This window comes from Dermacentor variabilis, chromosome 9 (genome assembly GCF_050947875.1).
Source record: "Dermacentor variabilis isolate Ectoservices chromosome 9, ASM5094787v1, whole genome shotgun sequence".
Lineage (NCBI taxonomy): Eukaryota > Metazoa > Arthropoda > Arachnida > Ixodida > Ixodidae > Dermacentor > Dermacentor variabilis.
Genome location: NC_134576.1, coordinates 64,089,076 through 64,233,254, shown reverse-complemented (window position 1 = coordinate 64,233,254; position 144,179 = coordinate 64,089,076). Strand labels below are relative to the sequence as shown.

General features: G+C 47.6%; 1 protein-coding gene across 1 annotated transcript; it reads right to left on the bottom strand.

The window, feature by feature from the left end:
- Nucleotides 1-71,385: 71,385 nt before the first annotated feature.
- Nucleotides 71,386-143,660, bottom strand: LOC142558383 (uncharacterized). Its single transcript, XM_075670526.1, has 8 exons — nt 143,575-143,660; nt 141,866-142,131; nt 137,007-137,110; nt 134,813-134,904; nt 132,995-133,084; nt 126,124-126,223; nt 80,789-81,031; nt 71,386-71,527 (listed from the first exon to the last, which is right to left on the bottom strand). The coding sequence occupies exons 5-8, from the start codon at nt 133,074-133,076 to the stop codon at nt 71,386-71,388; spliced, it is 567 nt and encodes a 188-aa protein (XP_075526641.1). The 5' UTR covers nt 133,077-133,084; nt 134,813-134,904; nt 137,007-137,110; nt 141,866-142,131; nt 143,575-143,660.
- Between the last annotated feature and the right edge of the window lie 519 nt (nt 143,661-144,179).

Here is a 144,179-nt window from a genome sequence, read left to right as displayed (position 1 = left end):
AGCGTGCAAGGGTCAGCCGGCGATTGTGGCTCAAACTCGAGCGTGCAAGCGAGGAAAGCGGAGGGGAAGCGCGCTGCCTTTCGTCACGCGCAAGGATCCAGGGGGGGGGCAGGAAAGGGGGGGCGTTGTATTGTGGGTGGCCCGGGCCGCTGTATTGTGAAAGTCATCTGCGACGGGGAATGAGTCCGCCCACCCTGTGTCTTCGCGGCTTACTTCGCATTGATGCGAGACGCAGCGCGAAGGTGCATTCGCTCACTGCAGCTGCCGCGATTCCTCACTCCAACGGTATGACAGCGGGTTTCTGCGTTCATCGAGTGAGATGTGTTCATGTTTGCTTGTGCGCGCGCGACCCCACGCTTTTTATTTAGTGTGTCTGCCTATTTTTACAAGTTTATACAGCCGATAAAACTACTACCTTTACTTCGCCGAGCTAGCTGTCCACTAACTTGCTCTCGCAATCGCTGCTTCACCTTGCGGGTGAAACTGCAACTTTTCTTTAGTTCCAGACTTCACTACTCGCACTTAATTTAGAATCCTACTACGCAACAAAATTTGCGCGGTATACGCATGTTACAAAAGTGGTTTTTCAGAGCGGTTCGAAACATGTCATTTTAGCCCAAACACAAAAGTTGTTTTTCAAGTATAACATAACAGTCTCTAGCGAGAAATGGGTAATTGTCACTCCTGCAAAGAATATGAACAACAAGTAAAAATTTATAACTGACACTACAAAATCTATACAACTAAAGCGGCTATATACCTGAATATAATACGCAAAATTTTAAACCTAGAAAACTGGGGAAATATTGCACAAATTATGGCTCACAGGTAAATGAAAAACATGCTACAAGTATTGCTGGTCAATATACACAGGACAGAAGTGAATGCTCAAAAATGCGACTGCTACGAAGGTAGGTAAGCTGCTCCTAATGTGCCATATGGCAGCTCTGACATGCGAGCAATATGATAGCTGTAAATTTTTTAGAAGTGCAGCTTTTATTCCTGATTATTCGTTGTCTTAATTGCGTAGCATTTTGGAGATACTCACACTGAGTTCGAAGATGTTGTTTCAGGCAGCATCAAGGAGACCCTATTAGTTTGGAACAGTCGCTATAAAGAGTCCCCATTACCCATCATGTGGAAGGGGTCACGTTTGAAAGTGCTCTCGGTAATTTTCTATACCGCAATAAAACTGTCAATACATTGCAAAACAGACTTTGCGTAACAAGCACTCAGTCTAGAAGCCACAAATGGGCGCAAAGGCACGCTATGTGCTTTCGTAGTGTTTGGAACTACATTTAGCAGCAAATTAGAATCACCAATGCGCCCCTCTGCCTTATTAGAGTTGTCTCTAAGGCAGCAGGTGGTGGAGCTAGGAATGGGCAAATGGTATCACGTTACAGCCCGTACAAAAAATTATTGAGAAGGCATTGAAATATTGTTGGTCAATGTTGAGTTTTTCATTGAGGAATTATTGAGAGTTTGTTGGAGAATTGTTGGGTTGTGTTGAGCACTCTTGAATATTGGCCACTGAAATTTAATTGAAACACCATTCGGTTCCTCAACGTTCAATAATTGTTAAGTTAGTTACTATTGAGAGTCCATTGTGCTTAGACGGCCCGTTGTGTTCGTTTTGTTGAATGGTTGTTGAGTTACCATTGATTCTGCGTCGAACTGACGTTGTGGCAGTTCTGTTGACCTGTTGAGTTATTATTGCCACAGCATTGAAAAGCACATTGTGGCGCAGTTGAGGTGCCATTGAGATTTCAGAAGTCGCTATTGAAATATGATTGACGTTTCGTTGGGCTAGTGTATTTTTATTCATATATTGAAATTGCTTTGCTGTTCACATTTGCATGCCCCGGTGCCTGCTCATAACTTTCCCAAACACAAACAAAATCAAAGGAGAGACTGATCAACTTGAAGTACCTTTATTTACACTAAAGATGCGTGCACGTGAAACATTATTACAGTACATAAGGCACCACTGCATCGAACCTGGAGACATAGGCTAGTACCTACAGCACTCTAGCAGTGTAAATACATCTGAAAAAACCTATACATATGAATCTGATAAAAACGATCATTGTGCTCTTCACTTTCGACTTAAGTTTATGACTAGAAGGCAAAGCGACTCAAAAGGCAAGGCTTAAGCATGCCCTTGTACCAACCAACTTTGAACACATGAACACTTGAAGCTGCTTGCATGTGAATACACAAAAGACATCTGAATATGTTACATTAAAATGTTTCGCACAGTAACACATCACAGGAAGAGCCACGGCTGACTGTGAGAAAGCAAAACAAACTTGAAACAATTGACCACGTAAATATATACAAGCTTTAGCACACGTCTTTCACCGCGATTAAAATTTAATGAAGTACCAAAGTAGACTTGCCTGAGCTTTGTCTTCGATATATATATAATTTCATGTTGCTCAATTATTTTATAAAATAACATCACTCAACTTGGCTATTATTTGACGAGACATCATTTAGAAAGTTGTCGGGCATGGTGAACACCTGAATCATGTTTCTGACAAGCCAGGATTGCTTTCTTCAGAAATAAACTTGTAAAGCTTTTGTGTAATAAAAGCAGCTTATCTCACTGGCACAAGTCAAGAACAAACAGTACACCATTTGATTATGCTAATTTGGGGTACAGAAGAGTTTGTTGGTGGGATTTCCTCTATTTAGTGAGCTCATTTTCAGGTAATTTTTCTGGACTTGCACAAAGCTAATTAAAGCACTTTTTGGGGCCTTTTTCCCTATACCCAGCAACTAAGTGGTACCTCAGTCAATAAAGAGATAAGGAAAGGCTAATATCTTGAACGATAAGAGAAAAAATAATTATTTAGCACAGAAAATTGGTAGTACCACAAGGCTAACACAATTCCAAACAGCCAAATAAATGGTCACCTGCACTTTCAGTATCAAGCACCCCAGAAATAGTCATAAAGGATGAGAAAAGGTTCCAATGACTCGACAGCCAGATTGGTGAGACAGTGAAAAACGCAAATAAATGCATATAAGAAACACCAATTACCTCAATTTCGCAGATAAAATGTTATTAATATAGCACCAGAATTTTGCTGCATAAGATACATAAAGGTTGCATAAAAATTGAGACAAAGCAGTAACTGAAAGACGGAGGGAGCTACAGCACCCATGTTGAAAAAAATTACAAGGAAAATGATACATATGCATATTTAAGCTCACAATTTTCGCTCCAACATATAGAAAAATAACGCATGCACTGAGAGCATTAAAAGGTTAATGTGCCTGGAGAATGCAGCGCAGTACAAAGAAGCGTCATGAGAAGCGAAAAGTAGATCTTACTACGAATGCTTGCAACCTACAATCAGGCATGTGCCATGTCATGCCTTGAATTGATGAAATTCACAAATCTTACACACAAAGGAAATTACCATCACTCTTATTGGCTTCCTCAGGGGACTCCTTGAAGTTGAACTAGAAAAATGTACATCGGTTAAAAACAGAGAAGATAAGACCCTATAGCGTTCTTCCTGAAATAAACAGCGCAAATATTTCATGTGTCAATTCTATGGACCCTTCACCAATTCGGTGTACATTTATATTTGACAACCACCCAAACAGAGACGAGAAGGATGAATTAAGGTAGGAACACACATGAACGCTGACTCAACTAGAAGTTTATTCGTGAAGAAGATTTTAAACACACAGCCAACTTCACAAAGAAAAATCCGTGGATTCGCTGCAGAAACAGCCCGGCACAACAAAAAAGGACCGAAATACGTCCTGTAGAATAAACATGTGCGTCAAAAACTAACAAAAACATGAAAACTGAAAGGTTTGACCTGTAAGTGATATTAACGAGAAGTACTGCAGCAACTCTTTCCCACCAAGGGTCACAGAAATCTTGCTTATGAATATTTCTTCGTGATCAATAAATAATGCTTCCATAAGTCCTCTTGTGTTCTGGTCTTTGTGATGAAACAATCGTTCTTTCTCCTCTATACCGCAGCACCAGAGGAGTTCCAGAAACTATATTTATTGATCACATGCGAAACAAATGCATAACCAAGTTATCTGTTGCCCTTATTGGGAAAAAGTTGCAGTTCTCAAAAGAGTATTTCTCGTTGGGTAGATCACTTATCGTACAAATCTTTCGCTTCTTCGAAAGATTTGTCCGATAGTTCTCGTTTTTCACGCACGTTTATTCTAGACGATATCGCTTTTTCATATCTTTTTCTTGTCGCACGTGGCTGTTTCTGCCACGCATGCACGGATTTTTACCTTTGCTAAGTTGACCAGTGTGTTTAATACCTTTGTCATCAAAAGCAAACTTTTAGCAGAGCTTGCGCTCGTGTGTACTCCTACCTATTTCGTCGTCCGTCGTCCGCCTCTGTTCGTGTTGCTGTTTACAGTACGCACGTATCACTTGGTTAGGCTGGTAAACATTCTCACAAACAAAAGTAAATGCCTCCCCTCAAAAGGTAGCCCATCCTTCACTACTAAAAGCCAGAGCAAATCGAAAGTAAGCCTTCACAGCGTCCATGCGGCAGCTAGTACACCACAGAGCAGCACAAAAAGTAGTTGAAAATCCCACTTGATGGAGAGTGACAACAGAGATGCGAGCTTGCTAGTGAATCAGCCACATATCAACGGGTTTCTCTTGCACGACGCCAAGGTGCTTTTGGCGTAGAACACTTTAGCACCTGGAAATTTGCTGCGTACGTAACCTGTGAGAAGGGAATGTGGACAGAAAATGAGATTACGCGGATTAAGAATCTGCCACACACTGCACATAACAACGCACGAAATATAAGTACACACTATACTGGCAAGTAAAAATTTTCGACTCTTTACGAGTGCCGTCGAGAAAAGGAAGAAATGGATTGCTACGGGAAATGTTAACTAAAACACGCACAGCGATGTTTCACAGCGGGGAAAAATATTCCCGGCTCTCTCGCAGAACCAAAGACCACGCGACAGTGCAAAGCCGATACCAAACAGATATCGAATCTTTGGGTAGAAGTCCAGTTGAAGGAATGACCTAAACATACGCCGAGAGCGATTCGAGCGTGAGCGTGCCTGTACGAGTAAGAACATGTACCGCTTCTTTGAAGTTAGCCGCTCCGGCGTGGCTCCGATCATCCCGCTCGATTCGTGTGCAGAACGTCGCGTACACGCCCTTGCGCGTATTGCGCGGTAGCGTCCGCGCAGTGAGCTAGCTTCATGCACGCGTCATTCACTGCGCAAACGGTGCTCGAGTGCGACGCTTTGCTCGAGGCTACAACGCGCCGATTGGCGCTCCTTTCGCTTCTGGAAACAACGCACATTCGGATCGGTCGAACTCAAAGAGGCAGCAGAGAACGGTGGCATGTTTCGGTTATCGCTTATTAAAATTGTACGGTACGTCTTCAACGGCAAGCCGCCGCGCTAGATAAAGATACTTACTGCTGTAGTTTTGGCGGTGATAGGCGATAAGGTGAGCCCGTCGGCGGCTGTGTTCTTTGCCCACGTCGTCACCACACCTCTGTTCATTTGCGCTCCGTATCCGTGTACAGTCACCGCGCGGAAGCTGTGACTAATCGGTTGGCCGTTCTCCGAAAATCCCAGAGAGGCGAAATATATTTCGCGGTGCGCCGCATCATTAACCGCAACCTAAATCGAGACGCGCTTAACCGCTACGGCACAAAAGGTGATCACACTAACCGTATGGCATACGATGAGCCACTACGAAAAAAAAAAGAATTCTTATGTTCCACATGCCAAACCAACGATCTGATTATGAGGCACGTCGTAGTTGGGGACTCCGTATTAATTTTGACTTCCTGGAAATTTTTACGTGCATACAATGCACAATGCACGAGCGTTTTTGCATTCCGCTCCTTCGGAATGCGGCCGCTGCAGGGATCGTGTCCACAACCTCGAGCCCCAAATTGCCACGGAGGCCGCCATAGTTACGAAATGCGTAAGCGTGAAGTGCAACACTGCCTTCCGGTACGAGTGTGGTACAAGCGTAGCACAGCTGCACACCTGCAGCACGATTATGTGTCGCGGTTCTCCTAAGCTCGTAGTGCCTGCCTAAATACCTTGAAAGGCAGCGCGCCTCTCACGTACCGGAACGCGATAACAAGCGCTTAGACGGCATACGTGAGCCCCCATGAAAGATGACGTCGCCACTGTACAAAATTATTACTGCGCAGAGAAGCCGATCCTTATGTTCCAATTGTGTTCTCTCATACAAATGAAGGAAACGTTATTAGACAGGAACAAATGACGGAATGCACTTTTACGCACATGGGGCGCCCCTGCCTCTTCGCCTACCATTGTTTCAAACGAAGTGACGGCGGCAGCGAGAGTTAGTATCGCGCGCATTTGCTCCAGGGCACGTGGTTTGCTTGAAGAAAGTGAACGGTGTGCTTAACATGTCACGTTCGTCAATGTCAAAATAGAAAAGAAGGCTACGTGCCCAAGAAAACGAGATTACTTACCTATCTTTAGAAGTGCGGCTGCGACTGTTTCGCGGTGCCTTCTCTCCAACAGGCACCATGGCCTCTGCCGCGCAACTCATCAAAACCGTCAGGCTCGCACATCAGTAGAAGACTAGTAGCTGGGTGAGCCAACCACTTCAACGGATAAACGTCCCACTTATCGTCGTTAAAGCATTTCACTAAAATGTGCGTCATGATGTCTGAAAAGAAAATACTTTCATCAAAAAGCACGAGGCGTGAACCACCGCACAACTGCAACCGAATAACTGAGTCCGAAAGCCGTTCACAGCTTCACTATCGTATTCTGTTATAAAAACCTTTCAAACACGAAATAAGGGCACTAAAGAACCGCTAATTAATTAGCAATAATCTTTCATCAACTAACCTTCATAAATTTTTAAGAACTACCTAATTTGTAGCGTAAACAATAAATACTACGACCAAAAAATGCGACTACGAAACTAGCGGTAACCGTGCGTACTGTTGCAAAAGTGTGCACAAAACGAAGCTCGGTTGCACCCGCTTGCGCGCACACATGCACACCCGAACGCTACTTTAACGTTTGTCGCGCTACCTAGAAATCACCTACCTATTTTTACAAAAATAAAGCTTCTAAAATAGTTTGTGGCGCCTATGCAGATGACGAGGTGACAAGTAAGGCACGATAAGAGTCCGTTACCTGTATTTCTTTCATTTCCCTTTGGTGTTTTTAACTGAACATACGAGACCTGCAGGCTTGAGACATGAGAGGACGACAGTTCGGCGAGGCTCAAATAAATTGCGTGCTTCTTGCAAGGCGAGAAACGGGAGCAGCCGCAGATACAGCGATTAGCTGTGATACTGTTGCGGCTGTTGCTGAATCCGAAGCTCTTTGAAGTCAATGGTTATAGCGGCTGCGCGCTGCGATCTCAAAGCGCGTTCATTCTTTAATCTCTAGTACCACGGACATTGGATAAAAAACTATATTTGCTTTATGGACAGAGGTCACGTCGCAGGAAATTCGAAGACCTCACCCGTGTATGTTTGTAGCGTGTGCGCGCTTGCATCCTACGGTTCCCACAGTGCGTCCGATGCTCGAAGGTAGCGTCGTCGCCTATCGGCACCTGTCTTATCGCCGGCCGCGCTGCCGCCATGTCTACTTTTGGGGAACTTCACATGCGCGTAGTCACCGTGTTTGCAAGTGAATTTCGCATTCTTCTGCTCCCCGAAACGTGCTCATGTCGGGTCGTACCAATGGTTATGTCATCTAGTGTATGTTAAAACGACGATGGCAATTGTACACCGGCGAAGAAATAAATCGTTACGAAATTGGGCGCTCAGGAATCTAGTCTAACGTTGCAGTTTTTACGTAGCGAAAATGGCTACGAAAGTGGGGCGGTCCCGGAGATAGGCGCTTCAAAGCGCCAGCTGTAGCGACAGCACCACGAAGTGGCACGCGGCGCACACGCTAAGCATTTCAGAGCTTACTGGCTTTCGAATGAGAGGAGTGTGCGCGCGCTCGTGGCCTATTGGTTAGAGTACCGGGCTCGACGGCCGACGTTCGATTCCACCCCATCGGTCACACATAATTTTCTTTTAATGAAAGCGAGGCGAAAGAAGAACCTACTTGCCGCAAAGTGACAGGAATGAGGTTGGTACGCATCGCAAGACATGTTTGGAATGTCTTCATATGCGAGTCCTAATTATTGTATACTGGACTCAACTGCTACACAACAAAAAAACAACTAGAAAAATCAACTCAAATTACCCAATAAATTGTTTATTGAGAACGCTCAACGGTAATATTGTTGTGCTAGGGTTGAGTGAACTCAATTGCTCCTGAAAATTTGTTGAAGTCCGTTGTTTCAACAATTGCCCAACAATATATCAATTGTTAATCAACAGTCATTTTTGTACGGGAGGTGCGGCGCCGTGCATTCTGTAGAAGTAGTTTATACGGAGAGAAAAGTGGCGCGGCGAAGGAGTGTGAACGTTGCGCTCAAGTCACACGGTAAAGTGGCGGGCAACAAACTTCAATACAGTGGCCATACCGGCGACCACAAAATTCGCGCACTTGCGATAGTCCTCGTTAAGCAGTTTCAACCTGTGAAATCGAAATTTTCTTTGCCTCTTACATCTACTGTTCCACAGCTCCCCTCGCTTTCTTGCACACCCCTTCTCGAGGAGGCTCAGAACGTGTACATACGGGGCACGAGCGTTGCAGAGAGGGAAATAGGGGCTAGAAACCCTTTTGTAGCTTTCCATCCCGTCAAATGTGGACAATCCCCTGTGGAGCTCCCTGGGCGTCGCCACAATACCGTATTGACATTTGTGATCACCTGTGACCCACCGCAATAACATAGAACGAACTCGAGCACTTACTTCTCTACTGACGTCCAAGTCCAGAAGAGAGGTATATACACGGTGTCCCAACTCTCATGCACCGAAATTTAAAAATATGCAAATGTCACGTATCTGGAATAAACCAAGCTAATATTGTTTGCCATCGCTTGGAAAAAGGATAATTTTTTGCTCATGGTTATATTGCGCTCAGTTTTACAAACACGATACTAAGGAAGGGCAGGACGTGGACGGACTTCGTCCGTCCACGTCCTGCCCTTCCTTAGTATCGTGTTTGTAAAACTGAGCGCAATATAACCATGAACGTTCACCAACTAGCCCCCTTCATTGCTTTACTAAATAATTTTTTGCATTCTACCTAATTATTTCACTAGTCTAATATTTAATCAAATTCTCAAATACTATAATTAGATTTAAAGTACCAATGGGAAAATTGCAGAGCAACACGAAAAACTGCCGAGACAGCTTTCTGTTGCTGAATACGTACTACATGCATTGGTGTGCGACTGGCCGCTCGAGGAACTTTGCTTGTATTCCCGGGGTTCTTTTAAAAACGCTTTTATGAACACGCGTTGAGCAACAGAAAACTTTATCGGCAGTCTTTCACGTTCTCTAAAATTTTCTCAATGACCGCTTTAATCTAACTATAATATTTTCGGAGTTGAACATTTATTAGGACTAGTGATGTAATTAGGCGGAGTGCAAAGAGCACCATTAGTATCTCCGAGCGACGCCAAACAGCTGCGTGGTATTTGCAAAGTTTTAAATCTCGGTGCAAGATAGTTGGGCCGCCCTATAGAAAGGGTAATGGAGGTAAGGAGAAGAGAAAGAAAGGGAACAGAACCAACGCAGTTACGAAACAGGTTACATAGCGCCTTGTCACTCTTTGCTCGCAGTTCCCATACATGGGGGAGAACGGGAGAAGGAAAAGCTGAAGTGCAAGGCTAGGAAGCGCAGCTACTAGAACCGACAGTGGTGGCGGACAAACTGAAGGTACAGTAAGGTGTCGTCTAGTGCAATTTGAAGCTCGCGGGAGCGTCGACCCAGAACAAGAACAGCGCCACGGCCCAGAATCCTCTTTCGAGGAGAAGGAGGTATCAGTCCAGCTTCCCTCATTTTTTTTGCGGTTCGTTATGCTGTGGTCACTCCCATCTGAGAAAGGCACTTTTTTTTGCCTTCAAGGAGCAGGCAGTGATGGTATTGCGCTCAGCGCATTCTTCAGTACTATAAATAAAGAGAAAGGGTGGCGAGTTCGTTGTGGGAGTGATTGTTGTAGCATGGAACAGCCAACGAGTGAGAGAAGAGTCACCGTTCCCAAACTGGACGCTTGGCCCCAGGAACGCTAGGGCCGTCGACGCTCGCGCGCTAACCTACAAGTCGCGCTAGACTGTACACTACTGTTATGTCTGAAAAATAAACACATTGCAAATTTTTCATCCGGATAAATGACGCAGGGCGTTCGCATGCAAAGCCGACTATAGCACTGTAGTGTCTCGGCGACGCTACAGAAGTGGTTCCGTGTGAAATGAACACTTCTGCGACCGCTGCTGTAGCTTTGCGGCTATGACATTGAGGGAAGTCGCGGATACGGTTCTGACCCCAGTAGCCACGTTTCTTCAATACGAAAACGCTCTTGCACATTAATTACGGTGCCCACTAAAGAACCCCAGGGTGTCAAAATTAATTTGGAGTCCACCAATATAGCATGGCTCACGAAGCGGTTGTTGTTCAGGCATGTCCACCCCCAAAATGTTCATGCAAAGTTTAACATTTCTGCGATGATACAATGAGCCACGTGAGGCAATGGCTATGCTAACCTTCTGGGGTGTTATGAACAATGGCGCACAACAATGTCTCAAGCAAACACGTCGCGCTGCCTGTTCCGTGTGATATGCAAACAAACACCAGTGGTGCACACAAAGTAACGTTCAACATCAACTCACCACTCACGTGTTAGACTAAATGGCAAATAAATTAAACGTCCGCCGTCAACATCACCAGTAATTGTCATCAGTACAAGCAAACCCCTCAGAAAGCTTCACCTACATCGATTCCCAGACTGCGTGGGATCCGAATATTTTTTATGCCTTCTTTTATGCGAACTGTCTCACTCGCACCTCTATTTTTGTACTTGGGGACATTTGTTCAATTTACATTTTCCAACATGACTTTTCTATTTGTATTACATTGATTTATTCATTATGACGCCCGAAAGGCAGCAGGTTGCCATTCGGTGCTTGGGCGTGTTTATTTTAAAGTTTTAGTCAAGTGACATTGTTTCAACTTCGGCAACGATGTCAGCACAGACTAACGATCACATGTCCTTTTGGTTCTACGTGTTCTATTAGGCTTCGGCAAAATATCTGTCTTTTGCTACCACAACTCCTGACGCAGAATTTAGTGGAACGTTGTCTGATGACTGTGGAGGACAACGGATAGAACGTGTACTGCAATGATGCGATTTTGCTGCAGGATTTCACTGATACGAGCGATGCTTTAGAAGTTTCCTTCGTTGGTTCAGCTTGAACTACGTGTCTGTCTGTTGTATTTCACCAACGTTCTTCCCGAAACGAACCCCCGTGCCACTGGAGTACTCAGGCCCCCTAAAACATATCGTTGGCGTAGGCATCGCGCGTAAACAGATACGTCTGTGTGGCAGTCTTCCCGGGCTTCACAGACAATTTTTTGTTTGCACGCTGTTTAACATGCTCGTAACTCCCTACACAGTCACTCAAAGTGGAATACCCTAGTAACTAGCAGCAACGGGTATTCTTCCCGCGCTGTACCATCTCGCGGCGGTTCAATGATTCAAATAAAATAATACAGGTTAGTCTTAAAAGATGGCACTACGCTCCTGTGCGAACCTGTGCATCGGTGAACCACTACTACAGAAGAAAATGAAATTAGTCTCAGGGCTTTACGGACAAAGCAACTATTATATAAAGATATAGATGGAATGGTTTTCGTAACTCAACGAGTCCCAGCCCCACCACCCCTATCAGAAGAAACTCTCCGCTTGTAAATCATCCAGCGGTGAAATAGGGCAAAACTATTTAGCGCAGAAAGCGTTTCTTTGGTGTTTCGAAGAATAATGCTGCAGAACGCGCACACCATCTGGCGGTATTATGTTCCAATATAGCCACCTCTTGGTTCAAACAATGGGTGCACAAACATCCTCGCTGCGACAAACATACCCGCCTCAAGCGCATCAGTTTTATAGGAAATTTTTTTCTTTGCCTTCTATCACGTTTTCCGAACGTTCTTTGCCTTCTATCACGTTTTCCGCAACGTATGCTCAGCCAGTTCATCACTCGGTAAATTGAGCCTATCGCAGAGACATTGCATAGTAGCAAACTGCAATCACATGCCAAAAAAAAATGTTTCGTCGCGCGAGGAAGAAACAACGCGCGGCGAGCCTTTCCTCCTCTGCGGCTTCTCCGAGCCGGTGGGGCGATTCTTGTTTGTGTTACTCTCACATGCTGCGGAATAACATTGAGGTGTTTTAACTTGTTCGCCATGAAATTTAAGTCATGCCAATTGAACTATGTCGTTGGGGAACCCAGTTTGTAGCCTGTCGATGCAGCAGCAACTACAATATGCGGAATTTGCCCTAGATGCGCAAGCAAGCGACGTGCATTGCCAGCTGTTTTGTGTACACATGATGCAAACTATAGTGCCTGTATAGGTTTTTGCGATGGAGGAAGGAAAGAGTAGAAGACGCCCTCGCTAGACCGAATCAGTTGAAGTGTGTGTGGCGGAACTCACGTGGTGTTTTTCGCAAAGGAGCACGGAGACTAATCTGCCAAACGTCGGCGCATTGTGTTAGCAACCGCGCTCCTGATGCTCTCGCTGCTGCTCTAAGCCTCTGAAAAGGGAGATATTTTTCCGCCTGTGCCTTTCCCGCAGCACATTCAGTTTGAGAGAGAAGCCGACTTTGGAATGCGATGTGAAGCTGGAAATTAATCTTTTGGGTCTGTGAGTTCGATTGTAAGCCAGCAACAGACACCCTGTTCTAATCACCGCGCGGGTCTTCGTCGTCTTCTTCAACGTGACACGGAAAAGTACAGGAGATCGTCTGCTTCGCTAAAACTGTTACAGAAGTTTCGTAGGCTTTGTTTTGATGCGCGTCAGCAGCACACACTTCAGGCGCTTATAGCAATGCAAATTCAGTGCACGCCCCTATCTCCTCCAGCCAGCTTACTAGAGGTGCAAAGCGAGATGGCACACCAACATGATTGCGCTTCTTGCTTCAAAAACGTGACGTCAGGGCCTCTCCTATTTTGTTTCTTTCCTCTATTATTTTTACTTTAGAAAGTAAACTACTGTTTGTAAGTTGCCAATGTGAATTAGAAAATCTTCTCAATATCTTATCGGTTGTCATTGGAGATAAAACATGAAAGGGCATTTCGTGTGTGGAACAAAACGCAACCATCCAACAACAAAGCCCCAATTTTTATAACATATTTCGCTAAGCCACAGGCGTTCATTTCACTAGGCTATGCCTACGATAGCATCCCGTGGGTGGGGGGGGGGCGATTGTTCACTGCGGTTGGTAGGCCAGCATGGTATATATAAGCTTCGGGCTTCAGCATTGCCTTTTTGATTATGGGGTTTTACGTGCCAAAACCACTTCCTGATTATGAAGGAAGCCGTAGTGGAGGATTCCGGAAATTTCGACCACCTGGGATTCTTTAACGTGCACCTAAATCTAAGCACACGGTTGTTTTAGCATTTCGCCCCCATCGAAATGCGGCTGCCGTGACCGGGTTTCGATACCGCAACCTCGTGCTGAGCAGCCTAACACCATAGCCACTGAGCAACCATGGCAGGTCGCATTGCCTTTTTGAGCTGTACAGCATTACTATCCATAGTGGATGGCAAAAAAAAATCAGGTAGTCATTTGTGAGGACACACATTCCATAGGATGGCTTAATTGATGCGTCGTAGAGCACCGGACGAACAAGACCAAAAATATGGTTCTCATTCTCTTTCTTTGCATGAACAAGAAAATTAGCTAACGCCGCAATAAGGTCTCCTATGGTTATTCCACAGGGTACTACAGCGCGCTTCGAAAACAAACACATCTGTAACACAGCATCTACCACTGCTTCGGACACTCGTGTAGTCTGCAGGCGATCCCTCGACTACTCGACAAGTGTAATTCACATAGCACGGGATGCCCGTATTTCTGACAGAAACTTCTTTTATTCGTGGGCTGAAACCTTGTGATACAAATGAAGTAGCCTATCCGTGTATCTACACATAACTAATTGAACACCTGTCAAAGTAAACAGCACTATCTATTCAGTAGCAGAACTGTACCCACGCTGTTAAGATCCTCATACATTCCGGAACTACTCCTTCCTTCTAATCCACAGCCTACAACTAAAGGGAGAATGCCGCAATAAGGCCATTTTTCTGAAACACATTTTCAGGAAAAAGATTGATCTCCGTGCCTGATTGCAGACCGAAACATGCGCGCACGTCGGGCATCGGTGCTCCCTTCCCCTGAACACCGGAGAAAGTCCTGTCATGCAGACTTAACAGTTTCAGTACGCAACACAGAACCCTAACCCACAGCAGACGACACGTTCTACTAACTAGACCGCGCATATACTAAAGAGTCCTACATAAATATTTATGAAACCACCACCGGCTCGCAATACAACAACAACAAGAATTAGTTTGTAAATGAGATTCTAACTCTATGCAGCTGTGCTGCCGCCATATCAGTAGGATAGTTGAATAAGCCTAGCAGCAGTACTCACGTACCGGGCAGAAACCTGGAGGCTTACGAAAAGGGTTCAACTTAAATTGAGAACGACGCAACGAGCTATGGAAAGAAGAATGATGGGTGTAGCGTTAAGGGATAAGATAAGAGCAGACTGGGTGAGGGAACAAACGCGAGTTAATGACATCTTAGTTGAAGTCAAGAAAAAGAAACGGGCATGGGCAGGACATGTAATGAGGAGGGAAGATAACCGATGGTCATTAAGGGCTACGGACTGGATTCCAAGGGAAGGGAAGCGTAGCAGGGGTCGGCAGAAAGTTAGGTGGGCAGATGACCTTACTAAGTTTGCAGGGACGACATGGCCACAATTTGTACATGGCCGGGGTAGTTGGAGAAGTATGGGAGAGGCCTTTACCCTGCAGTGGGCTTAACCAGGCTACTGCTGCTGCTGCTGCTGCTGCTGGTGCTGATGATGATGATGAGGATCATGATCATGATGATGATGATGAACAGCAGCTTGGTTCGGTATAACTTCAATGGTGCTTATAATATATAGTTCATGAATATTCCAGAAGCCTGCCGATTATTTTAGCTTGGAACTGAAAAGGGCTTTCTTAACTAGTGACATCATGCCACAGTGGCTTAGAATGATGGGCAATGAAGATGCCGATGCAGCAGCACGATCTTCACGTGAGAAGGGCTTGCAAGACTCCATTCTATTCTCAAGAACAGACAAAGCAATGAAAATTCGAGTACTTGCAGATGAATCCATAAGATCTACATGGAACACACCAAGCTCGAAGCACACACGTCGGCACCAGCTGGACCCGTCCCTTCGATTTCCACCCTCATCCTGACCCTCTCGACCCGAGACAATAGTACATTGCCGACAGTGGCGTGGTGTCGCTTTCACAAGATATTCTGCCTTCCCAGTCGGTATGGACGAGATAACGGCTTGCATCTACTGCAGCGGCGAGGAGACTATAGAACACGTACAGTCGTGTTCCGTCTGGCGGCTCGGTGCCTCCTGTCGAGAGTATCGAAGTGCGCATGCGCGTCCATCCTATCTCGCTGGCCTGGTCGCTCCCTCGCTGCACAGCCGCGAGTGCGCCGTTCACAGGAATTTGCAGCTGCCGCCGCCAGTAGTTTCGTTCGCGAAGCAGCGTCGCGGCATGTTCGATCCCCTTGGTCCGATCTCTGCGATGTTTTCCAACTACGGAAGCGCCTGCTTTTCCCGCTTCTGTCACGGCTGTCTGGCCGATACCACGATGTAAGATATCTACACTTTAGGTGCAACCGCGCGCATCGATGGCAGCGGATACCTATCAGCGGTAGGACGCAACTTCAAGACAGAAGATATTTCATTGGGTTTATGTCCCGTTGGAATGGCAATGGCGCGCTTCGCGCAAAATCCGAAATGATTGAGTGACGCGCGAAACTATAATTATATATATTTATAGGTAACCATGGTGAGGGGATATGGTGGGGCAGAGGGCATCGCCGGGCTAATGAGCAGAGACGGCGATGCGTCGCCACCTGCAGACGCCGTTCCTCGTTGGTTGCATTATGCAATGTTCCTTGCCCGCGCAAGCCACTGCCTGCGTTCTAACTTAAGTTGCGTCGTCCCACCATTAGCTAGGTATCCGCTGCCGTCACCGGGCCGATGGAAGCGCGCCGTTGCAACTTTAGCTGGTCGATCGTGTCTCAGCAAGCCGAGAAAATTCCCCACCTAAGGAGTACATATCTTGCACCGTGGCTGATACATACCGCTCGCGCTTTCTGCGGAGCGGGGCGTTCCCGGCACAGAGTGCTATCGTCGGCAGAATGCCACGTTTGAAGAAATGGTACTCATTGTCAGGCTTTCCCGCTGCTATGCTCAGATATTTCCGATGGGTTATCGCGCTTCCCTATAGGCGGACACAGACGTTGTTTAAGAAGTCTTACACTGTGAAAGTATATAAGCGCATTTTGCGTATTGCCGCTTAGTCTTCTGCAAGCATGCCGCCAGCTGCACAGAGCGCGAAACGAACAAAGATCTCCGATCGCGCCCCTGGGGACAACGAACGCAAATTACGATAATCGGCCCGCGCGCCGGTGCGTAGCGAGCGAACGCGCAGGCCAGCGAGATAGGATGGACGCGCATGCGCACTGCGATACTCTCGACAGCAGGCACCGAGCCGCCAGACGGCGCGCGCATGTACACGGCCACGGGCTCGCATGGTCTCCAAATTTATGAACGCGACCGTACTTAGCCACTGTTCTCGATACAGCGCGCACCGGCTGTCGCTAGTGGCCGTGTTGGCACGCCATGACCCCACGCCACTTTCAGAGCAGACAGTCTTGAATGCCCACATGAACTGTCGCCGCACCCAAATTCGGGGAAGGCTTTGTTAACATTTTTACGTGGCAGTGACATGGTAGAAAAACTATAATTATCCCGCCCCTTTTTTTTTCAAGCCTTTCTTTTTATCCCTGCTCTTCTTTCCGTCTTTACTTCCCCTTCCCTTCCATTAGTGCAGGGTAGGAATCTGGAGGCTTTAACTCGGTTTAACCTCCCTGCCTTTCTCTCATTTACATCTCTCTCTCTCTCTCTCTCTCAACTAGCGACAAGGGAAAGAAGAATGATGGGTGTAACGTTAAGGGATAAGAAAAGAGCAGATTGGGTGAGGGAACAAACGCGAGTTAATGACATCTTAGTTGAAATCAAGAAAAAGAAATGGGCATGGGCAGGACACGTAATGAGGAGAGAAGATAACCGATGGTCATTAAGGGTTACAGACTGCCTTCCAAGGGAAGGGAAGCGTAACAGGGGGCGGCAGAAAGTTAGGTGGGCGGATGAGATTAAGAAGTTTGCAGGGACGACATGGCCACAATAAGTACATAACCGCGGTTGTTGGAGAAGTATGGGTATGGGAGAGGCCTTTGCCCTGCAGTGGGCGAACCAGGATGATGATGATGATGATCATGATGATGATGATGATGACGACGATGATGATGAAGGGATTAGGGGCATTATGCAATTGACGGTAATAACATTAACGTCCTATACGCCCATGAGAGTGGGGTAGTTTTAGGCGAGCACGAGTCAACATCAAAATACGTCGTCGCAGCAAGGCATTTGAAAGAGTCAGCGGCTCCTATAGGCATGTGAGCAGCTCTGATGGGAAAAAAATGACGAATACACGTCAGTTGAAGTACTTCTCTCCACGGTGACAAAGGCTTTCTCTGTCGTCACCTCACGCGGCAGAGCAACACGACAGAACGATATATTGTCGTCCACGGCATCTAATATTTCAGACGACATAAGCGAGATTTTACTTCCAGTAAAGCAGACCGGAGAATCTGAGCTGGTGCGCTCTATTCTGTTGCTGTCCAATGGGATAGAGGTAAGTGGAGTTAAACTGATGGGATGGACCATAACTAGAAACGAAAGAGTTAGCTTAATAGCTACACTAGATGAGAGAAAGCCTTCCCAAGGCGTCAGAAGTGTCGGATAGCGAATGAGAATAAGAAATATATATTTTCTTTCCGTATACGCAAATCGCACGTTCGATTAAAGAGGTGCTAAAGGAAGCTGTAGTGAGCCAGAAGAAACGGCTAATCTTGACACGAGACACGTACTGGACTTCGGCGGCGAATGCAGCCCTCGATAGTCATCCAAGGAGGCGGAGAAAGTCGACCCAGCCGCATCACCACGGCAGCATATTCTAATATCTTCGGACGCTACAAACCTAACGCGTGGGAGTGCTTGTGTCTCCACGTTTTACTGCGAATGCATTACATGCACCACTACGCCGAAATTCGTCGCAGTCGATGGCGTGACCAAGTGACAATACCAAAAATGGCCAAAGGCGCCAGTGGTAAAAACACGTCAAACATTGCTCGGGTTGATGTCATATTTTTCCGAGGTTGACCAGTAAACAAAGTAAATTAATCGCTTTGAAAATAAATAGTTGTTACGTTTCGGTGTGGTTAGAAATGGAACCCGGGCCTCCGGGATGCGAGACGAGCACGCTTCCCCGACGCCACGGTGGCTCCGCGATGTGTGCGTACACTCTCAGGCAAAGTTACACCCTTTGGGGTGGATCTCTGCCACCTAACGATAATCGTCATCTGCCTTGCTTGCGTTTCCTTTCTTGAAAACGCCGCCCCCGCTGCTTTCATGTCGGAAATGCTATGTCATGCTGATCGCGCATACCGTTCGTTACTGGAAAGTACCGGGCTCGCCGCGTTCTATAAAGGAAATGCGGACAACACAGCTGACAATTATTTTTCTGTGGCAAAAGGGTGTAATTTTGGTTAAGAGTGTAGCGTGTATCGTCATCGTCGACGCCATCACGTGCTCTCTCCACTTCAACTAAATCGTGAGGGTATTAATGTACATTCTGTATCAACATGACCCGTTTCACCATTTGCGCTCTACCACGTTGTCGAACATTTCAATTGTATAGAGTATCACGCATGCCGAAAACAGCAAACGAAATCATTTAACCTAAGCGACTATAATGCTTTCGCATTGCCGCACGTAAACAGGAGTGTGTCGACCTTAATTTTTGTGACCCCTGGTGCCCGCACTCCGATAGCAATGCCACTCACTAGCTCGCCAACTATAAGGAAATCGTATATGCGATCACAGACTTATACAAAGCCTGCTGTAAGTGCAGATGTAAAAGCGATACAGCCACTACAGAATACACTTGCGAAAATAGAACGACAGCGAAAAAGAAAAGTTCGCTTATGTTGTGTACTGCGCGGATGGTGACACGCGCAGGCGCGCAGCGTGACGAGCGAGTACACCAACGAACTCCGGAACAGAGAATGCTTTATTCGGAACAGCGCGTGCTTCTCTTACGCGCTGGCGGTTGCTTATCCGCTTCTGATAACAAACAATGAACGACGCCTGTCAGCGCTATCACATTCCTTCCCCCACAAGTTCCTTTGCAAAAGTCCTCCCACTCAGAACGAACAGGTTGGTGCCGTTCTCGTGAACTTCTACATGGTACGGCAGGGGGCTCAGGTGACGTGGGCTGGACGAGTGCCTGGCATGCGGGCCATGCTGGTGTGGGGGTCGTGGGCTGAACGGTTGCCTCATCCTCAAGATTTGTTTGAAGATGCTCTCGTTGATCCATTGGCTGACAGACTCCCTCCATGGGCTGGTCCCACTCGGGCACACCCGTCGTGCTCTCGGCCATAGCCGCCGGGACTGTCTGGGGGCCCGCGTACGGCAGGGGCTCTGGAATGGCTGGCTGGGATGACTGGCATGCGGTAGACGGATCTTCGTGCTGAGAATAATTGGCCAGACGTAGATGATGAACATGAATGAAATGCACTTTGCTCATCGTGTCCAGCAAGTACGTTACAGGGCTAATGACTTTCATTATTCGGCCTTCAGATCACACTATTTTCTGCCCTCTGACAGTTTTAACGCAGACACGGTCGCCTTCCGTGAAGAAGCGCCATAGAGAGCGACCTCGGTCGCGTTGAGCCTTGGACTTTTATTGCCCTTTTCGCATGTCTTCTTGAAATGACGGCTTTAGGAGCGACAGCTTTGTACGCGGCGCTCTTTTAAGAAACAGTTCGTCTGGTGATCGGCCCGTTACTGGGCATGGAGTTGTCCGGTAGGCAAGCAAAAGATGTCTACACGCTTAAGCAAAATTGCCACCCTTTTGCCACGACGATAATCGTCATCTGTCTTGTCCGCAGTTCCTTTGTTTAACGTGGCGAGCCCGGTACTTCCCAGTAACGAACGGCATGCACGCTATCAGCATGACATAGCATTCCCGACAGAAAAGTAGCGGATGTGGCGTTTTCAAGAAAGGAAACGCAAGCAAGGCAGATGACGATTATTGTTGTGTGGAAGAGATACACCCCAAAGGGTGTAACTTTGCCTGAGAGTGTAGGCGTTCTCGTAGCGTTCTGTGGCTGCCGGAAGCGCTATCATGAGTAGTTGAAAGCATATTTAGCGCCAGCAAACAAGGACGGAAGAGAGACGACACCACAATGCGCTAACTTCAACAACTTGATCTGGCATCACCGTCACTGAGGCACCCGTGTCTATTTGTATGGTCACGTTGTGGCTCTCTACATCCACGCTAACATATTACGGCGACTTGTTGCTGGCGATACTACAAATTTCGAAATCGTTCTCCGATTCTTCCGTGGAGTCATCCACCCAATTTAATTCTTTGCGTGGTTCGGTTCCCCGCCTGCACATCGTCCTGAGATGACCTTGCGTGCCGCAGTTATGGCACCTGTACCTGCGGTGTCGACACATTCTTGTCGAGTGGTTTTTTTTTCCACATCGTAACCATTCTATCGGTTCTGTCCTGACTCCTCGCCTGCGGTTCACTGTGACGGGGTGTTGGTGGCCTAAGAGCTTGCCTATTTGCCTGCTTTCAGCTATCAGGTCCGCTTGACGACCTGCTTCGTCAGACGTAATTTGTTGCGACTGCTTCGATGCTCTTTCACAGTTGAGAGCAATTCTGCAAGCCCCTTGAAAGGTCAGAACCCCGGCGTCTGCCGCAAACAGCTCCCGCTGGGTGTCGGCGCATTGCAGCCCCGCTACGGGCCTGTCCCTCAAGGCTTGGTCAAGAAAGTCACCGAATGCGCAACTTCTGGATAAATTCTTCAGCTGGCATATTGTTCAAACTGTACGCGGCGGTTGAATCTGCATCTTTCCGCGATGACGGCTTTCCGGGGACGGTGATGGTTCTTCAGAACCGCTTTTGCCTCATCGTACGTTTTACTGGACGGCGCATGGGGTACGAGCAGGTTTCTCAGTATTTCGGACGATTTCGGTCCTACGACCTTCAAGAATTCGGCTAATTTCTTCCTGTTGGCTACTTCGTTTGCCTCCACATACAACTCGAACCCTTCCACTGTACGAGTCAAAACTTTCGGCCTTCTCGTCGAAACAATCGATTCTTCCCACCTTTGACATGTTGGCCGTTTCCTCGAGCTTCCGCAGCACTGGCCTGGTAGCCTGCCCCGCTTATTGTCAGCAGCAGCCACGGCCCCGGGAAGCTACTTGCGTCGATCACACCCTCGTCGCCATGTGTTGTGTACTGCGCAGATAGTGACGCGCGCAGGCGCGCACCGTGACGAGCAAGTAGACCAACGAGCTCCGGAACCAGCAATGCTTTATTCCAAAGAGCGCGTGCCTCTTATACGCACCCGCCGTGGTTGGTCAGTGGCTATGGTGTTGGGCTGCTGAGCACGAGGTCGCGAGATGGAATCCCGGCCACGGCGGCCGCATTTCGATGGGCGCGAAATGCGCAAACACCCGTGTGCTTAGATTTAGGTGCACGTTAAAGATCCCCAGGTGGTCGAATTTTCCGGAGCCCTCCACTACGGCGTGCCTCATAATCAGAAAGTTGTTTTGTCACGTTAAACCCCATATCTTTTTTTCTTATACGCGCTGGCGGTTGCTTATCTGCTTCTGATAACAAGCAATGAACGCCGCCTGTCGGAGCTATCACAGCTTTGAAATTCAAGTAAAGCAAGAAAACGCTGTGTACGCAGGGCTTGAGAAGCATGTTACAAATGCGACAAGGATATGCTGTAACGACTTCGAATATGTATAACAGAAAAAGTAAGGGCCTGCAAATACTAATGTGGCTTCAAGAAGGTAATTATGTTGAACAAGCAAAAGAACACCCTGATTTGTGCTATCTCATTGGCGTGTTCTTTCGCCAAACATACTAGTACATCCGACTGTTTAGTACCATCTCATCGAGGCAACCGTAGGTGGGCTCTCGATGTTTTAGAGGCTGCGTTATAGTTTTGTCAAAGCTCTCTTGTTCTCAATCACACTTTTTCGTATGAAGTGTATTGCGTTACATTTGACGTTATTTGCTAAAGTAAGATATTGTTACGGGGATGTTGGGAGTATAGACAGACTGTATTTACAATACATGCACAAGCAGAGTCAATGTATACTTAAGATGGCTGACCAGTAACAACACGCAGCAGCCAACGCCTCGCAATCATCTTCTCCTTTTCTTTTCTCTTATCCTTCCGTAACAGGACGCCCTGGTGCTGAGGCGCCGTCTCGGCGCATGGTAGGCCAAGAATTGCGAGTGAAGTATGGCTTCAGCCACGAAATGTGCGCAATGTCAACAAGTGTCAGCCTTGAGAATAGATGAAACTGTAACAGCGAGATCTCGTAATTGACGTCGTCAACTTGACGTATGACTTCATAAGGCCCTGTGTAGCGAGAGAGAAGCTTCTGCGAGAGGCCGACTCGACGACATGGTGACCAAAGGAGCACCCAAGCACCTGCGGAAAACTTAGAATCTCGATGACACCTGTCATAACGCTTATTTTGTATATGTTGCGAGGCTAATAAACAAGATCAGCCGACTTGACGTGCCATGTGAGCGCGATCTATGACTTCACGAGCGTACTCAGTTCCAACAAGTGGCATAGAAGGGACCTTGGTGTGAAACAGCAATGTGGGGCTGCAACCATACACAATATGAAAGGGTGGGCTCGCCTTGTCCTGTCGTGTTTCTTGTGTCGTTGTGCGCTAAACAAAGTATTCATGGATTCGCACCAACTAGCCCGCCAACGCATTGTGATGAAAGGGTGCATATCCTGCGGTGTCTTGCCCGGACGAGTTGTACGCGAATGTCACGTAGGCCGGCGTGGCGTCCACGTCACGGTGATGGTTGGAGATGCACAACGGGAGCATCTCTGTGAGTGTTTTGTTGAGACGTTCCGTAAGATCGTTAACTTGTGAGTGATAGGGGGTGGACAGTTTGTGCTCAGTGGCAAAATAGCGGAGGAGGCGGCGCAGAACTCGAAACAACAACGAGCGGCCCTGGTCTATAGGTAGCTGTCGAGATGCACCGTGGTGTAGAATGGCGTCGTGGAGGAGAAAATCGGCGACGTCAGTTGCACAACTAGTCGGCAACGCCTTCGTTATCGCGTAGTGTGTCAGGTAATCAGTAACGATGGCAATACACTTATTCCCTATAGTCGTCGGGAAAGGGCCAAGCAGGTGAAGACCTACGTGAAAGAAAAGTTCAGGGGGAACTTTAATTGCATGGAGTCATCCGACAGGTGGCAGGCGAGGTTTCTTCCGGCGCTGACACAATCCGCAAGTTAAGACATAACGACGCACAGAGCGGTAGAGACCCGTTCAGAAGAACCGGCGTCGCGCGCCGTCATATGTACGCAAGACTCTAAGGTGTCCCACCGTCGGTGCATCGTGAAGTTGTTCGAGAACGACGGATCACAGACAACGAGGAAAGACAAGGAGCAACTCAGGGCCGTCAGGGTTGATATTGCGGTGCTATAGGATGCCGTCGTGCAGCACGAACATGCAGCACGTGCCGTCGGTGTCGCTAGATTGCAATCTGATGGTGATGGACTGTAAGGATTCGTCGCGTTGTAGTTCAGCGCGCATGTCGGTCATATTAGTAAAAGCCAGCACGCAGGTTACCGGATCACTCGCAGCAAGATCATGAGGATCCACGGGGTGACGAGAGAGGTAGTCATCGTCCTTGTGCAGACGTCCAGACGTATAGTTGACAATAAATGAAAGCTCTTGGAGCCGCAAAGCCCAACGACCAAACCATGCTGTCGGGTCCTGGAGGGAAGACAGCCAGCAAAGAGCGTGTTGGTTTGCAACGACCAGAAACGTGCGGCCGTACAAATACGGCCGAAACATGGCGACAGCACAAACTAAAGCCAAGCACTCCAGTTCAGTGGTGGAGTAATTCCTCTCAGGAGTTGGCAGCACGCGGCTGGAGTAAGCTATCACGCACTCGGTACCATTCTGCTGTTGGGCTAGAACAGCACCGATGCCGTAGCCGCTGGTGTCAGTGTGGACTTTCGTCGGTGCAGATGAATTATAGCGGAAGGATGAGGGGTGGTCAGAAGCCCGATGAAAGTGGCGAACGCGTGAGCCTGCTCCGCGCCCCATATGAATGGCGTGTTCTTCTTTGGAAGATCTATCAAAGGCCGAGCAACATCGGCAAATTTTTGTCGAAAGGGCGAAAGTAGGAACACAATGCGACGAAGCAGCACACTTCAGAAGCAGAGCGTCGCACAAGAACAATGTGAACAGCGTGAAAATTTTCCGGATTTTTCCGAGCTGTCCCAGCACGGCAATCTCACCGCGCCCAAGTTGACATTTCGTGGAGTTCAGTTGAAGGCCGGCTTTTCCGAAGGCCGCGAGAATGGCAGCGAGTCGGGTAAGGTGGCTGCCGAACGTGGGAGAAAAAACAATAATGTCGTCATGGGAACAAGGACAGCTGATTCATTTTCAGTATCGCAGAAGAGAGTCCATCACACGTTCAAATGTCGCAGGAGCATTGCATAGGCCGAACGGCGTGAGTTTGAACTGATATAAACCATCAGGCCTGATGAAGACCGTCTTTTCGCGGTCCGTTTCATCAACTGAAATCTGCCAGTAGCCGGATAGAAAATCAATTCACCATAAGTAGTTAGCTCCGTGCAAGCAGTCCGAGGCGTCTTCGATGCGTCGTAGTGGGTAGACGTGTTTTGGCGTGATATTGCTTAAACGGCCATAATTGGCGAAAAAACCCAGGTACCATCTTTATTTTTTCACAAGGACGACTGGCGAAGCCCAAGGACTGGCTTATGGTTCGATGACGCCTTTGCGGAGAATTCTGTCCTCTTCTGATTGGTTGACTCTAGGTTCAGCATGCGATACACGATAGGGATGCCGACGAATAGGATTCGTGTTTCCAGTGTTTATACGGTGGTGAACAACAGATGTTTGGCCTAAAGGCCTATCGCCGAAATAAAAGATGTCACTGTACGATTCGAGCAGGAGACTTATGCCCCGTGGCCTGTGCAGGGGTGAGGTCAGGAGCAATTATTTTTGCAAAGCCATCCGTTAAGAAACCAGAGCTGTGAGCTCTAATTGGCGCTAATAAATAACTCTGGGTGTTCACACTCTAAATGCCTAATTCTGAAGTACTAGAAACGCTGGTCAAGAACATACCAGCCGGAAGCACTTGAGGGCACATGCTGAAATTCAGACGCGGTTGAGCGACGTCGTAAATAGTTACCGTGACCAGCGTATGCGGAAAACCAACGTTCCGGTTCAAAATCACGTCGGGGGCGAAGCACATATTCACCGTCAGGAACATCTGGCTATGCAGTCAAAGTGACGTGAGTGACTGCCTCTGGTAACAGGCGCACATCGTGAAGCGCGCACTAGTTCGGTGGGGCGGAGCTCGGAGCATCGGCCAATTGAGGCAGTTCCGACTGAAGAACGCCGGTTGTGCATGAGGGTAGGGTGCCATCTGTTGGTTCTACTCACACGTCCATACAGAGCCAGCCACTCTTCAACGTCCGCATCGTCGGTACCGCGGAAAGTTCCAGGGTCCTCGGGTTGCACAACCACAACCGAAGGGGTCAGCCACGTAGCTGGCGACGGTGAGGTTGGAGTGGGCAACGATGTTGATCCCGCTTGCTCGCCATCATTCATGTTGGGGATGGTGATGTGACGTCCACTGCGGAGCTCCGTTTCCAGCCGTGGTACTTAACAGATCTACCAATATGTTACGGGGATGTTGGGAGTACAGAGAGACTGTATTAACGCGATAGCGTTAAGGAGCTCGTGTCGCAGAAAAGCCGGTGTCGTCGGCGTCGGTGTCGGGTGTCGGCGTCGGCGTCCGCGGTGTTGGCCGTGAGCGATAAATCATGGCAGGCACTTCATAAATAAAAAGCAACTTCCAAGATGGGCTGGGTGGGAATCGAACCAGGGTCTCCGGAGTGTGAGACGGAGACGCTACCACTCAGCCACGAGTTCGGTGCTTGAAATCGGTACAAACGCGCTTTTAGTGAACGCGGTGTTGCCTTAAAAACGTGCCGTAGAATGTTATACTGCGGTGTATATGGGTAATTATGAGCACGTAACTTACAGAAGTCGCATTTACACGAATAGCGAAGTACGTTTCCGCTACATTTCTTCTGCGCTTACCGCACACGCAGAGCCATCTTGCGGCAAACACAGAAGACCCCTCCTCTCAATGTACGGCGCTGCCCCGACAGGTGGCGCGCCATGCGCGCATTGGGGCTGTGCTGTGCGCGGACCGGTGCCAGGCGCGTTGCGGCCCCGACTCCCTCTCCCCTGGCGACGCTTCGCCGTGCTCCCACGCGGGTTGCAGAATCAAGCGCCGTTCCTTTCTTTAGATTACTATCTGTCTATCTCTCTGCCCGTGCCGATCACGACGTTTGGCTGGCGTAGATCGTTTCCCCCTCCGAGACACCGAGTTCTTTGGTTCGTTCCGTTTGCTCAGGCGCACGTTTCGCTGCTGCGCAGAACGCTGCGTTGCTCGGCGCTCTCCGTGTGATAGGTGGGCGCAAAGTCCGATGCGGGGCGCCTCGTAAGTGATCCCTGCGCCGTAGCGCTTTGTCTTACACCCCTTGGCGGGTCGATGGGAACGCTGTCGCGTTCCACTCTTGAAGGCGAAGCTTAAGCGTCCTCCAATTTTTTACAATATATATACAAGCAGAGTCACTGTAGTTAAAATAGCTGACCAGCAACAACGCGCAGCAGCCAGCGTCTCGCAATATTCTTGTTTCTCTTCTTTTATCCTTCCGTAACAATATATTCGGCGCTATTTAGTGCACACAGCATTAGTCTTTGCCGATAACTTAGCAGGGTAGCCGATTAGGCTATTTGGTGGCCACAGTCAGTTACAGCGTGAAGGGTAAACCAATAGGGGATTGCTTTAAGTAAAGCGACGAAAGGGTTTAGGTTCGTGCACGTTCCTGATTAGGCTTTGGCCGTCAGCGTTCTTCTTCTTTTCTCCACCATCTTTTTGCCAGTCTAAAACTCAACGCAACGTAATCATGAACGTAATTACTTGTCTTTGTCCTATCTGCATCATTGTTTGATCATTGTGCTGCACATTCATGCTCATGCACAAGCTACGTTGCTGAATTTTAAATGTTGATGTTAATGAAACAGTCCGAGAGCAAAGAAGTAATGCTGAAGCAAGAATTGTTCACCAGGCCAATCGCAATGCATGAGATTACCGGCTGCAAACGTTTTCGAAGCTAAAGAGTATTCAAGTGCAATGGCCCCAATCACCCCACACACCACAGGCGCCGACTATTAGGGGTCTCCTGGGCCGGAGCCCTCTCCTAAAGTGTCATTACCAGAGTTCTGGCACCTATATCATTTCATGTTTATTCTGATTTGACTAACGTTTCACTTTAAAAATTATTGTGGCTAAAAGCTTACTGCAACATTGTTGGCGCGGACGTGCACGGCTTTGAATTCATACTTTCGCTTTATTTCTGCGGATCCTGAGAATGGGAGGACAAGCGCATTAGAAGCACCACCGGCGGTTATCTCATCCGTATTTTTTCCCTTTTACGTTTTATTAAATTTTCACTGTGAACGCCATGCACACAGACAATGTTTTCATATATATACACAGGACAAAAATTATTAGGCTTCAAAAGAGAAGGAGGTCGCTAACAAATACTTCAATAGTGTGAATATCCTATGCCAAGCTAATGAATAGGTTGCTGTACGTTTAAGGCGCATCAAGTGGCTTTGCAGGCTTTTGTGACCCTGAAAAAACCTGCACACTTCACTGAAGTCTTCGGCAGAGTCTTTTATAAAGGGCGTGTGAAATGCATATGAATGATAGGGTCTCAGTGTTCCTTTTCTTTCTAGTAGGCAATGCTAAGGACTGTTGAAGAAAAGAAACTCGCCTAATAATTTACAACATTCATTAGGGATGGTAAGATCATCACTTGCATGAAGAGGTCACCAATACATATAATTCACTCCGTAACCGAAATGAGGCCAAGCCGGATTCGCTTGAAGTCAGATCAATAGCAGTCATGCGCAGCAGCGCTTATATAGTTATATAGTCGGACTCAATGTAAAAAAGGGAAATCTCCACCAATCCACTCCTGTGAAAGTGGATGGTAAGCGAAGCTGTAGATACGTTGCGCCTAATGTATTCATCGACAAGGTCCTTGGGCACTTGAAGTCGTCGATGGTGTTGGTGTGTGTGTATGACATCATCGTTTACGTTCCCCGTTTTCCGAACAACAACGCCATTTGGAGCTCGTCTACCGAACTCTAGATGACGGTGGGCTCCGCATGAAGCCTTCAAAATGTTTCTTTGATTATTCGGAAGTTTTTTACTCAGGTGAGGCACCTGAATAATTAAATTGGGGTATGTGTGCTCACTCGGACGTAGCATCAAGCGTTGAGCAATATCAGAGGCTTGTAGCGTTGCATCAGCAACCTCAAGCGCTGGTAAACAGAACGATTCATGAGGGAGCTGTTTCCTGTGATGTTCCCATAACGATAGGCCATTCTTATCGGAATATTATTTGCAAGGCAGAAAAGGTCATTTCTTAATACTCTTGTGCCATAGACATGCGGAAAGGTAATTTACAAGTGTCTGCATTTCAGCAGGCAATATATTTATGTTGACCCGATGTCATAGTTTTGTTGCAAAGCGGATTATGTGTTACGATATACACTATGCTTTATTTTTAGCTGCACGAAGTTTATAATAATTGCTGGTGGCATGCAGCACATTCTAAATCTTTCCAGATGATTGGAGATAAATCTTATAGTGTCCAACGAAATACATTGCTGTTTAAAGTAGTTTGTGCTTCCGTGCATGATACAGCGTTTTTTTAAAGATTAAGCTTGACAGCGTCTACCTTGAAACCAGTGCCATCCTCAGCATTCGTTCCAAGTCGATATGTTTTGCATACTCACTACCTACAAGATTGTAATATGTCCAGTAAAGTAATTGATAAAAAGTTAATTAGCATAATTATGTCAATGATTCAATTAAGCATTTTCATTCTTCGTAAGAATATCACACCGCATATTACCAAGGGTTAGGATTTTGCTGCCTGTGCCAAGGACAATTTAAAAATTTGGTTCAGTTAAGAAAGCGCCACGTAGAATGACAACACACACGCAGTGGTGGTTTTTCTGCTACAATTGCTCAAATCTGCTTCATTCCGTTAAAGCTTCTCGAGGATGAGCCGCGCCGCGCAATCTCTGAGGTTACGGCGAAGATTAGTTGCGGTCGGCGCCAAGCGGCGGTCGCTACCACCTAATTCGAACAGTGTCGTGACGTGTGCCATTCATAATACTAAATGAGCTGAAGAGTCACTGAGCTAATCTAAACCAGTACCACGTGCCAGTACGTGCATGCGCATTATGAAGGAAGGAGCCTCAATGCCACGCATACCTGTATGATCGCTGCGCCATTAAGGTATGTGTGCCATAATAACGCGTTGTGCGTAGTTTAAGATGAAATTCTGTCAGGCCTAGTAGTACGTGCTCGTTCCATTATGCGTTGGTGGTGCGTCATGCATTCGTACTTATTACTGGTGACGTGGCCTTGGTGGAGAGGTCATCGTCAACCGACGACGCGCCCTTCGCGCGTTCGATCGGCACGGCAGCTGTGTCATGCTGCACTCAGCAAACTGAAACTTACTCCCTCGCTTTTTATCAGCTGCTTTACTCTGTTGCATTTACCCGTGTGTGCTCTTACCGCAGCGGAATTCTGGCTGCACCATATTACTAGTTGCAGGACTTTAGTACGAAAGTCAAATTGCACTATTGGCGATTAGCATTCCACGTGACTATATTGCCGTGAGTCTCTTTGTGCTTTTATGCGGCTCGCTTTACCGCTGCAGAGAAGCAGTATTTTTTCAAGTGCGTTGGTTTACTCAGTATGGCCGCGGATGGTAGTAATTTGTTCGTGAGTGGTCGCGTGCGTCGGTTATCTTCTTCGAGAAGAATAGCAATGGTGCGCGCCGGTACTCTGGAACCATTTCTGATGCGTAGACATATTGTGTCAATTGGCTAACCATTGAACATTATTGTTGACTGTTTCAACATCAGTTACAAAGCTCTCGACCATTACCACCAGTCCACATAGAAAGGAGCTTAATGACGTGACGGTATGAAGCAGTGATCTGACTGGCCCATTGCGCATGTCCACGTTTTGTCTGGATTGTGTGTAGTGTTACCGGCAAGCTAAATCTACCGCTAAGTAGGTTGAGCCTACCATTGAGGTAAGCTCAACCGTACCACTGCGGCCTCTATAATGAAGTACAAGAAACATAATGACAAAAATACATATGCCGCACATACAGAACACACCTATCAATTTCGTTATTTAAAGGAGCAAGCAACATAAGTACATACAACAGGACGTTCCATCCATGTGTCGTCTGAAGTCCAACTTCATTGTCGAGGCCGCAATGACGTATCCAAATTCCCCTGGCATCGTCGCATGAATGGTAAACTGAAGCTACTTAGCGGTAGATTTAGCTTGCCAGTAACAAGCATTACACTCAGTTAAATCGAAACTAAACGGGGACATGCACAAGGGGTCATATCACTGCCTAAAACCTTTACATTATTATGCTGCTTTCTATGCACTGGTGGGAATGGCCAAGAGCTTTGTAGCCGATTTTGTACCAGTCAACAATAATTTTGACTAGCTATCGGCTGGACACTATTTCTACTCATCAAAAATGGTTCCAGAGTACCGGCGCGCACCATTGCTATTCTTCTCGATGAAGATAACCGATGCACACGACCACTCACAAATTAATTACTACCATCCGCGGCCACACTGAGTAAACCAGCACACTCCAAAAAATACTGCGCGTCCGGATCGGTAAAGCGAGCCATATAAAGGCACAAAGAGATGCATGGCAATGGAGTCACGTGGAATGCTAATAGCCTATTGAGTATTTTCACTTTCCTACTAAAGTCGTTCAGCTATTAAAATAGCCAAGCTACAAGTCCGCTGCGTTATGAGTACACAATAAATGTAACGCAGCGAAGCAGCTGATAACAAGGCAGGAAGTTTCAGTTTGTTGAGTGCACCATGATACAGCTGCCGTGCTGAACGTGCGATGTGCGCATCCTCGGTTAACCAACACCTCTTCCAACAAGACACGCCGCCGGTACAAAGTACGAATGCGTAAGGCCCCATCAATGAATAAAGGACCCAGCACGCACAGCCGGTTACTACGGCGCACATAGCTTAATGGCAGAGCACTCATATGCGAGATATGGAGGTTTCTGAAAGCGTGTGAAGGACATGCTGTAAGATGGTTTTTCGGCGTAGTATAAGTATGCCATGCGCGAACTGTCACCACGTTTACCTGAACAAAAATTACATTTTAGAAAAGTGCTTGAAGCAGCACGTGTATGATGCGAAAAGAAAAAAGATGTCGCTGGCAACGTACTTGCGGAGGATGTGCAGCCCCTAACCATGATATTGGCATTGGATAAAACTTTCCTTATCGCCAAGAATCCTAATTTCACGTCAGTATCCTGTGTGCTTCCTATCACACTACACAGATGGCTGTATCGCAGCAATGGCATTATTCCGTATGCGTACGCAAGATGCCTAGGTGGAATTTCTAGTACTTAGTGTGTACAAACAAAGCTTCCGTACAAATCAGTGGCAGCTCTTATCAGTCACATGATACCAAATCTCTTTATAATCACGTTGAAGCGGAGCCGAAATTCACTATATTCGTTACTGCCGTTCACTGCATTGCATGCATAATGAAATGTACAAATTTGTACTTGCATAGAAGACGGTCTTGCGGCCAGTAGAACCGCTACATGGCCACGTGCGCTGAACAGAAAGCAGCAAAAAAATTTCGCCGTCCTCAACACACAACTTAGCATCTGACACGATTGGGTTTACGATAGCTGCCTTCTCTTTCGATGTGATGGTGTTTAGCATGGTCTCTAGCATCGCGAAATGGCGGCGTGTTGCACGCTGCGATGCCACCGTTCTCGCGTTCGAGCAGCACGGGCCACACAAGGAGGCGTGGTTTCTGAGATTGCATCGGTACACTCTCTGAGGCCACGCCTAGCTGCACTAGCCTGCGCGGTGCCGCAGTTGGAGAAATTGCGATGGAGATACTTAGCCTCTGCTTATGCACAGCTACGCTCAGGTGTTCGACGGAACAGTGTTCGACGGCACATTCAATGCAATTACCTAAACATTTTGGCACCAAATGTGTACCGAACCCCCTGGAATGCGATTGGGTCTGCAAAGGTCGGGCATTTCTTGTTTCGAAGACAAATCAAGTTTGTATTTCGGATACAAATCAAGTTCGGCAAATCTATTGGCAGGATAATTTTACTTCGTTGAAAGGCTTTAAAATCTGGATAACTACGGAGATTTCAACGGGGATTTGACTTTGTAAGTTCATATAATTTTATGTTCCGTGTCGTTATATCGAAGTTTCGCTGCAGCGTAAGATGTGTTTGTTAATATCTTGCCTTACCTTCTAATTACAGATGACAAATCTGAGCTCAAGCAACATAAGGAACAGGCTACATTGTCGGCAGGTGCATCAGCCTGTGGAACAGCAGCCAGTGACCAATGTGTGATAACATAATGACAAAGCAAATCTCTAGTAGTGGCATTAGAAACACTTTGCTTATGTAGTGGCGTTATTGATTTTATTTAAACATTCTTTGAAACCTTTGGCCATTCAGCGCTTCATTTGTGTGATTAATCACTCTTTATGTTAAGCGTGGCTTTAAAATGTGTTGTCGATTTTGTGGCGTTGCCAATATTTCATTGGTGCTACGGTGGGTTGTAAGAAAAGGACCATAGGCAATGGTTCTGTCGGTGCAACCAATGTTGTCAAGATTGCGAGGATTAGGAACATTCCCATTGATTTCTCCATTTAGCCTGGCAGGAGCCACTCAATTTCTTTATAACTAACACTATAGTGGAAGGGTGTATTGTGTTCCTAAATTCATGTGTGTTCCAAACATCCATGGAAGAAAAAATTATGTGATAGTGTTGCTTGAGTCCTTGATATTATTCCATCCGCAAAGCAAGACAGCTGAATCTCAGCATCATTTCGTTGGACAGTTGATCTGGAAGGATATCGACACTGGGCTGCAATGTTATGACTGAATTTTAGCGTTAACAGACTATTTAAAATTTCACCTTTGTGCTAGTGATTCCCCTGGCCATGGTGTTCCCGCTGTAAATTGACAGGTTTGTAAGTCTTGCTGTCATTTTCCCAACTACTCTCCAGCTCAATGAACAAGTGGTATTTTGCGATAAATTTTAAGGTGCTGATGCTTGCAACGAATGTTAAATATTTCTGACTAGAATTACTGCCACTTTTTGACGATTTTGAATGGTTTGTACGTACGTTAGCTTGGGGCCTTTAAATGACCTGTCACTGAACAAATTTCTTTACTAAATTATAGGGCTATGTTACACAAATATTTACTCAAAGGTATCGTACCTTGCTCGTCAATTATCTTTAGTCTGTGGGAAAAACACTTTTAGGACAGCTACACAGCGTCTCGCAAAATTTCTTACGGTCGTTTTAAAATAGCGCTAAGACGTTTTGAAAGACATCTCATAGCCGTTTTCAAAACGGCTACAAAACCTCTCGCACAACGTATTATAGCGATTTTAAAACGGCTACAAGATGTCTTGCAAAAGGTCTTATATCCCTTATTTGGCGGTGCATTAGACAGTCTTCACGACGGCTACAGGACGTTTTAAGACATCCGACAAAGTTTTGGTAAGGCGTCTTTAAGTAGTATAGACCTCAGACTCTGCCCAGGCAGCGCTGCGGAAAAACCCGTCACCAGCGCCCCCATCGCAGCCTTGGTACTATCTGAGTAGTGCAAAAAGAGCTGTCCGCAAGCGATGGTGTATAGGCCACAATGGACCCTCCTCTTTCCGTTGTGTTGAGACACGGTTTCCTAAAAATCGAGGGCCTGCAAAGCTTCTTCCGCCCATCCACGCTTCGGAAAGGGAGGAAGCTTAGCAGGGCGAAGTACGTGTACAATATAAAAGAAGTCTCATGAGGTTTTTGGGCGTGCTGCAACTCGCAAGTACAGAGAGTGTCAGGTTTGTTTATAGACATATCAGCATAAAAATCTTAGCATTTCAGATTGGTTCATATTGAAAATGTCCTGAACACAAGACTTATGTATCTCGTATATTTTTATGCATTTTATCGTAATGTTCTTTTTCGCATTTACAGGGAGTAAGTCCTTCCATAGCCTTTTTCAGGGCAGCGAACAGAAAACGTTTTCCAAGGAAGCAAACAGCGTGCGAACATAACGAAAGCAAGCTTCCTACAGTGCCTGCGCGTCGCCTCTTTCTGTCTCCTAGGAGCTGCATCATCACGCGCGCGCAGTACCTTTGAACTTTTCGCAGACGCTTCAAGCAACACACGCGCACATATAAATGTAAATAAACGCGACAATTTTTTTTACACACGTGCGCTACTTCGCAGTTACTCATCCAGTGCTCCTACAGCAACTTTATTGCTCACATGTGAAAGACAAAGTCGAACAGGCTCAGCACATTGCGAAACGTGCTTGTTGTATCGGCGCAGGACATACAAAATACCGAAACTAGAAATAAGCTCGCGATACAATAATGCTCTAGAACAGGATCTTGAATTCATAAACGAAACAAAATGCTTGGTTAAACTACCCAGCCAAATCTCTCCGTTCCACTTGTTGATTCAAGCGGAGGCGGACGTCTGTTAACAGGTGGAAATATCGATGGCACATACACAGGATGGTTCGCAACGTTTTTTTTTCCTGCTGCCAACGAAGTGGCCGTGGCTGCATATTCTTGAGTTTTCGCTTGGTTGCCGCGGTCCTCCATCAGGGCTACGCAGTACAATTACAGCAGAACAGCGTTATCGCACTTTCTCACGCGAGCCGCTGTGTTGTGGGAAACGGAAATAATTCGATTACCCAACACATTGAACAGCCCGTATCCAGCGCTCTCGCCTTTCCCCTTCATACGATCGCGTTGGAAATCGGTAAGACTGAACGTTGTTATTCAGTCCTTCACGTTCATGGCATTTTACAACAACAGTAGCGTCGATTGCGGCGTTTCTTCGTAGCGCGCGGAGCTATCGAGGTTGCTGCCGTTGCCTCCATCAGCCAGCAAGCGCTTGGAAGTTCGGCCGTTCGGCCACAGAACACATATTCCACGGCGCGCCCGAGTAACGGAGAAATCCATAGTTCTCTGTCTGGGTGGTAAATGCGCAAAATACTCGCAATGTGCACCAAAATCTAATTAAATCGTCGTTTCGCACTCGCTAGCTGCATAGGCAACTAAGCAAGGGAGTCGGGTTTCGCACTACTCAATTACTTCCTCTTCGCACCGTCAGGTGGCGCTACGCATCTTGAAAAACTCCAGAGTCGGACGTCTATTAAATATCTTTCCAAGACTTCTTGTTTAAATCGTATATAATGATTTTCAAGACGTCCTAATGATCTTGCAAAGACGTCTTGCAGACGGCTCATAGACCAATCTGTGTTCAGTGGGCTATAATAATGCCACATATTCAAGCAAAGTAGGTTAGCCATAAACTTGTTACTTAAAAATATGCAAATTTAATTCAAAATACTCTCCTAAACAGATATAGGAAGAAACAAGAAAAACTGAAGAGCCGTCAAAGAAGTTACAATATCAAAAATTCATTACAAAAACATTTCATGCAGCGTTTTTCCAACCGCAAGGTAAGATTTCAAGACCACTTTCTGTAAACATTTACCACTATAAGCAAATAAACTTCACAATTTACTGGCAATACATTGTACTGCAAGTGCAAGTGATAGCCTTCCCGAGTTCAAACTGACTTGCATTATACATTAAGATGTGCAGCGATAATGAATGCAATCTCATGATTTCCATAATTATTAATTTAGCTACTCTGTACAAATGACGGAGCTAAAGTTGAACAAAAGTGACATCTCCCAACCATGAAGTTGTAAATTTACAATAGGGTTTTTTTTTACTTAGATATTGGAGAATTATATAAGAATAGGTACACTGCGCACAATTTTTAATTCATACAATTAAAATGGTCAGGGGCCAAACACGAAGCTCTCTGTACAGCATTTCAAATGCGTAGCAAATGCTATAAATGAGATTTTACATCTGATTGTTGAATGGGAGCAGGTGCCAATTTTTGTGGAAACTAATTGAGTGCAATTCAAAGCACGATGCTATCCATGGCACCTAATACAGCAGCAGCGGTAGTACCAGAATGCCATGAAAAACATTTACAGGAATTTTTCAATCTCTCGAGGTATGACTTTTAAACAAAACTGTACTGTGGACATGCTTGTATTAATATAAACCACATTCTTTTAGTTGCACCATAAGCTCCCAGCACATTTCAGTTACCAACTATTAAAGGCCTGCTTGAATTTCTAAAAGTTTTGTGCTTATTGTGAGCTGGCTCCTGAGAAGCTCCCTATAGTATTAAAATTAACAAAAAAATTTTCTAGGAAGACGTTTGCGTTTAAATTGATACATGCACTACTCTCTAGTCAGCTCACCAGCAGTGTTTTCTGCGCTAGCCTTATAAAAGATATTTTCCCGCCATACTCCATGTAAGTGCAAGGACTAACACCTTATCATCATCATCATCATCAGCCTGGTTACGCCCACTGCAGGGCAAAGGCCTCTCCCATACTTCGCCAACCACCCCGGTCATGTACTAATTGTGGCCATGTTGTCCCTGCAAACTTCTTAATCTCATCCGCCCACATAATTTTCTGCCGCCCTCTGCTACACTTCCCTTCCCTTGGAATCCCTTCCGTAACTCTTAATGACCATCGGTTATCTTCCCACCTCATTACATGTCCTGCTCATGCCCATTCTTTTTCTTCAGTTCAACTAAGATATCATTAACTCGCGTTTGTTCCCTCACCCAATCAGCCCTTTTCTTATCCCTTAACGTTACACCTATCATTCTTCTTTCCATAGCTCGTTACGTCGTCCTCAATTTAAGTAGAACCCTTTTTGTAAGCCTCCAGGTTTCTGCCCTGTACGTGAGTACTGGTAAGACACAGCTGTTATAAACTTTTCTCTTGAGGGATAATGGCAACCTGCTGTTCATGATCTGAGAATGCCTGCCAAACGCACCCCAGTCCATTCTTATTCTTCTGATTATTTCAGTCTCATGATCCGGATCCGCAGTCACTACCTGCCCTAAGTAGATGTATTCCCTTACCTCTTGCAGTGCCTCACTACCTATCGTAAACTGCTGTTCTCTTCCGAGACTGTTAAACATTACTTTAGTCTTCTGCAGATTAATTTTTAGACCCACTTTTCGGCTTTGCCTCTCCAGGTCAGTGAGCATGCATTGCAGTTGGTCCCCTGAGTTACTAAGCAAGGCAATATCATCAGCGAACCGCAAGTTACTAAGGTATTCTCCATTAACTCTTATCCCCAATTCTTCCCACTCCAGGTCTCTGAATACCTCCTGTAAGCATGCTGTGAATAGCATTGGAGAGATCGTATCTCCCTGTCTGACGCCTTTCTTTATTGGGATTTTGTTGCTTTCTTTGTGGAGGACTACGATGGCTGTGGAGCCGCTATAGATATCTTCCAGTAGTTTTACATACGGCTCATCTACACCCTGATTCCGTAATGCCTTCATGACTGCTGAGGTTTCAAGTGAATCAAACGCTTTTTCGTAATCAATGAAGGCTATATATAAGGGTTGGTTATATTCCGCACATTTTTCTATCACCTAAATGATAGTGTGAATATGGTCTATTGTTGAGTAGCCTTTACGGAATCCTGCCTGGTCCTTTGGTTGACGGAAGTCTAAGGTGTTCCTGATTCTATTTGCAATTACCTTAGTAAATACTTTGTAGGCAACGGACAGTAAGCTGATCGGTCCATAATTTTTCAAGTCTTTGGCGTCCCCTTTCTTATGTTAGCGTTTTTCCAAGATTCCGGTACGCTCGAAGTCATGAGGCATTGCGTATACAGGGTGGCCAGTTTCTCTAGAACAATCTGCCCACCATCCCTCAACAAATCTGCTGTTACCTGATCCTCCCCAGCTGCCTTCCCCCTTTGCATAACTCCAAAGGCTTTCTTTACTTCTTCTGGCGTTACCTGTGGGATTTCGAATTCCTCTAGGCTATTCTCTCTTCCATTATCGTCGTGGGTGCCAATGGTACTGTATAAATCTCTATAGAACTCCTCAGCCACTTGAACTATCTCATCCATATTAGTAATGATATTGCCGGCTTTGTCTCTTAACGCATACATCTGATTCTTGCCAATTCCTAGTTTCTTCTTCACTGCTTTTAGGCTTCCTGCGTTCCTGAGAGCATGTTCAATTCTATCCATATTATACTTCCTTATGTCAGCAGTCTTACGCTTGTTGATTAACTTTGAAAGTTCTGCCAGTTCTATTCTAGCTGTAGGGTTAGAGGCTTTCATACATTGGCGTTTCTTGATCAGATCTTTCGTCTCCTGCGATAGCTTACTGGTATCCTCTCTAACGGAGTTACCACCGACTTCTATTGCACACTCCTTAATGATGCCTACAAGATTGTCGTTCATTGTTTCAACACTAGGGTCTTCTTCCGGAATTAAAGCCGAGTACCTATTCTGTAGGTTGATCTGGAATTCTTCTATTTTCCCCCTTACCGCTAACTCATTTATCGGCTTCTTATGTACCAGTTTCTTCCGTTCCCTCCTCAGGTCTAGGCTAATTCGAGTTCTTACCATCCTATGGTCACTCCAGCGCACCTTACTGAGCACGTCCACATCTTGTATGATGCCAGGGTTAGCGCAGAGTATGAAGTCTATTTCATTTCTAGTCTCGCCGTTCGGGCTCCTCCACGCCCACTTTCTGCTATCCCGCTTGCGGAAGAAAGTATTCATTATCCGCATATTTTTCTGTTCCGCAAACTCTACTAATAACTCTCCCCTGCTATTCCTAGTGCCTATGCCATACTCCCCCACTGCCTTGTCTCCAGCCTGCTTCTTGCCTACCTTGGCATCGAAGTCGCCCATCAGTATGGTTTATTTTGTTTTCACTCTACCCATCGCCGATTCCACGTCTTCATAGAAACTTTCGACTTCCTGGTCATCATGACTGGATGTAGGGGCGTAGACCTGTACAACCTTCACTTTGTACCGCTTGAGTTTCACAACAAGACCTGCCACCCTCTCGTTAACGCTATAGAACTCATGTATGTCACCAGCTATATTCTTATTAATCAGGAATCCGACTCCTAGTTCTCGTCTCTCCGCTAAGCCCCGGTAGCACAGGACCTGCCCGCTTTTTAGCACTGTATATGCTTCTTTCGGCCTCCTAACTTCACTAAGCCCTATTATATCCCATTTACTGCCCTCTAATTCCTCCAATAGCACTGCTATACTCGCCTCACTAGATAACGTTCTAGCGTTACACGTTGCCAGGTTCATATTCCAATGGCGGCCTGTTCGAATCCTATACCTCCTATCTGGACTAACACCTGCTGATAATTAAAATAAAATTTCCAGCTCTGCTCTCCGAGATTCTAGTACATGATTTATATTATAGGCACACTCAGAAAACAACCTACGTGACACAATAAATATTTTTACGCAGCCACTCCCACCTTTGAACGAAACAGTGCGTTTGGTTTTGGGGTATTTTCCTTGGCCTGACACAAAAGCAGTGCTTTCTGTTTTGTTTGGCATTGACTACTGCTCCCTGTGGAAAATGACCCCTGTTACAGTGACTCAGTCATGCTCAACAACAGGGCCTAAGATTATGTTGCAAAGATGGATGCGAACAAAGCTGAGCAATAGCTCTGACACATCTCCTTGCTTGCTCACAAGGAGAACAGCATCGTTATTGCAGTGGCTAGGCTTTGCCGGAAATCTCAAAGTATGTGGAATGTCTTGTGCACTGAAACTCTTATAGTTGCTGGTCATCATGATGCGTTCGACAATGTGAATAGGCAAACCTTTGGCTGGTATCACTAGCTCTTTCAGGTGACCAATGTGGGCCTCAAAATTGAAGCAAGAGTTTGCCGAAAGGAGACCTTGCAGGGCGACACTCTTTGCAATGTGCACTAGCTGGTGCACATTGTTTGTCATATCCTTTTCACCATATAAGAACTGCACATCAACTAGAAACCGTACAAGGCGGTTTGTACTAGCAATAATATCGTCTTTGCTGACTGTCTCTTGTAGCAGCAGTGCAATGGCTTGTACAAGAAGTGAAAACTTCTTTAAAAAACTGTGCTGGCAAAAGCTCCTCAAGGCATGGTAATGAAAAGTACAACAACTACTGCTGACATTCAGACGCTTTGCAATACTTTCTTCCTGAAAGAGAGCTAGGGTGACGCGACACACAAAGATGGGGCTCTGTTCCATATACGCGCTCCTTAATTATTGAAAGAACTTGTGGAGATCCACTGCAACATGGCTCATTCACAGCAGACAGGCAAAGCTCTGTAAGATGCCGTGATACCCCCAACAGGACACAATGCATGTAATCAGGGGTGAAGCCCCAGATCACGTCAACGTACGGCAGGTTAATGAGAGGAGATGGGCCTTTTACACCTTTGCGTACTTGGTGCAGACAAGAAGCCTTATCCGTGTGTTCCTTAGTATTTTCTGCGTTTCTTTCATCCTTGACGTTCATATCCATAAGATACTTGACAGCTCCTGTTTGACTAAGCAAGAAGCAAGAAGAGTGCAAATGGAACATGAAAGTTTTGGCAACACAGTTATATTAAATTATGACATTTAACAAGTGAAACTGCACACTGGTCTATGAGGGACTCTGCAGTGGACAGGTCGGATTAGTTGTGACAAGTTCAGCTTTTTTTTTTCTTTTAAGATGCACCCAAACCACCGTAAATGAGTCTTTTTGCTTTCTGCCCTCTCCAGAGCGCCGCCGCCACAACCGAGAGTTGAATCTGCCACCTCATACTCGGCAACACAATGCCATAATTACCAAACCAGTGCAGTGAATGACCGATGCAGTTACTGCCCAACAACATTAAACCTGATTATTGTGGATTCCAACTAACATAGGATTTATATTCTAACGTTCACGTGTCGTTATGTATTGTAGAGTGTGAAAAGGCAGCATTTTCAGAGAGTAACAATAAATTGTGAGCAGTAATACAATATTAGATTAAAACTGTCCGTCTGCATACCTTTGTTCACAATAAGAAGCCGGAGATCGGCTGCCTACAACCGTAATACCCGTTGTACTGGGGGAAGTTCTGAAGTGATGCTCGAGCCGGAGCGTCAGCACAACAGCTGAGGCAGTACACCTGCATCAAGGACATATGTTATCATGTTGACTGTTGTTTTCGTCTTAAATCAGGCATTCCATTTTTAAAACACAATTGGTCAAGCCCCGACTCTAGAACCATGAGGCCTGTGAAGCAGGGAAATAATTTATGCCATTTTAAACTCAAAATTTAGGTATCTGTTTCAAACAGTAGATCTGATGACATGCAGGTCTGACACTAGCTACTTCTGGGCTAAACAGCACTTGTGCGAAATGCCTTGAGTGAAAACAGTTACAGAAATAATTCTACTCACCTCAGAATGAATTCCATCAGTTCCAGCCACCCACGTCACACCACCATTGGCAAGGTCCTTAATTTGGCGCTCCCCTTCGCATTCGAACTTCAACACCATTGATGATATGGACGTAGTCGCTTGCAATAAAATGCGGTAGAAAGTGCAACTCTCGCACCGATGGAGATGACGCTCCCAAAGAAGTCATCGTTCTTCGTCTTTCGGGGCTTTAAAAAGAGTTAACTTACAACTTTGTTGCACAAGCGCATATCCGGTTGTGCAACCTGGTGCGCAACAATGGTTCAGACGCAGCTTTTTTAGCAACGCCTAAACTTTTTTTTTTTAACGAAGCATACGACACGGAAAAAGTAACGCCGGGCATGCCGCAAAGCAAACTAAATGGGAAGCGGAGGCGATGACAGCGCAGCCACTATTTTCGCCTCAAGCGAGGGCAGGGGCAAGCAAGGGGAGCGCGCTTCGGTCGTGCCACTAGAAAGCCTTCTAGTTCACTATAACAATGTAGTGTCTAGAACATACTGGCTAGCGTGCCGTGCACCCGTTCTTTTCAATGGATGAGAGTGGCACCACCTGCAATGAATGCCCACGGTGGCTGGCAAAGGTCACTGCCATGCGGGTGGGTGTAGAGTTACTGTATACGCTACCGAAGATAGCAGAGTTGCGCGTCTGTTTTATCACGCCGCTAGCGCCTCTTGGCAGAATTAGCGCGTGGCGTAAGATGCAACGCAAATATTATCAGTTGTTTTTTGGACTTGCATTCACCTATGCAGCTTCTCGGAACTTTCGACCGGAACTTTTGACTTGCCGATTCCATGCCAGAAGCTCTTGTGCTGCAACCTGGGGCTCAAGTCCGTATTCCGGTCCCTTATTCAGAAGCTTCTGGCATGGAATCGGCAAGTCGCACCAAGAGCGCCCCAGGAACAGCGCGAGCGTTGCCTGCTAGATGGTGTAGACAACCTACAGAGAGCTGCCCCCAACGCCGGAACTGGTCGACAGATGCGAATGTTGCAACAGTTGGTGTATTTTTTTCAAAGACAATGAACTCATTCGAATGCAGTCCAATAAGGAAGGCGCTTTGTAGCTCTTCCTAGGCAAGCCTTTAACGAAAAAGCATTAGAGGCAATCAAAAAGAATTTTAATCATGTAAAACTTAGCTTATCAAGAATTAAGAAAACCATGACTTCGTTCTGTGAAGAAATTGGCTGTGAAAGACTAGCTAAACAGATCAGAAAGAGTAAAAAAGATTCTCTCACAGCTTTCTTCAGTGCCAAGACCCATAAGGTTTATGTCCCGTTTCGAATGATTATTAGTGAATGGGACACGTGGGAATATCAAGTCAGTAGTTTTTTGCTGAAATCCCTGCAGCTTCTTCAACTCAATGACCCTTTCTTGACTAGAAACTCAGATGAAGTTTTTGAATATTTCTGTGGCAGCCAAGAAATAGGCTATGTGTTCTCCGTTGATGTAAATGATCTTTTTTACTCGGTTCCGCATCCTGAGCTTCTAAAAGCCGTTAAACAGTGCATTGATGAAAGCGACGGAGCTAATTTTATGTCTTAAATGGAGATGTCGGCTTCGAATTTTGTTTCCCTCTTGGAAGCTTATCTCAAGCGCACCTTTGTAACTTTTGAACATGGCGCATTTTTGCAGAAAGAGGACATCTGCATTGGTCCACGTGTAGCACCCATCTTATGTGACATCTTTTTATCCTACTTTGACCACGCACTACAATGTGCCTTTACTTCATCTCATCCTAATGTTCTCAAGCTTTTTAGATACGTTGATGATTTTTTAGTTGTTATTGACAATAGATGCCCCTTGCCATGCCATTAAATGGTTGAGTAATTTTTAGATGTTTTTAGAACAAACGCAAAAGGACTTACTTTTACTAACGAGCTTCCGAAGGACAGCTTGTTGCAGTTTTTAGATCTTAACCTAACACATAAGAGTGATCACGTTTGCTGTGCGTACCTCCCTCGAGGTAAGAAAGAATTGCTACACTATGACTCAGCGCACTCTAAGACTTTGAAGCGTGGAATCGCCTTACTTTGCCTGGAATCGGCCCTGCGCAAGTCATGTGTGCATGTGATGCAGGCGAGTTTTTGCCATCAACTCGAGATACTTCTAAAAGCAGGCTACTCTCAGTCTGTCTTAAATGCCGTGGTCGAGTCCCTCCTGCAGAAGCTAAAAACTACTGCTGCGAGTGGGAAAACGCACTCGAAAGAAAGGGAGCGAGTGAAACCAGAAGCAGTACCTTACGTGCACCGTGTGAGCCATAACCTCAAGAAGGGAGCTACCGGATATGGCATTCCGGTTGCCTTTTCGGCTCCCAGCAAGTTAGCTCAATTGTGTACCCGGATCACACGCGAGGGGCCTCGGGGCTGCCAGAAGCAGAACGCCAAACATTTCAGGGACTGTGTTGAAGGGGTGGCCTACGAGATACCCCTAGATTGCGGCAAGTCGTACGTCGGACAAACGGGACGTTGTATTAATGACAGACTGAGGGAGCACGCTAATAGCATCGGTAAGTGTGACAAGGCGCATCGTCCTGCGCACTGTATAGCCTGTCGCTGTACGCCATGCTTTGAACAAGTATTGATTCTTGGCAAAGGTATGGGCCAAACTGCAAGGGAGTTGTTAGAAGCATTTTATATTTAAAAAAAAGGGTCTGATTGTGTCAGCGATGCATCTATCGTAATTTATTCCGCAGAAATGTGCTTTATCCAAAGTATGTTATCATGACCATGATGTTCTATCCCACCTTGGCTCCCTCCGCATGAGCGGAAGTTGTCTCTTCTATACGTTTGTTCAGGCTGTCACTAAACAGTTGGTAGCTTGGCGCTTTACTGTCTTCCTTTCTTCTGTCCCTTTTCAAGAAATGTATTTTGCGCCACAAAGTATACCTAGGAAATCTAAACACCAACTTGCCCAAGAAGAAGTCCTTTTGTTTAATTCTTATTGTTGTCAAAGAGTGAGTGCGTGGCTGCTGTGTTCGTGTGCCGGTCATTACGAGAACTCTGCGGCGGCGGGGAAAAAATGCCGAAGCTAAAGAGACAGTGCAAGGACAGGACCTGCTTTGGGCCGTTGTGTAGGAGCGGTTACCGCTCGAACAAAGGGCGTGTATCTTTGTTCACTCCGCTGTTTGGTACGAAACGGTAGCAGAATGCGCAGGAATGGTCACGAGAACGGACCGAAGGCTGGCACCAACTGCTGTGGTTTGTGAAAAGCATTTCGAAAACAGCTTAGTCGAGCACGCGTTCTCTATCACCCTGAACAGCGTTGTCCACGAGATCCCCCGCCATAAAGCACGCCTGAAACCGTACGCCGTACCCACGATATTGCCTGAATATTCTAAGCATGCACCTTGTGAGTGCCCGGAAAAGGAAACACAAGAAAAAAGGAGCAGTAGTGCTTTCATCTACTATGCTTCAGATTATGTTGCACGAAAGATCATTGCCAAAAATTCCTGACCACAGTGTGCAGGCTTTCTTTGCGTAAGTAAAGCTGATGCTAGTGCCGACGCTGCTTCATATTGCACTACCTATTTTGACATGGAGGCCTTGTCTATCTTAGTCAGACCTTGACAATTGCTGTAAAGGCCTTCGAAAATGCTTTTACTATGTTCTTTAGCAAAAACCAGTTACATGTAGCGAGTCTAGCTGAATTTTCATGTCAGCTGCAGACACTGGCCTTTCCGCAATTAGGGTGTCCAGAGCATGAAAAACCAGCTTTGACAGGAGTTGCAAAGTTGAGTGTTTTCTTGCGGTTTCGTTTTTTTTTTTTTGTAGAAGGAATCGACAAAGAGAGGGAAGCGCAAGGGCAACGGCAGAAGCAACTTAAACTGCGCCACTGGCACTAGATCTATTTTCATCATGTATGTGTGCATTATCTCATGTATTGCTGTCTCGTACCTGCGTTTGACTGTTGTTACGCTTGAATAAAATCTTTGTTACACTTAAACAAAAGATCTGTTTCCTATTTTTGATCACGTATATCGGACATCAAAAGAAATCTGCACGTGCTTAGCAGGTATCCAAAGTGCATAGTACACGGAACACGATAGTTTACAGGGTAATTTGTTTACTTAATATCATACCCTCGGGCCCCAATGGCTATTATGAGGAGATGGGTACATGGTTTACACACAATCGAAAACATTCAAACCTATGAGGACAGCAATGACATAATAGGCTGAAACAGCAGCAAATAAAATAAAAAAGAAAGAACACCGAAATTCGAGTCATTTCAAGAGATGATCGATTACAGCGGTCTTGAATGGTTATGCAGTAATATAACGTTAGTAGAACTGTAACGTAACCTTAAAAATCTCTTAATTTCTTAGAATGCAAATTGTGACCTACAACTTACCGTTAAAGTATTACGCTGCCGTCATCGCTAGAATTAAAAACAAGTGTTCTAGCTATCGCCTAAGAGACACGAAGGCGAATGCCTTGTAAAGCCTACTCGAATTCAACTTAATCCACCCTAATCCTCCTTCATCCACCCTAATCCACATTAATCCCCCTAATTGAACCTAATACACCTTAATGCAATCACCGATAAATAATTAAATTTGCTAATCATTAATCATCTCTCTGACATAATATTTCTGCTGAAGCCCGCAAGGTGGAGAAAAGTAATAATAAAAGGGAAAATCAGACATCCATAATTCGTAGAAATCGCTAAAAAGCAAACCAATACGGGTTCCTCGAAAGAAAAGCCTCACAGTTGAAGAAAATTCGTCCTGGTCCGGGACTCGAACACGGGACAACGGCCTTATCATCTGAGCGAACCAGGCGGCTAGCAGAAGGCAGGGCGAAGTCAAATTTGTCAACAACTCGAGGCAAAGGCAACAGTTTGACGTAATAGTCCGGACCAGGACGAACTTTTCTTCTCCTGTGAGGCGTTGCTTTCAAGGAACCCCTATGGGTTTGCTTTGTAGCAATTGCTACGAACTGGTGGATGTCTGATTTCCCCTTTATTAATTATTTCTCTCCACCTTACGGGCTTCCGCAGAACTATTACGTCAAGCGGTTGCCTTTGCCTCGAGTTGTTGGCAAGTTCGACTTTGCCCTGCCATCTGCTTGCCGCCTAGTTAGCTCAGGGATTCCACTTTCGGCCACCACAGCGTGCGGACGCGGAAGGTCGACTGCCGCAAGGGCGGTTTTTGCGTGCCAAAAGGGCTGCGGTATCAGGTTTATGGATGCTGCTACACAGGATTACCAGAATATTTTGCCGCAATTGCCGAAAGCTACGACCATCTCTAATACCGTCTTCTTGCACGGGGATGTCAAGGCGAGGCCCTATCGCGTAGAACATTATCGAGACGCGCTAGCTTGTCTGCAGCTGATGCCTGAAGTGTTGGCTTTAAGAGCCTATCAAATGAATCAGGTATGGGCTATCACCTTCAAAGATGAAAAAGGAAAGCAGAAGTTGCTGTCTACGGAAGCATTAAGTGTGAAGGGGGAGCGATGTTTGGTGATTGATCCACGCAACCAAGACGTACCCATGAAGCTCTACAGGCTGCTGCACACCACACCTGATGAGGACGTGCGAGCGGTGCTGGCACCCTTCGGAACAGTGAACGAGATGTCAAAGGAAAAGTGGCGTGTAGCCGGGTGCAGTGACAAAGGGTCGCACAGAAGACTCGTGTCCTTACGTTTGAAACCTGGCCTCACCAGGGAAGGTCTTCCGCATCAGCGACGTGTCGGCGAGGACCATGCACTCATGTTGGTGCCTGGCAGAGCACCGTTCTGCCTCCAGTGTCACGGCACCGGGATCTGTCGTCGCTTCCGCCACGAAGATACCCAGTGCGTGCGAAGTTACGCGAATGTGACTGGGTTTGGCAAGAGCGACCTGATAAACGAACACCTGATGAACCAAGCTGATGCAGAGGACACAGCTGGGGAGGGCGGAGTCCAGCCCAACTCCGACGAGGCGCCAGCCCCTACGAGCCATGACAAAGAGCAGCAGGAGGAAGCCAGTAAAGAAGACGGCATGGCAAAGAAGCAGGCGACAGAAAGCTGCAAAGAAGGCGAGGCTGTGCTGGGAACCGCCGAGGAGAGGATGGACGACAGCCCTGAGATCGTCGGGTGCAGCGCAGAGGCGGTGACTAGCGGCCACTCAACCGCTGTCTTAAAACGACCACGAGACGAAAACGTTGGAAATGCTGGAGAAGAAGACCGGAGTGCAGCTGAAGCAGGGGGGTGAATCTCCGCATGGCTGCCATTGGCGGTTTTCGAGCAGATGCTCTTTCGACGCTAGCGCCAAGGTCCCGTTCAGTTACGGCCCCAACCAATGGGCGACGCAGAAGCAAAATGGTGGCGCACACGATTCTTTACGTTGTCATGGCAACAGGAATGGCAGCCACGCGGCGCCTCCTCTCACAAACGTTTTTCTTTTCTTTTCGTTTATATTATGCCGCTCCGCTCACTTTCACCCTTTCCCCCATGCCACGCGCGCCGCTTACTTTTTTTGTGTTTTTACCTGTACGCGGCGCGCTTTTTCTTTTTTTTTATCGCGCGCGTGCTACGGCGAACCGCGCGCCAGCTCACAAGCAATGCGCGCGCTACGCAGCGCATTGGCATTGCTTGCGACTTGGCGCGTGGTGCGCCGTGGGCTATGCGTTGGCACGCACGCAGTCTTGCCCATACTTATACCAGCATGTGCCGGGACATAAAAGAATTGCACTTCCAGCACAACAGATATTAAGTCTCGCTTTATTGACTTCGTTTCCGAACACAGATTTTCCTTATGACGGGGTGGTGATACGCTCAAAAAATGAGCAAAAGTGAAAGGTGCATGACATAACCAAGAGTACTAAACACAAAAGTTCACCAGACGGTGAAATAACAAAAGAAAGCGCTAGAAAACGCCAAGGTCGTTTCATGTACACACACATAAAGAAAACAAGATTTTTATATAACGTCCTCAAGACTGAAATGCAGAGGAGCTTCTGATATATGCACTAAGATATTGCACAAAATTGGACGATATGTATGACATAGTCATGACAACTATATAAAGGGAAAACTCACTGGTAATGGCAAAAACAATGACACGCAAAATAACTAAAAAGTAGAATAAAATGCTAACATTGATTGAGAGCCATACAAAAAAGAGCTTACTTATAAATCTGCACGAAAGTATATAAAATGCGTGACATGTTCATTACTCCTGAACAAATTGAAAAAGACATGGCAGAAGAAAAATAACATTGTACTAAAAACTGAAATACACATTATCACATTATTTTGTACTTGGCCACAACTTGAGTAACGTTGGCAAGGGGAACGTAAGGTAGTCGGCTTTTGCAGCAGCACATAGAAAACATTCGCAGAAAGGCTTATTCCTCATCAAAGACCATGTAAAATAAGCCAACAACACGACTTTTCTTTCGACCCGAACACAATGCTTGGCAATACAATTACGTCACTTAAGGCGCTAAGGCGTACCTACTGGTCACTCCTTTGTATAATAAACACGAACTGCAAAAATCGGCATGTAGGGCACTTGCAATGCTCATGCTTTCCAGAAGAAAAAAAAAGCGTATCATGCCTACACATGAAGGTTGTTCGCGCGGTTTTCCCATCGGTGGTTACTGAGATAGTACACAAACACAAACAGTAATTTTTCAGCTGTTAGTACGTTTGTAGAACGTGACACACAGAAAAAGCACTGAGGGCACTATGAAAAGCTGGGCAAGTTACTGAAGTTACAGAATGAGACTTGGCACAGAAAAACACAAGTCATAGATCAGGTGACAATGAGGAAAAACATCGATTTGTCAGCTTTCTCTACCGGGAAGAGGCAAGCGTAGCACAATCAAGGCCCAACGACGTCCGGAGCCTCATGGAGCACACACATGGACAGGGCTGTGTTCGTGTACATGCGCCTTCTGATGTCCTTGGGTCTGAGCGCTCTCTTGTTGTCTTTAGGCACCCGGAACCACCTTGCAGGGCTTGTTTTTGAGGTATTTGTGTATCACTGCACGATGCACGAGCGGTACGAGTTGTGAAACGGGTGAAACAGCGCGGAGCACAAGCACACAGCTACCGAGGACCACGAAACTGACGAAACTAACCAGGCCGGTCAACGCATGGTCAAAGCACCGCCGCGCACGCTTCGCGATAAGAGCAGATAACGAAACATGAAACGTCATGCAGCGGGCTGAGCTGGCGACGGGCCGGCGGGGCAGCACGGCGGAGACAGTCGAAGGTGAGGGAATTGCGAGGGAGTAACGAGGGAGGGCGATTGGAGAGGAGTTGGGGGGAAGGGCTCGGCCACCTGGATCGGCGCGCGTGCGCGCGAAGATTTACGAGGTCATGCAAGGGAAACGGATTTTCGGGTTCGTCCAATACAGAGATGGCGCCAATTACCCCTGGCACCCAAACCGGGGAGTTTCTCCCCACTGGCTGAAGGACCGCCGGCCAAGACTACCACCTCTCGACGGCTTTCGCTGAAGCCCAAACCGAACGTGCCACCGGACAAGAGGACACCGCCAGCAGTGCCCCTCCCATAGGGGGCCCGCTTGTTCGTAGTAAAGAACGAATAAACTGAGGGTGGACTTGTAGGTTGCAGTTTTCACGATGTATGCCGACAAGGAAGACGCTAGGCTTCGACCAGTGTGGTGGAGCCATTTAACGATATCGTCCAGTCCAGGGCTGTAAGTTCGTTAGCACTAAACTTGCATCAGTCGCCAAGCAGTCCGTCTGTCCCTCAGCTTTCTAAACGTCGCTTCAGAATAGGGACGCTCAAGGTGCGTGGCCTGTTGACGAGAAAGCGGCAGGCTCAGGTTAAAAGGCGGCTAATTGCCTATGACATTGATATTTTTGCAGTTCAGGAAACAAAAATTGAAGGTGAGGAATAGACGGATAGAATGGTTGAAATGTTTAAATCAAATTACAATGTTTGTGCAAGTCATGCTAATGGGAAGTCCGGTGGATATGTTTTCTGCGTAACACTGTCAATATTATTGAGGAGACTGTAGTAGCGCTCGATAATGGCCGATTAGTTAAGTGTGCCCTATCTTGCAATGAAGTAGACTAGAGAATTAGCTGTGTTTACGCCCCCGAACAAAGCAAACGAGCGAAAAGTGTATTTTGAATATATGGCCACCTTCATAAGTTGTGATAGGATAATTCTTTTATTACGTGATTTTAATTGTGTATATTTGCCCAAGCACACCTCTAAAGATGTGTTCATGAACGACAAGGGTGCAGAAATGCTCAGATCCACTGTTCAAGAGTATGACCTTGTTGATGTGGTTGATTTACTACGCGAAAACTAAGTAATGTACACTCATTTTCAAGGGCGGAGTCACTCAAGGCTCGATAGGGCGTACATGTCCGCGGAACTGTTATCGACTTGTAATCAATACACGGTTAAACATGTCAGCTTTAGTGACCGCAGTTCAGTCATGTTCACAATCGGTTCGAAAGTGAAGGAGTACCGTTTTAATTGGCAGCTGTGGAAGCTCCATGAAAAGTTGCTACAGTACGAAAGATTCGTGGACGAAGTAACGGAAAAAATTAAAGAATTGCGCGCGAGAGAACCTTCAAAATTGTTCTATGCGTGGGACCAATTGAAAAGCGAGGTGAAAAGTATAGCAATTCACAGGGCGTGTGTATTAAGCCGTCAGGCTAAACTGCGAGAAAAAGAACTAAACAGTACACTGAAGTTTCTTGTAGATGTTGAAAGCGCAGTCCCTGGGCATTTTACAATTGAAATCAAAGAAACAAAACAGCACTTGGAAGCAATTCAGACTGAAAGATACGAGGCCTATGTGATAAGATCACGCGCATAGCGCATCTGGTTAGATGAAGCCCCGACGAAGCGAGCACTGGGAGACGAAAGGAGATATGTGACAAAGAAACAAATTAAGAAAATTTGCTATCGCGGCGTTCTTTCACCTGATCAAGAAACCATCCAAAGTGCTTTCGAAGAAAGGTATTCTAGTTTGTTTAACAGTAAAGTAGAAATAAATGAGCAGTTCAAGACACACCTTTTGCCACTCGTGCCAGTACTGCAGCACGAAGACGGGACTCGAGAGACCTATAAGTATTGAAGAGTTAGAACGAGCAATCCATGAGCTTAGTAGGACAAAGGCTCCGGGGCCCGACGGCGTAGGGCCTAGCTTCTACAAGTTTTTCAAGCGTCAAATTGCGGAAATACTCTACACCATGATAACCGAAGCATACGAAGTTAAACGCCTGCCTACATCTTTCAGTTCCAGCCATATCGTCCTGATGTCAAAGAATGATGAGCCTACCAAGTTGCAGTCGGTGGAAGCATATCGACCAATTAGTCTCACGAACGTTGACTATAAGGTGTACATGAAGGTCCGGGCCAAAAGGCTTCAGTAAGTTATTACAGCTGTTAGCCCACGTCAGACATGTCGTGTTAAGGGGAGAACGATATTAACCAACATCCACACAGTGAGAAGCTTTCTCGAGTGCTGTGACGTAACCCTCGGACACGTGGCAATGGTACAGTTAGACCTCGAGAAAGCCTTCGATAAGGTTGTCCACAGCATATTGTTCGCTGTGCTCGAACACATCAACATCGGAAAAGTTATTCAAGAAGGGGTGCGAATGGCATATGCAGATTGCAGTGCAAAACTCATAATTAACAACAAGCTGAGTGATAGTATGCCGGTTCGGTCGAGTGTGCGTCAGGGATGCCCGGCTTCGCCCTTGCTTTTCGCAATTATTCTAGAGCCATTCTGTTTAAAGGTGTTGCAGAACGAGAAGGTCAATGCATTCCGACTTCATATGCACGAATTTAAAATCTTGTCTGTTGACATAGCGATTTTTTGTGGTGATGAAGACAGCATTGTTGAGGCAGTGAAAGATGCAAAATTGTACTGTAAGCTTACTGGTAGTGCCATAAGCTGGCAGAAAAGCATCGGTTTTTGGCACGGAGATTGGGAAAGTACGCCTACTTATGTGGAAAACATCAAATTCATTCAGAGGCCCTCTCGATATCTAGGAGTCCCATTGAAACACTACCGCGATGCGAATAGGCATTGGGTAGGTGAAATAGAACGAGTCAAAGCACAGACGGTGAAGTCGGGTGGTCACAACCTCTCTATGTTCGGACGTGCAACAGTTATTAATTTGTTTCTGGTAGCAAAGGTGTTCTACCTACTGCAAGTTTTATGTATGTCCAGAGTGTGCGTGCGGAAGTTGCACCAAATTTTTGCTGTTATATAGGGGGATCGTCATGGGAGCGCACAACTCGTTTAAATTTGTTCCATCCCTTGCACTAAGGAGGCTTAGGCCTATCTCATTTATTCCTAAAGCAGGTAGTTTCAAGCATTGGTTTTCTGCGAGACCAAAGAGATAGTTTATTGCGGTCCGTAATTCAATGGCGATTGTGGGATTCGTTGCCCGATTACATTGTGACATCACATTACGGACCTAAGGAAGCGATTAAAGGCTTCTGGTCAGAGATGGTGAATGATTAACGTCTCCTCAGTGTACATTTTTCTGCCAATTACTTGCATACTGCAAAGCGAAAACGATTGTATAAAGATTTATTAGATATTATGTGCCCAGTGCTTGTGTACCGAGTTCTGTATAACTTAGGACGCGAGAAGGGCGTATTGAACCGGGTGAAAAAGATGCCTGTGAAGGCGACCACTAAATCATTTTTCTTTTGTTTGCACACTGGTACGCTCCCTATCGAGCCGTGGCTCAAAGAAATATGATTCTTCCTTCCTTGGGGCGTTAACTGCAACATTTGCCAAAAGCCTGAAACAATAGAGCACATATTCCTAGACTGCGGGGATTCACTATTTATGTAGGATATTCTCCAGCGAACAATTAAGAAGGCTTTACCGTTAACCACTTTTGGTATCATGTTCTTGCCGTTGACTGACCTAGAGGGCGTGCATAGTGATATGGTGATGCTCCTCTCTATGCGCAGAGTGTGGAAGACTAGGATGGCTGCAAGGAATGGGGTGGTGAATCCTAGATAAGCCAGGGACTATTTCATTGAAAATATGATTTATGTGCGCGATGTCTGAAAAGCCCAAACAGAGCCACCACACGGGCTACCTATCCTTGATCAGCTAGTGATGATCAAGCAATTTTAACCAAGCTCCAGATTCGAATGTGCAGCGGTTCCTTTTCTTGACATCACAGCATATGTCGAATTCAAAGATTGAATTTGTGCTTTGTATATCCGTATATGTACAGTTCTCAAAACAGAAAATAAAGAAAATAAGCCTAGTTAGCTCAGATGTTAGAGCGGCTGCCCCGGAAAGGCGGTGGTCCCAGATTCGAGTCCCGGACCAGGACGAATTTTTCTTCACCTGTGACGCTATTTTTTTTTCGAGGAACCCGTATGGGTTTCCTTTGTAGCAATTGCTACGAACTCGTGGATGTCTGATTTTCTCTTCAATAATTACTTCTCTCCACCTTGCGGGCTTCCGCAGAACTATTACGCCAAACTTGCATTTGCCTCGAGTTGTTGACAAATTCGACTTCGCCCTGCCATCTCCTAGCCGCCTCGTTAGCTCAGATGGTAGACCAGCTGCCCCGAAAAGGCGGTGGTCCCGGGTTCGAGACCCGGACCAGGACGAATTTTTCTTCACCTGTGAGGCTTTTCTTTCCATGAACCCGTATGGGTTTCTTTGTAGCAATTGCTACGAACTGGTGGATGGCTGATTTTTCCTTTATTAATTACATCTCTCCACTATGCGGGTTTCCGCAGAACTATCACGTCAAACTGTTGGCTTTACTTCGAGTTGTTGACAAATTCTACTTCTCCCTGCCATCTGCTAGCCGCCTGGTTAGCTCAGTCATTGTGCTTGCGGCAGCCGAGCTGAGCGGCCTGCAGAATCATGGGCTCCAGTGGAGCGTCCACAGCGGCTTTTGTTGGCCACGAAAACAGGTGGAACAGCGAAAATGACGCAGGCTATCAGATTATTTTTCCTCCACTGCCAAAGGGACGCGTCGTGCTAAACACCGTGTTTTTGCATGGCGACGTGCGAGCTAAACCCTACTGAGTAGAGGATTTCCGGGACGCTCTTGGCCCAATATGATTGCTGCCGGAGGTGCTGGCCTTGGGGGGCCTACCAGATTAACCACGTCTGGGCTGTGACCATGAACACTGCGGACACATTGAAAAGGATGCTGGAAGTCAAGGAGCTCAAGCTAAATGGGCTGCGCTGCATCGCGGTCGACCTTCTGGACCAGCAGGTGCGGCTGCGTCTTCACTGGTTAATACAGGGTGTGGCCGATGAAGATGTGAGAACGGCGTTGCTGGTTTTCGGTAGAGCCGTGCAGGTCACCCGAGAGCGATGACGTGTTCAGGGTATCAACGACAAGGGGACGACTACCCGGTCCGTCCTGCTAAAGCTCAACAGCGGCGTGAACGTGGAAGATCTCCCGCACCAAATTAGGCTCGCCGGTGAGCTGGCCCTAGTCGTCGTTCCTGGCAGGCCAATCCAGTTCTTGGGCTTTCAAGGCACTGGTCATGTACGACGAGAGTGCAAGGTTTCCAGGTGCTCGCAATGCCGTCGGTTAGAACACGCCGAGGACCAGTGCCTACCTACATACGCCTCTATGACTGGGCCAGCCGAAGGCAATGACACGGCAAGGTTGGTGATGGATGCCGCTGAGGCCGAAGACGCGGCGAAAGGGGCAGGAGACACGGCGACCTCATGTGCTGTAGGCAGTGTGCTTGCACCTGATGCGGGCGCGAGGACACCACAGGACAGGGAAAACGCTACTAAAGGAGCGGCAAAAGAGCCAGCAGAAGAGACCAAGTAAGAAAGCAACAGCACCCTAACGGAAGCCACCGACCAAATGGAGACAGTTGAGGGCCAGTCGGCGAAGAACGACCCTGTGAGCAGCAATGTCGAAGCCTTGGTCAAACGGCCTCTTGAGAAGGCTGCAGACAGTAACGCAGCGAACCAAGGAAGTGGGGAAGACGAATCACCTTCGAGGACGCCAATGGACAGGCGCAGCAGCTACAAGTCACGACCTAACAGAGCTACCGCAGACAAGAAGTCCGAGAAGATGCCACCACCGCTCTCCAGTGGTACGGGTCCACCAGGCGGCTCCGAGGGCGTCTAGCTGTGTGCTAGGCGCTAAACACCATGCTCCGGGCCAAATATTTTCGCTAGGCCTATAATCACGTCTCCAAACCCATCGCTTAGATTGGCCACGCTAAACGTTCGAGGTCTGGCCACCGAGCGAAAGCAGAGCCAAGTGTCCAGGTCCAGCAGCCAGGCTGCTGGTAGACTATGACCTTGACATGTTAGCCGTGCAAGAGACAAAAGTGGATGGTGATGAAGAGACCCGCAGCATGGTACAGTGGTCTACGCCACAGTACTACGCGGTAAACTAAAGACTATGACCTTGACGTGTTAGCCGTGCAAGAGACAAAAGTGCGCGGTACTCCATATCGATGGCTTTCCAGTTGGCGGCTCTGGCGTAGGTGAGGGGAAGCGCATAGAGCGCTCGCGATCTTGCGACGGAGTTGTAAATTCGAAGCACAAGTTGCGGTGTACAACCACGACCACGAGCGAGCAGGGAGCGCGCGACATCAGCCACCTTCTCAAAATTCTTGCAGAGCTGTGAGACGGCGGCGTTAAAGTTGACCCGGCAGTCAATGTGGAGGGCGCGATAGCGCACTTTTCTCTGCCACGGGAGGGTGCTTCCGCGCAGAATGAGACAAGGCACTTCGAAGGGTGGACGAGCACGGGGATGTACTAATAGCGCCTCAGTCTTTGACGCCTAGAGCTGGAACCCTAAGCTGGCAAGGTATTCATCGACGGCGTTGATCGCCGACGGCAGGGATTCTCGCGCTTGAAAGTCGAGGTCCGTGGGCCCGCACGCAAACAGTGCAATGTCATCGGCGTAGATAGCCACATGGACTTCGTGGGCTCTCATCTTCGGGATGTAGTCAGGAAGTCTTGCCAGGGCCAAGTTAAAAAGAAGTGGGCTGATCACGCTGCCTTGGGGAACGCCGGAGGTCACGCTGCGAGGGGCACTGAGAGCGTCGCCAACTCGCACTCTGAGCGTGCGGTCGCTGAGGAAGGCCGCGACATAGTCAAAGAGGCGGCCGTTGACACGTAGCTCACGAAGGGCTTGAATGATGGTGGTTTGAGGGAGACCATCAAATGCGCGTTGCACATCGAGCAGCACGAGATATCTGGCTTACTGGCGACTTTCTGTGTCCTCGAGCGTAGCCACGACGTCCGCGAGCGAGTCAGCTGCTGAGCGCAGTCGCCGGAAATCACGCTGTTCCGGGGCGAAAGCGTCGAGGGCGGAGGCAATCCACTCAAGGCGGTGCAAAGCCATGGCCTCCACAGTTTTGCCGGCTACCGAAGTAAGCAACACTGGGCGATAGGAGCTCATGTTCGTGGCAGCTTTGCCGCGCTTGAGAATAGAGACGATGATCGCCTGTTTCTAGTCAGCAGGAATTATGACACTGTGCCAGACACCGTTGAAGGCCTCGAGCAGTGAAAGGAGCTACGCTGCATCGACGTTCCTGAGGACCTGATGTGTTAGTCCGTCGGCATAAAGCGCTGAGCGTCGTTTGCACGCGTTCAAAACAATGCGCAGGTCACTGAGGGTAAACTTGGCGGAGCACAGCACCTCAACGTGCTCCGACATTGCACTCGTAGAAAAATAGCGCAGGGGAGCGAGGAGTTCAGCCTTGTTGTGCGGCGGTAGTTCGCAGGTTGCACTGACGGGGCGGACAGACGGTGACGGCGGGGCGAAGGCATCGGCGAAGAGTTCGGCCAGTCCCTCTGTGCTCAAGCCCGTAGCCTCCGCGATGGACAGTGCAGGATGGCTAGGGTTCTTGGGACGAAGGAGGGCAGCGAGAATGCGCCAAGGGTGCGACTTGTCGCGAGTGTCCTCCAACGACACGCAGAGAGTTTGCCAGCTCTTGTTGCGGCGCTGCCTGGCGTGACGGTGGCAAGCAGCGTCAAGGTGGTTATATAAAGGGCAATGCTCCACCTTGTCTATCTTGATGGCACGGCGTTCGACGCGACGATGGATAGTCCGCAGATTGAGAAGCTTGATGTCGGGGGTTGACGTTCCAGCAGGCACCGTGCACGATTTGGTAGCGGCATCCACACACCTCGTAAGATGCGTAAGAAAGTTTGTATTCGCCAGAGGTGGTGTGGCACAGAGGGACCGAAACTGGGACCAATCCGTGACGCGGTATGTAGGTGTCCTCGTGCGATTCAGGCCGAGCGGGTGGAGGGAGACCGGATATTCATCCGACTTCTGCGTGTCAGGGCTGCGAACCCACTCGTAGTGGCAGCGCTCACTCACGAGCGACAAGTCTATCGCACTCCAGCGTACCCTCCGACGCACAAAAGTTGGACTGCTGGTGTTGATGATTACCAGCCCCGAAGTATGGATGGAATTCAGTAGTTTCCTGCGATTCCATCATATCAATCGTCACTTACAGCGAATACATAGACGCGGAACAAAAAAGGACGACGAAGACAAGCGCTGACTTCGTGGTACGTTCATGGAACTTTCCACAAACTTAAAAAAATAGGACAAAGAGCAGGTATCGACGTTGTATTCTCTGCTCCAAAAAACTTTCCCAGCTTTATGTCAGAACCAATACTGCTGATAAGGAACGTAGGATTTGCAGTGTTAATCATAGAAAAAAGTATACTGTTTGTTCGAAAGGGGTTGTTTATAAGATACCTTTGAAATGCGGTCGGCCTTATGTAGGGCAGACAGGTAGACGTCTTAATGTCAGGTTACAAGAACACAGCAATAAAGTGCGCAAAGGGCGAGAAGGGTTCCTGGTGTTCATTGCGCACAGTGCGGCTGTATCCCGCTTTTCGAAGAAACCACTATCTTAGCGAGGCATGCTAATGAATGCACCAGACTTATCATCGAAGCAGCAGCGATTGCCGATGGTGACTCAGTTAGCAAGCCATCAATTGCATTAACTGAAAAAGAACTGGTTTTTCTGAGGTCGCACATGCGCTCTAGTTGTTCTTAGGTCATAAATTTTGAAAGCATACTAATGTCGGGTTGATGCGTTCTAAGGGGCGCTTTTGTCTTCGTGTCCCAGTATATATATGTATGTTTCTCATAATAAAAATCAGTTGGAAGGCAGCGCTTGTCTTCGTCGTCCTTCCTTGTCCCTCGTCTATGTATGCGCTGTTAGTCACGATTGATACCATGGAATACCAACTAGCCCGTACCCAAACCTTGCTTCTGCGATTCGGCTCGCTGTGGGCGCTGCCCCACGCCGTATGGTGGGACTTGAAATCACTGCACACGAAAGTCGCCAACGATGCGCGTGGTGAGGCTCTCAAAGAAGGTCGTATCCTACCGTCGTACGGGTTGCACGTACACGCTGGCACCACAAGTGTCGCCTCCCCCCCTCCCCAACGCGCACATTCACAGCGACGCACTCTACAGAGGTGAGAACGATGTCGGCCACACGAACGACGGCTTTGGCAAGGCGCGCACTGACGTAAATAGATGCATGGGAGCGACCGGGTGGATGGAGCGGAACACAGCACGGCACGTTGACGCAAGTCCGTAACTCGCAGGTGTTCGCACTGTGGTATCCCACGAATCCCACGAAGGTTGCACTCCCCATCGTGCGTGTATGTCTGTTGCAACGCGAGCACATCGTACTCGTGCAGGAGTAGGTGTTAGGACAGTTCGGCGTGTCGACGGCGCAGCGAGTGCACGTTCTCTCGCAGGATGCGCAGCCAACGTTGCGCTGTACGACTAGCCATGGTGATTGGGTCGCTGTTGACAGGCCACTGCCTGCAGGTGGATGGCTCGGAGCGGATGTTCAGCTGGAAGCACGGAGCTGACTGCTTGCATGGTGAGCAGCAGGTTTTCTTCAAGCCGGTCCATAGTAGTCCGGGCAGGTGGCGCACCAGTATCCTGTGTCTGGTGGCGTTGGGACGCACGAGGGGCTGGTACCGGAGGTCCGGGTGCAAGGCGCCCTTCAGCGCACTGGCATAGGGCCCCACCGGGGTGAGAAGGACTGCTGCGGCTGCTTCTCCTCCCGGACTGCTACCCTGACAGCAGGCGTCGACAGTGCCGAGGTGGAGAAAGCCATGATGGTGGCCATCTTCCGTTCTTCCTGCCATTTGGGGCAGGCGGGAGTGTCGGCCCTATGGGGCCCCCGCAGTTCCTGCAGCGGCTGTCTCACAGGACGCGCCCTCCACGTGGCTCTTGCCGCAAGAGATGCATTCGGTCGGCCATCTACAGGACTCGAGCACGTGCCGCAAGCGGCCGCACTGCCGACACTGCACTGGACGGGCCTGGTAGGCCTCACTCTGAACCCCCGCTTGAGAAGGCGCACGTGTTCAGGGGGGACCGGTCCCGCGAATCGGATGGTGATGGCGCTCCCGTCCCTCATTGCCGATTGCACGGGAATGCTCTACTCGATGGCTCCGAGCAGGTCCGTCTCCGCGAGCAACCCGACCATCCCGTGCAGTAAGCCGGTGCTCTTGCCGCGCTCGGCCGGCAGTCGGGCAGTCTCCGGAATTCCGTGCAGCTCAGTGACTGCTAGCAGCTCCTACAGGCACTCCCGGGAGGTAGTATCGATAGCCCCGATGTTGCGTTTATGGTTAACGCGAACCACTGCGACACCGGGCCGCGAAAAGAAGCCCGCAGCGAGTGTGAGGCGCGGTGAACCTCGGAAGGCTCCACCGGGCGCCGCGGGACGGAAGAGCACCGTACCGACGACCGTGGGGTCCACCGGGAGTGTAGCAGTCTCCAGGGCTCGTACACGCCGCTGGTGCCCCTTTGACTGCGCCAGGGTGAAGCCGTACGTGGTGGGCTCGTGGGCGGGTGGCGTCGCTCTCTGTTCTGCCGCTGCAACGCTGGGGGTGACCAGGGTAGAGGGTGGATGCCGCGAGTAGTCCGTAGCCCCGGGAGACAAACGTGAAACATTGGCAGGCTCCTTCCTCTGCTGCTTCCTCTTTCCCTTTGGCTTCGGCCGCGAAGCAGGCGCCGCGGGGTGCTCAGGGCCCTGCTTTGACGAAACAGTGGGTGTTTCGTGCGCCAGCTCCATCGCGTCAGCAGTGCTCTCGTTTGTAGCTGGTTTACTTGCAGACAACGCAGCAGGGGACGCGCCGCCATCAGGAGCAGACGGCGCATCGAGGGTGTTACGAGGGTGTTGCCGGCCGCGCCCTCACTCGAAGAGGGCGCGTAGGAGGCGGCTCTAAACTCGGCGGGATGATTTCGAGAGGTGGCGCTCGCCTTTTCCAGAGGCGCTCCATCTTGGGCGGCAGGCGGGGAGGAGTTGGCGGCTGTTTCGCCCAAGTGTAGGGAAACGGCGCTGCCGTGGTCCGGGTGCTGCACGTGTCAGCTGGCTGCCATGTTCTGCTCCGAGCTGAGGGGGGGGGGGGGGGGGACGCTCGGCGGCTGCTTGCGTCGCGCGGTTGCCTCCTCGTCCTCGCTTTCCGTCTCGCGGGCGCGTTTGCGGGAGCTGGACATATCCATGTCCTCGTCGTCAGAGGGGAAAGCGGGACCGAAGCATGGGCCCTCTGTACTCGGGGGCCATCCTCGAGAGGCTCCGAAGCGGTGGTAAGGAAGGGGGGATCCACAGGGAGAACGATGGTGGTGACCCGTTGATGGAGCCACTCACCCAGCATACGAGTGGCACGAAGTTCCAGGTCATCCCTTGCCCGGAGTTCGTCGAGTGACGCGGGGCCGAGTGTCACCAGGCTCAAACTGACGTGGCGACGGTGGCGAACGCGCTACTGGTGCTCTCCGGGCGAAGCGAGAACCATCTTGGCCCGAGACTTCAGAGCGACACGCAGCCGATCATATCATCTTCCGCGAAAGGACCCTCGGGCGCTGTACGCGTCGGCTTCGGCTCACAGTGCACGTGCAACGCCTGTTGCACGTGCGGTAGGGAGGACTGTCGGACTCCTTTCACGCGCACCATGTGTCTGTTGCATGTGCGACGGCGGTTCTCGACAGCGGGCCGGTGTGGTCTCGCGCGGCGTTAGGCTTAGGAGGTGCGGGGTGGTCGGTGAAGGTGAAGCTCGAAATCTTGACCAAGACCCACTCATCTTTATAATAGGCGGTATCCGCTGGTTCCTTGTAGCTTGCCGATTCTATCAGTGCAAAATGAAAGGGGTGAGCGGCCTTTCTGTAGAAATGAGCGCAAGACGCAGGATCCCATGTGAGGCACGTGAGTACTCCATGGCCCCCTTTATTCTTTATTCTTTGTTCGAGAATTACCCCGCATTGCCCGAAGGCGTTATAGCAGGTGGGTTACAGGAGGGAAAAAAACAAATCTTTATTCGTACAGCACACTTGCTCTTCACACAGCTGATTCCACTCCACAATAGTTTTGACAAAAAAAGAATCCGTAAACAAGTACGTCCTGGCACGGTATTCGCGGATTTTAAGTGAATGGTCATTACGCCTAGAAATATAATTTGGTTCTTTCAAGTAGCTTTTACTGCTAATTCCAGTCTTATTATTAAATATGAGGTATAAAAACTTCAGTCTCAACTTTTTCCGCTGAGAGGAAAGCAGTTCCCAATTTAATTCAAGTTACATTTCAGTACAACTTTCTCTACGCCCATACCGCCCCAGGACGAACCTAGCAGCTCGGTTTTGAATTCTTTCCAGCTTATCAATCAATTTTTTTGCGCGGGTTCCCAGACGGCACAGGCGTATTCCAAAATTGGTCTAACACATGTTAGGTAAGCAGTTTTCTTTAGGTTCGGCTGTGAACATTTCAAGTTCCTCTGAATAAAATTGAGTGCCCTACCAGCTTTTACAATGACGTCATCCACATGAGCAGACCATGAGCAGTCGGATGATAGCGTCACACCTAGATACTTGTATATAGGTTCGTTTTTTATCAGGGTATTATTTATCTGGTAAAGATTTACAATTCTTTTCTTCTTTCTTGTAAAACATACATGAACACACTTTTTCAAATTCAAATTCATCTTCCATGTGGAACACCAAGTATTAATACATTCTAAGTCAGATTGTAACATGGCAGCATCTTGTTCACTCTTAATTTTCCTATAAACAACACAATCGTCGGCAAACAACCGTATACATGAAGAAATACCAACAGAAATATCATTTATATAAATTAAAAACAAAAGTGGCCCTAAGACTGAGCCCTGTGGGACTCCTGACGTCACATCAGCGTATGCCGAGCTTTTGGCGTTCAAAACAACACATTGTCGGCGCTGAGACAGATAATTTTCAATCCAAGCGAGTACGCTTGAGTGAATATTTAACATTTTAAGTTTAATAAGGAGTGGATGTGACACTGTGTCGAATGCCTTGCGAAAGTCTAAAAAGACACAATCTGTTTGTCCTCCCTCGTCAACATCGAATGCCAATTCATGATAAAATTCAATTAATTGTGTTGTGCAAGATAGACCTTTCCGAAACCCGTGTTGTTCTTTGATTAGTATGTTATTATTTGTTATATGACGCATTATCTCGGTATATATAATATGCTCAGTGATTTTGCCCGAAATGGATGTTAGTAAGATAAGCCTGTAATTCGCAACATCTCTTTTCGAACCCCCTTTATGAATAGGTACAACTTGAGCAGTTTTCGAATCATTAGGTAAGAGTCCTGTGGATAGCGATTTCACATAGATTAAATAAAGGTACATCGAGATAGGTGTAGCACACCGCTTTAGTATACGTGGAAATATACCAATCGGACCGCTTGCTTTGGTTTCATCTATGACCTTTAGGAGTGCCTCGATGCCTCCAACGCTTAATTCAACTTGTTCCATTAAAGGAAGTCTGCTTGCATGTGGTGTTGAGCTATGATTGCATTTAGGTAGGAAGACAGATTGAAAATATGTATTCAAACACGTTGCCTTTCCAATATCGTCTGTAATTATTTGTTGATTACAAACAATTTCATTTATTCCTACAAAATCTGATCCGCATCCTTTTAAAAACCTCCAAAAATCTTTAGGATTAGTTTTCATTCTGTCGTTGAGTGTCTTAAAGTACTCTTCCTTCGTATTTTTATAGCCAACTTATAGTCCTGTGTTACTTCAGATAACTTTTTTATGTGATTCATACTTTTAGTTTTTTTTTGTGTCTATTAAATGCTCTCGTTCTTTTTTTAATTATTCTGAGAATACGCGAATTCACCCAGGGTTTCTTACGTTCTTTGAGTCTGGTGGAGTCTATGCTTGGAACGTACTTGTCCGTAAGCTCAAGTAGTTTATCTTTAAATACCCGCCATAAATCATGGATGTCGTAATCCTCAGCAAGACATTCAAAAACCGGCAAGTAATCGAGGAGCTCCTGGGAGATACTAGGATAATCACCTTTTTCGAAGAAAAAAACTCCTTCAAGTGGGTGAGGTTGGTCGGTTAATATCTGTTTTAATGCTTGCAATGACGGCATGATGGTCACTTATTCTTGGTATTATATAAACCGAGCTAATAAGGGTAGGTGAACTGCAGAACAAAAGGTCCAGAATGTTACTATTCCGAGTTGGAGCATTGACTTACTGTAATAGTCCGAAGGTGTTTACAATGTTTTTCATTTCTAAGTTAATACGGCTGTCAACTTTGCATACACAATCACCTTCTAGCCATTCCAAGTCAGGTAAGTTAACATCACCCGCAAGCAAAATAGGCTGCCGGGATGCCTCCGAAACGATGTCACACAAAGATTGCAACAGTTTTAAATTTGAGTTCGGTGGTCTATAGAATGATCCAACAGCGTATGAGGAGTTATCAGGTAGGGTGACTGAGCACCAAATTGATTCAACATCGTAGGTATCAAGATCTAGCATAAATGATTTAAGAGAAGAGTGAATTAACAAAAACACCCCTCCACCGAGGCGGGGCCTGTCCTTCCGATAAGCAATGAATTCTTTAGTGAATACTTCACTATCCGCGATAGACGGGTTCAGCCACGATTCTGTGCCAAAAACGATGTCAGCCTTGACCGACTCTATCAGAGCAGCGAATTCATCGACTTTGTTTATTATACTCCTACAGTTTACTACAACAGCAACGAGGTTACGGCATACCTGTTTCATTTCCTGTCTATTGCGTCATCGTTCCCTGAATGAAACAACTCCTTTTTTTTCTTTGTCCCACGCGAAGATCTTTCGGTTAATAATAAGTTTGTCGAAGTTTAGCTTTACCTTGTTATTGCTGTCCGCTTTTCTAACTTTTGCGTATTCCCACAGAGGCTTCCGTATTTCTCGGGTCTCGGATGAATAATCCTGATCCACACTGTAGGGTGACCCCTTGAACTTATTAGCATTTGACAAGACGTCCTCTTTTTCCTTATATGAAGAAAAATTTACCACGACTGGCCTTTTGAACCTATCGCTGTAACGACCTACTCGGTGTGCCCTTTGTAGCGAATTCAGTTCGATTCCCAGGTTACCTTTGCAAATATCTTTAACCAAGTTTTCTCATTGAATCCACGTTTCAGAATGGTTTCTGTCATCTATTTCATAGAAGACAAGATTAAGCCGGCGACTTCTGTTTTCAAGATCGACGTTTTTTTTTTTTCGCACGGCAGATACTTGTTGTTCAAGTGATCTTATTGCATTTCCTTGATCCGACACTAATTTATTTACCGTTCCAACCCGTTCCTCAGTTACACCAAGCCTACTGTTTACCTCCGCCAGCATAGCCTCGTGTTTGGATAAATTGTTAAGTACCTCTATTGCTGCTTCGGTGAGAGGTCCAGGATTAAGCTCGACATCACCCGATAGCAACAAAAGAAGAATCAAGTACAACACTCTATTCACAAAGAGGCGGAAATTTCGGCAAGACACTCGCGCGCACATTCGTCTGCGACGGTGCGCAGTAGCAGTTATCGTGGGAGGAGCCGGCAACGCACATAGCGGGCCATGAAGTTGCATTGGATAGTAAGTACTAACCTGCATAACCAACAGTAGTGTTAGCTGCGCGTCAGCCAGCGTGCCGGCTCCAAATCCCACGAAGCCAAAATGCTGCGCGGTTAAGTAGGTTCGGTTGGTGTCACGCGGTCCTCGATGCCCAAAAGGGACTGGTAGTTCGTCGTCGACGAGAGGCTCATTCAAACGGTGATGTAAGCCGGTGATAACAGGCAATCCGCTGTTAAACTTGTTTGTCGTCGTGGCCCATCCGATTTCGCTTGATGAAGACGGTTTCGGCGATAGTGGGAGCAGTGCCCGGTCGCCATTCACACCGAGCAGGATCGCTGATCCGATTGCAATAAGGACCTGCATAACCAACAGTAGTGTTAGCTGCGCGTCAGCCAGCGTGCCGGCTCCAAATCCCACGAAGCCAAAATGCTGCGCGGTTAAGTAGGTTCGGTTGGTGTCACGCGGTCCTCGATGCCCAAAAGGGACTGGTAGTTCGTCGTCGACGAGACGCTCATTCAAACGGTGATGTAAGCCGGTCATAACAGGCAATCCGCTGTTAAACTTGTTTGTCGTCGTGGCCCATCCGATTTCGCTTGATGAAGACGGTTTCGGCGATAGTGGGAGCAGTGCCCGGTCGCCATCCACACCGAGCAGGATCGCTGATCCGATTGCAATAAGGACCTGCATAACCAACAGTGGTGTTAGCTGCGCGTCAGCCAGCGTGCCGGCTCCAAATCCCACGAAGCCAAAATGCTGTGCGGTTAAGTAGGTTCGGTTGGTGTCACGCGGTCCTCGATGCCCAAAAGGGACTGGTAGTTCGTCTTCGACGAGACGCTCATTCAAACGGTGATGTAAGCCGGTGATAACAGGCAATCCGCTGTTAAACTTGTTTGTCGTCGTGGCCCATCCGATTTCGCTTGATGAAGACGGTTTCGGCGATAGTGGGAGCAGTGCCCGGTCGCCATTCACACCGAGAAGGATCGCTGATCCGATTGCAATAAGGACCTGCATAACCAACAGTAGTGTTAGCTGCGCGTCAGCCAGCGTGCCGGCTCCAAATCCCACGAAGCCAAAATGCTGCGCGGTTAAGTAGGTTCGGTTGGTGTCACGCGGTCCTCGATGCCCAAAAGGGACTGGTAGTTCGTCTTCGACGAGACGCTCATTCAAACGGTGATGTAAGCCGGTGATAACAGGCAATCCGCTGTTAAACTTGTTTGTCGTCGTGGCCCATCCGATTTCGCTTGATGAAGACGGTTTCGGCGATAGTGGGAGCAGTGCCCGGTCGCCATTCACACCGAGCAGGATCGCTGATCCGATTGCAATAAGGACCTGCATAACCAACAGTAGTGTTAGCTGCGCGTCAGCCAGCGTGCCGGCTCCAAATCCCACGAAGCCAAAATGCTGCGCGGTTAAGTAGGTTCGGTTGGTGTCACGTGGTCCTCGATGCCCAAAAGGGACTGGTAGTTCGTCTTCGACGAGACGCTCATTCAAACGGTGATGTAAGCCGGTGATAACAGGCAATCCGCTGTTAAACTTGTTTGTCGTCGTGGCCCATCCGATTTCGCTTGATGAAGACGGTTTCGGCGATAGTGGGAGTAGTGCCCGGTCGCCATCCACACCGAGCAGGATCGCTGATCCGATTGCAATAAGGACCTGCATAACCAACAGTAGTGTTAGCTGCGCGTCAGCCAGCGTGCCGGCTCCAAATCCCACGAAGCCAAAATGCTGCGCGGTTAAGTAGGTTCGGTTGGTGTCACGCGGTCCTCGATGCCCAAAAGGGACTGGTAGTTCGTCGTCGACGAGACGCTCATTCAAACGGTGATGTAAGCCGGTGATAACAGGCAATCCGCTGTTAAACTTGTTTGTCGTCGTGGCCCATCCGATTTCGCTTGATGAAGACGGTTTCGGCGATAGTGGGAGCAGTGCCCGGTCGCCATCCACACCGAGCAGGATCGCTGATCCGATTGCAATAAGGACCTGCATAACCAACAGTGGTGTTAGCTGCGCGTCAGCCAGCGTGCCGGCTCCAAATCCCACGAAGCCAAAATGCTGCGCGGTTAAGTAGGTTCGGTTGGTGTCACGCGGTCCTCGATGCCCAAAAGGGACTGGTAGTTCGTCTTCGACGAGACGCTCATTCAAACGGTGATGTAAGCCGGTGATAACAGGCAATCCGCTGTTAAACTTGTTTGTCGTCGTGGCCCATCCGATTTCGCTTGATGAAGACGGTTTCGGCGATAGTGGGAACAGTGCCCGGTCGCCATTCACACCGAGCAGGATCGCTGATCCGATTGCAATAAGGACCTGCATAACCAACAGTAGTGTTAGCTGCGCGTCAGCCAGCGTGCCGGCTCCAAATCCCACGAAGCCAAAATGCTGCGCGGTTAAGTAGGTTCGGTTGGTGTCACGCGGTCCTCGATGCCCAAAAGGGACTGGTAGTTCGTCTTCGACGAGACGCTCATTCAAACGGTGATGTAAGCCGGTGATAACAGGCAATCCGCTGTTAAACTTGTTTGTCGTCGTGGCCCATCCGATTTCGCTTGATGAAGACGGTTTCGGCGATAGTGGGAGCAGTGCCCGGTCGCCATTCACACCGAGCAGGATCGCTGATCCGATTGCAATAAGGACCTGCATAACCAACAGTAGTGTTAGCTGCGCGTCAGCCAGCGTGCCGGCTCCAAATCCCACGAAGCCAAAATGCTGCGCGGTTAAGTAGGTTCGGTTGGTGTCACGCGATCCTCGATGCCCAAAAGGGACTGGTAGTTCGTCTTCGACGAGACGCTCATTCAAACGGTGATGTAAGCCGGTGATAACAGGCAATCCGCTGTTAAACTTGTTTGTCGTCGTGGCCCATCCGATTTCGCTTGATGAAGACGGTTTCGGCGATAGTGGGAGCAGTGCCCGGTCGCCATCCACACCGAGCAGGATCGCTGATCCGATTGCAATAAGGACCTGCATAACCAACAGTAGTGTTAGCTGCGCGTCAGCCAGCGTGCCGGCTCCAAATCCCACGAAGCCAAAATGCTGCGCGGTTAAGTAGGTTCGGTTGGTGTCACGCGGTCCTCGATGCCCAAAAGGGACTGGTAGTTCGTCGTCGACGAGACGCTCATTCAAACGGTGATGTAAGCCGGTGATAACAGGCAATCCGCTGTTAAACTTGTTTGTCGTCGTGGCCCATCCGATTTCGCTTGATGAAGACGGTTTCGGCGATAGTGGGAGCAGTGCCCGGTCGCCATCCACACCGAGCAGGATCGCTGATCCGATTGCAATAAGGACCTGCATAACCAACAGTGGTGTTAGCTGCGCGTCAGCCAGCGTGCCGGCTCCAAATCCCACGAAGCCAAAATGCTGCGCGGTTAAGTAGGTTCGGTTGGTGTCACGCGGTCCTCGATGCCCAAAAGGGACTGGTAGTTCGTCGTCGACGAGAGGCTCATTCAAACGGTGATGTAAGACGGTGATAACAGGCAATCCGCTGTTAAACTTGTTTGTCGTCGTGGCCCATCCGATTTCGCTTGATGAAGACGGTTTCGGCGATAGTGGGAGCAGTGCCCGGTCGCCATCCACACCGAGCAGGATCGCTGATCCGATTGCAATAAGGACCTGCATAACCAACAGTGGTGTTAGCTGCGCGTCAGCCAGCGTGCCGGCTCCAAATCCCACGAAGCCAAAATGCTGCGCGGTTAAGTAGGTTCGGTTGGTGTCACGCGGTCCTCGATGCCCAAAAGGGACTGGTAGTTCGTCGTCGACGAGAGGCTCATTCAAACGGTGATGTAAGCCGGTGATAACAGGCAATCCGCTGTTAAACTTGTTTGTCGTCGTGGCCCATCCGATTTCGCTTGATGAAGACGGTTTCGGCGATAGTGGGAGCAGTGCCCGGTCGCCATCCACACCGAGCAGGATCGCTGATCCGATTGCAATAAGGACCTGCATAACCAACAGTGGTGTTAGCTGCGCGTCAGCCAGCGTGCCGGCTCCAAATACCACGAAGCCAAAATGCTGCGCGGTTAAGTAGGTTCGGTTGGTGTCACGCGGTCCTCTATGCCCAAAAGGGACTGGTAGTTCGTCGTCGACGAGAGGCTCATTCAAACGGTGATGTAAGCCGGTGATAACAGGCAATCCGCTGTTAAACTTGTTTGTCGTCGTGGCCCATCCGATTTCGCTTGATGAAGACGGTTTCGGCGATAGTGGGAGCAGTGCCCGGTCGCCATCCACACCGAGCAGGATCGCTGATCCGATTGCAATAAGGACCTGCATAACCAACAGTGGTGTTAGCTGCGCGTCAGCCAGCGTGCCGGCTCCAAATCCCACGAAGCCAAAATGCTGCGCGGTTAAGTAGGTTCGGTTGGTGTCACGCGGTCCTCGATGCCCAAAAGGGACTGGTAGTTCGTCGTCGACGAGAGGCTCATTCAAACGGTGATGTAAGCCGGTGATAACAGGCAATCCGCTGTTAAACTTCTTTGTCGTCGTGGCCCATCCGATTTCGCTTGATGAAGACGGTTTCGGCGATAGTGGGCGCAGTGCCCGGTCGCCATCCACACCGAGCAGGATCGCTGATCCGATTGCAATAAGGACCTGCATAACCAACAGTAGTGTTAGCTGCGCGTCAGCCAGCGTGCCGGCTCCAAATCCCCTAGCGGCGGTTCTCGCAATAAAAGCTGAAAATTGCTTCCTCGACGGAAACGCCAAGTGTACACCTGGCGTTCCTATCTAGAAAGCAATTTTAACTTTCATTAGTCAATGAAAATTTTGGCACGGGGCAAAATTGCTTTAATGAGACTGAAGTTCAATGTACTAAAATTGCAAAATGCGACAAAATGAAAACGTAATCAAGTGATAGTTTGCACGCCATATCAGCTGCAATGCGAGAGCAGCTGCTAGCTTTGCATACTTGGATGATGTTAGTGTGAATATAAGCAGATTAGTCTATAAGCAGTTACCACAATTCTAGCTAGGGACACCTTTGACCTTATGCAGAAAGCTGATGCCTTCTTATTTTAAATTACATTCGCTTTCCTAATGGTCTGCTTCCTCATTATGAATTTGTTATATATTGCTTATATATATTGTTATATACCCTTTACCGCCGTGTACCATATCAGTTCATTAATTACGACTGCTAAACTACTTGCCTTATACATATCCAAGTGCTCAAAATTCGAAAATTTTCATTGATTGCACTATGAAGGTGGTGGGAATGTCTTAAGTCACTGCCAGAATTAAGTTTATTTATAACCATCCTATGTGGCAACAAAAAATAATTTTGTAATCACGTGAGTGTTATGCAGTATCCCAAGTGTGCGTATTAAAACCGTAACTTATATTTTTGTCGTAGTCATGTATAAAGTGTGTATGTACACATTATGAAGCCATAGACTGTGCAATCTTAATAGGAGGTGTCATTATGTGAGGCTTTCCTGTAAGGCATTGTCTAGAATTATCAGTACGGTAAGGTGTAGTGAAGCAAAGTATACTGTTGAAACAATATGGTTGAAGTTTACTCTGAAGTGACTTAGGTGCATTTGCATGACTTTACAGCATGGCGCATAACAAGAATGGCAACTGAGGTGCTTAATTTTAGAGCGCAGCTCTATTGCGCCAGTTCCTGCGTTTGGCATCACCGTTGTGCCTCGCCGTAACAAGCTCCGAAGCCGAGGCCAGCACGCTGCTCTAGCTCCAAGCGCTCCTGGTTCCATCTCTCGCGCACGGCGTGAGCCTCGATCGCTTCCTTCGCTCCTCCGTGAAACTCCCTTGCGGTCCTTTAAGGGAAGGAAGTTTGAAGGAGATCCGAGTTGCCCGTGTGACACGGGTATAACTATGATCGAGTGGAAAAAAAACACCGACGCGACAAAGGAAAGGATGAGAACAATAAATTTCTCCCCGAAGCGACGAACCATTGCTACCGTTGCTCCCGCTGATGAGGCTTCGCGGGGAATGATCAGAACCGTATCACCGGCACGTTTTCGCCGGCATTTAAGCCCCCCACACGGCAACAATTCTTCTCCGACATTCCTTGAAGCTTTGGCCACCCCACACATGCGAAGGGCGTTGCCCATTTTGCTCTAAAAACGTGACTAAGACAGAGAAGCACTGTCAACGACACAACAAACTACGGCGCGCGGCTGGCTCCTGTCCCGTGTGTTCTGCGCAAGGCCACCACCAGTGGCGCGTCCATCGGCGCGCACTACGCGTATAGCCGCCGTCATTCGCCACTACATGTACCCCTCTCCCCTCCTCCGTAGCGGTAACCGCGCGACAGCGAGCGGTGTTCTCCGGTTGCCGATGTGCCGCCTCCCTATCAGCGGATCACGGTGCGCGCTTCCGAAGCCGCAACACTGAGCCACCTTCAGTTCACTCGCTAGCAGCGTCAGCAGCGTCAGTCAGTCACTGCCATCTCTTCGCAGCGCCAAGTTCCTATGCGCCTACGCGCTGCCTCCCACGACCTCCCGATAAGCACGGTAGTTGCGCCAAGCTACGCTCCGTTTGCGGCGACTGGAGCGAAATGTCCCGCACGAGAAGGACTGTCCGAGGCTCACAGACGATTTTTATTATAATAAAATCGGTCGGCCTATATAGATAGTATGTTCTCAGCCAGTTCTTTCTGAGTCACAAACGAGGCAACCGGTGGAAACCCTTCGTCTGCCGCTTCTACTAAACGAGCTGCCCGTGAAGAGGCCCAGAGCTGACACCGCCTGAATTCAGAGATACGCTACGCCAAACCGGGCACTGGTGCAGCAAGTCGAGCATATATCCATCTATTTCTCTGACCAGATGGCTTCCTTGATGACAATCAAGAACTAGAAGTGGAGTGTTTATTGAAGAAGGAATATGTGGGAAGAATGAAAAGTAGCCAGTAGCTGTACATACATGTCTTGATCGAATTCCTCGCCTCAATATATCGAAAAACCGAAACAGCGCAGGAACTGCGTTCAAATGTCACATTAGCAAATAACGTAACGGCAATCTTTTGTTGGTCATTACCATCAGGCACCAGCATATAATGAATATAAAAAAAGAGGAATGGAAGTGAATTGGACCAAACGACAACACGCTGCTCATGGGAACTGCATTCACATCTGCATGATGCATGCAATCTTTGCATAATTGAGTTACAGCGGCAGGTCACCTTCTGTTCACTTTGTTGACCATTTTTGTGCCTAGTAAGTCTGGCTCTGTAAGTGTAAGGCAGTGCCACTCGTGGCTTTGGTGCTGGATGTAGCACATCCTTCTAACCACAGGTGCAATGCATTATGTGGACCTAAGTTCTTTTGAATTCATGTAACCCGCAAAAGTTGCACTTGATAGAATGTGCCATATTTACCACCATTGCCATGAGTAGTAGAGGCTGCGAGTGCCAGGGCGAGACATTGATTAACCTTGCTCAGCTTTATGCAAAACTCTTCTACATACAAGTGAATGTACTGCTAAAAGGCTCACAGAACAAAATATTGTGATCCGCATCTTACGATGCTCGTTATCTTGCTCTCACTCAGGATTCCATTCTAGTTGTGCTGCATTCTGTGGCTGACCACTCCAACGATCTCAACAGAATCGTTACACAGGTGTGTACTTTTGTTGTTCTGAGCACTGATATTATTGAACTTTATGTTTGGTGTAAATGCACAGATCAAATGAAAAACAGGTTAAAATAGGAGCTGACAGGCACTGCCTCCGAGCGTTCGTTACAAAAAAATATTTGTTAACAGTTGTAGTTATAGCTACAAAAGAGAGCCTGAACATGAAAACACCAGTGCCTAACAAGCCACAGCATCGTTCTGTAGAACAATCCACAACGTCATACGAAAACATGTGCTAATCTGCGAATTGTATTAAAATGGTATTAGAGAGGCCATTTCTTAAGAGTGACAGTTTTTGCTTTGGAGGCTTAAACTATTTCTTGGGTTACTCTGTGTTGTTGTTTGAACTCAACTGGTGTGTCCTGAAAACAATTTGCATTCGCATTTCATACAATTCGCAGCAAAATATGAGCAAAGGGCTGTGACACTTAGTAGCAACCAGTCTGCCCAGCAACCAGGCCCAAGCACCTCGCGTCAGACAAAGACGCGTCTTGACGAAGCAAGGTCTCTGCTTACGAAGACATTGTAGTTGGACGGTTGTGGCGCGGGCATTGGTCTCAGACGTTGACGCAGGAACCGAAGCTGCTCGATGTAGTCAAGCGGTGTCAAGGCGGGGCAGGGGCTGGGGCGAAGATTCAGCGAGCAAGCTGAGAGAGGTGCCATGCACCTGAAGTCTTCTTTAACCAGCGAACGAATTCCAAGCATCACGAGGGGAAGCTCGTCAACCCATGAAGTTCGGGCGTCGCGAGCGATTAGTGTAGCCTTCAACTGTCGGTGCAGTTGTTCGACCATTCCATTTGTGGAGGGCTAGTATGCCGTTGTGTGGACGTGCCTTACACCGAGCATACGTGTCAGTGTTCTGAATATTTTGGAGTCAAACTCACGGTCACGGTCCATAGTATGAATAGTGGGGCAGCAGGGGCGAGAGATCCATCCGGATACGAAAAATCATGCTACGGTGGATGCCGTGATATCGTGAAGCGAGAACGCCTCAGACCAGCGTGTATAGCAATCAACAAAAGTGAAAATACAGCGCTTCCCACGCGAGGACGAGTGCGGACCGACGATGCCAATGCGCAATGGACAAGGCGTCAGTCTGGCGAGCGGAAGGTTTGAAGGGGAGACTTGGTGCGTCGCGCCGTCTTCGCATGTTGACACCACAAGCATTCATGAGCCCAGCGGCGGACGTCCTTGTTGACTCCGGGCCACACAAAACGAAAGGCACTCAGGCATTCAGTGGCGCAGATGCTAGGGTGGCTTGCTTCGTGCAGTTTAGTGAAGATCTAACGAGGATGTGAGGAATGGCACAAACGGATACGCGTGGCCAGGGGCGCTATAACGTAAAACTATTCCAAACTTTTCTATTCCAATTTTGCAATCAGCCCACCACGATTGGACAAAAACGTTTTTGGACCAGCCCCATTTCAACTGTCTGTCACAAGACGTCACGAAAACCGCAATAGCTCCCCATCTGATATGACGTGTACACATTGATTATGCATAATTTGACCGAACAAAACTAAAATAGTTATTTCTGACTCGACGCCTTTTCGCCATTAGCCCTCGGCTATTGGTCAAAAGTTTTCGAGCTGCACCCACTTCACCTGCCTCTCATGCGACGTCACAAAACCGCGAAAACTAACCTCGTCAAAGGGACGTATACGCGTTAGAGGCATTATTATGCCGACCAAAACTGTTTTTTTCCTAATAGCCGCAGGCTGCCCCGTTCCTAAAGGAATAAAAGACAGCTGCCGCCGATCGCTCGGGCACTGGCTACTCTTACTTGCCGGAGAGCATGGGTTTGTGTGCATACAATAAAACTTTTTGCATGGCCTTATAATGTTATCGAGCTGTTTCGGCACCTTTATGACCTCGCTCTGCCATCTCTTCTTTGCTGAGGATCCGTTTTAGCGTCATTCTTAAGCTTCCGTTGCATGCCGCCGGGATTGTCGATGAGCCACCGCAAGCTAAGTAAGAGAAAGCGGACCAATCGCAGACGCTGGCACTACCCTCTTCATGCGGTTATCGATGTTCAGTGCAGTGGCTCGACCCCATCGAATCCCTCTCCACTTGAGCATGCTCCTGGCCTCTTGTGAGCCAATTAGATAAGACAAGCCGCTCACTGGACGCAATATTATTCGTTTTTCAAGCAAATGAAACTTACCTCTTATGAACGAGGGGAGCATTTGATTGGTGTGTTCAGACAACCCTGAGGGTCACCGCCCGATGCTTGCGTCGGCGGTTACGCAAATTTGACGTCAGGAGATTGGAATAAAAACATATTGAAATAGTTTTACGTTATACGGCCCCAGAAGACACATCATACACAATTGTACTAGAGGAGAAGGGCAGCGGTACCTCGGACAGCGACCGATAACTAGAGCTTGCATGCAACTTGCCAAGTTCATTGTTACTACGCTGTGTCTCTGCAATCGCATCAGATGTTACGTCCCTTACGCGGGAAAGGGCGTCGGCAGCAGCGTTGACGGTGCCTTCAATGTACTTTAGGTCTACGGTGAACTCCGAAATGAAACTCAGATGCCGAATCGGCCGGGATATATAAACACTGTGGCTTCCACGTAAAGCAAATGTCAGTGGCTTATGGTCGACCAGCACGTGGAATACACTCTAACTTGCAGTTGCTGGCGAAAGGGCCAAATTCCGAGGTAGACGGCGAGAAGTTCACGGTCGACCGTGCTGTAGCGAGTTTCGGCAGACTTTAGTTTCTGGGAGAAGAAGGCTAGAGGGCACCACAAGTCTTGCAGGAACTGCTGAAGGAGATCACCAATGGCGTTGGAGGAAGCATCGGTGATCAGCCGCATTGGTGCTGTTGGGTAAGAGATGCTCGAGCATTATTGCATTGGCCAGAGCACTCTTGGCTTCCTCATGCTGCGTCAACTGCACTTGTTCACTCGGGAGGGGCTGACGGTGCTTCAATTTACTTGAGTATGTCGGTCGGTGGTAGAACAATGCGAGCCGCATTAGTTATGAAGCGACGGGGATAGTTCAGTAGCCCTAGGCACTCGCGCAGTTTTCGACGCCTAGTTGGACGAGGAAAATCGCGCCGTGCTTGAACTTTGTCGTCCAGAGGCTGGACTCCTTCAGGTATGACGAGGTGGCCAAGAAATTTGATACTGCGGACGCCGAAAACACGCTTTGCTATGGTAATGGTAAAGCCGTGCTCCTGGAGTCGTGTAAAAAGCAATCGCACATGATCGGCATGCTGTTCAGGTGAAGAGCTAGCCACAAGTAAGTCATCGAGGTGGGCAACGAATTTTGTTCTCATGTTTACCACAAGACTTAAAGGGCTGCAACTAAATGCACAAAATTTCTTGCTTTCTTTCCATCATCTCCAAAGAATTTTATCCCCTTTGCTTACATCTTTTTTTTTGTTGTTCACTGCTCCTATTGAGCTGCAGAACACTGTAAATTCCTTCTTACCAATTCAGGCGAGACAAGTTGTTGACAGGCAAGGCAAGGCTATTTGTTGAAAAATTCTACTTCGCCCTGCCATCTCCAAACCGCCTGGTTAGTTCAGATGTTAGAGCGGCTGCCCCGGAAAGGCGGTGGCCTTGGGTTCGACTCCAAGACCAAGGCTATTTTTCGTTCACTTCTGAGGCTTTTCTTTCGAGGAACCCGTATGGGTTTCCTTTGTAGCGATTGCTAAGATTGCGTGGATGTCTTATTTCCCTAAAATAGTTATCTCTCCACCTTGCGGGTTCCCACAGAACTGTTATGTTGAGATCTGCTCACGTTTGCGTCTTTTCGCACGTGTCACACCATGCTTGCTAATTATTAAGCGAATTGTTACTGCAATTTATACAATCGGCAAAACTACGATCCTTACTTCCTTACTTAAGATAGTTTGAGCACACTGCTCAGAAAGAAATGAAAGTAGGCACACACAAGCACTAGCTTCTACCAATGCTTTATTAGCAACAAGTGCACAATTTTTCTACATGGAAGTCACGTTTATGCGCGGGCAAAATGGCCTTGCGCGCACTAAATCTCGTTAAGAAAACTCCGTTTTGACGATTCAAGGCAGGCTCACACTTCCCAGTTAGGCATGCTATATTTGCTGCTTCGTTATGCAGTCTAAAAGGGACACTGAAACGACTTTGTTCAAACCTAACGGGTCCTTGGGGCTGTTCCTTCTGATCCTTAGGTGACGAATTTAGAGTCTCCACGTAAAGCGTGCAATTAATTATAAGGTTTCAATTGTGAACATAGCTACCAATTGCAGTGGCGCCACTCCTCTGAGTATTCAGCCACGCTTCACGCGTGCTGACCATACGTCGTCAGTAGGGCGAGATTATCCGATTGGCTGCGCAAGGCGTGTCATTGACAATTTTTTCCCACTTTAGGGTGAACAAATGTTGTTCGTTCTAAGTGGTATGTATGGTATTTTTTCAATAAAATAAAGAAAGTAACTGACAGAAAATGATCAAGGTCAATTTATCACTAAACCCAAACACTTCCGGCAGCAGGAAGTGTCCTCTCCTTGCGCTACAACGTGTTCCATGTTGATGCGAGCTGTGTGGTCTGTGTTGGTCCCGATATGTCTTTTCACGAGCACCATGGTTCACTCTTACATTGTGGGTTGCAAACGTAGCGATCGGCGGCATGTCAAGCTGCGACATTGTGTTCCTCTGCAAGGCCAATATGTGAGCGAATTGGCTGCAGCGCCGGTCCACGGTATCCGATTGGCACCAGCATCTACGCGTTTGTGACCATTACCTCACGCCAACGGAATAATACCACAATAGTGCTTCACGTGTCCACTATTCGGGAAAGCGCAAGCGGACTGAGATTTTACCGGCTTCGTCATATAGATGCTCAATTGCACGTGTAAATGAATTATACAAAATATCGATTACTAGATGCTAACACGCCGACCTGTTTTTCATGCGAGCCAAACTGCTTGACGCCAGTACGCAGATGTTTATTTTCAGTCTTTCTCTGCTCTTTACAACATTATGGTGCACACCTGATACCTGCAAACCCAGGCTCAAAGTACACAAAGTATAGCGAAATGAGTTTGTCACGATGTTTTATGACTTACATCGCAGTGTGGTTGGCACTTAAGAATAGCATAGGACCTCAATATGTTGTCCTTTTATTAAATGTAGTGCCTGTCCCAAACTTTGAAAATTTTGTATGCATCGGTAATCTTACGCTGTATTTCTTTTTCAGACTACACATGCTCAAATTTCCGTCGGACATTTTGTCATACATTAAAAACAGCCTCTCTTCAATGCTAGCAGGGCAAATGAAAGAGCCCGAAGGAATACATTATTGAACTATTGTATAAAAAAATGATTCAGGTACTTTTTCTTAATCGCGTAGTTGTTTCCTTCCCATAACATTACAGGGAAGGAGATCGTGGAATGCAAAGCTAAAAAATGCGCCTTGGAAATGTCCAAGGCCCAGCAATGCCTCAGTGGGGAATATCAAGATTCGTTAATTTCATGTTGCATTCCACTTTACAATCCAATAATTTCACTTTGAATTCCACTTTAAAATCCATAAATTCAACGTGGCATTCCACAATAAATTTCACGGAAATACGATGTTTTTTCCATGGCAATTCTATATGAAATCAATACAATAATTGGTAAATTAAATTAGAGTGGTTCCACGGTGGCCACTTAGTAATCATGATCAACAAATCTACAACGATGGAACACTGATATTTCAACAAAGATTTTGTTGATAGAGCAACAGGACTACGATGGAATGCCTACTAGATATCCACACTATTTTCCTAAAGGTTAAGTTCGAGCGTTTACTTTTTGAGTGCAGGATTACTACGCAGTGTACACGCGCTATGTCCTAGACAGGCCTCGGCCCTTTAATTCTGCAGAAATTTCGCATGCAACGGGCAAACTTAATTACAGCGGTTAAGGCGCTCGTACAGCGAGAGCACGACGTAAACTGCGCTTTGCGAACACGTTCTATGCGCTCAGCCTGCGATTTCATTATGTAAGTTTATGATTCTGTTGGTGACACAGCCTTAAACGGCACTATTTGAGAGCTAATGAATTCGCCGAGTAGGAATCTATGTACGAGTAGATAAGAAATGAATTCAATTCTGGGCCCTTATGTGCCAAAACCACTATTTGATTATGGGTCAAGCCGTAATGTGGGTCCAGATAAAGTTTGACCACCAGGGGATATATGAAGGGACTGACAACTGGCCAGAATGTGCCATGCGACTTTCATGGAAATGAAGTGGCTCGGATTTTTAGTGATAGGATCCAGCACGGTGTTCACGGTTTATGTAGGAATTCGAACTTTAAATTGGCAAAGAAAGTCTCAAAAACCAGTGAGTGGCGGGGTCTGGCGGTGAAATCTTGGTACTTCGTATATAGTCTATGAGATTACAGTGATTCGGTTGTTATTAAGTACAACATAATTATTGCTAAACATTCCGGTGCTTTATAATTGGACGATGGGGCCTTACTATACGCGTCGGAAATTGAAAGCGCACGCATGGCTATGGCAATACGCTGAACTGCGTCACCTGTAAGAGCGTCGTTTCGTTTTCGTTTGACTGAATGAATGCGCAGCATTTGTACCGAAAACCATGAAAACACGTGGCTGTTATCGCAGATATAGAGTTCAGAAAACATCAATCGCAGGAACAGCGACTTGATGAAAGCCATACTTTCTCAGTTATGGCCCCACTTTTCTGGCTCCCACTGACAGCGGACTCACATACCACCGTTTTTAGCATGCTTCCAGTGAATTTCAGATGGAAAAATTGATAAAAATGTTCCATGGCGTTTTCCGCGTTACCACTTCATGATTAGCCACTGTGACCAGCAAGCTTTCCATCACGTTAAAAAATGGTTGCCGTATTCAAGAGCGCAACTTAAGTTGAAGAACATGCTTGACTTAAATTAGATGACTCCTGTAGTGATCGCGCCTGGGGGTGGCCAGGGAGGGGGGCGGTATTCTGTAAGAGTCCACATAGTGGACAGTCAATTTCGGCCGATGCTAATTGGCTAGAGCCGCTCGCCTTCTCCTCGCTGTGCTTTCGTCGCTCCGCTTAGTTCACTTTGAAGCTAGAGGCAGCGCGAAGGTAAATTCGCTAATCGCTTCTGCATTACAGTTCTGGCAGCAAGCTTCCGCGGTCATCGAGCGAGATGTGTTAATGTTTGCTTCTGCGTGTGTGACAAGTCAGGGAATTCTTATACACACAAGTTTATACGGGTGAAAAATCTACGAGCCTTACGTGCGAAACTGACTTTTAGCCCGAATATGCCACTAGTTCATAATATATCTGAGGAGCGTCCTTGCATGGCATCGGAGGTTCGCATTTTTGAATATGGCTGTCATACTTTAAAGCTTTGTCACTTGTTTGAACTTTGTCGACTATCTTTGAATTGATTCCTAGTCACTCAATTGTGCATTTCATGAAAAGCCATCAAGAGCACCCACGAAAAGCCACACTTCACGACCCACCAGTGTTTCGCTTTATTTGTGCTTTGAACAGGCCGTAGATGAAAGTTAATTATGCATCCATTGTCCCCCATGAGCTTGAAGATAAGTGTCACGTTTGCATACAACCCTCTGCAGGGTCGCATGACTGCCGCGTCCACGGTATTGCAGAAGTGGTAGATGCAACCCAAGGTGGAGGACGCCTGCTTTTTGTCACGAAACGTCTCCTGGGCTTCTTGGATCCTGCGAGCATAGATGACAATTAATATTGATTACAGTCCTGCCGAGATACCCGAGCGCTTGGCAAAATTTAGGGGACGACGCACACACCACATAAATTCAGTCTCTTTTTGTGCGTGAAAGACCTCAAAACGCTGCAAAATAAATTGCCTTCATTTCACCTTGTGAAGGTGGATGTGCTGCGAAGCTGGTGCGGTTCCTAGACGACCTTTCACAAGCACCACGAACACAAGCTACCGACGCCACGCGCGCACGCACGTGTGCGGAAGTACAGCATACATCCCCATTCTTCTAGTCCCTCCGCTTGACCCAGTGCGTTATTGATGTAATTAAATTTGTGAGATGTTGCACTGACTGAGCAAGGAATCCCAACATAGAAAACGGACAACGGTTTTTTGCCTCAGTAGCGGCAGTAGCAGGTGATCGTATCGGCGCTTCGCCCGTACTTATTTGTGCTTTGACCAGGCCGTAGCTGTGTGGCTGTGAATTTTTCAAGCCACGCACTGAGGCAATAAACCGTTGTCCTTTTTCTTTGTTGGGTTTGCTTCCTCAGTCAATGCAACATCTCACAAATTCAACTACTTCAATAACGCACTGCGCCAAGCGGAGGGACTAGGAGAATGGAGATGTATGCTTTTTGTCTCATCCCTGTCACCGGTGGTAGGCGCTGACGCTGCGGTGGCGGTGTTCTTTATCGGCTACACATCGCAACACAAAACCATCCTTCCCCGGGGTGGACGATGACGAGGCAGAAGCTGCGCAGAAATGTTTGTAGAGAGAGCGTCACCACAAATTTCTCAAAGGAGACTGCGTCACCAAATTGCACTTAACTTTGTTATGCGAAAACCAACACCTAGAAAGCCACAGCAGCGTCGCCCCGTACCAGCGAGCAAGCCCAATAGTAATACCGCAGCTCAGTGAACAATCACAATGCAGCCCCAGCGTCTATCATCATGGTGTAACAGCACAAGGAGCCACAGACCTTGTGCGGATCATTGTTTGAAGACCCGGAAAAGCGGCTGGAAACATTGGAAAGGGTCGGCACATTCAACAACTGAAACTCCAACGGCAAGCTGCGGAATGTATACTTCCCTTAGATGACGTCGCCAGGACATGGTTCGAAATACTTGCGTCATGTTTATAACGTCGTACCACTTCCACAACTCCTTCTTGAACACGTTCAAGAACGTCACCAGCAAAGAAAGGCCTGAAGCGATACTGGAATCGTTTGCATAATTCCCAAACGAGAACGTTGCGAGTGCACGCGTACCAGAACTCATGGTTTCTCCGAGCTCGTCGGAGCCTAGTGCTTAGATTTACCTCTTTGGCGAAAGCACATGGCCTTTCCATTACCAGGCGCGCGTTTCCAGCGTCATCTCGACACCCGTTCAAGAGAATGTTCTGCGCGACAAATCGCTTGTTGCAATGGCCAAATTGCATGAGCGCATTTTAAGGCTGTGCGTAATCCACATTATTCCACACATTTATGGTTGTTGTGGCACGGCTACAACAACCATGTTTGCAGAAACAATATTTCATTTATCAACATGGTTCCCTACCGCTCGACACACTTCCAGTGGTGCTCCATTTTTTTTATCCCTTAGCAAACAAGGACGACTTGAGGCGCTTGAAGTAGTGATTTACCACAGAGATCACCTCTTGACCTGATGAAAATTTCTTTCCACCCAACCAATTCTGCAGGTTTGCAAAGAAGAAAACGGCGCATGAGGCGAAATCCGAGGATAGGGTGGATTACGCACAACCTCGAAGTGAACTCGGGCAATTTGGCCATTGCAACAAGTGATCTGCCGGGGGAAAGCATTGTCTTGCACTGGTGTCCACATGACACTGGAGATGCGCGCCTGGCAACCGAAAGGTCACGTCCTTTTGCCGAACAGTGAAATCTAAGCACGAGACTCCGAGAGGCCATCAGAATATTCTGGTACATGTCAGTGCTGAAATCGAGAGAGAGCAAGCAGGCACTTGAGTCCCTGAATCACCGCGACCTCTGCCGGAAGCGACGACCTACGCTGCCGTAGCCTGTAATCACGTTCGCTCTCCGCGGCCACGCCACGGCTGGTAGCACCGCACTTCCGTCGTTCGCCGCTGCAAACGCCAACTCGCCCGCCCGTCACACAGCCTAGGTACTCAAGGAAGACGTGTGACGCGCTTCTAAACCACCGCCCGCTCTGTTATCAGAATGAAGAAGCCGGCAGTGTACACCACCAATGTTCACACCACAACTTCGGACTACGAAGGTTTGCGGTGAATATGGCACGCCCACAACAACCATGTTTGCAGAAAACAATATTTTATTTTGCGACATAGTTCCCTACCGCTCCACACACTTCTTCCAGTGGTGCTCCAATTTTTTTATCCCTCAGCGACTGAGATAACCTCTTGAACTGAAGAAAATTTCTTTCCACCAAACGAATTCTGCAGGTTCGCAAAGAGGAAAAAGGTGCATGGGTCCAAATCCGGAGAATAGGTTGGATTACGCAGAACCTCGAAGTGAACTCGTGCAATTTAGCCATTGCAACCAGCGATCTGTCAGGCAGAGCATTGTCTTGGTGTAAGAGGAGTTTTTGCTTTTCTAACCAAGGTCGTTTAGTGCGCAATTCTTTTTTTATTTATGAGTGTTGCATAATATGGGCCTGTTATTGTTTCGAAATTTTTAAGTAGTTCACACAGACTATTCCTACTGAATCCCAAAAGACAGTCACCATCACCTTTCCGAATGAACAAATGGTATTTGCCTTGTTTAGCGCACCATCATCAGGCCCAGTCCAATGCTTTGACTGCTGTTTAGACAGTTGTATATCCCCGTCTCGTCAACCGTCCCAAATTGACGCCAAAAGTCCTGCAGATTGCAATCAAGCATGTGATGCGCACGTGATGCGCCTTTGGTCGATAGTCAGCAGTCGGGAACCCAGTGCGCACAGACCTTTTTCATCTGCAATTTCTCGTGAAGAATATTGTGATCTCTCTCTTGCGAGATGCCTATAAAACCAGCTATCTCAAGTACATTCACTCGGTTGTCTTCCAGGGAAATTCAATGAATTTTCTATACCATTTATGGCGCACCTCATCTTGCGTCAAGTTCGCCATGTTTGAATTCATTTATCCAGTAGTAAATAGTCTTTAGTGATGGTGCAGAGCCTCCAGGAACTTCGCTCAACTAGGCTTTAATTTGGGCAGCAGTGCAGTATTTTAAATAAAAATTATCACCGTTCGGGATTCATCTTTTTCCATTTTGGCAGGAATCACCACAGAGCTCAGTGCCAATGGCTGATAAAAGCTTACTAACTGTCGTTACCAGCATACACAAGTTCTGCCGCCATATGAAGTGTGCTTCACGCGCGCCTCCTAGAAGAAAACATAATTGTAGCGTCATCTTTTGTATTTTTACCATACTTATCAAACGACCCTCGTATCTTGCCGCCACTGAGTGGAACCCCACAGTGACCGTCGCGTTAGCCTTCACCAGGCACCTGTCACCGGGACGACTGAAGCACTCTGGCCCATCCAGTTAAGAGTCCCTTAGCACTTATGCACAAACTAAAAGCAGCAACGGATGCTGGTGCGGTTGCTGTACGGCGAAATGCCGAAGATCCTCAGCCGACGATGCTTCAAGGTCTATGTCAACGACGTAGCAAAGACACGCCGCGATCCCGACGAAGCCTGGAAGCCAAGCATACGCCGACAAAACAAGATTTGGAGACGCCACGTATTAGAAACATGTCAATGCGGCACAGCCGTCTGCCGATGCCAAGAACTGCAAACCAAGACAAAGAACCAATGACTTCGAAGGTTCTCGCTGGCCCCATCACCACAGGGTTCAAAAAAGTCCCAAAAAGACTGCATCGGAAGGGTGTCAAATTCGCACAGCTTGAGGATAGCAGGTAACACCAACTGCATGCGCACGACAAGAATTACTATTCATGACCAGAGCTACCCTGACACAACGTGACATATTGTAGTGGTGCTTTTCCGTGCTGTACCGGACACCTCCACCAAACCCACACCCAGAGAAACGCAACAGCGTTGCCTCATACCATCGGGCAAGCCGAAGGCTACGAACTTGCCCACGGAGCACGGACATCCACTTGAGGTGACCACGAAGATCGTGGCCAAATCAACAACCACAATGGCAGCCCCAGCGTCCTCCATTGTGCTGCAACAGCCCATTGAGCCGGAGACCAAGCTTACCCACTGCAAACTACTGCTAATCATTGCCACTGCCAACTACTAATATTGCACGAATTGTGTAGTATTAGTACCAGCGGACGAATGGTCTTCCGCAGTGGCTGAACAGGAACCTTCGCTGCCTTGCCAGGGATGTATGTTGACGTCCGGCACAAAACGTGACACCGTTCTGTACGTAACCTTCAAATAGAACACGACAGGACACGAAACAACGCAGATCCCACCATTCAATCTGGTTTACAAGGAAGGACCCCAACGACGCCGAATTTTGACGCCAAATCTTGACTTCGCCGGCTATCTACAGCACGCCAAGGAGGCAAAACAATTTCCCCGTTTGCGCATAAATACCATAAAAGACGGACAGATAACACTACAATCGTCGATGATGCTACGTGGAATACCAGCGCGGAGGGTGAGTTTGGGTATGGACCCCGCTACACCGACTACCCAATGGACCATGAGTATCCTTTGGGCATCCGGATTATAGCCGTGTTAGTCCCGGATAAAACAGTGAAGTCCTGGTTAGGGCGTCCAGTTGAGGACAGTAACTTCTGGGCGTTTCATTTAAGACATCCTTCGGACATCCACACAAATGAACTTCTGGGATCTAAAAAATCCTAAAAATTTATCCTACGGATGTCCCAAGTCCATATTCAATGGTATGGCCCATACCGGATATATGTGGGACCAACATACACAAACAAACACGTACTACGTGATCATATAGCAGAATGGGAAGTACCTTCTGTGGCTACCTTCAGGGCACGCTCTTCCGTAAAGACATGTCCAACAGTAGCATGAAGCTGCCACACTCAGATCAAATTTCCAATGAAGACAATAGAGACGTTGCAATGAACGACGGAAACTGCACAAGTACATGGGAAGGAAATGTCACAAAGCAGTAGGCAGATCACCAGTACAGGTGCTCATTACCACCCGCCGCAAGGCGTGACTGAATTATTTGAATCGCCCCTCTCTGTTGCAGGCACGCTTTGCGTTGCTTTGCGCATAGACGGTCCCATGGCTAATCGCCACCTTTTCATTGGATCTTTTCGCCCTTGTGGTCATCTGGGGTGCGCTCCGTGATCAGTTCGCGCATTTTCCCTGAACGTTTTCTAGCTTGAACGTTCCAGGTAACATTTTCTTCGTGCACTTTGGGTCTCCATCTCAGAGGTGCATGTACGTCCTACACCTATAAAGAGGTAAGTGATAGTTGATGGACTAAAGCAAGAGACACATCGTGCGGTTTTGCGTGCTATCCGTCGTACGACGCGACGGGTCCGACTTGCCGCATACAACGATTCGGGACACATGATACGAACAACAGAGTGGACGTAGGTCCGTCATGAACCGGTGCCCCTGCGTGGAAGCTTGCACGTGGAAGTGCGAGCAAACGTATTTTCATAGCTATCTCGTTTGAAACAAACGATGACAATATAAACACGTCTATGCGAACACCGTAGACGTATTTCCGCAAGACCGCGTCCGCAGTGTCGGCTCCGTCGACAGCCGCCGATGGCTAGGAGCCGGCAGGCATAGCTCGGTCGGACGTCGAATCCGACACGGGTGGCGCTAGCGACACGATCGCTTGCAGCTCGTATCACGAAGCGTCTACGTTGGCCGGCACAACGGGTGCACAGTTATGCCGCACCTAAATTGCAATACATTTGATTTCATCGGCGTTGACGGAAGGGAACGAGCATGCCAGGTGAGCTTGCGATCTCTGAGATGGTGTAGGCCTAGCTCGGCGGCCGTCAATCCTGCGCCGAGAGACCTTGCGATGCTTCCGCAGCTCGTAATAAAGCGCCTAAATTCGTCATCAGAATCAATGTCTCGAACATTGATGTTGCTCTTAAGTGAAAATACGATTAGTTTTCCCGACGGCATTAGTAGCGATGAGCAAACACGCCAATCGGGCGAGCCGCTTCGCATAGACGATTGCTGCAGCGTCTGCGCTGAGCGCTTCCAAGTAGAAATCACGCCAATGATTTCCTATTTCGTGCTACGTTTCACAACACGCACTCTTTAGAGGTCTCTTTAGTCTACGCTATTTCGTGTCAGAAACAAGTTGTAGCAAATCTATGTGCCGGCGTCAGCGGCGAAAGAGGTCAGCGTTTAGACAACGGAAAAAATAAAGATACAGGCACGACCGGAGCGACGAGGCCCTCGCTCAGCGGCCTCTCCCCGCCGGGTCTACCACATGGCGATGACGCTCACGCTACCGGTGCTGTCATTGGCTGCGGTCGTCCGGCTAATGCGGCAGCCGCGCGACAATGTCGAGGAAGTTGGTAGCATCCGAGGCGTGCGATTCGACGCCGCATTTGGCGGATCTCTTCGAGAACCTGCGAACGGTCGTAGAGCAGATGGCTCGCAGAATCGCACCATGTGTCTCGCTGTGTGTTGCGTTTGGTCGTATCGTACGGCTTTTCTGCAAACTTCTGAGCAGACTTTGTGCTGTGTTGCTTCTGTGCAGGGCGGACAGTTGAGATCCGCCAAAAATAAGTTTCTGAATGTGAAACTTTAGAACCGCTAACTCGATCCTTCCAAGTGGCCCACAGGATATCTCCACGAGAGTTGTCTTTCGTGATCAGTGGCGAATTTATTTATTTCGATACTTTCCTGGCCCGAAGGCATTACAGAAAGGAGTGGTAAGCGAAAAAAAGTATACAATTACACAATAATAGGTATTACAAAACGGCAGAAAATACAGCAGTCTTGAAAATGCCAACGTCAGAAATGGCAGCGATGGAGGGAGGAAGGTCGTTCCAGTCGGCGCTGGTTTTAGGAATAAAAAAACCATGACACATCTTTGTTCTAAAATATGGAATACCAACTTTAAACATGTGATCGAAACGGGATGAAATGTATGAAGGGCGAGTAATAAGATGATCCTTTAATAGTGGGTTTCGGTGCAACATTTACGGCGCAATGAAAGCTCCGGTAATGCAAGTGTTTTTCATAGAAGTAATGCTGGCGTAACGGGAATAGTTAGATAAGATGAAACGTGCTGCGCGATTCTGGATGGATTCTAGTGTGTTTATCAGTGTGATTTGATGGGGATCCCATACGGTGGATGCATATTCTAGCTTTGGTCGCACTAATGTTTTGTAGAAGGTAAGCTTTATAGGCATAGACGCAGCAGAGAAATTTCGACGCAAGTGTCCAAGGACCCGGTTAGCGTTATTAGTGACGTGTTTTATGTGCGTATGCCATGATAAGTTACGTGAAATATGGACACCTAGGTATTTGTAAGAGTTCACAGATTCAAGAGAAGTATCGTGAAGTAAGTAAACACGCGTGTTGTCAGTGTTAGTGCGGCTTGATACATGCATTGTTTTACATTTATTAACGTTTAGTCGCATGAGACATTTATCGCACCAATTGGATATGCTTCTAAGATCGTCTTGAAGCTTATCAGAATCAGTGTGGTTAGCTATTTTGCGATAAATGACGCAGTCATCTGCGAAAAGCCTGATAGATGAATGGGAAATGCATTTAGGAAGGTCGTTTATGTAAATCAGGAAAAGCAGGGTTCCCAGTACCGATCCCTGTGGTACACCCGATGTTACGGAAGTGCGAGAGGATGAACATTCATTAGCTGAAACGTTCGATTAGACAGAAAGCTTTTAATCCAGTTTAGTACATTAGGGTCAATGTTAAGCATGCTAAGTTTAAGAATGAGATCATGTGAAACATTGTCGAAAGCTTTTGCAAAGTCCAGAAACACGCAGTCTACATCGAAGCCCATATCAGTATGGGTAAATAGGTCATTAGTAAAACATGAGTTGCGTTTCACATGAAAATGTTTTCCTGAAACCGTGTTGTTCAGTCGAAAAGAAGAAATTAGACTCAAGGAAATCAATCAAATGAGAATGTATAATATGCTCCAATATTTTGCATGGCATACTTGTCAGTCATATAGGACGATAGTTATCGGGGGAATGAGGGTTACCTGATTTAGGAACCGGAACAACCTTGCCAACCTTCCAATCGCTTGGAATAACTGAGGAACCTAGAGACTGGGAAAAGAGCATCGAAAGCATAATGGAAGAATATAGTTCAGTAATTTTAACCATTTTACAGTTAATTGAATCTTCACCTGATGAAGAAGATATTTCCAGGTTTTCAATCAACTTTTGTTTGCCGACCCAATCTATATAAATGGAATTCATTGGTAAATAGGAGCATTTAGTTACCGACGGTAGAGTGGCAGGAGCACATTTGTGAAAAACGGAAGCAAATACATCATTCAAAACGGAACAGCACTGGTTCGGAGGAATCGCGACAAGCGGACTAGTTGGATTGTTTTGCTTTCTTTGCCACCAACAATATTCCAGAATTTACGTGGATTAGACTGCAAAAGTGATGGGAGGGTGATATCGAAAAAAATCGTTTTTGCATTTGTAATAGCGATAGTATATTCAGCGTGAATGCAATGATATGCTGCCCAGCGTTCGGGGCGACGAAAAATACGTTTCTTTTTGTTGCGCAGACGGCGTAGAATTCCAGTAAACCACGGCGAGGAAGGACTCGAAACAATCTTTCTTTTAGGCACATAGCGATCAATTAGTGTTCGCAGTGTGTTCTTGTACAATGACCAGTTCTCTTCAAATGTACGTTCAAAAAAGTTGACTGTGTAGTCAGTAATGAATGATTCTAGTTCATTTAAAATGGATGTGGTATCGGCGGCATTGTAATCACATATAGTTTTAACGGTTTTCTTCGAGCGTACTTTCTTCTTAAGTGTTAAGTGGAGAAGCGAGTGGTCACTTATTCCTTTGAGGTATGTTGGAGGAGAAACCAAATCTGGACCTGTTGTAAAAAAAGACATCTAAAGTAATAGAGGAAATGCTGGTAGTGCGTGCGGGTTCATGAATCAGCTGGGTTAGATTAAAATCAGCGCAGATGCCTAAAAAATGGGTGCACTCGGAAGATGACTGCTTAAGGGAGGAAATCACCTAGTAAGAACAAATGTGGTTTTGGGTATCGAACAACTAATTTGTTAAGGACATCATGAAGGTCAGTGCAAAAATTGATAGTGGAGGATGGGGACCTATAACACGCGCAAAAGATGAGGTCGCCAGTGGGAAAAGCAACACGAGTGCAAACTACTTCTAATGGTGAGTCAATGCAGATAGTGAAGGAATGGATAGCAGAGCTCACGGCAATCAGTACACCACCGCCCGTACGGAAATCGCTATCGCACCTGTAAATGTTGCATGTTTTTTGACAATCCAGTATTTCACTATCTTTAATTTTTGCTGTAAGCCATGTTTCGGTGAGCACAACTATATCAGCCGAGCATGCGTCGATATGTGATGATAGTGATGCGCGTTTGTTGGCGATATTTCGGACGTTTGTAAAAAGAACTGATAAGGAGTTTGCTTGCTTTGGAACACGAGATAGCTATGCTGCAACCAAATGTGAAGATTGTGGACCCGATGGTTTGTTCTTTGTTAGGGTAATCGCGCTCCTAGCTGGTCCGATCTCGCATACTTCATCTGTAGCTGCGCAATAAACGTAACATTTTTTACCTATGATTAGTTTGTTATGTGGCAAAGAAAAAGACTGGCCGCTGGCCTTGCCAAAATCATTTAGTGCTTTCCGCGATTGACGAGTGGCTTTGCAAAAGTCTTCGCCGACTGAAATACCATCGGCTTTAAACTTCGCTTTTTTGCGAGAGTATATGGTCTCTCATTTTGGAAGAGACAAACTTAGCTATAACAGGCCGTATCTTGCCGACAACGTATGTGCCTAGCCTATGAGCCCTATGGATTGAGACTTCCGAGGGAGTCATGTTGAGACAATTTCTAAGAAAGCGATGAATCTGGACTTCCGATTGAGCCCACGTTTCTGACACGTTGTCCGAGATACCATAGAAGATCAAGTTGTCGCGTCTTGAATGGTCCTCCAGAACGTCTAGTCTTGACGCGAGCGCAGCGCTTTCATTTGAAACTGCTTCATGGACTGCGGTAGTAATATCACTTCCTGAAGGCATATTTTGAAAAGACTCAACCGCAGCTTCCACGGCAGTCACTATTGGAAAGGTCTGAAACAGCCTCAGTAAGGTTTTCTTGGTTAGCCTTTAGGTCAGCTATGGCATTCATCATCTCGGCATGTCGCGTGTCAAATTTGATCGACAAAGCAGCTATGGCGGCCATAACTTCATTGTGCTTATGTTGAGCTTCAGTATGGGGACCAGGGTTTAATTCTACATCCCCGGAAAGTAAGAGCAACATAGCAACAGAGACACAATCACTCAGAGGGGCAGCCAGCACTTGTGGGCAAGGGAAGAGCAGCAAACCGACTTTGTTTGTACGTTTACAAAAAAGCGATTCGGACTCACTAACCTGCACACGAAAGCAGAAAGGAGAGCTTAGCAGCGACCGCACGGTAGCTGCTCTCCCGTGCCCACTGGAAGCGCCTTGCTAATGCCAGTTGCTTAAATCTGAGCGCTGCAGTGCTGCCGCTGGCGGCAGTGTCCGTGTCCCACTTGATACCGGCGTGAAGATGATGACGTCTTCCATGCTCACATAATCTAGGCTGTTGTCAGCTGCTTGTAGCGGTGGATCCAGCAGGAAATTCGATAAAGATGAAGACGTAGCACACGTGCTAGACGGTGACAACGATGAGCCGAAAACAGCCATCTGCACAAGAAAGCAGAAAGGAGAGCTTAGCAGCGACCGCATGGTAGCTGCTCTCCCGTGCCCACTGGAAGCGCCTTGCTGATGCCAGTTGCTTAAATCTGAGCGCTGCAGTGCTGCCGCTGGCGGGAGTGTCCGTGTCCCACTTGATACCGGCGTGAAGATGATGACGTCTTCCATGCTCAGATAATCAAGGCTGTTGTCAGCTGCTTGTAGCGGTGGATCCAGCAGGAAATTCGATAAAGATGTAGACGTAGCACACGTGCTAGACGGTGACAACGATGAGCCGAAAACAGCAATCTGCACAAGAAAGCAGAAAGGAGAGCTTAGCAGCGACCGCATGGTAGCTGCTCTCCCGTGCCCACACTCATATAATGAAATATTAATTACTCCAGACACACACTGTCTGGAGTAGCCTTGTTTGCGCTTCGTTTGAGTTTTGTTTGCGTAAGCGCCATCCCCCTAGCAATTGCGTAAAGTTGCAATACCTAAACTTTTTTGCGCATTTGTTATGACGGGCGGAGCACTTGCTGCACATTGCTTCCGGCCACGCTCCTTAATTGTACAGCGTCTGTCGTTAGGGTGTTACGACCTAAGCAGCCCAATCAGCTCGGTGAGAGCACCACCTTGCTCAGGGCTTCAATGAATGCAGCGTCTTTCTTGAGGATCTGATTGAGAGGGCGCGCAACGTTCGCAAAATTTCGGACAAACCGACGGAAGTAGGAGCAAAGGCACAAGCTGCGAGTATTTTTGGCACATGTTGACACGGGAAAGTCTTTCACTGCCCGTATTTTATCATGATCAGGGCGTACACCGGAAGAATCTAAGAGATGGCCGAGCACAGAAATTTCACAATGACCGAAGTGGCACTTGGACGAATTTAGTGGTAGCCCCGCCTGACGGAAAACCGATAGGATCGTCGATAGGCGTTCGAGGTGTGTCGCAAAAGTCTGAGAAAAACAATCACGTCGTCCAGGCAACACAGGCAGATGGACCACTTGAAACCATGTAGGAGGGCGGCCATCATTCGTTCAAATGTGGCCGGGGCATTACATGAACCAAAAGGCATGCCTTTGAACTGATACAGGCCATTGGTAGTAATAAAAGCCGTCTTCTCGCGGTTCATGCCATCGACGACAAATCGCCAGTAGCCGGAGCAAAGGCCGATGGACGAAAACTATTGTGCTCCATGCAGGCAATCCAGGGAATCGTCAATGCGTGCTAGCGGATAGACGTCCCTCTTTGTTACCTTGTTGAGGTATCGATAATCCATGCAAAATGGCCAACTGTTGTCCTTTTTAACTAGTACAACAGGGGATGCCCATGGGCTGCAAGAAGGTTCGATGATATCTCGAGAAAGCATCTTGTCAACTTCATGTTGGATGATGTGTCGCTCAGTAGGTGAGCCGCAGTAGGGTCACCGATGGATCGGGCTCGCAGCTCCGGTGTTTATACGATGTTTGTCGACAGAAGGTCTGGAGCAACCAATTTTGTTAGGGGCATTCAAGTCTGAAGGGAAAGGGCGCGAAGCAAGAGTTGAACACGAGGAGCTGTGACAAGTTAAAGCCGAAATGGGGTAGTCTCTGGCCGGCGTTATTTGCGCCGGGGATATTCCGCGCGGGAGTATTTGTGTACAAAGTCCAAAGTTCACAAGCGGAAGGCAGCACGTGTCCGAAATGGTATTGACGGTGTGAGAAGCGACGTTGTGCGAGAGCAGGACATCCGGATTAGCGGACACGATGTAGTCACCGTCTGGTACAGGTGGAACGGGGGAGACAACAATGTAGGTAACGGCACGGTGAGGGAGGCGTATATGCTCTGTGGGACATAGTGGTATCGGAGCAGTATTGCGAGGGTCAATAGCAGCAGGTAGAGCGAGTTGCACAGCAACAGCAGCACAGACTATCAAAGCGGAATGTGTAGACAGAAAGTCAAGGCCCAGGATGAGGTCGTAACCGCCCCCCCTCAGTGCTCTAGAACACAAAATAACACAGAAGTAAGATGTCCGGCGACACTCACGCGAGCCAGACACATGCCAATAACGGCTGGTGCTCCACCATAGGGGACTCGGACCACATGCGACGGGGCAGGAGTGAGACGATTCCGAAGTTGAGCATTCATCACAGGTACGTGCGCGCCAGTGTCAGAGCTGTAACAGCTACACCATCCACGTTCACTTTAATGACATTCCAATGTGTGGGCAAGGTCAGAACAGGATTTTGGGTCGGGTTGGTTTGGCAGCTTCACCTCCAGGTGCTGCACCCGTTAGTTTTCCGAAATGGTGCGCCGGAAGGAGCTAGGGGGCGGTGATCGACGAGATGGGGACGATCGGGAGAAGCGGCGACGTGGCGAAGGAGAGCGGCTAGAGCGGGTAGGAAGAGAAGTATTGCCGGAATTTACTGGGTGCGTTTGCGGGCGAACCGAGGAGCAGCATGAGGGCTGTGGGATGCGAAGTAGGCTCAGGGGGTCGAATTCCACGAAAACCGGCAGTGACATGAAATATGGCCATACGGCCACAAGTTAAGCATGTAGGCTTGTCGTTTGAATTGCGGCATTCGGCTGGGTTGCGATACCGCGTTGGAGCATTCAGGCTTCGGCTGCGTATGACAGTGCTGGACGGAGTGTAGTCAGGCCGATTAACTGAGCAGACCTTGGTCAAGTCAACGTTGGCCAATTCTTGGCGCATGACGGACTGGATCAATGAGACGTTCGCCTGGCAATTGTCGGGGCCATGGGTTGTGGTTGTGACAGGAGAGGCGGCTTCTATTTCACGTCGAATGATATGTAGGAGTCTGCAGCGGTGGCCTAGAGGTAGAGCATCCGCCTCACGTGCAAGATGACCGTGGTTCAAATCTCGCGGCAGCGCAATTTTCCACCGGATTAAAAAAAATTCGCGTGTTGATAAAATTGCACAAGAAGGCCTGGAGTGCAGCCTGATCCCGGTGATCAGAACCAGTAACGCACTCCTTCACCAGAGCAGGATTGGCCACCTTGGTGCAGTACTTGGCCACAACCTCTTATACGAATACAAGAATCAAACCCCGGTCCTCAGTCCCCAGCAGCTGCGACGCAACTGAGCACGGCGGCGTTCAGACCTGTGACGCAGCAGAGGGTGGTAAGAATCCCTGGATCCGGACAGGCCGCCATTGAGATCTGAACCTGGCACCGTTTAACACTAGAACGTTATCTAGTGAGGCGAGTTTAACAGTGCTATTGGAGGAACTTAGAGTGCAGTAAATGGGATATAATAGGGCTCAGTGAAGTCAGGAGGACAAATGAACCATATACAATGCTAAAAAGCGGGCACGTCCTGTGCTACCGGGGCTTAGCGGAGAGACGAGAACTAGGAGCCGGATTCCTGATTAATAAGAATATCGCTGGTAACATACAGGAACTCTATAGCATTAACGAGAGGGTGCCAGGTCTTGTTGTGAAACTTAATAAGAGGTGCAAATTGAAAGTCGTACAGGTCTACGCCCCTACATCCAGTCATGATAACCAGGAAGTCGAAAGCTAAGAATACGTGGAATCGGCGTAGGGTAAAGGGCCATGGGCGACTTCCAAAGCCAAGGTAGGCAAGAAGCAGGCTGGAGACCAGCTATAAATTAGTGTTTACAAATACGAATATTGCGAATGTGGCCATAGCTTTTGCTGAAATTCCCCAAACATGATCTGTTCACATCGGTTAAAATTATACGGAGAAACATGTTATGCTATTTGATTCGAGTACAATAGAAAGCAGTAAAAGCGGAGGTGGTGTTGAGGTACCCACGGCCATTTTCATTATGGAATAACGCGCAACGTATGCGACGGATTTCGCATAAAAACAAACATACAAAATAATCGAGGCCTGCCATGTCAAAAACCGGGCCGATATGGGCGTAAGTGAGCCAGATTGTGCGCAAGGTCTGGGTTTTTATACATCTGTATATACCTTCCTTATTCGAAATGATATATATATATATATATATATATATATATATAATCATTTCGACCCAGACCTTGCACACTAGCTGGTTCCCTTACGCCCATATCGGCACACTTTATGATATGGAATGCCTCGGTAATTTGGCACCTATGTTTTATGAGACAAAATCGTATTATTACAAAAGCCAGGTTTAGAAGAACAGCGATTGCAGTGGTTGAGTGTGAGCCTTTGAATATATATAAGGTGCGAGTCCGTACTGTATGCTACCTTTGCGTTGTCTCTCATTTGTTCTGCGCGCTAAAGCTTCATAATGAATAGCTACCAACTCACTCAGCTTTCAATGCATGTATGATTAAGACGGCTTCACTACCAGCAGCGCATACCTATCGGGACACCCTGGCCGCTGCTACGGCGTGACAGACAGACAGACAGACAGACAGACAGACAGACAGACAGACAGACAGACAGACAGACAGACAGACAGACAGACAGACAGACATATGATATACATATATACATATATGATTAAGATCGCATCACGACCAGCAGAGCATACCTATTGGAACACTCTGGTAAGCACATTAGGGGGCTGAGTCTGCGTAACAGATTAGAGATAGATAGATAGATAGATAGATAGATAGATAGATAGATAGATAGATAGATAGATAGATAGATAGATAGATAGATAGATAGATAGATAGATAGATAGATAGATAGATAGATAGATACAGACAGATGAAGAATAAAAGGCTGAATTGGGAAATCATGGTACTCTCGTTAATTTTGTTTAGGCGTGGCAAGTCGCGTTTTCCAACTTGCCTCAGCTACAGTGTTTCCTATGCTGAAACAAAATTTTCCTTAAATAGAGCTTTTTGGAAATGAAGAATTTGTTCGAAGTGAATATATCTGGGAGCTTTGCAGCTCTCCGTAACTAAAGGACCTTTCGTGATTTCAGTTGACTGTAGACTGAAAGATTGTATTTTTCGCAAGCACAGCCAGTTTAGTATATTGATTTTTAATGCATAAAGTGACACCTTAAGTACTGTACCTCTGGTCGCTGCTGTGCTGGTATGGACAAATTTTGAAACGATATTGCCGCGAAGCTGAAGTGCCTGCATTATGTTTGAAAACAGCCACGTATTAACCTTCTGGTTTGGATGGCGCTTACAACACATGCGAACCCCATGAAACGTTCCCCATGTCAGACTGTCCGACTTACCGAAAAATAGTTGATAGGAAAAGCGAGCAGTTTATCACGCCGAGTAAAAAAATTGGAGGACGCTTAAGCTTCGCCTTCAAGAGTGGAACGCGACAGCGTTCCCGTCGACCCGTCAAGGGGTGTAAGACAATGGGCTACGGCGCAGCGACTACGCGCCCCGCATCGGACGCGGTGAGCGTCGAGCAACGCAGCGTTCGGCGCGACAACGAAATGTGCGCCTGAGCAAGCGACGCACGCCTGAGCCTTAGAAACAGCTAGTTTCTAAGGCGCTTTTGTACCGCTTTGAAGCATCGAACTCGTGGCTCAGTGGTAACGTCTCCGTGTCACACTCCGGAGACCCTGGTTCGATTCCCACCCAGCCCATCTTGGAAGTTGCTTTTTATTTATGAAGTGCCTGCCGTGATTTATCGCTCACGGCCAACGCCGCGGACGCCGACGCCGACACCGACACCGACGCCGACGACACCGGCTTTTCTGCGACACGAGCTCCTTAACGCTATCGCGTTAAAATGGCTTATAGGGGCTCTGGAAAACACTTTTTCCAAGCGAAGCTGGTATTGGCCCACAAGTTTCGATGGCTGTCTAGCCACGCAAAAACCCCGTTGCTCACCCAGCAGAGCAGCAGGAGGAAAGGGCGGTTTGATGAGCTGACAGCTGCGCCGGATCGTGAGCGATTCGCGAGGATTGCAGCTGTATAGGCGCGCCGTCACGCCACGCGCACAACCAATCAGAGCCGTTTCGCTTCCGTCGAGTTGGGAAAGGGCAGGAAAGGATCTAGCGCGCGCTGCGTCCTGCTTCGTTTCCGTTTAGTCTCGGAACAGGCATGGGATGCGCGCGCATTCTGCGTTCCCCCAAGGAGTAGGTAGCGCTCGACGAGTGGCGGCGAGAACTCGCCCGTGAAACGGCTCACCGTTGGCGCACTGATCCAGCCCTTAGCACCGCCCCAGCCCAGGCAATCCCGACAGCAACGTGAACAAGATCCTGAGCTGAGGGAGCGGGAGGCCAAAACAATCCGGCACCGCTACTTGTCAGTTACACAACCGTGTCGAAGGTCAGGTACATGCCGGGCAACCGTCACTTACCTCCATTTTGCGGTAGGGAAAGGGTTCGCGATTTTTTTTTATAACTGAGCGCACACAAATTATGGGTTAGATGGAATTCAATTACCTCTGGATTGTGTTCACACGGAAGTTAAAATAAGACGTATTGATGACAGCTATATGAACTGTACCAAGATTACTCTTCTCAATGCTGCTGCTAATAGCGTTTACTCTGAATTTATTTCAACCTTTCACGCTTGGCGTCGGGCAAACGTGCCTGGGAACGAGAAATAAGCGGTTAGAGCACGCTATGTACAGGCTAAAGGAGTGGGCATCGCTTGTGTGAGTTTCATTTTATATGTGATTGAATCATTGCAGTGTCTTCAATGGTTGACTTTTACTAACTATTTCTCGAGTCTATGACGACATTAGCGGGACATAATCCATGTATTCTCGATAGCCGCAGGATAGAGCGAGTGATGTCGGCAGCGGAAGAATAATGTTCACGTAAATTCTATCCTTGCTTACTCACATCATGCGCGTGCACATCGCAAACGCTTGATTGTCTTCAAAATATTATAGCAGTGCCTTTGTGCGCACGTTTCGTACAGGCAGTAACAAAGCGAAGGGGGATCTGCGAGCACGGGCCAAACTGGGTTCTAGCAACAAAGCAGGCGTCTGGTGGGACGATGTAGCATTGCACATGCCCGTGCTGTCGTGATCGTGCGTCTGCCAATACTCCCGCTTCGGGCCAACGTCAGTTGAGGATTACGCTGGCGGGTTGCGCTTGCGCGCACTGATGAGCAGGCTGGGGAGGAGGGGTTGAATTGACGGCACATCTCAACGAGAGGAGGCACATGCGCAATGCCGTGGTTCTACACCATGTCCATGCTTCGTTAGAGGGCGCAATATTGCAGGCCACAAATATGTCATGGTGTTTTACCAGAGCAATATGTGAACGCGCTTGTCTTTTCTTCTTACTGCAATCATTCCTCTTGCGTGAAATAGATTTCAAAGGATGTCCAAAGAAACCAGGGTAAGGTCAAAACACTATACAAATCGAAGCGTCATATATATCACTCAGAACATGCTGAGCCGGATCAGCACTAATGTTTCAAATATTGAAACTTCACCACGTAAACAAATAGAATGCACTACGCCTGCCTGACACTGCAATCTCTTTTTTTTTCTGAAGCGTTACCCCTGGCAGCACCGGACCGCTCGTACTTAGCACACTCGTATATGAACACACAGTGCGGATCGCTGAATTATGTCCTTTCCCATCGCAGACGGGTTTTCCTGAATCTTACGTAGAATTTCGGCGTTAGTGGATGACGGCTGATAGATAAGCACGACATGTCTCTGCGAAAAAGACCAACACGCAGGCACTTTCTCACTACAGTTTGCGTATGCATCACCAACCACAATCAAATGCACGCTACTATTTATCGCTCCGTGGTCCTTTAAGGTGCGTCATGTTCATAATTATCACCTGGTACGTCTGGTGGCCGCGCTGTTGTAGTAGTTGTTGTCTCATGTAGTGCTGTTGTTGTAGCTTTTTGTGTTGTGGTCTTCATGACCGGTCCTTGAACACAATTGTGAAGCAAAATAGAGAGAGCTATACGACACCGTTCAATATATTTGCAACCAGAAACGAGTCAACATCAACACGTTTTGTACCCTGTCCCCTTCATGAACCGGAGATAGACCCGCGATCCCCCGAATCAGAGCGCAGTAACTGATAAGTCCACACCGCTCATTTGAACACGAGAACTTCAATATTCCCTCTTCTGAAAAATTACGCGAACCGTCCTTAACCAATTCTTGAAGCGGGAACTTTGAAGGCACAATATAGCAACTTTCGCAGTCATCACTTTCGGAAAAAGGGGGAGGGGGGGGGGTCTTCTTATAAGCCTTACGTGGAAACTTCTAAATTAGGATTCACAAATAAATCAGGTTTGTGTAGCTTCCTACTTGCGGCATTAAATCTGCCGGAATTCAGTAAATTCCGAGAATTATTTGGCAATGCGTGCGGCTGTGCGGCTGAAATAAGCCTTGGAAACCAGTCCCCTATAATTGCGGCAAAGCATCCAGATCATTTACATACTGTCGCGTCAGTGAGCTAATTTTTTTTTTTAAGATATACAAATTTTAAAATATAGCTAACAATACTGGTTACATGCAATCTGAAATAAATAAAGCCCTTATTTTTTCATTTGCGCATCTTTGGAGGCTCTAAACTGCATTTCTTTTGGGGTGTAGGGAAGTTAAAGAGAATCGAACGCTTCCAGGATTCCCGACTTACTGAATATATTCAGCGTAAAACGCTTCATTTCCTATATCCTTTAAAATACACTTGAAACAATGCAAGTGATATTCACCAGAAAACAGAAAAACGGGTATATAAAAAAATTTTTATTAAATGATTTCCTATTGAAGCAAGTTATAACTAATATAGTAAAAGATGTCCCCTTCGTAAAGATACACCGACGTTCTTAAAACTCAGCCAACTCCGTGCACTTAAAAGCAATTGTAAGCAAAGTACATATGAGCGTCATCCATTCGTTTGCGCTCAATACAGTTGGAGCATTACACAATTTCAGTGGTTCCATTTGGTTAAGTTTATGTTGCGTCATGTTAACTTTAGGTGCCGACAGGTGGTGGCGCCTTGCCGACAGCAGTGCGATATGACCGGCGACCCGCTGTCCGCTGCGGACTCCGGTCAGCGCCTGAATGCTCAGCCTGTGGTGGATTGGTGCCCTCTGGATTGAGCAATTAATTTCGACTGAAGCAATTTTACTGGTCACACTCTGTAACGTTGAACGTCAAAAACAGGCCTAATCTAGCGTACAAGCTCACGCGTACTCCGAGCTTTTTTTTTGAAGCTATTCACAGGGAATCCTAATTATTGCTCTGTAAGCGACCGCATCAAAAAACGCCTGAAAACCGCATCTGTGCAGAGCATTCGATTTTTTCGAACAACTGGCAAATGAAGATACTCAATGCTACGAGCCGATACCCTCTTTGAGAATTGAGTTTATTACTGCCTCTTTCCAAGCACGTGGGATATACTTTGACGACGATATGGCATTGAACATATATAGGATAGTTTTCTGTGTGTAATTGGTATAATTCTATAAATGATTTGAGCACATCCTAGAGCAGAGTTCTTTCAGCAGTGCTCTGTCTGGTGCTCTGATAAGTTAAATGGACAATTGTATGCTTTATTTGGTGCACATTTTCGTTCAAAGGGCTGTCGTTCTCTTCGTTTTCCCTGTCTAAGTTCAAGAAATGTGCGTGAAGTTGCATATCGTGCTTAAAATGGGCGCCCAGAAATTATGCTTGGTCTTCGAGACTCCCTATTTATCAAAGGTCCCAACTTTGACTGCGGGCCTCTTATCCTATTATCTCTGTTCCATACATTTCCCTCATATGTATAAGAGGTTGTGCCGGACACATAGTTTTTCCAACTTTCTTTCTTAGCCTGTGAATAAGACTTCATTCCTTACCATTTTACGTGATCAAAATACTAATAACTCATCCGCAGTTTCCGAATACCGAAGGCGTCCATAAACCCTATTGTCACGTGGTAGTGACGTTAAAGAACACAGTAGCAATACTGTGACAGACAAAACTAGCTTTTATTGGGCAAACCTGTGCCCACAAAGACAAGCTACACTTAAAGCACAACGATAGCGGCGAACACAGTCGGCGATCTTCGAAAATCTTATCAGCGGGTCAGGCGCGTCGGCTTTTATACATCAGCCGTCGAATGTTCCAGAGTAATCGCTGTGACCCGCGTGCCTTCCACAAAGTTCTATATAATCCGCGTCGCGCACACATGCGATCAGATTACAGAAGTTTCGGTCACAGACAGCGGATGGAAGCATCGTTAACATTCCAGAAACTTCCGATACATGCAGGCCCGTCCTGCGCTGTGCGATAACATTTGTTAGGCAGAGAAACGTGTCGCCCGATACAGACAAACAAATACACGTGTCAATAGCCCCCTCTTAAAAAGCATCGACCCGATGCTGCAAACGAAAGTAGTAAAGAAGCACTCCTAGCAACGAAAACAACAAAATAAGGAAGTTCGTCAGCGCCCGTAAAATGGTTTAAGATGCATCACTTGGACCACTTCAGATCGTGCGCGGCGCCGCTGTGAATGCGAAATGCCGTCTGGCACTACCTCATAGTCCAGTGCACCAATACGTCGGATGACCTTGCAGCGTCCGAAATAGCGTCGCAATAGTTTCTCACTCAGTCCTCGTCGGCGTGTCGGGGTCCATACCCAAACACGGTCGCCGGGCTGGTACTCGACGAAGCGTCGTCGGAGGTTTTAGTGTCGGCTGTCGGTACGCTGCTGGTTCTTGATCCGTAGGCGGGCGAGCTGTCGGGCTTCTTCGGCGCGCTGGAAATAGGTTAGCGACGTCAACATTCTCCTCGTCAGTGACGTGCGGCAGCATGGCGTCGAGCGTCGTCGTCGGGTTCCTGCCGTAAACCAACCTGAACGGCGTGATCTGTGTTGTTTCTTTCACCGCCGTGTTGTAAGCAAAGGTTGCATACGGCAGGACCCCGTCCCACGTCTTGTGCTCAACGTCGACGTAGATTGCTAACATGTCGGTGAGGGTCTTGTTTCAGGCGCTCCGTGAGACCATTCATTTGCGGATGGTAGGCAGTTGTCCTGCTGTGGCTTGTCTGGCTATAGCGCAGAATGACTTGGGTGAGCTCTGCTGTAAAACCCGTTCCTCTGTCGGTGATGAGGACTATTGGGGCACCCTATCACAGCAGGATGTTCTCGGCGAAAAATTTTGCCACTTCGGCTGCGCTGCCTTTTCGTAGGGCTTTAGTTTCAGCGAAGTGGGTGAGATAGTCCGTCGCCCCGACGATCCGCTTATTCACGGGTGTTGATGTCGGAAACGGCCCCAACAAATCCATCCCAATCTGCTGGAATGGTCGACGAGGAGGTTCGATCGGCAGTAGTAACCGTGCTGGTCTTGTGAGCGGTGTCTTGCGTCGTTGACAGTCTCGGCATGTCTTGACGCAACGGGCGACGTCGGCGGTCAGACGCGGCCAGTAGTACATTTCCTGTATCCTCGACAGCGTCCGGGAGAATCCGAGGTGCCCAGCGGTTGAATCGTCGTGTTAGGCGTGCAGTACCTCTGGACGCAGCGCTGAAGGTACAACAAGGTAGCTGGCGCGGACTGGTGAGCAGTTCTTCTTCACAAGCAGGTTGTTTTGTAGCGTGAACGAAGACAACCCCCGCTTAAATGCCCTAGGGAAAACGTCGGTGTTCCCTTCCAAATACTCGACGAGGCCTTTTAGCTCCGAGTCTGCTCGCTGCTGTTTAGTGAAGTCTTCCGCGCTTATTATTCCAAGGAACGCGTCATCGTCCTCGTCGTTTTGCGGCGGGGGTTCTATGGGGGCGCGTGATAAACAGTCGGCGTCAGAGTGTTTTCCGGACTTGTATATTGCTGTGACGTCATATTCTTGCAGTCTGAGGCTCCACCGCGCCAGCCGTCCTGAAGGGTCCTTTAAGTTAGCTAGCCAACACAACGCGCGATGGTCGCTGACGACTTTTGATGACCTGCCATAGAGGTAAGGGCAGAATTTTGCTGTAGCCCAAATGATGGCGAGGCATTCCTTTTCAGTCGTAGAATAGTTGCCTTCCGTTTTCGACAGCGACCGGCTAGCATAAGATATCACCCGTTCAAGTCCGTCTTTACTCTAGACTAGGACGGCACCGTGGCCTAGGCTACTGGCGTCAGTGTGGATTTCAGTATCGGCGTCCTCGTCGAAGAGTGCAAATAACGGCGGCGACTGCATGCGTCGTTTGAGTTCTTGAAATGCGTCGGCCTGCAGCGTTTCCCAATTGAACTCGACATCACAATTCGTTAGATGTGTTAGCGGCTCCGCGATGCGTGAAAAGTTCTTGACAAATCGCCTATAGTAGGCACACATGCCAAGGAACCTGCGCACTGCCTTCTTGTCGATTGGCTGCGGGAACTTTCCAATGGCAGCTCTCTTCTGCGGGTCCGGGCGTACCCCAGATTTGCTGATGACGTGGCCTAGGATATGAAGCTCATCGTAAGCGAAGCGACACTTTTCCGGCTTCAGAATGAGCCCTGATGACTTGATGGCCTCTAATACTGTCGCAAGCCGCTTAAGGTGATTGTCGAAAATTCCGGCGATGACGACGACGTCATCCAAGTAAACATGACAGGTCTGCCACTTCAATGCTGCTAAAACCATGTCCATCACGCACTGGAACGTTGTAGGCACCGAGTACAGTCCAAATGGCATAACCTTGAACTCAAGGGCCGTCTGGCGTGATGAAGGCGGTCTTTTCGCGATCCCTTTCGTCGACTTCTATTTGCCAGCAGCCAGACTTGAGGTCCATCGGTGAGAAGTATTTAGCATTGCAAAGTCAATCCAATGCGTCGACTATCTGTGGGAAGAGGTATACGTCTTTCTTCGTGATTTTGTTCAGTCGACGATAATCGACGCAGAAACGTAGGGTTCCGTCCTTTTTCTTCCCTAAAACAACTGGAGACGCCCACGGGCTTTTCGACGGCTGGATGATGACGGCGCGCAGCATTTCGTCGACGTGTTGTCTTTTAGCTTCGCGTTCTCGCGTCGAAACTCGGTAAGGGCTCTGCGGAGTGGTCGAGCGCACTCTTCGTTTATTATGCGATGCTTTGCGAGTGGTGTTTGTCGAATCCTCGATGACGTCGAAAAGCAGTCTTTGTATCGTCGAAGCAGACTTCTGAGCTCTTGCCGCTTAATCACGCGTAGACTTGGATTTATGTCGAAGTCTGCCTCGGGAAATACGGTTGTCGGGGTAGATGCGACAGAATCCGAGAGGACAAACGCATTACTGGCTTCCAGAATTTCCTCGATGTATGCAATCGTCGTGCCCTTGTTGATGTGCTTGAACTCCTGGCTGAAGTTTGTCAGTAACACTTTCGTGTTTCCTCCGTGCAGTCGAGCGATCCCTCTTGCCACGCAAATTTTACGGTCGAGCAGTAGACGTTCGTCGCCTTCAATGACGCCTTCTACGCCAGCGGGCGTTTCGGTGCCAACCGAAATAACAATGCTGGAGCGAGGCGGGATGCTTACTTGATCTTCGAGCATACGCAAGGCGTGGTTGACTACGAGGGCTCTCAGGCGGTATCGCTTGATCTTCTGACAGCGTTATTGACTTCGACTTCACGTCGATGATTGCGCCGTGTTGGTTCAGGAAGTCCATGCCGAGAATGACGTCTCCTGAGCACTGTTGTAGGATAACGAAGGTGGCAGGGTAAGTCCGCACATGAACGGTAATTCTTGCCGTGCAGATTCCAGTCGGCATAATCAGGCGTCCTCCAGCCGTCCTAATTTGAGGGCCTTCCCATGCAGTCTTAACCTTCTTGAACTGGGCGGCGATGTGTCCATTCATGACGGAGTAATCGGCCCCTGTGTCTGTTGAGGCGGTGACTGCGTAGCCGGCGAGAAGCACATCGAGTTCGGTGGTTCTTTGTCTTGCGTTACAGTTAGGTCTTGGCGTCGGATCACCACTGTGTCGCGTTGACGTGTGGCTGATACGTGGCGTCGTCAGGTGGTATTTCGTCAGCGTATTCTTTGTATCCAGTCTTCGTCGGGACGGCGGCGTGTCGTTGTTATGTCGTCGAGGCAGTCCCTTCGTAGTCTTCGCAGGCGGCGGATCGTAGACTTCGTAGTTTTCCGGATATGGACTCTCGGATCGGCCGCGGGCTCGGCCAGTGTATGGACGGCGCTGCGACGACAGGTAGCGGACTGGTGACGGTGAACGGGACGGTCGTCCTGGGCTCGACTGAGTAGCGGCGAGGTAGTCGGCGATGTCACGAGGGCGTTCACATTCCCTCAGGCGCTGTGCGTTGAAGGCAAATCCTCGCAATCCTAGGTCGCGGTATGGGCATCGGCGCTACACATGGCCGCACTAGTACCAGAGCGGGCGGTGTTCAGGAGCGCGCCAAACGGCGGTCTTCCTCGGGGAGCTGCGCTGGGCGACGGGTGGGCGTGCTGGCGGCGATGGTGGTACTCGACGGAATTGCGGCGTGACAGGGCCCTGGCGCTGTCGCGGAGCGGGACCTTGATGGCGTGCGAAGGCGGCATAGGTCATCGCTTCTGCCTGGGGCTGCGGTAATTGAGGTTGCACGTCAGGAGCTCCCAGCGATCACTGAACCTCATCTTTCACGATGTCAGCGATCGAGGCTACTTGAGGCTGCGACGAAGGCAAGACCTTGCGCAGTCCTTCGCACACAATCGCCCTGATGGTCTCTTGGAGATCAAGGGAGCCCAGCGCTTGGATGGCGCACCGAGGCGTGAGCACTTGGCGGTTAAATCACCTAGGGCGCATTTCTAATGTTTTCTCAATCGTCGTAGCCTCTATCAGGAACTCAGCTACGGTCTTCGGTGGGTTTCGGATTAGTCCGGCGAAAAGTTCTTGCTTTACGCCTCGCATCAACAAACGCACATTTTTTTCTCTTCGGACATTTCCGGGTCGGCGTGCCGGGAAAGACGGGTCATCTCTTCCGTGAAGATGGCGATGGTCTCATTGGGTAGTTGGCCTCGGGTTTCCAGCAGAACTTCGGCCCTTTTTTTTCGGACAACGCTCGTCAACGTCCTAAGGAAGTTACTGCGGAAAAGGTCCCATGTTGCTGGGGTGGACTCCCGGTTCTCGAACCAAGTCCTCGCGGCATCTTCCAAGGAGAAGTACACGTGTCGTAGCTTATCCTCAGAGGTCCAGTTATTGAAGGTCGAGAACCTTTCGAAGGTTTCGAGCCAGGTTTCAGAATCCTCCGACGTAGCTCCACGGAAGGTAGGGGGCTCTGTGGATTGTTGAAGAACGATGGGTGACACTGGGGCAGCCATTGTGGTTGTCTTGGACACAATCATCTTGGTCTTGTCAGGTAGAAGTCCGTGCTCCGCGGGCAGCAGTTGTAGACGACGGCTTGCTCGATGGTCCGGGACTACGTTGGTGCTCTCTATACGGTCCGGGCTTGGATCACTGCTTGTCGGGAGCGTCCAGTACATAGATGAAAAGCACCTCCACCAGATGTCACGTGGCAGTTACGTTACAGAACACAGTAGAAATAGTGTGACAGACAAAACTAGCTTTTATTGGGCGAACCTGTGCCCACAAAGACAGCCTACACTTAAAGCACAACGACAGCGGCGAACACAGTCGGCAATCGTTGAAAATCTGATCAGCGGATCAAGCGCGTCGACTTTTATACAATCAGTCGTCGAATGTTCCAGAGTAATCGCTGTGACCCGCGTGCCTTCCACAAAGTGCTATATAATTCTCGTCGCGCACACATTCGATCATATTACAGAAGGTTCGGTCATAGACAGCGGATGGAAGCATCGATAACATTCCAGAAACTTCCGATACATGCAGGCGCGTCCTGCGCTGTGCGACAACATTTGTTAGGCGGTGAAACGTGTCGCGCGATACAGACAAACAAGTACACGTGTCATTATTTTGCAACTTATGCGCTTCACTACATCCTTCATTCTAGAATATAACTCGTCATCAGTAGGCCCTCCTTTTATTTGTGGGATGCATTTGAATGCACCACTGATAAGAAAAGCTGTGAATTATGCAAGAGCATCATCAATGCTTATGGTACAGAAGTGACCCCGCGATAGTTGTGCGAGTTTACGGAAGAGCGTCCTGTCAGCTGATTTTACCTTCCACCGAGGAGCGGCTGGCAAGCATTCATTCTATAAATTTTTTTTGTGCGTGTTCAGCCCTATAGGAAAGTGGTCGCTGCTGTAGCGATCTTTAATAGGATTCCAATGGAGGTACGTTATCATATATGAAGATGCTATTCACAAATCTATGGAAGAGTATGTCTTGTAAACACTATTCTAAAAGCTGGTTTATTCTCTTATAGTCGGCAAGCCCGAATGGCAAAAAGAAAACCTTCAATTAACCAGTCTCTCGATTTGCACACAGAGTCCGCCCAAGAAGAGTTGTGAGCATTTAAATCTGCAAGGACTACTTAGGATATAGGTGGATCGTCGATTAAGGCCTGCAATATTTGTTTGTTGAGCGAGAAGTTAGGGCGTGTTTAGAGAAAGACGACGCTAAGGAATTCATTTAAAAGCACAGTTAGAACTGCAACTGCCTCGAGGTTGTTTCGGAGTGCACGCAACCAACATTCTCGTAGTCAGCCGTGTACACGCCATATCCGTACCGGTAGTTTGTGTGGCGGATGCTCCTGGGCAGAAGCTCTTGCATGACGGATACCTGAGCACGACGTTGATCAGTACGCAGTCCTTCGAAGTTCTGCTTGCCTGGATGGCCAAAGAAGGACGATGCTTGAAATTATTATACGCCGGATATTACCGCAAACCAGAAATAAGCTTGTTACACATGCCTTTAACTGAGAACTCATTGTCCCAAAAGACATTGAAAGCTTTGATTATTGATCTTAAATGTCGCCCTAGACAACAATCGCACCAATAGATTGGATAGCAGTGGGGCATCCACTAATGATCAGGAAATTTGTCATTTGAATTTTTATGGTGCAGTACGGCAAGTAAAACATTTTTCCGACGCATAAAGGAACACGTGTAATTTATGACATACGTACAAACACAACAAATGAACGCCGTGTCTCGCATATCGTGCTAGTTTTACGCGACAGTTTTCGCTTATCGCATGCGGAAGCCATGTCAACAATTTCAGACACGAATGATTTAACGCAATCTATTTATTACTTTCATGAATATATTTTACTGATAAACCTTATTTGTAGTTTCACATTTCAAGATTGATATCGATAGAGAAATTATATATATTATTATAGATTATAGATTATATATTTAAAATTTATGCAGCGTAATACGCTGCTACATCCTTGTAGAGCTACTTGTTGAATCTGAACCACTGTAAATAATCATTGTCCCTGTAAGACAATCTGTGAAGATTTTGAGTACGCGCAGTGTTTGACAAATAAGCATGAAAAAGCACGTTACTCGCTGCCTTGTTTCACCTGCCTTGTTTTACCTCCCAAACGCCTACACTCAGCCAATTGATTATGTCCTTGTCCATCGGAGCTAAGAAATACTCTGTGTGCTTTGATATCAGATTGTAAAAAAAAATATGTAAGAAAAAGAGAACCCGGAGCGTTGGTTCAGTGAGAGCAATTCTCAGGCAAATGGCAAGAGAAAAGAAAAAAGATGAAATTTAAAGAGTGTGTGGTGGCTTACTTGACTTATGCTAGGCTAAATAGTACAGAAGTTGGCAAATAGGGAGCGAACCACTTTAACTAAAGCATGCATGTCATGCCAATAACGTGCGGCACTTCTTACATTGGATGGCATGATTCGAATAACGCGAAAGGGAGACAAATATTGAAACACCAAATAGTTACCAACTACGTAGTCACAATTATTTAAAGGTGCAAGAGGGTCTTTCGATGTTATTTATGGCGAGAGTAAAGCAGCTAAACCTTCGTGGCTTGAATTGCAGCCCAAGATAAATGTAAGGGGACTACACAAACCATTTGTCTGCGTCTTCCGGCGTTACGTCGAGAAACGGCTTTGCTGTCGTTTTTAAACAGCGAGAAGGAAGCGTGACTCTGATCACCTGCCTACGGCGCACACTTGGCGGGATACTCTGTAAGTGTCCACCTAGTGGACATGCTTATTTATTATGCTGCTCAAGATCTGAATTGTGGGCTGGGCTGGGCAGGAGTAAGCGTGAGGAGACAGGCTACCCCAGCCAGTCAGCGTTACAGCAGCCGAAGAAATGGACATGTCCACAAGGTGGGCACTTGCAGAATAACATCCTGCATCCTTGATGTGGAGCAGGCAGTGCTGGAGCACCAAGTGTCATGATCAAAATGTGGGTGACCAAAAAATAAAAGCAATGAATCATCGCCAACGAAAGAATATTGGGCAGATGAACGCCCCGTGATTTATTGAAGTTCGGCTTGCCGCCTCCTCTGTTGTCCAGTAGCAGAGGGCGGACAATAATAGTAGATGGCCCAACGCCCCGAAGGAAACGAACGCGAAACAGACTTTATACTTCGCGAAAGTAGGGGAATCATACGGGATAGGTACGGGCTATGCTTCAGCGGTGGCATGTTATTTACGGTCATTGCGAAGTAATACTCTGTAAAGAACGTGAGTGCGTTTTGGAGCAGGTATAAGAAATACCCCCAAGGGTCAGGGCAGAATTCAATCTTGAATTCGGTGGGAACGAGGCGCAACGTTATGCTCGACATGCAGGTAAAGTGTAAGTTTCGAGGCTTTACACCTGTTTAGTAAGCACAGTTGAACACCTCTTCTATGAACCAAATCACCCGTGAAACAGAGGATTGCCTATGTCTTTGGCGATTTTCCATCTTTCATGTGTATCGTGAACACCTCAACAACGAAAAAGTTTAGGGGCTCTTGATGGCGGATTTGTTGTTTTACAACCAGCGCTCGTCGAGACAAGTGGTAGCACTGTACTGCGCATTATCTATCCCGAATACATGGAGTCGGACTAGTGCTGTGTGCGCATTTGCGAAGTAATAGCATTGCAGAGGAAATAGTTTTCGCCGAGACACAAACAAACACAAGTAGACACCCGAAAACACAAACACACAAAGAAAGAAAGCGACATCACAATAGCGAATATCTAAGCACTCCCACTTGTTGGCTCGGGGTTAAATGCACTTAGCTGTGAGAACTGCCAATGTAAACAACGGCGAACTGTGAAACACAAGCGCATGCACATGCCGCTTGACTTCTACTGTGGGAGGCACTGGGACCTGTCCAATCGGGACACATCATTTACTCAGCGATCAATTCCTCTAATTATTCTGATCCGGATTCTCCAATAACGTAGCTGCCGGGCGTAAGTTGCCACTCTTTTATTTTGTGGCAATAAGACCACTACGACTGCCGAAAATTCTTCGAAACGTATAATTATCATTAAGCAATTTAATGCGGATTCAACATGAGTTAATAAACAATTGAGTACAATTTGTCTTTGTTGACATGCCAAGCTTCTTTTCTAGATCTGCTCATGAGGCTGTCGCCTTGTTAATGACTAAGTCATGCAAAGTCATGAACTTGATCAATAAGTACACACCCGAAAAATGGATTTCCTGTGAATCGGGCTCCACGTGATTTACTTAGTCAACACATCTAATTGTAATTTGGGCCTAATACTGGCGCCGCCTTGTGTTCGTCTATTTTTCTTTGGATGCGTATGTTATGCCCTTTCCCGACGAGAACTGTTGTGACCGACTGCCTGATGTCCACGCAACTTCGGCATAATCGCACTGAAGGCAGTACGATTGCGATAAAATGACGAAGGAGAAACAAGGTCTATGGAACGAAGAAAGCGTTTTTTTTTTTTGGACGGAATGACGGCAATCACGACTGTGTGGCAAAGATGGCGTCACTAAGACGTGACGAGAGTCGGATGACGAATAACAATATGGACCAACCCGATGGCTCGATGAAGACTGGACAACAAACCGATGAGAGCGACTCTATGACAACGGAGGCATAACAGCGTTGTAAGGCTAATTGTATTACGAGGTGTTTATCACGACAATGACGTAACGACGACGGGAGCATAAAGACGGTTTGGCGATGATGGTGGTACGGCGATGGCCCTACGCCAGTTGAATGACGAAGCTGCAGGAACGATGATTCATGCATGCATCATCGTTGCAGGAATCACGACTGGCTTCCGACAACTATACGACAACGAAGGCATGAGGAGGATGGCATGCCGATGACACCATGACGAGTTTCGGATGGCAAAGCCAGAATGACGATGGTGCAACAACTATGACGGCAACACGGCACCAGCCCACCCATAGTGGCCCGAAGTATTATATTGGCTAATATGTTGGCGTACAAAGCATCACGGCTACGTTACGACGAGAGTCAGATCGCGAAGCTGGAATGAGAATGATGAAACTATCAAGCATCGACTTTCGCACGGACAAAAGAACCTTACCAACTCGTTTGGCGTTGACATTGTTTTCAGCGCTTCTTAGAAGCGGCAACGAATCTGCCAGGCGGTGGCCAAAGACTGACAAAACGAATAATCAAAGGCGTGTCGGTGCTCGCAAAGACGACGCCAAGTTCGTAAGATGCTAAGTTGTTGTACCGTACATGTTGCCATTAACCTGCGGCCATATTTACGCAGGCCAGAGCGGCCGGTGGGTTAATGTCCGTCTAAATAAAAGCATCGACAATCACTTGGAAAAAACAACCACTCCCACTTAACCACTGCAATCGCTGTCCTTCTAGACATGTATTTTGTAATAATACGATTTCGATTTCTTATAAAAAGAAACATTCAAAATAACCGAGGCCTGCCATGTAAAAAAGCGGGCTGATATGGGCGAAGTGAGCCAGATTGTGCGCAAGGTCTCGTTTTTCATACATCTTTATATACCTTTCTTATACGAAATGCGACTCGGTATACATATATATATATATATATATATATATATATATATATATATATTGTTGTAATCGCACCGCAGGCACGATTTGTTGGGAACTCGGCGCTGACGCCCGTTGTTGCACCTGGGTCGCAAGCCCCAAGGGTAGCGTTGGCCTGGCGGCCTGGGGTACAACTGGAAGCATCCGAAGGTCCCGGCAAAGCATGAGTCGACTGGTAACAACAAAACATGTTGTTTATTCTAACATCGCAAAGAGTTGGCGGTCAGGTTGACCGAAGTAGAGAGACGGGAGTGCACTTTACTCAACAGAAGAAATCGGAGCCCCTCTTGGCGTCCGGGGGCAGCTGCTTTTATACTCTCGCAGTTGAGGGCAAGAAGGAACCCCTCTATAGACGAGCACGTGACTGTGCCGCTCGGGGACAATGGGATAAGGTGGCGCAGCGACGTGTCGGCGCCACTCGGACCCCCCTTGCTTCACAGTTGTTGGGAGCTCCTCTCCCCGGCTGCCGCGCTTCGACAAGCGTGGGCACAATGGGAAGAGAAGGAGGAGCAGCCGTCGTGTCGGCGCCGCTCGGACCCCCTTGCTTCACAGTTGTTGGGAGCTCCTCTCCCCGGCTGCCGCGCTTCGACAAGCGTGGGCACAATGGGAAGAGAAGGAGGAGCAGCCGTCGTGTCGGCGCCGCTCGGACCCCCTTGCTCCACAGTTGTTGGGAGCTCCTCTCCCCGGCTGCCGCGCTTCGACAAGCGTGGGCACAATGGGAAGAGAAGGAGGAGCAGCCGTCGTGTCGGCGCCGCTCGGACCCCCTTGCTTCACAGTTGTTGGGAGCTCCTCTCCCCGGCTGCCGCGCTTCGACAAGCGTGGGCACCAATATGCACATACACTCACACACGCACATGAAGACACGTGGCATTGGAACATGCCTGGACGCGCTTGGCAGGGAGGCGTAGCGGCGGCGCCGAACGGGCCAAAATGTCTGCCGCTTTGAACGAAGCCCTGGCGTCTGTTGTATCCGCGCCGGCTAAACCGCGCATCGTAGGCGAAACGTAACAGACCGCCCCGCCGGGGGAAGGAGATCCCGATGGTCAGGGGACTGCATCCGCTGTCCGGAGAGATGTCGCTCGATGATGCTCATAACCGAAGTCGGGCGTCCCTCGACGCTTCTTGAGCGCAGCGCACAGAGAAGGCCTCGTTCTCTCGTTCAGGTTCGCACGGGACACTGCAAAGTGACTTCGGGAGAGTTCACATTTTTGTTCTCGTTCCCGGCCAGAGTTAGAACTACGCTGAAACTGAACCGCTCAGTCAGCAAGCACGGCACAACCCTCACTAAGCCCTGCCAGGCTCTTTCCCCTTTTATACCACTGCCTAGGTCCTTACAGTAGTCTAGCAGCACTCAGAACGCGTCCACAAATTGGAAAGTTGCACTAGAAAGCATATCATCACTTTGAAACACTAAAGAAAAGCAATATGTTAAAAATCCTGCCTCGGGAAGAAAAACATCAGTAACAATTTTGAGGCTGATTCCTACGTTAGGGGCTTCGACTTAAGCCATCGGCGTTAACGTTGGGACTCCCCTTTTTGTAACGCACCTCAAAGGAATATTGTTGCAAAGCGAGGCTCCAGAGCAGGAGGCGGCCATTTTTGGGAGAGATGGTCTGCAGCTATTGGAGAGGGCAGTGATCCGTCTCAATGATAAACCTCGAGCCGGCTAGATAGCATGACAATTTCTGAACGGCCCACACGAGACACGCACACTCTTTCTCGGTGGCGCTGTACGCCTGCTCACGACTCGTCAGCTTACGACTAGCATACAGGACGGGGTGTTCTACTTCTCCATTTTCCCGTTGGCACAGTACAACGCCCATGCCTCGCTCACTAGCATCGCACTGAACAACGAACCCTTTTGTATAGTCTGGCGATCGTAGCACAGGCTGGCTTGTTAGGGCACTCTTTAGGGCGCTAAAAGCTCTTTCCTTTGTCTCGTCCCAGACGACTGTTTGCGGCTCTGTCTTTCTTAGAGCATCCGTCAGGGGAGCCGCGATATCAGAGTACCTGGGGATGTACCTCTGATAGTAGCTGGCGACACCTAAGAACGACCGAATATCGGTCTTCGTGCGCGGTTGCGGGAAGTCTCGCACAGCGGCCACCTTTATTTCAGAGGGGCGGCGACGACCCTGACCAATCACGTGACCGAGGTAGACAACCTCGGCCTGTGCTAACTGGCACTTAGGAGCCTTGACTGTCAAGCCCGCTTCGCGCAGGCGGGTTAGCACTGCCCGCAAGTGTGCCATATGCTCAGACCAGGATGCGGAGAATATCGCTACGTCGTCTAGATACGGTAAAGCGAATTCTTGCTGTCCCCGCAACACTTTATCCATGAGGCTTGAAAAACAGTATGGCGCGTTCTTCAAACCAAAACTCAACACTTTAGGACGGAATGTTCCCATTGGTGAAATGAACGCCGCATACCTACTAGCCTCTTCTGTAAGTGGAACCTGCCAATAACCCCTGACAAGATCTAGGGTGGAAATAAACTGAGCGCTACTAACTTTCTCAAGGCGCTCCTCGATGTTAGGGATCGGATAAATTTGATCCTTAGTGATGGAATTAAGCCTGCGGTAGTCGACGCAAGGACGAGGTTCCTTGCCCGGTACCTCAACTAAAATCAAAGGGGAGGTATAATCACTCTCACCTGCCTCAATAACACCGAGCTGTAGCATTTTCTTTAACTCAGCCTCCATAATATCGTTCTGGCGGGGTGACACCCGATACGCCTTGGATCGTACTGGCTCTGGGGAGGTAAGTTCTAAATCATGAGTAAGTACAGAAGTCCTACCAGGCCTCTCAGAGAACAGACCTTGAAACTCTTGTAAGAGCTGGTGTAGTTCGGTTTTCTGCTCAGGCGACAGCGGTGATCCACTGACTAAGTCACTAATGACTTGATCGGTGTCTTCCCTGTTCGTCACTGAGCCTAGTCCCGGAAGCTCTTCAGGAACGTTTACCATCATGCACACCACTGCTTCCCTTTGTCTATAAGGTTTGAGCAGATTACAGTGGTAAACTTGCTGTGCTTTCCGCTTTCCTGGCAGACTCACCACGTAGTTAACGTCCGACAGTTTCTGAACAATTCGTGCTGGGCCCTCCCACTGCACGTCTAGTTTGTTGTTTAGCGATGTGCGCAATATCATGACCTCATCGCCCACCTCAAAACGACGGGCCCTGGCGGTCCGATCATAATAAACCTTGGCCCTCTGCTGGGCCTTTGCCATTGCTTCACCTGACAACTCCTGTGCCCTTCTTAAGCGTTCGAGGAGCTTAAGCACGTACTCTACCACGACTGGGTCGTCGCCCCTGCCTTCCCACGATTCTCGAAGCATGCGAAGCGGAGACCGAAGCGAGCGACCGTACACCAGCTCAGCTGGCGAAAACCCCGTAGCCGCATGCGGCGCGGTCCTTAATGCAAACATCACCCCAGGCAGACACAGCTCCCAGTCAGTTTGATGTTCAAAACACAATGCTCTCAACACGCGCTTCATGACGGAGTGGAGCTTCTCAACGGAATTCGACTGTGGGTGGTACACTGAGCTGTGTAACAGCTTTACCCCACACCTTTCGAGAAAAGTTGTCGTCAAAGCGCTAGTAAACACTGTGCCCTGATCTGATTGGATTTCCGCAGGAAAACCAACTCGCGCAAAAATGGACAGTAGTGCATTGACTATTTCAACTGAGCTGAGTTCTTTAAGCGGCACTGCTTCAGGGAACTTTGTCGCTGGGCAGACCACAGTCAAAATGTGTCTGTACCCCGTGGCTGTTACCGGCAGAGGTCCCACTGTATCAATAACGAGCCGTCTAAAAGGCTCCGTAATGATAGGTACCAATCTCAACGGCGCCCTCGATTTGTCCCCTGGTTTGCCCACCCGCTGACAGGTGTCACATGTCTTCACAAAGTGGTCTGCGTCCCGAAAACACCCTGGCCAATAGTACTCTTGCAAGAGACGGTCCTTAGTTTTCTTAACTCCTAGGTGTCCGGACCACGAACCCCCATGCGACAAGCGCAACAGATCCTGACGGTAGCACTGAGGCACGATCAGCTGATCGAACTCCACTCCCCTGCGGTCTAGATACTTCCGGTACAGGACCCCACCTCTTTCCACAAAGCGAGCATTTTTCTTGGCGATACCTTCCTTGATAATGCAGCGTATGTTTTCTAGGCTGCCATCCTTCTTTTGCTCGGCTATCAAAGCCGACCGGCTGACTTTTAGCAACCTATTAAGTCCGTCTGACGTAGGCGCGATGAGCAAATCTGCAGATAGCTCTTCTAACTTTCCCGCATCGGGATTTTCCTCTCCAGTATCTGGTGCCTTTAACGTTACAGACTCAATTTTATTCAGTTCGGGCGTGCTCTGAATATCAGCTTGCTGCGCCTCTGACCCTTTCTCATTGTTTGATTACGTCGGCCCCGCAACTACCGCCTTTGCAGCGAGCTCCCGAACCTTCGATCTGGTTAAGGCCTGAACGCTAGCCTCACCAAACAAAAGCCCCTTCTCGCGCAGGAGGTGATCGGACCTGTTTGAAAATAGGTACGGGTACTGGGGGGGCAGCATGGATGACACTGCGGCCTCCGTCTCAAGCGCTCCGAATGGTCCTTCAATAAGCACTTTTGCTACGGGCAGACACACGCTATGAGCTTCCACGGCTTGCTTGATCCATGCGCACTCGCCCGTGAACATATGGGGTTCTACGTAAGACGGGTGAACTACATCCATTGTAGCTGCGGAATCGCGAAGCACTCGGCACTCTTTCCCGTTCACGAGGAGGTCTCGCATGCAAGGCTCGAGAAGCTTCATGTTCTCGTCAGTGCTGCATATTGACAAAAACACAACTTTTGGTTTTGTTTCCGAACACTGCGCCGAAAAGTGACCCGGCTTCTGGCACGTATAACAAATGCGCGCTTGCCTCGTCTCGAACCGCTTTCTGTCCGGACACTGCGCCGAAAAGTGACCCGGCTTCTGGCACGTATAACACACGCGCGCTTGCCTCATCTCGAACCGCTTTCTGCGTTCGGCTTCGGCTGCCGCCGTCTCCTTAGGTTCGGTCGCACTATTTTCACTCGCATCCGCACTACGTGTGTTCCCCTTTAATCTCATGGGCGTGAACTTCGGCCTCTCAAACTTCGAGCCAAATTCACCCTTTTGACCGTCCTTAGCTCCGCGAGCCCGACGCGTCACAAACTCCTCGGCTAGCTCAGCGGCTTTAGCCACCGTACAAACGTCTGGCCTATCCAAGACCCAGTACCGCACGTTCTCAGGTAACTGACTATAAAACTGTTCTAGCCCGAAGCACTGCAGAACTTTCTCGTGGTCACCAAACGCTTTCTCTTCTTTGAGCCACTCCTGCATGTTTGACATAAGCCTGTACGCAAACTCTGTGTATGACTCACTTCTGCCTTTCTCATTTTCCCGAAACTTCCGACGGAAAGCCTCCGCTGACAGCCTGTACTTCTTTAGCAGACTCGATTTCACTTTGTCGAAATCCTCTGCCTCCTCTCTATTCAAGCGAGCGACTACGTCGGCCGCCTCGCCGGGTAACAAAGTAAGCAAGCGCTGTGGCCACGTTTCCCGAGAGAACCCCTGCTTGTCGCACGTTCGCTCAAAGTTAACCAGGAACAAACCAATGTCCTCTCCAAGCTTAAACGGCCGCATCAGGTCAGTCATTTTGAACAACACTCGTTCTCCTGCACCGTTTGCCTGACTTCCATTACGAGCGCGTTCCATCTCTACCTCGAGACGCTTCATTTCCAAAGCGTGTACGCGCTCTTCTTTTTCTTTCTCTTCTTTACGTTCACGCTCTTCTTTCTCTTTCTGTTCTTTAAGTTCGCGTTCCTGTCTTTTTGACCTCTCCTCAATAGTCTCAAGGCATTCCGACAGCTCGTCATCCTCAGCCTCTAACTCAAGAATAGCCTTTAGCAGTTCTGGTTTTCTGAGTTTGTCCGAGACATCCAGACCCAACTCTCTTGCAAGCTCCAACAATTTCGGTTTGCGCAACGACTTCAAATCCATGGCTGCTCTGAATGCTGCTTTCTCTACTGCTTACTATTGTCTTGCCGCAAACTAACCCGGCAGCAACGACAACCACAATTACCAGCTCTGTTTCTGACACAAACAAAAGCCTGGCAAAGCTCAGAAGAAGAAAGTCCCGCACTCACCAAACCTCGCAGCCAAGAATCCAGCGCAATCGTTCCGCTGCAGGCAACCAGTCATCACACAGGGCTCGTTGCACTGCTCCCGGATCGTCGTTGAGCTGCTCAGCATACCGTCAACCGCATATCTTCGCTGCTGGCCTCCGTTGTCGCGATCTCACCGCTGGCAGACAGTTGTTGTAATCGCACCGCTGGCACGATTTGTTGGGAACTCGGCGCTGACGCCCGTTGTTGCACCTGGGTCGCAAGCCCCAAGGGTAGCGTTGGCCTGGCGGCCTGGGGTACCACTGGAAGCATCCGAAGGTCCCGGCAAAGCATGAGTCGACTGGTAACAACAAAACAACTTGTTTATTCTAACATCGCAAAGAGCTGGCGGTCAGGTTGACCGAAGTAGAGAGACGGGAGTGCACTTTACTCAACAGAAGAAATCGGAGCCCCTCTTGGCGTCCGGGGGCAGCTGCTTTTATACTCTCGCAGTTGAGGGCAAGAAGGAACCCCTCTATAGACGAGCACGTGACTGTGCCGCTCGGGGACAATGGGATAAGGTGGCGCAGCGACGTGTCGGCGCCACTCGGACCCCCCTTGCTTCACAGTTGTTGGGAGCTCCTCTCCCCGGCTGCCGCGCTTCGACAAGCGTGGGCACAATGGGAAGAGAAGGAGGAGCAGCCGTCGTGTCGGCGCCGCTCGGACCCCCTTGCTTCACAGTTGTTGGGAGCTCCTCTCCCCGGCTGCCGCGCTTCGACAAGCGTGGGCACAATGGGAAGAGAAGGAGGAGCAGCCGTCGTGTCGGCGCCGCTCGGACCCGCTTGCTTCACAGTTGTTGGGAGCTCCTCTCCCCGGCTGCCGCGCTTCGACAAGCGTGGGCACAATGGGAAGAGAAGGAGGAGCAGCCGTCGTGTCGGCGCCGCTCGGACCCCCTTGCTTCACAGTTGTTGGGAGCTCCTCTCCCCGGCTGCCGCGCTTCGACAAGCGTGGGCACCAATATGCACATACACTCACACACGCACATGAAGACACGTGGCATTGGAACATGCCTGGACGCGCTTGGCAGGGAGGCGTAGCGGCGGCGCCGAACGGGCCAAAATGTCTGCCGCTTTGAACGAAGCCCTGACGTCTGTTGTATCCGCGCCGGCTGAACCGCGCGTCGTATGCGAAACGTAACAATATGTATATATATATATATATAAATATATATATAACCCAGACCTCGCACGCAATCTGGTTCACTTACGCCAACATCGGCACGCTTTTTGATATGGAAGGCTTCGGTAATTTTGCACTTTTGTCTTTTGAAACAACAATATCGTACTATTACAAAAGAGAGGTTTAGAAGGACAGCTATTGCAGTGGTTGAGTGTGAGCCTTTGAATATATATAGGTGCGAGTCCACGCTGTATGCTACCTTTGCTTTGTCTCTCATTTCTTCTGCGCGCTAAAGCTTCATAATGAATAGCTACCAACTCGCCCAGCTTTCAATACATATATGATTAAGATGGCTTCACGAGCAGCAGCGCATGCCTGTTGGGACACCCTGGCCGTTGGTACGGCGTGACAGACAGACAGACAGACAGACAGACAGACAGACAGACAGACAGACAGACAGACAGACAGACAGACAGACAGACAGACAGACAGACAGACAGACATATTATATACATACATACATATATGATTAAGATCGCATCACGCTCAGCAGCGCATACCTATTGGGACACTCCGGTAAGCATATTAGGGCGCTGAGTCGGCGTAAGAGATATGGATGGATGGATGGATGGATGGATGGAGGGATGGATGGATGGATGGATGGATGGATGGATGGATGGATGGATGGATGGATGGATGGATGGACGAATGGATGGATGGATGGATGCATGGACGGACGGACGGACGGATGGACGGATGGATGGATGGATGGATGGATGGATGGATGGATGGATGGATGGATGGATGGATGGATGGATTGATGGACCGACACAGACAATACACAGACAGACAGATGAAGCTTAAAAGGCTGAATTGGGGAAATGATGGTAGTCTCAGTAATTTTGTTTAGGCGTGGAAAGTCGCATTTTCCTACTTGCCTCAGCTACAGTGTTTCCTATGCTGAAACAAATAAAATTTTACTCATATGGAGCTTTCTGGAAATGAAAAATTTATTCGAAGTCAATATATCTGGGAGCTTTCCAGCGCTCCGTAACTAAAGTTCCTTTCGTGATTTCAGTTCACAGTAGACTGAAAGATTGTATTTTTCGCAAACACAGCCAGTTTAATATATTAATCTTTTAATGCACAAAGTGACACCTTAAGTAATGTGCCTCTGGTCGCTGTTGTGCTGGTATGGACAAATTCTGAAACGATTTTGCAGCAAAGCTGAAGTGTCTGCATTATGTTTGAAAACAGCCACGTATTAACGTTCTGGTTTGGATGGTGCTTACAACACATGGGAACCCCATGAAACGTTCCCCATGTGAGACTGTCCGACTTATCGAAAAATAGTTGATAGGATAAGCGAGCAGTTTATCACTATGAGTAAAAAATGGCTTATAGAGGCTCTGGAAAACAATTTTTTCAAGCGAAGCTCGTATTGGCCCACGAGTTTCCATGGCGGTCTAGCCACGTAAGAACCCAGTTGCTCCCAGAGCAGAGCAGCAGGAGGAAAGGGCGGTTTGATGAGCAGACAGTTGCGTCGTATCGTGATCCATTCGCGAGGATTACAGCTGCATAGGCACGCGGTCACGCCACGCGCACAACCTATCAGAGCCGTTTCGCTTCCGTCGAGTTGGGAAAGGGCACAAACGTTCTAGCGCGCGCTGCCACCGTCTTCGTTTCCGTTTAGCTCGGAACCGGCATGGGACGCGCGCGCTTTGTGCATTCCCCCAAGGAGCAGGTAGCGCTCAACTATTGGCGGCGAGAACTCGCCCGTGAAAGGGCTCACCGTTGGCGCTCCGATCCAGCCGTTAGAACCGCCCCAGCCGAGGCAATACTGATAGCAACGTGAACAAGATCCTGACCTGACGGAGCGGAAGGCACCGTTACTTGTAAGTTACACAATCGTGTCGAAGGTCAAGTGCACGCCGGACAAGCGTCACTTACCCCCATTTTGTGGTAGGGAAAGGGTTGGCGATTTGTTTATAACCGAGAGCACACAAATTATGGGTTACATGGAATTCAATTACCTCTGGATTATATTCACAAGGAAGTTAAAATAAGACGTGTTAATGACAGCTATTTGAACTGTACCAAGATTACTCTTCTCAATGCTGCTGCTCATAGCGTTTACTCTGTATAGCGCGGTGCCCATAGCAATGACCTGTGTCTTCGCCCTTCAACTGCTGCATTTATTTCACCCTTTCACGCTTGGCGTCGGGCAAACGCCCCTGGGAACGAGAAAGAAGCGGTTAGAGCACGCTATGTGCAGGTTAAAGGCGTGGGAATCGCTTGTGTGTTTAATTTTACGTGTGATTCAATCATTGCAGTGTGTTCAATGGTTGACTTCTACTATCTATCTATCTCTCGAGTCTATGACGACATTAGCGGGACATAATCCATGCATTCTCGATAGCCGCAGAATACTGCGAGTGATGTCGGCAGCGGAAGAATAATGTGCACGTATATTCTATCCTTGCTTACTAACCTCATGCACGTGCACATTGCAAACGCTTGATTATCTACAAAACATTATAGCAGTGCCTTTTGTGCGCACGTTTCGTACAAGCAGCAACACAGCGAAGGGGGTTCTGCGAGCATGGGCCAAACTGGGTTCTTGCAACAAAGCAGGCGTCTGGTGTGAAGGTGTAGCATTGCACACGCCCGTGCTGTCGTGATCGTGTGTTTCCTAATACTCCCGCTTCGGGCCAACGTGAGTTAAGGATTACGCTGGCGGGTTGGTGTCTTTCCAACAATGTAGCGAGCGCTGATGAGCAGGCTGGGAAGGAGGGGTTCAATTGACGGCACATGTGAACGAGAGGAGGCACATGCGCAATGACGTGGTTCTACACCATGTCCATGCTTCGTTAGAGGGCGCAATATTACAGGCCACAAATATGTCATGGTGTTTTACCAGGGCAATATGTGAACGCGCTTGTCTTTGTTTCTTACTGCAATCATTCCTCTTGCGTGAAATAGATTTCAATGGATATGCAAGGAAACCGGGGTATGGTCAAAACACTAAACAAATGAAAGCGTCGTATATATCACTCGGAACATGCTGGGCCGGAGCAGCGCTAATCTTTCAAATATTGAAAAAAGACCACGTAAACAAATAGAATGCACTACGCCTGCCTGACACTGCAATCTTTTCTTTTTTTGGAGCGTTACCCCAGGCAGCTCCGGACCGCTCGTACCTAGCACACTCGTAAATGCACACACAGTGCGGATCGCTGAATTATTTGTTTTCCTATCGCAGACGGGTTTTCCTGAATCTTACGTAGAAATTAGGCGTTAGTGGATGACGGCTGATCGATCAGCACGACATGTCTCTGCTCAAATTATCAACACTCAGGCACTTTCTCACTACAGTATGCGGATGCATCACCAACCACAATCAAATGCAGGCTACTATTTATCGCTCCGTGGTTCTTTAAGGTGCGTCATGTTCATAATTCTCACCTGGTACGTCAGGTGGCCGCGCGGTTGTCGTAGTTGTTGTCTCAACCACTGCAGTTGTAGTTTTTCTCATGTGGTCTTCATCATCGGTCCTTGAACACAATTGTGAAGCGAAATAGAGAGCTGTACGACACCATTCAATATATTTGCAACCAGAAACGCGTCAAGATCAACAGGTTTTTTACCCTGTCCCCTTCATGAACCGGAGATAGACCCGCGATCCCCCGAATCGGAGCGCAGTAACTGATCAGTCCACACCGCTCATTTGAATACAAGCACTTCAATATTCCCTTTTCCCCTGAAATATTACGTGAACCGTCCTTAACCAATTCTTGAAGCGGGAACTTTGAAGGCACAATATAGCAGCTTTCCCAGTCATGTTCGGAAAAGGGGGGGGGGGGGTCTTCTTATAAGCCTTACGTGGAAACTTCTAAATTAGGATTCACAAATAAATCAGGTTTGTGTAGCTTCCTACATGGGGCATTAAATCTGCCGGAATTCAGTAACTTTCGAGAATCTTTTGGCAATGCGTCGATTTAAGAAATAAAATGTGCGGTTGAAATCAGCCTTGAAAACCAGTCCCTTATTATTGCGGCAAAGCATCCAGATCATTTACATAATGTCGCGTCAGTGAGCTACTTTTGTTTTTTGAAGACATACAAATTTACAAATATTGCAAACAATACTGCTTACATGCAATCTGAAATAAATAAACCCCTTATTTTTTCATTTGCGCATCTTTGGAGAGCTCTAAACTGCATTTCTCTTGGGGTGTAGGGAAGTTAAAGAGAATCGAATGCTTCCAGGATTCCCGACTTACTGATTATATTCACCGTGAAACGCTTTATTTCCTATATATTGTAAAGTACACTTGAAATGATGCAAGTTATATTCACCAGAAAACAGACAAACAGGCTTAAATAAATTTTTAATAAATGATTTCCTATTGAAGCAAGTCATAACTAATATAGTTGAAGATGTCCCCTTCGTAAAGATACACCCGCGTTCTTAAAACTCAACCTACTGCGTGCTATGAAAAGCAATTGTAAGCAAAGTACATATGAGCGTGATCCATTCGTTTGGGCTCAATACTGTTGAAGCATTAAACAATTTCAGTCGTTCGATTTGGTTTAGTTTAGGTTGCATCATGTTAACGTTAGGTGCGGACAGGTGGTGGCGCCTTGCCGACAGCTGTGCGATATGACCGGCGACCCGCGGTCCGCTACGGACTTCGTTCAGCGCCTGAATGCTCAGCCTGTGGTGGATTGGTGCCCTCTGGAGTGAGCAATTATTCGACTGAAACAATTTTACTGGTCGCACTCTGCAACGTTGAAAGTCAAAAACAGGCTTAATCTAGCGGACAACCTCACGCGTAATCCGAGCTTTATTTGAAACTATTCACAAGGAATCCCAATTATTACTCTGTAAGCCACCGCATCAAAAAAACACCTGAATAGCGCATCGGCACAGTGCATTCTATTTTTTTGAACAACCGGAAAATGCAGATACTCAATGCTACGAGCTTATACGCTCTTTGCAAATTGAGTTTATTACTGCCTCTTTCCAAGCACGTGGGATATACTTTGACGATGATATGGCATTGAACATATATAGGATAGTTTTCTGTGTGTAATTGGTATAATTCAATAAATGATTTGAGCACATCCTAGAGCAGAGATATTTCAGCAGTGCTCTGCCTGGTGCTGTGATAAGTTAAATGGATGATTGTATGCTTTATTTGGTGCACATATTTGTTCAAAGGGCTGTCGTTCTGCTCGTTTTCCTTGTCTAAGTTCAAGAATTGTGCATGAAGTTACATATCGTGCTGAAAATGGGCGCCCAGCAATTCTGCTTGGTCTTCGAGACTCCCTATTTATCAAAGGTCCCAACTTTCACTGCGGGCTTTTTATTATATTATCTCTATTCCATACATTTCCCTCATATGTATAAGAGGTTGTGCCGGACACATAGTATTGCTAACTTTCTTTCTTAGCCTGTGAAGAAGACTTTATTCCTTACGGTTTTACGTGCTCAAAATATCAATAACTCATCCGCAGTTTCGACATACCGAAGGCGTCCATAAACCTTATTTTGCAACTTACACGCTTCACTACATCCTTCATTCTAGAATGTAACTAGTCGTCAGTAGGTGCTCCTTTTATTTGAGGGATGCATTTGAATGTACCACTGATAGGAAAAGCTGTGAATTATGCAAGAGCATCATCAATGCTTCTGGTACAGAAGCGACATCGCGACACATGTGTGAGTTTACGGAAGAGCGTCCAGTCGCCTAATTTTACCTTCCACCGAGGAGCGCGTGGCCAGCATTCATCCTATAATTTTGTTTGTGTGTTCAGCCCTATAGGAAAGTGGTCGTTGCTGCACCGATATTTAAGGATTCCAATGGAGGTACGTTATCCTATTTGGAGATGCTATTCACAAATCTCTGGAAGAGTATGTCTTGTAAGCACTATTCTAAAAGCTGGTTTAATCTTTTATAGTCGGCATGCCCCAATGACAAAAAGAAAATCTTCAATTAACCAGTGTCTCGATTTGCACACAGGGTCCGCCGAAGAAGACTTGTGACCTTTTAAATCTGCAAGGACTACTTAGGATATAGGTGGATTGTCGACTAACGCCTGCAATATTTGTTTGTGGAGCGAGAAGTTAGGGCGTGTTTAGAGAAAGACGACGCTAAGGAGTTTATTTAAAAGCACAGTTAGAACTGCAAACTGCCTCGAGGCGGTTTTGGAGTCCAACGCAACCAACATTCTCGAAGTCAGCCGTGTATACGCCATATCCGTACCTGTAGTTTGTATGGCGCATACTCCTGGGCGGAAGCTCTTGCATGACGGTAACCTGAGCTCGGCGTTGATCAGTACGCAGTCCTTCGAAGTTCTGCTTGCCTGGACGGCGAAAGAAGGACGATGCTTGAAATTATTATACGCTGGATGTTACCGCAAACCAGAAGTACGCTTGTTACACATGCCTTTACCTGAGAACTCACTGTCGCAAAAGACATTGAAAGCTTTGATTATTGGTCTTAAAAGTCGCCCTAGACAACAATCGCGCCAATACATTGGATAGTAGTGGAGCATGCACAATTGATCAGTAAATTTATCACTTGAATTTTCATGGTGCGGTACCGCAAGTAAAACGTTTTTGCGACGCATAACAAAACAGGTGTGATTTATGACATACGTGCATACACAACAAATGAACGTCGTGTCTCGCATATCGTGCTAGTTTTTCGCGACCATTATCGCTTATCGCATGCGGAAGCCATGTCAACAATTTCAGATGCGATTGACTTAACACGATCTATTTATTACTTTCATGAATATATTTTGCTGATAATACCTTTTTGTCGTTTCTCATTTCAAGATATATATCGATAAATAGATTATATATATAATTATAGATTATATATTTAAAATTTATATAGCGTAATATGCTGCTTCATACTTGTAGAGCGGCTTGTTGAATGTGAAGAACTATAAATAATCATTGTGTCTGTAAGACACTCTGCGAAGATTCTGAGTACACGCAGTGTTTGACAAATAAGCATGAAAAAGAACGTTCCTTGCTGCCTTGTTTTACCTGCCTTGTTATACCTGCCAAACGCCTACCCTCAGCCAATTGATCATGTCCTTGTCGATCGGAGCTAAGAAACTCTCTGTGCTTTGATTACAGATTGTAAAATAAAGAGAGGACGCGGAGGGTTTGTTTAGTGACAGCAATTCTCAGGACAATGGCAAGAGAAACGAAAAACACTAACATTTAAAGAGCGTGTGGTGGCTTAGTTGACTTATGTTAGGCTAAAGAGTACAGAAGTTGGCAAATAGGGAGCGAAACAGTTTAACTAAGCATGTCATGTCAATAACGTGCGGCATTTCTTACATTAGATGGCATGATTTGAAGAACGCGAAAGGGAGACAAACATTGAAACACCAAATAGGTACAAACTACACAGCGGCTACATAGCAAAGACCTGCGGCAGTTTAACGCGCACCCAATACATGATACACGGGTATTTTGCGTTTATTCTCCACGGAAATGTTGCCGCTGCAGCCGGAATCTGGTACCGCGACCATGTGCTTCGCAGCTTAACTTTCAAGCCCCTAAGTAACCCCGGTGTGCATGCCTCAAATCAGCAGCAGCGCTGCGAGAAATGCCGCTGTGAAGGCTATGGACCATATCATACCCACAGCCCTTCTATACGTTTATCTCGATAAAAGTACAAGAGCTGCTTTTCGTTTACCTGCACGGCAGTATAGCCAGCGCTGAAAGAAGTTAAAGCCATGAAATCGCGTTTAGCATCACACCACCCTATTAACTGAGCTGCCGCTAATAAACGTGGCCACGTCGTTGTAACTAAAAACAAAAGTTCGCTTTAAAAACCGGTGCTTTTCTGTAGCGCTGCTGGTTCCTTCTTTGTTGATGGAACAAACGAAAGCCATCATCCAACCTGACCCTAGGGCGACGTGGTATACAATAGACACTACGCCAAACACCGCGGCCTCTCAATCCCTATCCACTACTTTGTTTTGCATTGTGACCAAGTTGTGCAACAAGACTGAGCATGAACACGTAACTTCTCAGAATAAAATTAGGGGAAATCATCCTGCGAAATCTCACAAAATTATTACTCCGTCGTCAAAACAGAAAACATTAGTACATGCGAAAAATACAAAACACACTCAGAAAGGCAAAAAAAAAAATCACGAGATAAAAAACGAAAATGTTTCGCCTCATTTTCAAAACCTACGATAAAAATATTGTGTGTGGAATTTGAGGATTTGCGCAAATAAATTACGGCAGGACCCAGTCCATGATGACTTCCGATGGCAATGCGATTAGAATTCAAGCAATGTAGTGACACTGTACTGCTGAAGTGACGATTTTTATTAAAATCTCTAGTGGGTCATTGTGGAACTTTCTTTGCTTTGGCTACAAGCGACCAGACCTCTGTTGTATTGATGTCGCTTGCCGAGGTCGCCCATGACCATAGCGCTATGGCCATGATTGCATGAACACGACGACGTGAGGATGGTCAAATGACAAAGTACGACCACGATAGAATGATGAATAAGCAATGACGTCGGTGAAATGGCAAAGGCACCGTGACGACGTCGGCATCACCACAACGAAATTATTCCGAGATAATGACGATGATATGACGATGACAGCGTGACAAGTGACGGCATGTCGACAATGGGGTTACAACGAGTGTATCACAATGATGACCTGACGATGGTATGGCGAAACTGAATGACAGAACTGGGGAATTGCAACGATGAGACGACCACAACGACATGACAACGGTATAAAAACAAGGGATGCATGACAGCGACTGCCTGGCGTCCACGCAACTTCGGCATAATCGCAAATAATGGCAGTACAATTGCGATAAAATGACGAAGGAGAAACAAGGTCGATGGAACGAAGAAAGCGGTTTGTTGAGGAAGGAATGACGGCAATCACTACTGTGTGGCAATGATGGCGTGACTAAGACGTGACGAGAGTCGGATGAAGAATAACAATATGGAACTACCACGATGGCATGATGAAGGCTGGACAACAAACCGATCAGAGCGACTGCATGACAACGGTGGAATAACAGCGCTGTAAGGCTAATGGTATTACGAGGTGTTTATGACGACAATGACGTGACGACGACTGTAGCATAAAGACGGTTTAGCGATGATGGTGCGACGGCCATGGCCTTACGGCAGTTGAATGACGACGCTGCAGGAACGATGATTCATGCATGCGTCATCGTTGCAGGAATCACGACTGGCTTCCGAAAACTATATGACAACGAATGCATGACGAGGATGACATGCCGTTGACACCATGACGAGATTCGGATGGCAAAGCCAGAATGACTATGGTGCAACAACTATGACGGCAACACGGCACCAGCCCACCCATAGTGGCCCGAAGCATTATATTGGCTAATATGTTGGCGTACAAAGCATCACGGCTACGTTACGACGACAGTCAGATCGCGAAGCTGGAATGAGAATGATGAAACTATCAAGGATCGACGTTTCCCACGGACTAAAGAACCTTGCCAACTCGTTTGGCGTTGACATTGTTTTCAGCGCTCCTTAGAAGCGGCAACGAATCTGCCAGGCGGTGGCCAAAGACTGACAAAACGAATAATCAAAGGCGTGGCGGTGCTCGCAAAGAAGACGCCAAGTTCGTAAGATGCTTAGTTGTTGTACCGTACATGTTGCCATTAACCTGCGGCCATATTTACGCAGGCCATAGCGGCCGGTGGGTTAATGTCCATCTAAATAAAAGCATCGACAATCACTTGGAAAAAACAACCACTCCCACTTGACCACTGCAATCGCTGCCCTTCTGGCGTATATATATATATATATATATATATATATATATCCCAGACCTTCCACACAATCTGGTTCACTTACGCCATTATAAGCCCGCTGCTTTTTGATATGGAAGGCCTCGGTAATTTTGCACCTTTGTTTTATGAGACAAGAAAATCGTATTCTTACAAAAGACAGGTTTAGAAGGAACGCGATTGCAGTGGTTGAGGGTGAGCCTTTGAATATATATAAGGTGAGAGTCCGCGCTGTATGCTACCTTTGCTTTGTCTCTCATTTGTTCTGCGCGCTAAAGCTTCATAATGAATAGCTACCAACTCGCCCAGCTTTCAATACATATATGATTAAAACGGCTTCACAACGAGTAACGAGCAGCCATACCTATACGGACACCTTGGCCGCAGGTACAGCGTGACAGACAGACAGAAATATGATATATATCTGATTAGGATGGCATCATGACCAGCAGCGCTAGATAGATAGATAGATAGATAGATAGATAGATAGATAGATAGATAGATAGATAGATAGATAGATAGATAGATAGATAGATAGATAGATAGATAGATAGATAGATAGATAGATAGATAGATAGATAGATAGATAGATAGATAGATAGATAGATAGATAGATAGATAGATAGATAGATAGATAGATAGATAGATAGATAGATAGAGACAGACAGACACAGACAGACAGACACAGGCAGACAGACAGACAGATGAAGCTTAAAAGGCTGAATTGGGGAAATTATGGCACTCTCACTAATTTTCTTTAGGCGTGGCAATTCGCATTTTCGCACTTGCCTCCCCTACAGTGTTTCCTATGCTGAAACAAATAAAATTTTTCTTGTGTAGAGCTTTTTGAAAATGAAGAAATTATTCGAAGCCAATATATGTGGGAGCTTTCCAGCTCTCCGTAACAAAACGACCTTTCGTGATTTCAGTTCACTGTAGAATGAAAGATTGTATTTTTCACAAACACAGCCAGTTTACTATATTTTTTAATGCACAAAGTGACACCTTAAGTACTGTGCCTCTGGTCGCTGCTGTGCTGGTATGGACCCATCTGAAACAATTTCGCAGCAAAGCTGAAGTGTCTGCATTATGTTTGAAAACAGCCAAGTATTAACCTTCTGGTTTGGATGGCGCTTACAACACATGCGAACCCCATGAAACGTTCTCCATGTCAGACTGTCCGACTTATCGAAATACAGATGATAGGATAAGCGAGCAGCTTATCACGCTGAATAAAAAATGGCTTATAGGGGCTCTGGAAAACACTTTTTTCAAGCGAAGCTTGTATTGGCCCACAAGTTCCGATGGCGGTCTTGCCACGTACAAACCCAGTTGCTCAAAGAGCAGAGCAGCAGGAGGAAAGGGCGGTTTGATGAGCTGACTACTGCGCCGCATCGTGAGCGATTTGCGAGGAATAGATCTGCATAGGCGCGCGGTCACGCCACGCGCACAACCAATCAGAGCCGTTTCGCTTCCGTCGAGTTGGGAAAGGGCAGGAAAGGGTCTAGCGCGCGCTGCCACCGTCTTCGTTTCCGTTAAGCTCGGAACCGGCATGGGACGCGCGCGCGTTGTGCGTTCCCCCAAGGAGCAGGTAGCGCTCTACGAGTAGCGGCGAGAACTCGCCCGTGAAAAGGCTCACCGTTGGCGCACCGATCCAGCCGTTAGAACCACCCCAGCCCAGGCAATACCGACAGCAACGTGATCTGAGCTGAGGAAGCGGAAGGCGAGAAGAAACCGGCACCGTTACTTGTAAGTTACACAACCGTGTCGAAGGTCAGGTACACGCCTGACAAGCGTGACTTACCCCCATATTGCGGTAGTGAAAGGGTTCGCGATTTTTTTTATAACCGAGGGCACACAAATTATGGGTTAGATTGAATTCAATTAACTCTGGATTGTATTCCCACGGAAGTTAAAATAAGACGTATTGATGACAGCTATATGAACTGTACCAAGATTACTTTTCTCAATGCTGCTGTTCATAGTGTTTACTCTGAATAGCGCGGTGCCCATAGCAATGACCTGTGCCTTCGTTCTTCAACTGCTGCATTTATTTCAACCTTTCACGCTTGGCGTCGGGCAAACGTGCCTGGAAACGAGAGAGAAGCGGTTAGAGCACGCTATATGCAGGTTAAAGGAGTGAGCATCGCTTGTGTGAGTTTCATTTTATGTGTGATTCAATCATTGCAGTGTGTTCAATGGTTGACTTCTACTAACTATCTCTCCAGTCTATGACGACATTAGCGGGACATAATCCATGCATTCTCGATAGCCGCAGGATACTGCGAGTGATGTCGGCAGCAGAAGAATAATGTGCACGTATATTCTATCCTTGCTTACTAACATCATGCGCGTGCACATCGCAAACGCTTGATTATCCTCAAAACATTATAGCAGTGCCTTTGTGCGCACGTTTCGTACAGGCCGTAACAAAGCGAAGGGGGATCTGCGAGCACGGGCCAAACTGGGTTCTTGCAACAAAGCAGGCGTCTGGTGGGAAGATGTAGCATTGCACATGCGCGTACTGTCGTGATCGTGCGTCTGCCAATACTCCCGCTTCGGGCCAACGTGAGTTGAGGATTACGCTGGCGGGTTGCGCTTGCGCGCACTGATGAGCAGGCTGGGGAAGAGGCGTTGAACTGGCGGCACATGTGAACGGGAGGAGGCACATGTGCAATGCCGTGGTTCTACACCATGTCCATGCTTCGTTAGAGGGCGCAATATTGCAGGCCACAAATGTGTCATGGTGTTTTACCAGAGCAATATGTGAACGCGCTTGTCTTTGTTTCTTACTGCAATCATTCCTCTTGCGTGAAACAGATTTGAATGGATATGCAAAGAAACCAGGGTAAGGTCAAAACACTATACAAATCAAAGCGTCATATATATCACTCAGAACACAGCTGGGCCGGATCAGCGCTAATCTTTCAAATATTGAAAATAGACCACGTAAACAAATAGAATGCACTACGCCTGCCTGACACTGCAATCTTTTCTTTTTTTGGAGCGTTACCCCAGGCAGCTCCGGACCGCTCGTACCTAGCACACTCGTAAATGCACACACAGTGCGGATCGCTGAATTATTTGCTTTCCTATCGCAGACTGGTTTTCCTGAATCTTACGTAGAAATTCGGCGTTAGTGGATGACGGCTGATAGATCAGCACGACATGTCTCTGCTAAAAATACCAACACGCAGTCACTTTCTCACTACAGTTTGCGCACGCATCATCAACCACAATCTAATTCACGCTCCTGTTTATCGCTCCGCGGTTCTTTAAGGTGCGTCATGTTCATAATTCTCACCTGGTACGTCAGGTGGCCGCGCGGTTGTCGTAGTTGTCGTGTCAACCACTGCTGTTGTAGTTTTTGCTGATGTGGTCTTCATGACCGGTCCTTGGACACAATTGTGAAGCGAAATAGCGAGCTATACGACACCGTTCAATATATTTGCAACCAGAAACGCGTCAAGATCAACACGTTTTGTACCCTGTCCCCTTCATGAACCGGAGATAGACCCGCGATCCCCCGAATCAGAGCGCAGTAACTGATCAGTCCACACCGCTCATTTGAATACGAGCACTTCAATATTCCCTTTTCACCTGAAATATTACGCGAACCGTCCTTAACCAATTCTTGAAGCGGTAACTTTGAAGGCACAATATAGCAGCTTTCCCAGTCATCACTTTCGGAAAAGGTGGGGGGGGGGGGGGGGGGGCTTCTTATAAGCCTTACGTGGAAATTTCTAAATTAACATTCACAAATATATCAGGTTTGTGTAGCTTCCTACTTGCGCCATTATATCTGCCGGATTTCAGTAACTTTCGAGAATCTTTTGGCAATGCGTGGATTTAAGAAATAAAATGTGCGGTTGAAATAAGCCTTGGAAACCATTCCCCTATTATTGCGGCAAACCATCCAGATCATTTACATGCTGTCGTGTGCAGTTTCCGAATACCGAAGGCGTCCATAAACCCTATTCTCACGTGGTAGTCACGTTAAAGAACACTGTAGCAATACTGTGACAGAAAAAACTAGCTTTTATTGGGTGAACCTGTGCCCACAAAGACAGGCTACACTTAAAGCACAACGATAGCTGCGAACACAGTCGGCGATCTTCGAAAATCTGATCCTCGGCTCAAGCGCGTCGGCTTTTATACATCAGTCGTCGAATGTTCCAGAGTAATCGCTGTGACCCGCGAGCCTTCCACAAAGTTCTATATGATTCTCGTCGCGCACACGTGCGATCATATTACAGAAGGTTCGGTCACAGACAGCGGATGGAAGCATCAATAACATTCCAGAATCTTCCGATACATGCAGGCGCGTCCTGCGCTGTGCGATAACATTTGTTAGGCGGAGAAACGTGTCACCCAATTTAGACAAAGAAGTACACGTGTCATTATATTGCAACTTATGCGCTTCACTACATCCTTCATTCTAGAATATAACTCGTCATCAGTAGGCCCTCCTTTTATTTGTGGGATGCATTTGAATGCACCACTGATAAGAAAAGCTGTGAATTATGCAAGAGCATCATCAATGCTTATGGTGCAGAAGTGACCCCGCGATAGTTGTGCGAGTTTACGGAAGAGCGTCCTGTCAGCTGATTTTACCTTCCACCAAGGAGCATGTGGCCAGCATTCATCCTATAATATTTTTTGTGCGTGGTCAGCCCTATAGAAGAGTAGTCGCTGCCGTAGCGATCTTTATTAGCATTCCGATGGAGGTACGTTATCATATTTGGAGATGCTATTCCCAAATCTATGGAAGATTATTTCTTGTAAACACTATTCTAAAGGCTGGTTAATTCTTTTATAGTCGGCAAGCCCGAATGGCAAAAAGAAAATCTTCAATTAACCAGTCTCTCGATTTGCACACAGAGTCCGCCGAAGAAGAGTTGTCAGCATTTAAATCTGCAAGGACTACTTAGGATATAGGTGGATCGTCGACTAAGGCCTGCAATATTTGTTTGTGGAACGAGAAGTTAGGGCGTGTTTAGAGAAAGCCGTCGCAAAGGAGTTCATTTAAAAGCACAGTTAGAACTGCAACTGCCTCGAGGTTGTTTCGGAATGCACGCAACCAACATTCTCGTAGTCAGCCGTGTACACGCCATATCCGTACCTGTAGTTTGTGTGGCGGATACTCCTGGGCAGAAGCTCTTGCATGACGGTCACCTGAGCTCAACGTTGATCAGTACGCAGTCCTTCGAAGTTCTGCTTGCCTCGACGGCGAAAGAAGGACAATACTTGAAATTATTACACGAAGGATCTTACCGCAAACCAGAAGTAAGCTTGTTACACATGCCTTTGACTGAGAACTCATTGTCGGAAAAGACATTGAAAGCTTTGATTATTGGTCTTAAAAGTCGCCCTAGACAACAATCAAGCCAGTAGATTGGATAGCAGTGCAGCATGCACTATTGGTCAGTAAATTCATCACTTGAATTTTCATGGTGCGGTACAGCAAGTAAAACGTTTTTGCGACGCATAAAACAACACGTGTGATATATGACATACGTGCACACAACAAATGAACGCCGTGTCTCGCATATCGTGCTAGTTTTACGCGACCGTTTTCTCTTATCGCATGCGGAAGCCATGTCAACAATTTGAGATGCGAATCATTTAAGGCAATCCATTTATTACTTTCATGAACATGTTTTACTGATAATACCTTTTTGTTGTTTCACATTTCAATATTTATATCGATAAATAGATTATATATATTATTATAGATTATATATCTAAATTATTTAAATTATGCGGCGTAATACGCTCCTTCATACTCGTAGAGCTGCTTGTTGAATGTGAACAAATATAAATAATCATTGTCTCTCTAAGACAATCTGCGAAGATTCTGAGTACGCGCAGTGTTTGACAAATAAGCATGAAAAAGAACGTCCCTCGCTGCCTTGTTTCACCTGCCTTCTTTTACCTGCCAAACGCCTACCCTCAGCCAATTGATTATGTCCTTGTCCATTGGAGCTAAGAAACACTCTCTGTGCTTTGATTTCCGATTGTAAAAAAAAGATATATGAAAAAGAGAAACCGTAGGGTGTGTCTAGTGAGAGCAATTCTCAGGCAAATGGCAAGAGAAAAGAAAAAAAATTAATCTAAAGAGTGTGTGGTGGCATAGTTGACTTATGCTAGGCTAAAGAGTACAGAAGATGGCAAATAGGGAGCGAACCACTTTAACTAAAGCAAGCATGTCATGCCAATAACCTGCGGCACTTCTTACATTAGATGGCATGATTCGAAGAACGCGAAAGGGAGACAAATATTGAAACACCAAATAATTACAAAGTACATAGCCACAATTATTTAAAAGGTGAAATAGTGTCTTTAGATGTTATTTATGGCGAGAGTAAAGCAGCTAAGCCTTCGGGGCTTGAATTGCAGCCCAATGTCAATGTAAGGGGACTACACAAACCATTTGTCTGCGTCTTCCGGCGTTACGTCGAGAAACGGCTTTGCTGCCCTTCTTAAACAGCGAGCAGGAAGCGTGACTCTGATCACCTGCCTACGGCGCACACTTGGCGGGATATTCTGTAAGTGTCCACCTAGTGAACATGCTTATTTAAGCATGTCCCCTAGGTGTAATAAATGTAATACAATCAAATGAAATATTAAATGAATAACAGTAATACAATCATAAAGGGTCTTGAACACCAGAACAGGTGCAGCGAACTGCATAAAAATTCGCTCATTCTCTGAACATTTGCATAGGGCGGACGCATTTTCATTACAGCAGGAATGGCGGAACAAGCCGCATTAAGTGGTACGACAGTACACACGCACAGGACTTCGCCGAAAAGAATTTCACTAATTCAACGACTTTTTATTGCTTATGAAGGGATACATCCTAGCCACCTTTATATGAAACATTGTCAAAAACAGGCACTCCATCGAGCCTCACGAGAATGAAAAGAAATTATTTTTGAAGGGCTCTGGTGGCTAAACGCACATTTCCAGCAGTAAGGTGTTCGATGGCTCTGAACCTTCGAGGGAGAGCTACCTGATGTATATGAAAAATAAACATTGAGCTTTGCACAATAACGAGCAATTGTTCCTTTAAAACAAATTTGCTGTTCCTGCTCATATGCACACGGCTAGACGTCGCACGAAATTCTAAACCAAAAGTGCTACACAAGACGCACGAGGGGTCAAGTCTACGTGAACAGTACTTGTATCGGTTGTCTTCAAGAAAAGACTGAATGGAAAACTATACGCCAACAAAGTCAACTTGACTGGTACATTATACAAATCGAGGAAGCGACGATTAACTGCGCAATAAGCGTAATGCGCCATGTTCGTACCTGCAGTTCATGTGGCGAATACGTCTGTGTAGATGCTTCTCCGGTGCTCTTTTGAGATCGACGACACACGGTGCACATTTGCGGGAGCCACGCTGTTTCGTGCACTGAGCATAAAAAAAAGAAGAGCACACGAATTCATTACGCCCGGGTTTTTGTTGGTTCCCTTTAGCGCACATTGGTTGGTTGCAGTCCGTGTAATTCATTGATCTCTGAACTGGCACGCTATACACTGGGAAAAAGAAAAAGGTTTAGGAACACGTGGGAACTTCAGGTGGGCACCAAGTTAAGCACCTACACTAATCAAAACGCTTTTTCCACAGGTAGTTTAGAAAGCATGACCAAAAAATTGCCTGTGGTTTAGCTCTGGTTAACCCTAGTCGAATTGCGAAAGGAAGAGCTGCATGGCTACGCTTGTGGTTAACCGTTTGGTTTAGCTCTATTGTATAGGCACGACAAGACACACTGTTCTGGTAACGACTAGGCTTTTACGACGCTTCTTGAGTCGTGCGGCGCGTTCCTCTGGCGTCTCTTGAGCGCGTTGTCTCTTCCTCGCTTCATTCTGTCATTGTTGCGTCTCTTTCGCGCTTACCATAACGACTAAATACACTGAGGCGAAGCGTACATATATATATATATATATATATATATATATATATATATATATATATATATATATATATATATATATATATATATATATATACACGCCGCGAGGCGACACCTACTCTCCCTCGACTCCAGCGGAGCACATCTGTTGGGGCAAGCAGCGACGGCAGCTACGTCGACGGCAGCGCCAGCTGATGAAGCGCGGCTGCGGCGTTGCTAGGCAACGGCAGCTCAAGGTCGTTCGTCGGCCACGGCATATGGCATACTGCACACGGCTGCGTCCATACGGCATACGGCGCGCCGAGCAGCAATGGCTCGCTGGCTGGCGTACTAAAGCTTTCGCTTTAAAGGGACACTAAAGGTTACTATTAAGTCAACGTGGACTGTTGAAATACCATCACAGAAACCTCGAAACGCTTGTTTCGTGCCAAGGAGAGACTTATTTTAAGAGAAAATGCGTTCTGAAGTGTCCGCGTACCTCTAGCGCAGTTCAAATCGCCCGCCCTCCGATCGAGGAGTACTGACATCATGGTCTCATAGTGACGTTGCGCCATCGGTGAGTAGAACGGCGTCCGCAGACGGCGCTACGGCTTTTCTGCGCAAAACGCAAACGCGCGGCCAGAAATAGAGCCAAGATAGAGCGGGAGTATGGTGGCTAGCGAAGGAGGAACGAATTACGTCCCACATTACGTCCCACGGCACACGGAGAGTCCGTTTTCGGCGAGCTCGCAGCGTGGTCGGCGTGGTCTATGAGAAGCGATGAGCCTTTTCGCACTCGCAACAGGGCATACAAATGTGCGAATCGACGCAAAACTCGGCCTAGAAACGTGCTTCGCCACAGCCAGGGCTCAATACGACCCAAGCTGGCACGACCCAGATGTCGTTTCCCGCACCGCCACCAGGCGCCGCTACTATACCTGAAACTCCAGCGCAAGACGCCCATAAACTGGTACTTCATTCTATGACGCTAACTTCGACGCTCGTCGCAATGGACCCTGACACCGACAGATTGGCTCGCGATGGTGGGCTCAACTTCAGCGATTTGAGCACCGACGAGCGCGACCTGCTGCTGAGGGCTCGCACTGCCGGCGTCGTTGCGTACTACGACGGCGGCCTCGACACCGGCTCTCCGGAGCGGGAGGGCAACGAGGGCTTCCCACGACATCACATGGACGTGGCATTCTCGCTGCTTGTTCCAAATGAAAGTTTCGCGAGCCAGCAGAACCCTCACAGCACGACGCGATGACGAAACTACTGAAACTCCAAAGCGTGCGCGGCGCAGAGTCGAGCGCGCAGAGTCGAGCGAAAACGAAACCTTTCGAAAACCCATATTACTGAAGGGTAACGTCAAAATGTTATTTTTTCTTAGAATCGAATAGACGTAGACAAGTAGCATTTTTTTCCGTCTTATAATCGAATGAAATGATATTTTTAATACGAGTAGTTGAGTATTAGCAGAGTCCGTCCAAAAAATGGAAGGACTCTGGTATTAGTAACACAAATTATGAGGAGTCCTTTCGTCATCGGGCTAGTACCGGAATGTCGCTGGGGGGTCTCAAATCGTGTCATGCATTTACCTCAATTTCTCGGTTACTAAAGCTCTGTTCGCGATTATATTGACGCCTTAGACGTTCTAGAACATTGCTCTACCACTTTAACTTGAGTTTCTGGTAACCTTTAGTGTCCCTTTAAAAGATTGTACACAGAATAAAATAGATTTATAATGTGCTATGGCGTATTACGCAGTGTTTAGATGATTTGTGCTGCTTTTTGGGTGCCGCCATTATTGTTTTAAGTTATTTTTTTATCTTCTGGAACCTTAATCATTGATGCAATTGCTCATGATATATTTGTTGAAATATGGTGGTTAGTATTCACGCACAATCGTACTTGATGGCGAACGATGTCCTTACTTGTAGAATGACCACAGCCTTCATGGCTTCACCTATGCGTTGCCTTTCTTGAATGTCAATCGTTACAGTTATCATCTAGGAAAACGCTTTCATTGTAGCATGTAGTTCGCGTCGTCAAAAAATTATATAAGGAGTCGTTGCTTTTCTTTGTTTGCAATGTCTGCTTTAACCTTTATGGCACAGCATTTTTAACATTCTCATTTATTAAACAAGCCGGCAAAATGGCACTCGTGCCTTGAGACTGGCAATATTATTGAGACAAAGAATTATTGCTCGTATAGTCAATTCTTGGAGCACCAATTGCAAAGCAGTACCGAAGAAATGCCGAACTTGTTGTTGCAGATGAAAGAGCAGATGAAATCGATGGATAAATAAAGACACTAGAATGGTAGATGCGAGGAGCCCCTACATCATACATGATTTCCACAGTGATAATGAATATGATGGAATCTGAATTTAATTCCCGCTATGGCTGCATGCTTGGCTTGGTAGTAGCCAGCTGTGGTGATGAAATTTGGAAATTTGCACGTGCAAGTTGTAAACGGTTGGCAGAGGACAGGGGTAATCGGAAATTCCAGGGAGAGGCCTTTGTCCTGCAGTGGACATAGATAGGCGGATGATAGTGATGGCAATGCTGATATATCGGCAAATATCGGCAACACTTAGGCCAAACCCGGCATTGTGGTAAATAAAGCTTCGCTTTAGATATTCGACAGAGATCTTGACGTCGCACAACTACCATCGGCAAGTCAGCCAACCCTGAATCTGCGCGGAGACTCTTGTTGAATTGATTGGTCTGTTCGCGGAGACTGAGTGGCACCTGTCGTCCCACTCGCAGGCATGTAAAAATGAACAAGCAGTTTTTCTGCAGCTGACTGCGTAGCACTGCGCTTTAAGCGTGCTGCTTTGAAGAATGGAGGCAATCTAGCGCGCTTGGCACCTAACGGTTCAGATTCGAAGTCGTCACCTATGCTTACAGCCCCGTTAGTGGAGTCGCCAGTGTTCTTCCAGCAGAGCCCGCTCAGAGCGCCAGATCATGGCCTACTTTCCCCATGCACTCCTTAAGGTTCTTTCTGTTAACCGCGACGGACCTCAAACGGCGGTGAACAATAAAGTGAAGTCTTGTTTGGATATTCCACCGTGTTTGCTTGGTGATATCTGGCGCCTCAAGCACAGCGCAAAGCACCTAAAAAAAGAACTGTATTATGAACGCATCAATATTGCCAAGGAATGCTCTCGCGTGAAAGCGTTTGCGGGTAATGTTGCGATTTAAAACATAACGCTGGGGATACGAGAGCACCAGAGTTGCGTAGGGAGACCTCCGAAGAAGCGGAAAAGTCGAAAGATAACGTAACGCGCAATTTAGCAAACAATGTCCGACATCAGCGTAGTGATGGGAAACAACGCCGGCGTAAACGCCTCGAAAGCTGCGCGTTCTCACGGCTAGCTTACGGGACCCATAGCTCTTGCTGGGAAGTTGGTAAGGTCGTAACTATATATATATATATATATATATATATATATATATATATATATATATATATATATATATAGGAACCCAGTGCCCCGATTTCGTAGCGATGGCTTTTGTGACGCCATTCCGTTTCGCGCTGTTCACGCCAAATAAGCGATCAAAGTGACGCTCCGCCCACTTTACCGCGGGCCGTAACCAGCGAATAATAAGAACGGCATAGAATCGAGCGGGAGGCATCGCAACAAAATCGTGGTCCAGTTTTTTGTATTGTTGAAGCTACGGATGCAAATAGTACATTCCCTGCAGGCTCTGCGGCTTACAGCAGCTTAAAGATCCCAAGATTTCGCTCACCCGAGGCCAGCTTCTCAAGCCTAATGTCAACCGAAAAAAAAAAAACGAAAAACGTACGCACTGATTTTGCTTTGTTGAAACACCTCGCAGCATGATTTTCTGCGGCTCCCCGTTACAGAATTGAATATGCATTCCCCATGCACCGTTAAGCGATGCGGAAAGTGTCTCAACATAGGGGAAACGAGTTTGATACGCGTTTTAACAGAAATTTGGGCGAGGGAATCCCTGTCGAGAAGGCTGATTGAGTACATGTCATCGTTCTAGCAGCTTTACGTTCAGCGGAACTTAAGGATGGAGAAGCGAGAGGGAAGTAAAGGTGCAGCTATCTGTTCCACTGCTATTCCTCTGCCGTTGTCCTCTGGCGCTGGCTAAGCTTCGGGTGGCGTCGAAGGGGCAGGCAAGGAAATGACACCGCATTATCGTCGAAGCAGGCAGGCAGTCAAAAATAATGCACAGGAGGATTGTAGCAGAAGTAAGGGTGGCAGTAAAGAGGAAAGCCGGGCGCCCTCACTCACATGTAGACACGATGCAAAAGGATTCCTCGTCGCCAAAATGTGGTCGGAATAGCGACGGAACGCGTTGCTCAGCAGGACATAACGCTGATGCGGGCGCTAGTAGCATCCGGTCAGAATCCGGCGTCAGCGGCAGCAAAGCGGTTCCTGAGGAATTGTGATGGCATCGTAGTACGTACTGGATGGTCTATCTCCGTCGCCAAAATGTGATGTCGGCGTGGCCTCCACGAACGCCACTCCGGGCACGTTGGACACGCTGTGACGGCGCCCTGGAGAAAGACAGGAGGGTGGAGGTGGCCGCCGAGGCGAACAACGTTCTCATTCAGCGTGCAGCCACCTAACTAAGCCCTGAAGAACCACATCAGCGCCCCTCTAAGCGAAGCAGCTTGTTTTGAAAGCCTCAACCTCTGCTATCACACCAGGTAGAATAACAAAAATGACTTAAAAAACAGGGAATATCGTGCCAGCGTGCAGGCAACGCCTAAATTTTTGTGATGACTACATTAGCCTTTTCTTTTGTATGCCGACGATGGAACAACTAGTTCGCAGCGAACACCGAGCACCGTGCCCAAAACACAAGAATAACCCCCCGCATTCAGAAATACACCTTCCCTTGAAGCCCATGCGTGACCTGATATAAACGACGCCCGGTGCGAACGCGCCTAAGACGCGTATTGCGTTTCCTCTAGCGCGTTCACGAAAGGCGTCATTTAAATCAAGCGTGGGCTTGAAGTTAAGATGCATTTCTGAATACGGGGGCAAGTCTAGCGTCTACAAAAAGAAAGAAAAAAGAAAGAATAAAACAACCGGCTCTTCGAGAGATGAAAGATTCTTCTTACGCCAACGTTCGAATTTCATAGTGCCTTCGTGCAGCAATGTTCCCAGGGTCCCGGATCATCGCCGAAGGCGTCATGGTAGCCTCACACTAGGCAGACCTTTCGCGCTGTCTCCTGACCTGTCATTAAAAAGTCCTCAGCCCTTCCACTCTGTGAAGGACGAGCAGCGAAGCTGTGGTTTGTTTTACCGCCATCGACGTGTGTGTGTGTATATATATATATATATATATATATATATATATATATATATATATATATATATATATATATATATATATATATATATATATATATATATATTCTTACTATTATTAATACTATTGAAGGACACGGACAAGCCATACATCTTCTGACTGTGGAGTGATTTATTCTTTTATGAAGTAGTGACGTTTGCAAGTACCGCCGCATTGCAGACAGGAATTCTACAATATTTGAAACTTCACTGTGCACTACGCAAGCAAAAAAAGTATATTAAACTCGGCGTAATGTTGCAGTCACCTTAACCGCTAATTGTGATGGAATTTGTTTCGGGATAGGTTCGGTTAAAACAAGAGTTACACCCGTTTTTTGTGACCATAGTTTCGACACACGAACTCGATCCTGGGGTAAGTAGCCCTTACCAGCTTCGCCCTAAAACATTTGCATCACCACGCCGGTACGGCTTACGTAATACTTGAAGACCGAGTCAGCGTGACTGCAGCGCACCCACCGGAATGCTTAAGCGGCGCAAAACGCTCGACGCGAGGAAATACGAACGCTTGCTTCGCGTCACCCCCTTGCTGAACTAGAATGGCGGCCGCTGGTTGACCCGTAACCATGAGCCAGCGAACAGATGCCCGCTGGCCAGAAAGACAAAAAGAACAGAGGCGGGCTTACGTGGAAGCGGCTGGTTCTGAGCATCGTTCGGGGGCCGTCGCACGAGGCGCGAGAGCGCACGGTGCGGCTCCTTCACGCGATGACGATGACGATGATGATTTCGCCAAGGGCAGTGGTGTGCGCCCTTAGAGGTTCCTGTTAAAATTACTCGCTAAGCACCGCGCCGCAATTGTAGTAAGTTCTGCAAAATGAAAATAAATTTCGCGTTACGCCAGCTGGTGATTTTCGGAAATAAACAAGTTGCTCGCAGAATCGCCGCCACACAGAGGCGAAGACGAACACAACTTTGCCCTGAACAATAAATACGAACGCAAAAGAGCGCTCTGTTTTCTTCGTCTTCTTCTCTTTGTGGCGTCCTTTGTGCACGAAATGATTATTTCTGGATGCAAATAAAATTTGTAGAAAGGAAATGTTGCGCAACAATAAAAAGGGGAAGCCCCTTGTTATTTTCGCTCTGTGTTTCTAGCTGGAGGATACAAAAGATCACTCGGTAGGTTGCGATGCAATGCGTGATATTCAGCCAGACAGCACCGTAGGAACGTCCATATTTCTGAAGCTCTGGAATTCTTAGCAATGGGGAGAGGTAGGGGAGTGTTCCCAGGTGA

What these genes read in the sequence shown, in the direction of transcription:
- LOC142558383 (XM_075670526.1), bottom strand. Translation starts at nt 133,076, where the DNA reads ATGAAGACCACATCAGCAAAAACTACAACAGCAGTGGTTGACACGACA. An exon ending in GCGGCCACCTGACGTACCAG is followed by an intron (nt 126,224 to 132,994) that starts GTGAGAATTATG and finishes TTCGCCGTCCAG; the next exon opens with GCAAGCAGAACTTCGAAGGA. An exon ending in GTCGTGAAGTGTGGCTTTTC is followed by an intron (nt 71,528 to 80,788) that starts GTGGGTGCTCTT and finishes CTTCCCTTAAAG; the next exon opens with GACCGCAAGGGAGTTTCACG.